The 131,279-nt window shown below is 45.4% G+C and overlaps 6 protein-coding genes across 9 annotated transcripts; 1 reads left to right on the top strand and 5 right to left on the bottom strand.

Annotated features, from left to right (window-relative positions):
• Window positions 1-13,468: 13,468 nt before the first annotated feature.
• On the bottom strand, window positions 13,469-14,437 carry LOC127031813 (olfactory receptor 11A1-like). Its single transcript, XM_050918842.1, has one exon. The coding sequence runs from the start codon at window positions 14,435-14,437 to the stop codon at window positions 13,469-13,471; it is 969 nt and encodes a 322-aa protein (XP_050774799.1).
• Window positions 14,438-23,704: 9,267 nt separating this feature from the next.
• Window positions 23,705-24,706, bottom strand: LOC127031812 (olfactory receptor 6B1-like). The gene has a single exon (XM_050918841.1). The coding sequence runs from the start codon at window positions 24,704-24,706 to the stop codon at window positions 23,705-23,707; it is 1,002 nt and encodes a 333-aa protein (XP_050774798.1).
• Window positions 24,707-75,589: 50,883 nt separating this feature from the next.
• On the bottom strand, window positions 75,590-76,516 carry LOC127031811 (olfactory receptor 1019-like). The gene has a single exon (XM_050918840.1). It carries the CDS (start codon window positions 76,514-76,516, stop codon window positions 75,590-75,592), a length of 927 nt encoding a protein of 308 aa, XP_050774797.1.
• Window positions 76,517-88,824: 12,308 nt separating this feature from the next.
• LOC127031810 (olfactory receptor 1509-like) lies at window positions 88,825-89,727 on the top strand. Its single transcript, XM_050918839.1, has one exon. It carries the CDS (start codon window positions 88,825-88,827, stop codon window positions 89,725-89,727), a length of 903 nt encoding a protein of 300 aa, XP_050774796.1.
• A 711-nt stretch (window positions 89,728-90,438) lies between these two features.
• Window positions 90,439-96,152, bottom strand: LOC127031809 (olfactory receptor 4Q3-like; the record flags this gene model as incomplete). The annotated part of the gene is made up of 3 exons (XM_050918838.1): window positions 90,439-90,461; window positions 94,402-94,425; window positions 95,264-96,152. Coding segments are annotated over 3 exons (936 nt in total), but the record flags the coding sequence as incomplete, so codon positions are not given.
• LOC127031116 (tetratricopeptide repeat protein 5-like) lies at window positions 96,139-122,440 on the bottom strand. 4 transcript variants are annotated; one of them, XR_007768505.1, is made up of 11 exons: window positions 120,900-120,978; window positions 120,552-120,684; window positions 119,925-120,136; window positions 119,471-119,621; window positions 118,980-119,071; window positions 118,815-118,871; window positions 118,259-118,405; window positions 117,950-118,164; window positions 117,443-117,587; window positions 115,887-116,619; window positions 115,627-115,767 (listed from the first exon to the last, which is right to left on the bottom strand). XR_007768505.1 is itself a non-coding variant. In XM_050917881.1 (10 exons), the coding sequence occupies exons 2-10, from the start codon at window positions 120,586-120,588 to the stop codon at window positions 116,500-116,502; spliced, it is 1,176 nt and encodes a 391-aa protein (XP_050773838.1). In that variant the 5' UTR covers window positions 120,589-120,684; window positions 122,163-122,440; the 3' UTR covers window positions 115,627-116,499. The 4 variants fall into 4 exon arrangements, 3 of the variants coding, with proteins under 3 accessions (XP_050773839.1, XP_050773838.1, XP_050773837.1); XM_050917881.1 differs by lacking the exon at window positions 120,900-120,978 and adding an exon at window positions 122,163-122,440 and having other exon boundaries at window positions 115,627-116,619; XM_050917880.1 differs by having other exon boundaries at window positions 115,627-116,619.
• Window positions 122,441-131,279: the final 8,839 nt, after the last annotated feature.

Below are 131,279 nucleotides of genomic sequence, written 5' to 3'. Positions count from 1 at the left end.
TTTAGGTCAGACTTGACAAAGCGCTGGCTGGAATGATTTATTTGGGGATTGGTCCTGCTTTGAGCAGGGGGTTGGACTAGATGACCTCCTGAGGTCCCTTTCAACCCTGAGATACTATGATTCTATGATAATAATTATTTAATAATGACACAATCAGTGACCGAATTGATCAAGTCTTGAGATACTAAGAAATAGTCCAATCTTGACTAATCTCCAAACATCTGTAAATCTAAATCAGCCAGTTATATATGAAGTGTCTGGTGAGCATTCACATGTTTTTGTAGAGATGAAGAAGATTTCTCAAGGCCTGGGTCAAGAGTTTCATTAAAGTCTCCAGCTATAATATTTGGATGGTGACCCATGGTTATTTATACTCATTAAAAAATTATGAAAAAAATGGGATCATCCTGCTTTGACACACGGAGTTTGGCAAAGATTATATAGAATTGCCAGTTTCAGCCCTGAGGACAGTAACTTGGCCCTCAATGTGAGACATTACGCTCGGAATATTTACATTATACTTTTTATCCATTAGTATAGCAACTCCTTTCACTTTAGAATTAAAACAGCTAAAAATGGAGACGCCTTCCCAATCTGTTCAATTTACAAGCTCCAAGTACTGTCAGATGTCTGCCTTGGAGAAAGGCAATGCCAGCATTCTCTTGCAAGCATTGAGTATGTTTTTTTCTTTATTTTCATATGGTTATAAAAAAATCAGAAAAGATAGTGGAGCAAGAAACACACACCTCAGTACCATACAGTCAAAAAGGAGAAGCAGTTGAAACAGTCCAAAAATAACATACTTGACACCCAGATGGAGCAACCAGATCAGGTGAAACTTGATGATCCTCACAGTGTCTGGGCCCCCAAATGATACATTACGGCTCTTTGAAATCCTCTTCCGCTTCAGAAATTCTCGGTTCTGTTTCACCCATCCGTCTGTATAGAGCTTGTAGCACACTCTGAATCTCAGTCATGGTGGTCTGCAGGGTCTGCAGATTTAATTTCAAGAGGATCTGTGGCCACCAGTAGCAGAACAGCCACAGCTACATTCCATCAGGCTCAGGTGCCATTTTGTTTGTAGAAGTGAGGTAGGCAGATCTTCTCTGTGTTTTCATTGCTTTCAGATTTGGAGAGGAAAGTGCAGAGAATCTTGGGGGTTTCAGTAGATGAGAACAATATTTCTTGGGGTTGGATGGTGGGTTTTAGGGGCCAAAGTTTGAGGATTCCCCAAGGGCCACTTCAGAGCTCAAGCAACCTACTTCCACTGCAGTTTCAGTACTCACTAGTGTCACCTTTTCAACCTTTTTAAAAATAAAATAAATTTCCAAAGGAAACATTCCAAATGAATAGTTGAAATGTTTCTGTCTGAAATGGTAGAAAGAAATTTTTTTTAAAGAAAATACCATTTTTTTCAAAGAAAACTACTAAATGAATTCAATCTGAATTTATTAATACTTTCTGTGTTCTAAAAATGCATTTTTGAACAAAAATCCTATGTTGAAAAGAATTCACCCAGCTCTAGCCATGAGTTCTAGACTCCTACGGATCTTTGGAAAATCATGCATGCACACACACACACACACACACACACATATTCACGAGGACCATCATGATGTTCCCAGATACAAAGGGTGTGCAGGATCTAGAAATCCAGAACATCAAGAAAAGCCAGAGTATATTAAGGGGCTGAACCCATCCACAAGAATTCTAGGGCAGTGCCTTGTAAAATTTGAAAGTCAGAACACAGAAACAGAGGAAACACGTAGCTGTTAGTATTATCCCCACATTACTCACGGATCACATGATTAACATGATCTAGGGGAAACCTCAATGCTACCTCACTTGCTGGCTAAACCACACAGGTTGTCTCCCGTGTCAGTCAATCCACTTGAATTTTTGTGAGTGCCGCATAGTTTGGATGACTTTCCTTGTGGCTTCCTTGATCTCTCTGTTTCTTAGGCTGTAGATGAGGGGGTTGGCCAGGGGAGTCAGGACAGTGTAGAAGACAGAGAGGCATTTGTTCAGATCTCTCAGTGCAGCAACATCTGGGAGCATATAGACAATGATCAGGGTCCCATAGAAAATTGTCACTACCATGAGGTGAGAGGAGCAGGTGGAAAATGCTTTTTTCCTCTGGGTGGTGGACGGGATTCTCAGGATGGTGGTGATGATTGATATATAGGATGTTACTGTTAATAGAAATGGGTAAAGCACAACTGTGGAGCAGAGAATGAAACTCACCAGTATGACCAGGTTGGTATCATTACAAGAAAGCTTAATCATTGGGGTGAAGTCACAAAAGAAACGGTCAATTTCATTGGGGCCACAGAATATTAATTGTGTAACCAAACATACAAGTAGGGTACTAATCATAAATGCCAATAGCCATGACCCAGCTGATAACTGGAGACAGAAGCTGCCTTTCATAATGGTTGAATAATGCAGGGGGTTACATATAGCTAAATACCAGTCGTAAGACATCACTGCTAGAAGACAACATTCTGCACCTACTAGAGAACCAAATAAATATAATTGCACAATACAGCCCTCAACAGAACTGGTTCTGTTACCAGTCGGGAGACTGGCCAGCATCCTAGGCAGGATGGTGGAGGTGTAGCAGGTCTCCCGGCAGGACAAGTTCCCCAGGAAGAAGTACATGGGGGTGTAGGTGCTGATCAGCCACAACTAGCACAATGATGAGGATATTCCCAGCCACAGTCACAATGTAGATCACTAGAAACACAAAGAAGAGAAGAGCCTGCAGTTCTGAGACATTCCCAAATCCTAGGAGGATGAACTCGTGATGGAGGTTCGATTTTCCCCAGCTTCTTTCCCCATGAGACGTATCTAGTAGGGGAAGAAAACAAGAAACAGTGGAGTTTTTTTCTCTCTCTCCTGTTAAACTCGATAAAGCAGTATCTGTATAATAATAATAATTGGAGATACATCAATCTCCTAGAACTGGAAGGGACTTTGAAAGGTCATCGAGTCCAGCCCCCTGCCTTCACTAGCAGGACTACATACTGATTTTTGCCCTAGATTCCTAAGTGGCCCCCTCAAGGATTGAACTCACAACCCTGGGTTTAGCTAGCCAATGCACAAAACACTGAGTTATCTCTCCCCCCTAAGTTTGCATCTCTTGCATGATTACGGAAAAGTACCAATAGGACTCCGAGAAGGTCATTTACTGTCTTCTAAGGCTGAAACTCTTGAGACTCGGTAAGGGACATAGAATCACAGACATAGGCATTACCACTCCGGAACAGTCTATCTAATCTGGTTTCTTTAATAGTGTGCCTTTAATAGTGGGCACTCTCAGATTCTACAGAGGAGCTATAAGCTCCTATAACAAATACTGATGCAACAGCATCTACATGGAAAATTGTTTGGCCAGGCAATTAATTGTTGGCCTTCTGTCCAGTACAATGAAAGCTTGTATCTCTGGAACATTTTTAATTCAGCTACTGCAACTATGTGTATGCATTTATTCTTAGGTCCTCATCTGGACCCCATAATCAAAGTATCTGAGCACCTCATGTTCTATAATATACTGACCCTCACAGCACCTTCTGGGAAGCAGGAAAATGACATTGTGCCTTTTTTACGCAGAGGGTCAGATGTTTAAATGCATGTAGGTACTAAAGACGCAGGTAATTGCTTACTGGATTTTCAAAAGACTCCGAGCAGACTAGGTACCAGAGTTGCATTGAAATCAATGGGACTCAGGTGCTTAAACAACTTAGATTATTTTTAAAATCCCATTAGCTGCGTATATGCTACTTTAGGAGGTTAAACATCTTTGAAACTGTGGCCATAAGTGAGTTGCTAAGGTCACACAGGCATTTGTAATGGAGCAGGGAAATGATCCCTGGTCCCCCAAAGTCAGACAGGAATTACTTTGGGGGAGTTCTATGGCCTAGAGCAGTGGATTTTATTTGTGAACCTCTAAACTTTTTGAATGGAGGTGCCGACCCCTGTGGAAATGTTAGACATAGTCTGTGGACCTCCCAGGGATCTGCAGAACGCAGGTTAAAAATCAATTTCTGTGGTAACAACAACCTTTCATAGATCCCTTAGACGTAGTCGGCTGACCCCCTGAGGTCAATGAACCGCAGATTGAGAACCATTGGCCTAGATGTTCAGCGTAACTGATCACAATGATCCCTTCTGGCCTTGGCATCTATGAATCGAATCGATGAAGTTCTAAATTAGTTCCCTGAGCAAATCTATCTATCTATCTATCTATTCCCATCCACCCCCTCTATCTATCTATCTATCCATCTATCTATCTATCTATCCCTTACACACCGTGCCTCATGCACAAAAGACACCCCAAGGAGACACGCACACAGATCCCTCACACTCTTATGAACCCCATGAGTCACCTAGAAACTCTCATACACATTCTGTCCCCAGTTGCACCCTGCAGCCCAGCTACCATGCACATGCCTGTTGGCGTGGAATTACAGCCGAATTCTGGGCAGCAATAGAGCAGATGTAACTCAGTCCTCCTAGCCACTGTCTCAGCTCAGCCATGTTAGGAATCATGAGGAAGCATATCTGGGTAGAATGAGAAATAGGAGAGGGCAAAGAAGACCCATAGTGTGTGTCAGACATCGAGGGGGCGCTGCTCTGTTCCCTGATCTGAAAAGCTTTCCACTTATCATCACCCCAGTGCTCTGCTCCTGTGTAGGGTGGGAAGAGCCTGGAACTCTCCCAGGGCTTGGCATAGGAGGCCATCTAGACCTTAAGGTACAGGGGGGACCGAAGCGGACGTTGGTGCTGTGTCCCTGCTGTACAGCATTTGTGATGCCATGCCCCAGAGTCGTGCTATGTGGGGTCTCAGCTCAGCAGCATTAGGAGCTGTGATGAGACATGTTGAGGAGGGAACAGGCAGTGCCACAGAGTTCTAAGTGCATGGTTACAGAGAGGGCCTGAGTGACTGCTCTGGCCACTCTCCTTCCCAACATGCTGACTTTTCCTTCTTTACTGAACTCCCCAGCACTTGTCCCAGGAATCATAGAATTGTAGAAGATTAAGGTTAGAGGAGACCTTAGGAGGTCAATCAGAATGATCCAATTTACCTTTAATCCTCAGCATCCAGTGGTGACCTCTCCCTCAAGGGCACCTGCTGTCCTCACTGTCTCACACACACTCCTTTGCTTAGCAAGACACCCCATTTTTGCTACTGGCCTTGGCCGCTCTTGCTTGATGCTCTTGCTTCTGCGGCTTACACAGAACTTCAGCACTTCCTGGGGTGGATTCTTATATGATTTATAGGGGAGCGCAGCTTCACACAGTCTCCTGCTGCTAGACTTGTCTCCTCCCAGATTGTTGATTGTGAACATTTTTAAATTGACCTCCTAGGGAATTAACCCCATGTCACTTGTTAAAACAGTGTGATTGTGGAGGCCAGTGCATCCCCATGGGAAACCTGCCTCTGTGTCATGTCCTGTGTGTGTGAGGAGCCCGGATGACTGAAAAATACACTTCCATCACTTTACTAGTTGTACTTAAACAGTGTACAATAATGTTATTCCATACATTTTCAATATACTGATTATATGTCCATGAAAAGTAATTTCACAGATGGGGAAACTGAGGCCTGGGAAGGGGAAGTGACTTTCCCAAGGTCAGCCATCAGAACAGTGGCAGAGAAGTCATGTCTCCTTGAATCAAGGCATGTGGCAGATCCACTGGTCAATGCAGCAAGTTAACTTTTCTCATTAGCTGAAACACGACACAAACTGATAGGCATTTCAGATACGAAATACACTAAACATCAAGATGAGAGGTGAAGTCAGTGCATAAGGGCTCTGATTCTCCTTTACACAAAGACTTCTTTATGCCATAAATAGGATTTGCTGCCACTTTACTGTCCCTTGACATTCCCTGAGTCGTTGCCTTGTCAACACGACCCAGATGTGGAGCTGGGTGGAAAAAAATTGTTGAGACAGTTTTCCATCCAAAAATGCCATTTTGATTAAACCAGTTTTTAAAAAGTCAAATCAATTTCATGGGGGGAGGGGAGGAAATGGAAAAAAAAAGTTTGAGAATGTCAAAACTGGGTGGTTTGACATTTCAGAACAAATATCAGTTGTTCATTTTAAAGTTTCCTTTTTTATTTATAATTGTTATTAATTTTTCCCAATGTAAGAAATATTCCATATCCTCAGACTCCTCATAACACACAATGTAAATGAAGAGGGTTAGGATAAAGGGAGAGGAAGCAGCTTATCTATCTTCAGGGTCTATGTTAAACATAGACCTTTAAGAAGTCAGTGCAAATTGCTTTGACTTTTCTGGACATTGCCTAGTGTGGAATACAAGTCATTCGCCAGCTGTGAGAGCAGCCATTTCACTGAGCCAGGCATCAGTACTTGGTGGGGAGAATATTTTTCATTTTTGCTGGATTAATTTTTTAGCTACCAAAGCTGCCTTGTTACCAGGTAATCTCCATGTATCGGGAACATGTCCAAACACGGATTTTTGCGGGAAGGGCTTCAGCTTTGCATGTAGTATAAAATTGGTCCTTTCACCCACCTTAGATGAGAAATTCTTAAAACATATGAGCTCATGGAACACCAAGCGAGTTTACATTTCCAAGAGAGATCTGCATTTATGAGGCCTTCAATGAAGGCTTTAACAACTCCCCAAAGTGAGACACTGATGAACTGGGGGAGAGGGGGCATTTGTTTTTTTTTTGAAGTTTCAACTCCCACTTGATAGAGTTAACAAATGATGTGTCAAACAGCAGAGAGATATTTAACTTCTACATTTTACTGGGGGTACATGCAAGACATACGCATGTAAGCATGGTTAGATATACTACTACAACTACTACTACTAATAATAATACATTAATAATGCCACTATCAGTGACAGAACTGATCAAGTTTTGTGACACAAAGAAATAGTCAAATCTAGTCTATGTTGAATGATCTGCAGATATAAAAAATAAAACCCAACCCTATAGTCTCTGGCTGTTGGAATATGCAATCTTCATATATCTCTTAAACCTAAATCACCTAGGTATGTAAGAGTGCCTGGCAAGCATTCGCATTTTTATATGGAGATGGAGAAGATTTATCAGGGACTGGGTCAACAGTTTTGTTAAAGTCTCCTGCTATAATATTTGGATGGTGGCCCATGGTCTTTTATACTCATAAAAAAATTATGAAAAGATTGGGATCATTCTGGTTTGGCACATAGAGGTTGGCAAAGATGACTATAGAATTGCCAATCTCAGCCTTGAGAACAGTCAATCTGCCCTTACTCTCAGACACTGTGCTCGGAATATTAACATTCATATTTTTATCCATTAGTATAGCAACGCCCCTTGCTTTAGAAGTAAAACAGCTAAAAATGGAGAGGCCTTCCCAATCTCTGTCCAATTGACAAGCTTCAAGTTCTGTCAGATGTCTCTCCTGGACCATGGGAAAGTTAACATTCTCTTCTTTAAGCACTGAGTATGTGCGTATGTGTGTATTATCTCTTAATAAGGTTATTGAAACTCTTTATATTTCAGAAGACACATTTAATTATTGGAGCCATCATTGTTAAAATGTACCAGACAAAATATAAAGTCGCTTGGTGAATAAATGAGAAATTTCATTTTTTCCTGGGCAGCATACACAATTCTTACATACCTAAGCAGGAAAAGTTATATAATCCAGGGGAAGGTATCACTTCCCAGCACATATTCCACAAAAATGGGAAGGAGAGGGACAGAAAAAGGAATTAAATAAGTGAAAAAAAAAACCAAAACAAAAAAGATAGTGGAGTGAGAAATGCACATTAGTGCCATACCATTTAAAAGGAGAATCTGTTTAAACAGTCCAAAAATACACACCTGATAGCCAGAGGGATCATCCAGATCAGGTGACACTTGGTGAATCTCACATCTCACTGGCCCCCAAACATTACAACTATAATGATCACCTATTACCAACAGTAACTTCATACATCAGTCCATAAAGAAACACCCTCTCATAAACCACAAATAAAAATATATGTGTAATTATTAATCAAATGACAGATTTTACATTGATGTGCTTATCCCATGAATTAAGGCAATAAGAAGTAATGTGATAATAACCATTTGACCCTTCAACCCCACTGAAAGAGAGAAAAAAGAAAAGAAAATAACATTAATATCAACTAGCACCCATCAACTAGTTTAGAGCACCCGTGTCGGATGTCAGCACTACGTAAATTCCATATGGTTGGCTCATTCTCTCTTGCAGTGTATGGGGAGATGTCAGCAAACAAGTAAAGTGCCTGGAAACACTATGGCTTATTGCTAAAAGCAGCCAAGTCAGCAAGCTTAGCTTAACAAAGGAAGGAGGGGAGGGAATTTTGGGTGCCACAGAAAGGGCAGTTTGACCCCACATCCTTCCTGATAAGAATTGTGTTGAAGTTGCTGATACATGCATTTTAGAAGAGCAGGATGTACTCTCAGGAATATGTCTAACAGGGCCGCAAGACTGCAAACTCTGGAAAAAACCACACATGGTAAATCAATAATAGAAGGAGCCTCTTGCTTGACTATTGAAACTGCTTGTTTGACAAGTGTTCTTTAACGGCCATGTCATTGTGTTACTAATGTTTAAAATAAGGAGGAAAAGTTAGAGGTAGGGAGACTTTTCAGGACTGGTCTTTGCCTCTGGATGCATCTTGTGTTCCCCAGCAGCAGACGGGCTGCCACTGTACCACTCGAGAGCCACACTCAGCTTTGGTAATTATTGAGGGTTGGGGGAGTTTGACTAACCTGTTGTGGACATATCTAAGTGCTTGAGACTAGTAAAGTTTAGCATTAAGTGAAAGCATTCATGTATTGTCCTGTCTGTGTCAGCCATCTATCGCTTGGAAGACCGTCTCTCCCCTGATTTATTTCCTAACACCACCTCATACAGATTAAAAGTTACCAAGAGCTTTGAGTTGAAAGCACCCCAGGTAACAGCAGGAAGGAGTTTGCAGATTTGTGAAGTATTTTTCTGCTTCCTGAAGGGAACTGAATAATACTGTCTTCTTGACGTTCTTAATACGGAGTGTTGCTGGGCTTTAATAAAAAGCTTCATAGAATCATAGAAGATTAGGGTTGGAAGAGACCTCAGGATGTCATCTAGTCCAACCCCTCTCTCAAAGCAGGACCAATTCCCAACTAAATCTCCAAGTCAGGGCTTTGTCAAGTCTGATCTTAAAAAGCTCTAAGGAAGGAGATTCCACCACCTCCCTAGGTAACCCATTCCAGTGCTTCACCACCCTTCTAGTGAAAAAGGTTTTCCTAATATCCAACCTAAACCTTCCTCGCTGCAGCTTGAGACCATTAGTCCTTGTTATGTCATCTCCTACAACTGAGAACAGTCTAGATCCATTCTCTTTCGAACCTCCCTTCACATAATGGAAGGCTATTATCAAATCCTGTCTCACTCTTCTCTTCTGCAGACTAAACATGCCCAGTTCCCTCAGCCTCTCCTGGTAAGTCATGTGTCCCAGCCCCCTGATCATTTTTTGTTGCTCTCCGCTGGACTCTCTCCAATTTGTCCACATCCTTTCTGTAGTAGGGGGCCCAAAACTGGACGCATTACTCCAGATGTGGCCTCACCAAGGCAGAATACAGGGGAATAATCCCTTCCCTTGATCTGCTGGCAATGCCCCTACTTATACAGCCCAAAATGCCTTGGCAACAAGGGCACACTGTTGACTCATATTCAGCTTCTTGTTCACTGTAACCCCTAGGTCCTTTTTTGCAGAACTGCTGTCTAGCCATGCAGCCCTAGTCTGTAACAGTGAATAGGATTCTTCCATCCTAAGTGCAGGACTCTGCACTTGTCCTTGTTGAACCTCATCAAGTTTCTTTTGGCCCAATCCTCTAATTTGTCTAGGTCTCTCTGTATCCTATCCCTACCCTCCAGCATATCTACCACTCCTCCCAATTTAGTGTCATCTGCAAACTTGCTGAGAGTGCAGTCCACGCCATCCTCCAGATCATTAATGAACATATTGAACCAAAATGGCCCCAGGACCAAGCCTAGGGGCACTCTGCTTGAAACCGGCTGCCAACTAGACATGGAGCTATTGTTCACTACCTGTTGAGCCCGATGATCTAGCCAGTTTTCTATCCACTTTATAGTCCATTTATCCAGCCCATGCTTCTTTAACTTGCCAGCAAGAATACTGTGGGAGACCATATCAAAAGCTTTGCTGAAGTCAAGGAATAACACATCCACTGCTTTTCCCCTCATCCACAGACCCAGTTATCTCCTCATAGAAGGCAATTAGGTTAGTCAGGCATGACTTGCCCTTGGTGAATCCATGCTGACTGTTCCTGATCAATTTCCTCTCCTCTAAGTGCTTCAGAATTGATTCCTTGAGGCAGGGTCTCCCAAGGGAGGGAAAGTGGGGCAATTTGCCCCAGGCCCCAGGCCCTGCAGGGGCCCCCACGAGAGTTTTTCAGGGTCCCTGGAGCAAGGTCCTTCACTTGCTTTGGGGGCTACAGAAAACTCATGGGGCCAAGGCACCCGGAGCTTCTTCCGCTCCAGGTCTTCGACGGCAATTTGGCGGCTGGGGGCCCTTCCATTCCAGGACCTGCCGCCAAAGTTCCCCTAAGTCCCACAGTGGGGGGCCCTTCCACTCCAGGATCCACTGCCGAAATGCCCTGAACACCCCCTGAATCCTCTGGGAGGCCCTGCCTTGAGGACCTGCTCCATGATTTTTCCAGGAACTGAGGTGAGGCTAACTGGCCTGTAGTTCCCTGGATCGTCCTTTTTTTAAAGATGGGCAGTACATTAGCCTTTTCCCAGTCATCTGGGACCTCCTCCGATCGCCATGAGTTTCCTAAGATAATGGCCAATGGCTCTTCAATCACATCCACCAACTCCTTAAGCAGGGCATCCAGCCCGATGGATTTGTGCTCATCCAGTTTTCTAAATAGTCCCGGACTACTTCTTTCTCCACAGAGGGCTGGTCACCTCCTTCCCATGCTGTGCTGCCCAGTGCAGCAGTCTGGGAGCTGAACTTGTTTCTGAAGACAGAGACAAAAAGAAGCATTGAGTATGTCATAAACAGACAGTTAAGGGTTAATGCCTCTTTTACCTGTAAAGGGTTAAGAAGTTCACCTAGCCTAGCTGACACCTGACCAGAGGAACCAATGGGGGAACAAGATGTTTCAAAAGGGAGGAGGGAAGTTCCCTTCGTCTGGGTCAGATTCACTTTGACCGGAGTGAGAAAGCTCCAGAATTCAGTCTCTTATTAAGTAGTGAGTATTAGTGAAGGAAATAAATAGGTTTATGTTTATTTCTTTGTAACCTGTCTTGCGCAATTAGAGGAATAGTCAAATTGGGTATTTGGGTATTTTTTTGTGTAACTCAGTTTTTGCCCAGGGGAACATCCTCTGTGTTTGAATCTGTTGTCTGTGAGAGTAGCTGGTATGCTAATCTCTCCCAGATGGTTTTCTTTTACCTTTCTTTCCTTTAATTAAAAGCCTTTTTCTTAATACCTGATTGATTTATCCTTGTTTTTAGATCCAAGGGGGTTAGATCCAGATCCCCCAGGAGCTGTTGGGAGAAAGGAGGGGGGACGGTTAATTTCTCCTTGTTTTAAGATCCAAGGGGTTTGGATCTGTGTTCACCAGGAAATTGGTGAAGGCTCTCAAGGCTATCCAGGGAAGGGAAGTAGTGCTTGTGAGTGGTGGCAGACAGACCAGATCTAAGCTGTTAATTGAGCTTAGAGCTTCTCATGCAGTTCCCCCACATCTGTACCCTAAAGTTCAGAGTGGGGAAGGAACCTTGACAGAGTACATTAGCTTTTACAACATCCTCTCTCACTAGGTTGCCTCTCTCATTCAGTAAGAGGTCCACACTTTCCTTGACTTTCTTCTTGTTGCTAACACACCTGAAGAAACCCTTCTTGTTACTCCTAACATCTCTTGCTATCTGCAACTCCAAGTGTGCTTTGGCCTTCCTGATTTCACTCCTGCAAGCCCGAGCAATATTGTTATACTCCTCCCTGGTCATTTGTCCAATCTTACACTTCTTGTAAGCTTCTTTTATGCATTTAAGATCAGCAAGGATTTCACAGTGTTCAGGTCTCTTAGTGCAACAGCATTTGGGAGCAATCCGGATATTAGGTCCCATAGAAAATTGTAACTCCAATAAGGTAAGAGGAGCAGGTGGAAAATGCCTTTTTCCTGTGGTAGTGGAAGGGATTCTCAGGATGATGGTGATGACACAAGTATAGGATGTCTGAGTCAATAGGAATTGGGCAGGGTGTCTGTAGAAGAGAATCTGAAGGTCACCAGTCATTCAAGAGATGCCATGGCAGGAGAGATTGATCAATGGGGTGAAGTCACAAAAGAAAAGGTCAATTTCATTGGTGGCCACAGAACATTATTCATTACAACAAAGATATTACTATGGTAATAGTCAGAAAGGTACTTGTGCTACAGCCAGTCACAAGGGCTGCATAATAGAGTGGTTTACATATTGATAAATACCATTCATAAGACATTAATGCTAGCATATAACAATCAGCCACAAAACCAAAACTATCACTATTTGATATCCTACCTGCCCCTAGGATGTTGAACCTAATTATACTGTGGGCACCACTGCTTAATGGCTCCCTCTACTGTTATGCCTTGAATTAGATCCTGTATATTACTTTGAATGAACATCTAAGGCACAGGTCCTACTCAATGGGTAGAACTTGCAAAGCCTGTAAGTGATTTAGGGCCTAAGTTCTATTTTCAAAAGTGAACAAGGTCCTGAATCTACGTTTCAGTGAAAGTCAATGGGATTTGGGCTTTTAAGGCATTCAGGCACTTTGATAATTTTACCCAATGTGCTTCAGGAGAATAGATCCTGATGTTTTTCAAATACAGAATTGAGTAGCATTTTTATCCACAAGTACTTAGAATTTCTTTATTTAACAATGACTTGTTGTAATAAAGAAATGTTTCAACAAAAATCATTTTTATCATTTATTGACTGATGATTGATTGATTGATTGATAGGAAATTATTTAGGTCTTCTAAACCTATTAATCTTTGCAAGAGAACACATATTACAAAAATACAGTCTTCCCAGATACAACATTAGGGAGCATTTAGGAATCCAGGACACAAAGGAGAGACTAACCAGTGTAACAATCCAAACCCACCCACTGGAATCCAAAACTAGGGCTATGCAAAATGTGTTTTCCAAACTCAGTTAGAGCAGAAGAGCAGATGAAATATGGAACTGGAATCTTGAATTTTGCTTTGTGGAATGCAAGGCATATCACAGTTATGTTTGCAGTGAAGGCAGTAGTAAATAGGAGCGCTAGTATTTAATGGGAATGCAGCCATCCCAAAACTTAGTATGTCTTCACATTCCCCCTGGAAGCATCAGTGGGTATGAGCTTGCGGCCATCTAAATGCTTCCTCCACTGCTAGTTCAGCCAGATGGATTTGTTCCCACAGCAGTCACTCCTTCTGAATTCCTGTGAGCACCATCAATTTATGGATGATCTTTCTCAAGGCCTCCTTGACCTCTTTGTTCTTCAGGCTGTAGATGAGGGGATTGACCAGAGGAGTCAGGACAGTGTAGAAGACAGAGAACACTTTGTTGAGGTCTCTATGAGTGTCAGTGTCTGGTAAAATATAGACAATGATTATAGTCCCATAGAAAACTGTCACCACCATGAGATGAGCGGAGCAAGTAGAAAATGCCTTTTTCTTCCCAGTGGTGGAAGGGATTCTTAAAATGGTGGTGATGATAAAAATGTAGGATGCCAGGGTTAATAGAAATGGGAAAGGGACACCTATTGAGGTGAGTATGAAACACAGCAGTGTGATCAGGTTGGTGTCATGACAGGAATGTTTAATCAATGGGTTGAGATCACAGAAGAAATGGTCGATTTCACTGGGGCCACAGAATGTTAATTGTGACATCAAACATACAGTTATGGTACTAGCCACAAATGCCCACAGCCATGATCCAGCTGCTAGAACCCAGGTTCTGCCATTCATAAGGGCTGCATAATGCAGAGGTTTACATATCGCTAAATACCGGTCATAAGACATTGCTGCTAGGAGATAACACTCTGTACATGCCAAGAAGCCAAAACAATAAAACTGCATGATGCAGCCACAGACAGAAATAGTTCTGTTTCCAATCAGGAGACTGGCCAGCATCCTGGGCAGGATGGTGGAACTGTAGCAGGTCTCCACAAAGGACAAGTTCCCGAGGAAGAAGTACATGGGGGTGTGCAGATGCTGATCAGCCACAACTAGCGCAATGATGAGGATGTTCCCAGCCACGGTTGCAATGTAGATCATTAGAAAAAGCAGGAAGAGAAGAATCTGTAGTTTAGGGAGATCCCCAAATCCCAAGAGGATGAACTTGGTGATGACCGTTTGATTTCCCACTTCTGCTTTCTGTATGTGGGTCATCTAGGTAAATATAAAAATACTATATAGGAGTGGCAGGACTTTCAAAGGCAGAATTGAGAAATCCTGAACTTACACTGGATTAAGCAAATGATGAAGGCCAGATTTTCAAAAGCAGTAGGTGCTTAAAATCGCAGATTGGTACAAAGGCAATTAGGACCTATATTGAAATATATGAGTTCTTGGTGCCTAGGTGCTTTTGAAAATCCTGTTAGGTGCCCAAATACCTTTAAAATTATGTACCCCAAGTGCTTTGCTGAATAAGGACTTTAATTAATCTATACAGAGCAACATAGGGACTGTTTTCTCAAGGTATGCTAGCCAGTGCAGAGTTTTATATCACTCAGTAAAGGTCTAAGGAGCTAAGCAAGAGTGTTGGAATTGCTCCAGTAATAATGGGTCCAATCTTGCAGCCTTTTCTCACATGAGAAATTGCCTAGGTCCAATTCTGACACCACTTAAATTGTTCTTTACAACATTAACTTCTGTGGGAGAGAATCCCACTAGACAGCTGAACGAGTGAGATCAGAATCAGGACCTGGAAATTATGTGCATATCCTGTGTAATCTATAAATGGGCCGATTTCGGAGTTTGTCAGCTCCTGGAATGCTGGACTCAGCTTCTAGGGCACCTACTCATGGACTACAACAATAATGATTCCAGAGCCTCCAGACACCACTTCCCAGACTGCTTAGAGTTTGAGACTGGAATAAGAAGCAGAACAGCTCAGGGATTCTCTGCTTAGCTCCCCCTCCCCAAAAAGGCAGACCCTGAATTGATGTGGGACCCAATGCATGGATCAGGCAGATCCAAGCCTGAGGAGATCAGGATCCAGAGGCAAAGATCCGACCTGGTGCCGGCTACCTAGAACCAACCAGGAACTCCATTGGACTCCAGACCGGGGACCCAGGAAAGGACCCTGCCCTTGCATTTTCTTTAAGCTGACCAGCGTTTACGATGCTTCTACATGCATCTCTGGACTCATCCTGGGCATTCCATCTGCCTGGGAAGATGCCAGGGAGGGGTGTGGAGCTGGGGCATAGTTGTGAATGGTGCAATATGAGGAAATGATTCTATTTTTGATATAGCCTTTCAGTTACTCTTAACCCTTTCTTTCCCTCGATCCTCTGTGACCCTAAGAACCCCTCCATGGGAGTCACTGTTCAGTAACGGTGACTTCAGACAGCCCTGACAAATTCACTACACCTAGCAAGCCATTTTAATTCACAAATGATAGCCTGGGAGGTATCCAATAAAAGCTTATGACATGCTTATGCCAAACTCTGGTGATTGCTTGGGAGGCTAACAGGCTAGTGATGTCAGGGGGCTGATGCCCCATTAAGTACAAGACTCTCACAGCCCCATTACAAGAGGAAAGCAGACATTTTCCATGCAAACATTCCTTTTGTTGAAAATCTAATTTCCTGTAACAAGAGAAAATGTTGGTGGACAATTTTCATTCACTCCTACCTTTAGTTGTGACTGGGAAGGAGTGACTGATAACATCAGAGCAGGAGGAGCAGCTGTTGAATTGCTAGTGACTGATTTTGGGACTCATGATCCAGTTTCCACCCTTGCTCTTCTGTCTTTCATCTTCGTGATATGTTTTCACTCTCTTTGTAAAGACCCCTCCACTTTCCTTGACAGGCTGGGCTGGTCCAGCTATGTTGCATTACACAAAATTTTCCTTTGCCTTTCTCTGGGTTGTTATTAGCTTTATAGAAGAAATCAGCCTCCCTGGATCATACTGATGCATGATTCTCCATTGAGATTGCTTGTGATAATCATATTTAAATTAATGCCATAGGGGAATTGACTGCATTTTGCAATTTATTGAGCAATTAGGAAGACTGAAGAATACAACTTTCTGCCATTACAGTACTAAGTATTTCACCCAGTGATAATTACATCAGGACCATATCATCAGGTTGAACTAGCTTACTGGACTCACTCAACTAGTTGAAATCTAGGCTGGGATTTTCAGTGGACTCTATGTGAATTAGGCACCCAAGTTCTATTGACTTTCCGTAGGAGGCAGGCACCTAACTCCCATAGGCCTCTTTGACAATCGGAGCCTATGTTGGTAGGAGCACAGACTGTTTCAAGAGAAAGACAAAACTGAAATGTTTCCCAGACAGTTCATGCTGTCATATTTTAAGGATTTCTGGTGAAAGGACTCTGAGAACCCTCCCTAGTTATGATAGTGGACAATGGCAAACACATATAAACCTTGAAGGACTTTGAGTAAGATAACTGGCTTTTTGTTGACTTGTTTGTTTTTGTCCATTCACTTTCATTGAGTCCTCTTATGTATCACACCTTTAGGCCCCTTTGAAAGTCATGGATTAGAAACCTGTCGTTAGGTTCCCAGACATGAAAGTCTTGGCCACACAACATACTTTCGCAGAGAAAACTATGAAATCTGTCTGTATAATAATTCCTTTTAGTATTAGTTAATCTTTCTCTCTACATCACTTTCCCTCAATGTGAATACATCAGAAAGAGCAAGTTGCAATCAGCAGGTGGGATTGTGAGGAGAAATACTGGAGACAGGGTCTGGAAAAGACAAATGGCCACATCCTACCACCAGTTATGGTTCAGAATAACTCCATTCAGTACAGTGGAGTTTGGCTGAGATTTAACAGAACTCCCACTGCAGGTCCATGGACCATATTTTCATTTCAAATCAGTGCATGCAACTCCCATTGAAAGTCAATAGGAGGCGGGCACCTAACTCTCTTATGCCCCTTAGTAGTGATGTTAACACTCTTTGCATTCCACTAATATCTCTGGTGAACATTAAACAACAGATACCAAAGTCAGACATTTTAAAATTAGCAGGTCCAGATAACTTGCCTCCAAGAGTTTAAAAAGAGCTGGCTGGGGAGTTTGATGGATCAATAATGTTAATTTTCAATGTCTTGGAGCACTAGGGAGATCCCAGAAGATTGAAAGAAAGCTAATGTTATGCCAATATTTGAAAAGGGTAAATGAGATGGCCCAGTTAATTATAAGCCTGTCAGAATGACCTTGATCCCAGGCAAGATAATGCAGTGGCTGATATGTGACTCAGTTAGTGAAGAGTTAAAGATAGTAATGTAATGAATGACAATCAACATAAAATTATATTTAAAATAATAGATCCACTTAAAATAACTTGGTACCTTATTTTGATGAGATTACAAGTTTGGTTGATAAAGGTGATAGTGTTTAGTCAATATACTGATATAGTATTTCTCTAATGCATTTGACTTGGTATCACATGGCATTTTGACTAAAAATAGAATGATGTAAAATTAACATGATGAACATTAAATAAATTAAATACTGGCTAACTGATAGGCCCGAGACTGTAACTATAAAAATGGAATCATCATCAGGTGGGTGTGTTTCAGTTGGGTCCACTGGGATCAGTTCTTGATCTTACACTATTTAACATTTTTATCCATGACCTGAAAGAAAACAAAATCATAATTGATAAAGTATGCAGAGGACACAAAATTTGGGGGAGTGGTAAATAATGAAGTGGACAAGTCACTGATACAGAGCCAGAGTAAACTGGACAACACCAAACAATTTGAGTTTTAATGTGGCTACATGGAAATGTGTGCATCTAGGAATGAAGAATGTAGGCCATACTTACAAGAAAAAGGCTCTATCCTGGGAAGCAGTGACTGAAAAATATTTGCAGGGTCGTCGTGGATAATCACCTCCACGCACAGTGCTCTGGCCGAAAGAATTAATACAATCTTTGGATGCAAAAAGATGGCAATCTCAAAAAGAAGTAGTGATGTCATTTTTCTTCTGTGTTTGGCACTGGTGCAACTGCTCCTGGAAAACCATGTTCAATTGTGGTGAACACAGTGCAAGAAGGATGTTGGTAATTGGAGAAGGTTCACAGAAGAGCCACAAGAATGATTAAAGGATTAGAAAACATGCCCAACAGTGTTTGACTCAAGGAGCTCAATCTATTTTGCTTAACAAAGAGAAGTTTCAGGGGTGGCTTAATTGAAGTCTATACGTATCTACATGTGGAACAAATATTTAATAATGAGCTCTTCTATCTAGGAGCAAGGTTCTAACACGATCCAATGGCAGGCAGTAGAAGTTAAACAATTTCATTCTGGAAATAATGTGTAATTCTCTAATGATGAAGTAATTAACCAATGGGCCAATTTACCAAGGGTCATGGTGGATTTCCATCACTGGCACTTCTTAAATCAAGATTGGATGTTTTGTTTTTGTTTTTTTCTAAAAGGTCTGCTCTGGGAATTATTTTGGGGAAGTCCCATGGCTTGTGCTCTACAGGAGGTCAGACTAGATCAGAGGTGGACAAACTACGGTCCGCAGGCCACATCCAGCCAGCGAGACCGTCCTTCCCGGCCCTTGAGCTCCCGGCTGGGGAGACTAGCACACGGCCCCTTCCCCACTCCCGCGCGGACAGCACTCTAGGTGGCAGGGCTGTGAGCTCCTGCCGAGCAGAGTGACAGTGTGTCTTGCTCTGGCCTGGCAGCGCATCTGCCAGACATTCTGCTCCGAGTGGAATGGTAAGGGGATCAGGACCAGGGCCAGGAGGGTTGGATAAGGGGCAGAGGGCAGTCAGGGGACAGGAAGCAGGGGGCGGTTGGATGGGGTGGAGGTTCTGGGGGGGTGGTCAGGGGACGGGGAATAGGGGGGGTGAATAGGTGTTGGATCCCAGGGGACCTGTGAGGGGGTGGGAGCGTGGATAAGGGTTGGGTGACTGGGAGCAGGAGTTATATAGCGGGTGGGGTCCAGGGGGGCAGTTAGGGGCAATAGTCCCAGGAGGAAGCAATTAGGGGGGGTCAGATTGGTTGGCTGTTCTGAGAGGGACAGTCAGGAGTGGGAAGTGGGAGGGAGCTGTTTGGGGGTGCCCATACAGTTTTGCAACCCCAGTGTGGCCCTCAGGCCAAAAGGTTTGCCCACTCCTAGACTAGATGACCACAATGGTTCCTTCTGGTCTTGGAATCTTTGAATCTATGAATCTAGGTTTAATTGGTCCTCCCTAAGCACAGAGGGCTGGACTTGATCTCTTGAGGTCCCTTCCTGCCCAACATTTGTATGAATCTACAGAAAGGTTAGAAGGAACCACTGCCATCATCTTTAGTCTGACCTCCTGTGTCACACATTCCACAGGGCTTCCCTGAGTTCATGCCTGTAAAACAGAGCATATTTATAAGACAGATGTTCAATCTTGTTTTAAAACATCTCCAGTGATGGAGAATCCACCACAGCCCTTGATAAATTGTTCCAATGGTTAATTACCTTCTCTGATAAAAATGTGTTCCTTTAGTCCAGGCCTGCACAACTGGTAAAGCGGCGAGGGCCATATTACTCCAAAGAAAAGGCTGAGAGCCAAAACCTCCCTTCCCGGTAGAAACACCCCGCCCCAGGGCTGCCCAGCCCTGCAGAAAAAAACCCTCCTTCCCCAGCGCCACCCCACCAAAACAGCTGTGGGCCAAAAAGGAAGGTTGGGGGCGGGGAGGTGATACTTTATTTTAAATCAACCGGGGGCTCCCATCTGAAGAGGTGGCTGGGAGCCTTCAGGGTAAAATTAAAGGGTCCGGGGCTCCGGTGGCTGGGGAGACCCAGCACGGTTGGTTCTAGGTTTTTTGCTGCCCCAAGCAAAAAAAATTTGGCTGCCCCCCGTCCCAGCACTGGGCTCCCCCCTGTACCCCCCTGCTGCCCTAGTCCTGGGCTCCCCCCTCACCCACCCACACACACCCCCTGCTGCCCCAGCTCTGGGCTTCCCCCTTTCCTCCCCACCAGTGCCCTCCCCCAACCCCGCTGCTGCTCCAGCCCTTGGCTCCCCCCGACAGTGCCACCTCCCCCCCACACCTCCTGCTGCCCCAGCCCTGAGTCACTGGTAAGGCTCCCAGGGCGGGTCATTCAGCAGGAATTTTGGATGTGCACAAAACACAGACAGGATTGGTTCCCATGTGGTTACAGAGCTGCAGTAAAGTGCAACAATTTTCAGCTTGTGTGATTGGAGGATATCTAGATGCATATTATAAGGCTGTCCTCCATAAATGAGGAAAAGTTGAGGTGCCTTTATTATTCTTTTGGTCCACTCTTTCTTTCTATGGGAAATTTGCCAATGCACTATCACTGTCTTCCTTTTAAACAAACAAAAAGGCAATGGCTGTTGAAAATAGCAATTCCAGTCCTAATAGGCATTTCTTGCTCAATTTTATCCTACTTTTTCTACAGCAAGTTAGAGTGGATCAGTATATTTGATTTGAGAGAAATGAAGTAACAACTGTCCAAACAGTTGGATAAGCATGGGAGTTTCAGGGGTTTATCAGGGGACAGGTAGGCGGTGGGGTCCTGAGGGGAAGTTGGAGGGTTCTCAGGAGAGGGCAGTTTGGGACAAGGAGCAGCGGCATTTAGATAGAGGGTGTGGTCCCGGGGGGCAGTTAAGGGCAGGGGTCTCAGGGGACAAGAACCAGCAGTATTAGATAGGAGGTGGCAATCCTGGGGGGCAGTTGGGGCAGGGGTCTGGGGAGGGGGCAATCAGTGGCCACGGGCAGGGCTGGGTCTAGCCATTTCGCCGCCCCAAACACGGCGGCACACCGCGGGGGGGGGGGGGGCGGTCTACCACTCGCGGGTCCCACAGCTCCGATGGACCTCCCGCAGGCATGCCTGCACATGCTCCACCAGAGCCGCGGGACAAGTGGACCCTCCACAGGCACACCTGCGGGAGATCCACTGGAGCCGCCTGCTGCCCTCCCGGCAATCGGCAGAGCGCCCCCCGCGGCGTGCTGCCCCAAGCACGCACTTGGCGTGCTGGGGCCTGGAGCCGACCCTGGCCGCCGGCCGGGATTCAAAGGGCTCTGGGCTGCCAGCAGCTGTGGGGAGCCCTGAGCCCTTTAAATCTCAGCCTCGGCTGGGAATCTCTGCGGGCAGCACAGAGCCCTTTGACTCCCTGCCGCGACTGGGATTTAAAGGGCTCTGGGCTCTCCGCGGCTGCAGACAACCCAGAGCCTTTTGATTCCCGGCCGCGGCTGGGATTTAAAGGGATCTGGGCTCCCCGCCACTGCAGGCAGCCCAGAGCCCTCTGACTCTCGGCCGCAGCTGGGATTTAAAGGGATCAGGGCTCCCCGCAGCCGCTGGCAGCCCAGAGCCCTCTGACTCCAGGCCGCGGCTGGGATTTAAAGGACTCTGGCTCCCTGCCGCTGCGGGCAGCCCAGAGCTCTTTGATTCCTGGCCGTGGCTGGGATTTAAAGGACTCTGGGCTTCCTGCCGCTGCGGGCAGCCCAGACCTCTTTTATTCCTGGCCGCGACTGGGATTTAAAGGGCTCTGGGCTGCCCACAGAGCGCCCTGTATGGGGGATTTAGAATCCCCCAGCAGGCCGTGGCCCGCGGGCCCTATGTTGTGCAGGCCTACTTTAGTCTGTCACTGTAAGGCAGGTTTTCCAATCCCTTAAAAATTCTTGTGGCGCTCCTCTGAACCCTCTCCAACTTATTAACATCCTTCTTGAATTGTGCCCAGTAGAACGAGACAAGTTATTTCAGTAGTGGTTAAATCAGTGACAAATACAGAGGCAGTATATCCTACTTATTTTACTTGAGATTCCCCTGTTTATACAGTCAAGGATCATATTATCCTCTTGGTCCCAGCACTGCACTGGGAGCTCATGATTACCTAATCCTCCAAGTCTTTTTCCAAGTCACTGCTTCCCAGAATTAAGTCCCTCATGTTGTAAGTATGGCCTATGTTTTTGCTCCTAAATGTACCTCTTTACATTTGACCATATTTGAATATATTTTTATTGACTGTGCCTAGTTTACTAAGAGATATTGATTTCTCTGCATAGGTGATCTATCTTTTTCATTATTGACTCACTCACAGAATCTTTGAGTCATCTGAAAACTTTACCAGTGAAAATTTTCTGGGTTTTTCAAAAAAGTTTGAATGACTTAAGGCTTGCAGGGCACCACTAGAAACACGTCCACTAAGTGATTATTTCCCATTTTCAATTACATTTTGAGACTTGTCAGTTAATCAGTTTTTAATCCATTTAATGTGTGCCATGTTAATTTTTTATCAGCCTTGGTTTCTAATTAAATCTGAGCCATGAAGATGTTATTTACATGGGATCCTGCTCAGTTTATGGTTCTTCAGCCCAGGCTGGGAAAAGACAGATCAAAAGGACAAAAACAGTTTTAAAGAGAGAGAGAAAGAGAGAGAGACTTGTCAGGGGCTCTTTGCAGGGAAACAGACTGACACATAGGGCTTGTCTATACTTACAGATAAATCATCACTGCTGCGATCCATGCAGTGGTGTTGATTTAGCGGGTCTGATGAAGACAAGCTAAGTTGATGGCAGAATGGTCTCCCATGGACGTCTTTACTACACCTCCATGAGAGGTGGGAGGCAAGTCGGCAGGAGAGTGTCTCCTGTCAGCACAGCATGGTGTAGATATCGCTGTCAACTGACCTAAGATATGTGGACTTAAGTTACGTAATTTACATAAGTGAAGTAGCATAACTAGGTCCACTTACAGCTTTAGTGTAGACCAGTCCATAGACAGGCCCTTCCAGATGGGGCTAAAACAACTGGTGCACCCTAAGCTTTTCCAGAGATGGTAAGTTCTAGGTTAGACAGACAAGCCTATAGGCTATTGATTGTTTTAAAATCCACATTAGTTAAAGAAATAGGTGTGTATGATGCACAGGTGGTAAGAACCTTTCCTTCTTTAGGAATGATCACATTGGATACTTTGAAAACTCCTAGCCGCACTATCCAATTTTTCATACCCTGCACAAAGTTTTATCTAACACGAAGAGCTGTTTGAAAAATGGTAAAGATTTCTCATAAAAACCCAAGCTCTTAATAATCATTTTTTTCAGCATATTTTGAAAAGGACTACATTTTAATTTATCAAAAATTGTCATGACATTTATTATTGAAACATGGAGGTGAAGAAATCATTTATTATGTGGTTTGATGTTTGTTTCTTGCTTTTTCCACAATGTCTCTAGAGTTTTCCCTTCCCCTTTCCTTCCTTTCCTCGTGTTTTTCTTTTTTCTATTTTGCCAATGAAAAGGGGGATTTAGGGGAAAAGGGGGGAAGAAAGGAAAAAAACAAGAAGTGAAAAATAAAGAAAAACAAACAAACAAACAAAAAACCAACAAATTTTCATGGCAAGTTCCAATGGAAAAAAAAAAGAAGAAAATTTAAAAAAACAAATGAACTAAATTTTTTCTGAACAATTTGGTTTCTGAAAAATTGTCATTTTTTTGTTCTTTCAACTTGGTGTTATCCTTAATGGATTTGCTCTGATTGTCTGAATTCTTGGGAAAGCCAAAAACATACTGGCATATTTTTTTAGAGTCTGCTTTACATCTTTGTTTCTCAGGCTATATATAAGGGGATTGACCATAGGAGTTAAGACAGCATAGAAGACAGAAAACAATTTGTTTAAATCTCTGAGTGTGTTGTTTTTCGGTAACATATAGGCAATCATTAGTGTCCCGTAAAAAATTGTAACAACTACAAGGTGAGAGGAGCAGGTGGAAAATGCCTTTTGCTTTCCAGTGATGGAAGAGATTCTCAGGATGGTGGCTATAATAAGAACATAGGAGATAATGGTAAATAGAAATGGGGGCAGAGTGAAAATCAAGGCAAATAGGAATGCTACAAATTCCACCACGTTGGTGTCACTGCAGGAGAGTTTTACCACCAGGATGAGCTCACAAAAGAAATGGTCAATTTCATTGGGGCCACAGAAAGTTAACTGTGACACGAACGACACTATTATGCTAATAGCCAGAAATGCACTTATCCAAGACCCAGCTGTGAGCTGAAGGCAGAACCTGCATGTCATACAGGTGGCATAATGCAATGGTTTACATATTGCCAGATACCGATCATAAGACATTGCTGCGAGGAGGTAACATTCTGCAGCTGCCAAAGAACCAAAAAAATACATTTGTGTAATACAGCCCATGACAGAGATGGTTCTGTCCCCAGTCAGGAGACTGGAAAGCAGCCTGGGCAGGATGATGGAGGTGTAGCAGGTTTCCATGAAGGCCAAATTCCCCAGGAAGTAGTACATGGGGGTGTGAAGGTGCTGACCAGCCATAACTAGAGCAATGATGAGCATGTTCACAGTCATGGTTACAATGTAGATAGCTAGAAATACCAGGAAGAGAAGAACCCGCAGATCCTGAATATTCTCAAATCCCAGGAAGATGAATTCTGTGATGCTCGATTGATTTCCCCACTCAGTGTTTGCTGCTGATTGCATCTAGGGGAAAGAAAATAAACTCAGCCATTTAAATTTAAGGAGATACTTTTAAATTTTAGCCAAGTATCTTTTATTTAATCCCAGAAATACCAAAATCCTCACCTCTTTTCTGGGATCTGGGTTCTTTACTCAAGTGCTGGGCTATTTAATTTCCCAACAGGTGAATCAAGACCCCAAATCAGAAAGGTGAACTTTCCTGTATCTTGACACTTTAACCAAACATGTACTTGGCTCCCAGCAGTTTGAATGTCCGATATTCCCGCTATACAAATTCATTTTAATTCTGGTAACCCATCTCTTATGAGAGTTCAAGCAGGTGCTCTCTTTATCCACACACCTGGCTGGTGCCATCCGAAATCTTTCATTTTCTTTGGTGTTCTATCTCCTCACAGTGGAATATGAGTACTCAACTGCCTTAGACAATTTTTACAATCGCAAACTCTAAATTCAATATACATTTTTCCTTCCATGACATTCCCCAGTGTACAATCTGGACTGTTGAACAGCTTTGTCCCCTCCATTCTCCAGTCTAGGATGACTTTTACAGTGCTTCACTGTGAAAGCCACCACACCTAGTCTGTTCACACACAATCTCCAGCATTTCATAGTAGCAGCCGTGTTAGTCTGTATCTGAAAAAAGAACAGGAGTACTTCTGGCACCTTAGAGACTCACATATTTATTTGAGCATAAGCTTTCGTGGGCTACAGCATCTCCAGCATGTTAATCACTCCCAGCTAAATTGTATGACTGCTATAACCAGCCACTCTTGAATTACACTTCAAAACACCAGCAGACTCGCAGTGCCAGACTTCCTCCCAGAAATGTGCATCTTGTACAGCCTAGCTCTCTCCTTCTAGACAAGCTCATATAAAGTCTGTCACTTCATCAACAGAAAGGGGGAGTTGGCGGAATCTCTATCCTTAGAGGTTTTTAAAGTCCGGCTTGACATCCCTGGCTGGGATGATTTAGTTGGTGTTAGTCCTGCTCTGAGCAGGGGGTTGGACTAGATGACCTCTTGAGGTGTTTCCACCCCTAATCTTCCATGATTCTATGAAAGTGATACACTCAAATCCAGTTATCTAAAATGGAACTGCCAAATACTTCAATCCAAATACATTGGTTTAGATATAAGAATAAAACAAATGTATTAACTCGAGCAACATACATTTTAAGTTTTCACAAGTAAGGCTGAGACTCAGTCACAGAGGTAACAGAAGTCAGAGATTCCATGACTTTCCGGGACCTCTGTGACTTCTGCAGTGTCCCATGCAGTTGGCCCTGAGACCATCTGAGCAACTCGGGCAGCCCCATGACTAGCAACACCGGCCGCTGCTGGGGTATTCTTGAGCCATTGGGCCCCCCCAGTAGCAGGAGTTAGAGTGTGGGAGGGGGCTCAAGGCTAGTACAGGGGATAGGGGCACAGAAGATGTTGCAGACTGTGGGAGGATCCCTGGAAGTCGCAATATGTCTCTCCCTTGTCTCCTAGGTGGAGGTGCAGCCTGGCAGCTCTTGGCTAGCCTTTTGTCTCTGTGGAACTGGTTTGTGACTGTTCTCCATAATACATTGAAACATGTCTTGGTAACATCATACAGTGGAATCTTATAACCCTACATACAATGATACGCCACATATTTTACCGAGGCAATAATAATCAGCAGATTATGAGTTTAAAATGATACCTCACAAGGCTTACTTTGTACAAGATTTATCATAGTCCTCTAAAAGGGGTGAATATAGGGTTACAGACTGTCATACCTTCCTCAATAGAGTTGGTGAGTTGATGCCATAAATCATGAGGTACAACATATCCCGAGGAGTGGCCAGTACTGGATGTTTCAGATAAAGGGCTTCAGTGGAGTTACTCCTGATTTACACCAGGGTGACTGAGAGGGGGAATCAATCCCATTGTTTCCTCTGAGCCAGTAAAAAATAGATCATAGTTTCCAAAAGTGTTATGAACAGTTTTTAATGCACACACTTCCCTTCAGTTTAAGTTAAAAAAAAACCCAGCTCTCTGTCATAATGGCTATGGCTGTTTTGTCTCAGAGAATCAGTGGAGAGTTGGGCTTGAGCCATTCTTTTCTTTCTTCAGTAAAGATTTGCTGACCTAGTTTCCTTCCTGCTGTCACCATTTGTTTCTTTCAGCCATTCTTGCATCTGCGTTTTCTGCTTCAGGTAGGATATCAATGATTTCAACCAGACATAATCAGAGATGTCCCAAGCTAAAAATTAGTTTGTCAGGACGTAGATTCTACAGTGATTGGTATAATAACAATAATTAATAAGAATAAGAATAATTAAACAATATAAAAGAGAAGGAGCATGAGAATGAGAATGGAATCCCGATCCAATCACCTAAATAAGTGACTAGATTTTCAAAAGTCTTCAGCTCCCAGCAGCAACAATTTCTCTCCCTGACAAGGAATTTCAAAGGAGCATAAGGGAGTTAGGCTTCTATTGCCAGTTTTTCAAATATATTTAGGTACCTAAAGAGGTAGATAGGGGCCTCGTGGGCTTGACAAAAATGCCTAAGCACAGCATGGGCCTGACTACCATTGATTTCAATGAATGGTTACACTAGGAGTTCACTGGGACTTCAGTGATATCACTGGGAGATCAATGTTGGCACATTTGAAAATCCCACTAGGCACCTATCTACAAATGTAAGCACCCAAATACTGGTGAAAATCTTCCCACTGAAATTCAATGTGAGCTGGAGCCTAAATTCCTCAGCTCCTTTGACAATCCCAGTAAGGATTTGATAGCGGGTGCTGAAACATCTGCCTCTTAACAATTCCTGTGACTAGAATGTTAAAATTAATTGTTATAACCTATTTAGCAAGGAACAAATGGGCAAAAGGGAGTGTGGAGTGACAGTCTACATCAAAAATGGCATTACTTGTTCCCGAGTCACGGCTAACTTGGAAGAAAATAATCCTGAAGTCTTATGGATCTATATTCTAATAGATAAAGCACAAGATGGAGACTGTGACAGAACCTCAAAATCACACTAGGGAACAGAATGAACCCACCTGTCTACAATGTGTAAGAAAAAAAAGATGAGTGAACATAAGGGACTCCAATTTGAGTGACTTTGCTGCAGGTCCCAAGCTAAATCATTCCTTGAATTTCTAAATATTATAGATGATAATTCCCTAATGCAAAAGGTGTTGCATCCTATATGGGGGAATTTTGTATTAGATCTCATCTAGACAGATAAAGTGGAACTGATCACAGAACAAAAAATTCATGGTACCTTAAGTACAAGCGATCATGACTTAACCACGCATACAATGTGCAAAAGAATAACATCTAGAGTAGTGACATATATATATATATATATCACACACACACACACACACACATTTGGGGCTTTAAAAGGGCTAATTGCACAAAGCTGAAAACAATTATGAGACAAATCAGCTGGGAGGAATAATTTAATCAGAAAAAAAGTGAACTTTTTAAGGATGCTTCACTAGTCACCCAAAAAGCCACACTCAAGGAAGAAAATAGGTATTAGCTCAAAAAACTAACTTGGTTTAGAGGGAAGTGAAGACAATTCTCAGCTTCATCAATAGAATAAATCATAAAATCTTCCCTGAGAAAGTTTTCAGGCAAAACCAAATTTGGGGGAATGGTAAATAAGAAGAGGAAAAGCCACTGACACAGAGTGATCTGGATCACTTGGTAAACTGGGCACACACAATTTGCATATTAATATGGCTAAATATAAATATATGCATCTAGGAACAAAGAATGTCGGCCATACTTACCGATGTGGCGCTGTATCCTGGGAAGGACTGACTCAGAAAAAGATTGAGGAGGGTGGAGGATAATCAGGTGCACATGAGTTCCTAGTGCCGGGCTGTGGCCAAAAGGGCTAATGCAATCCTTGGATACATAAACTGGGGAATCCTGAGTAGGAGTAGAGAGGTTTTTTTACCTCTATATTTGGCACTGGTGCGACTACAGCTGGAATCCTGTGTCCAGTACTGTTGCCCACAGCGCAAGAAAGATGTTGACAAATTGGAGAGGGTTCAGAGAAGAGTCCTGAGAATGATTAAAGGATTACACAATCTGCCTTATAGAGATAGACTCAAGGAGCTCAACCTATTAAGCTTAACAAAGAGAAGGTTAAGAGGTGACATGATGACAGTTTATAAGTACCTACATGGGGAACAAATATGTGATAATGGGTTCTTCAACTTAGCAGAGAAAGGTCTAACACTATCCAGTTGCTGGAATTTGAGACTAGACTAATTCAGATGGGAAATAAGTGTACATTTTTAACAGTGAGAGTAATTAACCAGTGCAACAATTTACTACGGGTCATGGTGGATTCTCCATCACTGGTAATTTTTAAATCAAGATTGGATATTTATAAACAAGATCTGCTCTAGGAATTATTTTTGGGAAAGTTCTATGGCCTGTGTTATGCCGGAGGACAGACTAGATGGTCACAATAGTCCCTTCTGGCCTTGAAATCTATGAATGCTTAAGGCTGACATTTTCATTGGAGACTGAAGCCCTTTACAGCTGTTTAGCATACAATCATATCTATCCAAGGCCTCAACAGGCTTGTGAAGGAAGTGCAGCAATATGATAAAATCCTTCTCTGGGGCAGGGTAGTCGTGGCGGTGGATGAACAAGATCACTTAATCTCTAAACTTAATTTCCATATCTGATTCTCATATTTGCAAATAAAAGGAGTGATTAAATAGTTACTCTACCTTAAAGAATGAAGGACACACTATTTAAACCCTGATCTGACTCCTTCACTCAGTATCACATATGCTATTTCTGCAGGCTGTCTGGAGTCCCCATGTATCGCATGTGCTGCAATTTTCTCAGAAATGAGACCTGGTTCTCTTGTCCCACGTGGTATCTCTTGTGATATATCCAGTGACAGCAAATGAGTGCCTTTCCTGACCCAGTATTTATGCTTCTAATAGAAAGGTGCATCTTGACTCTTTTGCTGCTGGGTTTTGAAAATTAATGAGAAGGGGGATGTTAATAACATGCTTATTCCCTAGACTATACCAACATTCAAAGGAATAAACTTCACTCCTTAAAGGGAAAATAAAGAAGAGAGGAGACTTGCTAAAATAAACATGTCCCTCTGTCCCTCACCCTCACTCACCACCTACTCAGAGTACATCTAGTTGAAATGTTTGGAGTTTCACGTTTTGTTACTGACATTTTCCATCAAATTTGAAATGCCAATACAAAGAAATAGATAATTTTTCATGCATGTGGGCATGAAAAAAGTGTCCTATTTTTCTGGTTGAAAATGTTGTATTTCGAAACATTGGCGAAAATAGGTGAAATTTTGATGGTGAAAAAAGGTTAATTTTGTCACAAATTTGAAATGCTTTTGAGATTCTAATCCTCAAACATACAAATGAGGACTTAGGCACTCACAATTATTTTCTTGCTTTTGAACTTTTTTGCCTACAGTTCCTCTGGGAAAATAAAATGAGGGGGAAAGGAGTCCAGGAGAGCTGGCTGTATTTTAAAGAATCCTTATAGAAGTTGCAGGAAAAAACTATCCTGATAGGTAGAAAGAATAGTAAATATTGCAGGCTACCGCTTGGCTTAACAGTGAAATCTTTGCTGATCTTAAATGCAAAAAAGAATCTTACAAGAAGTGAAATATTGGACAAATGACCAGGGAGGAGTATAAAAGTATTGCTCAGGCATGCAGGAATGAAATCAGGAAGACAAAATCACATTTCAAGTTGCAGCTAGCGAGAGATGTTAAGAGTAACAGGAAGGGTTTCTTCAGGTATGTTAGCAGCAAGAAGAAAGTCAAGGAAAGTGTGGACCCCTTACTGAATGAGGGAGGCAACCTAGTGACAGAGGATGTGGAAAAAGCTCATGTACTCAATGATTGTTTTGCCTCTGTCTTCACTAACAAGGTCAGCTCCCAGACTACTGCACTGGGCGGCACAGTATGGGGAGAAGGTGATCAGCCCTCTGTGGAGAAAGAAGCGGTTCAGGACCATTTAGAAAAGCTGGAGTAGCACAAGTCCATGGGGCCAGATGTGCTGCATCCGAGGGTGCTAAAGGAGCTGGCGGATGTGATTGCAGAGACATTGGCCATTATCTTAGAAAACTCATGGTGAACGGGGGAGGTCCTGGATGACTGGAAAAAGGCTAATGGAGTGCCCATCTTTAAAAAAAGGGAAGAAGGAGAATCCAGGGAACTACAGGCCAGTCAGCCTCACCTCAGTCCCTGGAAAATCATGGAGCAGGTCCTCAAGGAATCAATTCTGAAGCACTTAGAGGAGAGGAAAGTGATCAGAAACAGTCAGCATGGATTCACCAAGAGCAAGTTATTCCTGACTAACCTAATTGCCTTCTATGAGGAGATTGCCTTCTATGAGGGTCTGTGGATGAGGGGAAAGCAGTGGATGTGTTATTCCTTGACTTGAACAAAGCTTTTCATACGGTCTCCCACAGTATTCTTACCAGCAAGTTAAAGAAGTATGGGCTGGATGAATGGACTATAAGGTGGATAGAAAGCTGGCTAGATCGTAGGGCTCAAGGGGTAGTGATCAACAGTTCCATGTAGTTGGCAGCCAGTTTCAAGCAGAGTGCCCCAAGGGTCGGTCCTGGGGCCGGTTTTGTTCAATATCTTCTATAATGATCTGGAGGATGATGTGGACTGCACTGTCAGCAAGTTTACCGATGACACTAAACTGGGAGGAGTGGTAGATATGCTGGAGGGTAGGGATAGGATACAGAGGGACCTAAACAAATTAGAAGATTTAGCTAAAAGAAACCTGATGAGGTTCAACAAGGACAGGTGAGGAGTCCTGCACTTAGGATGGAAGAATCTCATTCACTGGTACAGACTAGGGACCGAATGGCTAGAAAGCAGTTCTGCAGAAAAAGGACCTAGGGGTTACAGTGGACGAGAAGCTGGATATGAGTCAACAGTGTGCCCTTGTTGCCAAGAAGGCTAAAGGCATTTTGGGCTGTATAAGAAGGGGCATTGCCAGCAGATCGAGGGTCGACATTGGTGAGGCCTCATCTGGAGTACTGTGTCCAGTTTTGGGCCCAATGCTACAAGAAGGATGTGAAAAATTGGAAAGAGTCCAGCAGAGGGCAACAAAAATGATTAGAGGGTTGGAGCACATGACTTATGAGGAGAGGCTGAGAGAAATGGAATAGTTTAGTCTGCAGAAGAGAAGGATGAGGGAGGATTTGATAGCACCTTCAACTACCTGAAAGAGGGGTCCAAAGAGGATGGAGCTAGACTGTTCTCAGTGGTAGCAGATGACAGAAGAAGGAGCAATGGTCTCAAGTTGCATTGGGGGAATTTTAGGTTAGATATTAGGAAAAACTTTTTTACTAGTAAGGTGGTGAAGCACTAGAATGGGTTATCTAGGGAGGTGGTGGAATCTCCTTCCTTAGAGGATTTTAAGGTCAGGCTTGACAAAGCCCTGGCTGGGATGATTTACTTGAGAATTGGTCCTGCTTTGAGCAGGGGGTTGGGCTAGATGACCTCCTGAGGTCCCTTCCAACCCTGATATTCTATGATTCTATGATTCAGGATCCTAAGTCCCATTTTCAAAATTATCCTTGGACCATGTCTGTAAAGGTATATAGGCACCTAAAGATGCAGATAGACATGTAGGGCCAGATTTTTAAATGCATCTAGGAGCCTAATGGGATTTTCAAAAGTATCTATGCATGTAACACCTATTGAAATCACCCATTGTTAAGCAGCTAGATGCTTCTGAAAATTCCATTGGGCACCAAAGTACCTTTAAAAATCTGGTCCCATATGACTTGCTTAAGGTCACAAGTGAATCTTTGGCAGAGTTGGTCTCCCAAGTCTCCTGAACCACAAGACCATCTTTCCCTCGGTTAAGTAAGGAAATGCGCCCACCAGTTGTTATCTGAGTTCAGAACTGGAGGTAAGGACTTTGATTCCCAGTAGCTTCAGCCAACACCAGGCAAGAGGTCTATCCACATCCAAAGAAGAGGCCTTCTTTCTTCTGAGATGTGGACCCCTCTATGACTTGGTCAGCTCCAAAGCAGATTACTAGGATGCCCTCTGTAGTGGGTCACAACTGAAATCTACTCTCAAGTTGAAGGTCATGCAAGTTACATGAGGCCAGTTGGTAAGCCAAGTAGCTCTTCGTGAGGACACTTTTCCTAGCTCATGTCTTTGACCATGTCAACCTTCTCTTTGCATCCCTCCACTGGCTCCCAGTTCTCCATCACATCAAACACAATCTACTGGTCTTCATTTTCAAGGCCCTGCCTGGCCTATCCTCATCTTTCTTTCACTATCAAGATGTCAACTCCCACCTCTGATCATCCCATCAATGCCAGCCTTCATTGCCCTCTTGTTAAGTTTTCAAATAAGTAGCTTCATGTTTTTTTCCCATGCTGCCCTCACGCCTGGGTAAAACTCTGCATAAACATCCACAAAGCTACCTCATTATCCTCCTTCACATTCCTACTTTACAATCTCCTTTACCATAATATCTGCCAAAAAAAAGGAAAAAAAACCTTGACAGCAGTTAGAAAACTGGGTAGCCGAGATCACTACCTACCACTCTGACCAATATTATTTCATTGTTTCCTTCTACTCCCCTGTTGGCCTATCTGTTTCCACCTGTTGTCTCTTGTCTTGTACTTACATTGAAAGCTCCTTGGGTAGAGATCATCTTTCTGTTCTATGTTTGTACAAAACTTAGCACAATGGGGTTTGGGTCTGTAGCAGAGTGGATCTCTGCTCCAGCCCTGAAAGGGTTAAAAACAGCCCTGGATAAAGGCTAGGGGCTGGAGAAAGCAGCCTTTTAGGCTGGGCTGATTCGGGAACTGGCTGCAGCTGGGGCCATGCCCCAAACTGAGCAACAGGGCCTAATAAGAAGGCCAGGGAAGCCAAGGGCAGACAATCTTCCTCTTCCTGTAGAGGGAGAAGGGCTTGGCTGCATAGAACTGACAAAGTACCTAGAGTAAAGCAGTGCTGGGGAAAGGCAGAGGAGCTGCGGAGCTCCTGCCTGGAAAGCCCCAGGCTGCGGCCTAGAATTAGGCCAGGAGGTACTGGGGTTGCAGGGTGCAACCCAGGGGTAGGCCAAGGCAGCAGGTCCAAACCCCTTTGCTGATGATGAGTGGCTGATACTGCAGTCTGCCCCAGGGCATGGGGCTAGACAATGGCTGGCAGTAGCCTACACTGAGGCAAAGTGGGGATAGAGGGTGGGGGTTCCCAGGGAGGGGAAACCGCTAAGGAAAAAGGGTTGCTGCGAGGGGGCAGAACCCCATGTAAAAGGGGCACTGGGGTCCAGGGAGGGACATGGGGCCAATAGCAGGAAACAGGGTGGATCACTGGCCTGCAGAGGGCGCTCCGAGCTGGAATTTGAGCTAATTCCCAGATGACCAGTAGGAGGCGCCACGGGGGTGAGTGACGCCCGTTTACAGGGTCCATGACTGGGGACCAAGGTGCAATTGCAATACAAATTATCATCATCATCATCATCATACCTGTGTTAGCTTTAATCTAGCTAACGTTGGTACCAAGTGAAGCCACAGTAGCATGCACTTCAGTGTGATGCTGACTAATCGTACAGTCAATTGATTGAACACGGACATCTTGGTCAACTCTGAACTGAATCCAAACCAACCATGCTAGATGTAGATATGTAATGCACAAATTGAAATCAAGGACTCCCCAGCATGGTGGGGCAGATCCCCATGACAGACCATCAAAGTCACCACATACTGCCCAGTTTATATATATGAAGGACACATCCCTGCAATAAATTCTGCTACTCCTGATGGAGCCATCTGACTCGATTGACCTCAGGGGACATGGTAGTTGTTGCTCTACACCAGCCAACGAAAGAAGAATATTGAAAACATGTGTAGTTCAAGATGATAAGTGTTCAAAACGCTAAGTAACTAAAAATACCTAAATTTACTGCTAAAAGTCAATAACAGTGCAGTGCAGGAAAGAGTTACTATATTAGTGATACTTCTGGGAAACTGTTCCGTGTATCATGTCAGTTCATCTGCACCTTGCACAGAAGGTACACTCCCAAAGTATGCACCCCCCTGCCCGAATTAGCTATATTGATTGTATGCTAGTTACAAGAACTTTATAGAACATTCAAGACAAAAATTCACCAACCAGCTTTTTACATAAGAACATAAGAACAGCCATACTGGATCAGACCAAAGGTCCATCTAGCCCAGTATTCAACAGTGGCTAATGCCAGGTGGCCCAGAAGGAATGAAAAGACCAGGTAATCATCAAGTGATCCATCCCCTGTCACCTCTTCCCAGCTTCTGGCAAACAGATGCTAGGGACACCATCCCCCGTCTGTCCAGGCTAATAGCTATTGATGGACCTATCCTGCACAAACTTATCTAATTCTTTTTTGAGCCCTGTTATAAGTCTTGGCCTTCATGATTGTGACGGGTTTGGTCACAGAGACCCCTTTGGGACTGTCACCTGATGTGCTGAGACTACCTTTGAGCCCATTTTCTCTGCTAGTTTGGGACTCCAGAACCCTGTAGTGTTGAGCCAGACACGCAAGCCTGCTGCAACACAGAGCCAGGGTCTGAAGCACGCCCCTAAAGCTGCAGACTTCACTGAAAATAGAGTAACAAGTGCTCCTGTCTTCATCACCCAGACATCCAGCTCCCAATGGGATCCAAACCCCAAATACATCAGTTTTACTCTGTATAAAGCTTATACAGGGTAAACTCATATATAGTCCACGCTCTATAACACTGAGAAAGACGTATGCACAGATGTTTGCTTCCCCAGGTATTAATCACTTACTCTAGATTAATTAATAAACAAAAGTGATTTTATTACGTATAAAGGGTAGGATTTAAGTGTTTTCAAGTAATAACAGGCAGAACAAAGTAAGTTACCAAACAAAATAAAACAAAACACCAAGTCTAAGCCTAATACATTAAGAAATTGATTATAGATAATCTCACCCTCAGAAATGTTCCAATAAGCTTCTTTCACAGACTAGACTCCTTCCTAGTCTGGGCCCAATCCTTTCCCTGGTACAGTTCTTGTTAGTTCCGACTCATGTGGTAACTAGGGGATTTCTCATGACTGGAACCGTCTTTGTTCTGTTTCATCCCCTTATGCATCTTTGGCACAAGGCAGGAATCCTTTGTCTCTCTCTGGGTTCCCACCCATCCTTCTAAATGGAAAAGCATCAGGTTAAAGATGGATTCCAGTTCAGGTGACATGATCACATGTCACTGTAAGACTTCATTACCCACTTGCCAGCACACACGTATACAGAAAGGCTTACAAGTAAACAGAGCCATTTACAACCAATTGTCCTGGTTAATGGAAGCCATCAGGATTCCAAACCACATTAATGGCCCACATTTTGCCTAATTACAATAGGATCTTAGAGTTACATTTCATATTTCTAGTTTCATCTACAAAAATGATACATTCAAACAAATAGGATGAACACACTTAGTAAATTATAAGCTTTGTAATGACACCTTACAAGACTCCTTCTGCATGAAGCATATTCCAGTTCATTATATTTACATTCATTAGCATATTTTCATAAAATCATATTGAGTGCAAAGTCACAATGATATCATCTGGCAAGGAGTTCCACAGGTTAACTGTGTGTTGTGTGAAAAAAATACTTCCTTTTGTTTGTTTTAAATCTGCTGCCTATTAATTTCATTTGGTGACCTTCTAGTTGTTGTGGTATGCGAAGGAGTAAATAACACTTCCTTATTTACTTTGTCCACACTAGTCATGATTTTATACTTTGTTTTTTCTGCTACCATGATGTACCCTGTAGCTCTTGTTTTTGAACACAGCATTCCAAACCAGTGAGGTGTGAAGGGATTCCTTAATTTATACAGAGTAGGACATTCACGTATCCTAATTTTGACAGGTTTTATATTCTCTAGTGCCAAACACTCCATTTAACCTTGCAGCATATTGTGGGACATATAGCTCTTGTCACAAGGGAGCAAGAGTGAACCTAGTACAATTTAGCATAACTTTGTGCTAATGTTGATCATGTGATATGCAATAAGTATAAATATAGTATGCAATACGTATAACGCATCTATTGGCCAACAGCAGGCTAACCACCCAAGTATGTACCCAGAGTCCTGGGCCACATTTGTACAGCCTGTGCTGCCCCTGCTTCATGAATTTTGGTCCTTATGCATGCTAGATAAAAGATAGTGTGAGTATATCTACCTGTGCTGCCATCACACCCTATGATTGCAGTGGAAATATATTCTAAAATCCTCAGGCTTAAGGGGGATATGAATCCTAAGAAAGTTTTACTGACCAGGAATACAGGTGAAGGTCCAACGCTATTGTGTCTCCTGCTCAGAATGCCAGTTGCATAACCCCTGACGTCACTTGTGGGCCTCATTAGTACCTTTACCTATTAGTCCCTTTCAAGAGGATAGCTATGGGCCCTCTAGAAAGATTGACACGGGGCCATCGAAATCTACTAGTCATCCTTGACTATGCCACGCTGTACCCAGAAGCCATTCCTTTAAGAAACTCCACATCCAAGGCAATAGCTAAAGAACTACTCCAGGTTTTTGCCAGAGTGGGCATCCCTAAAGAGATCCTGACTGACGAAGGAACCCCCTTCATGTCAAAATTAATGAAGGGCTTATGTACCCTGCTCCGCCTCCAGGCCCTACGGACCTCAGTCTACCATCCACAAACAGATGGCCTGGTCGAGCGGTATAAAAGTATGATCTGGAAGGTGGTAGCACAGGACAGAAATGACTGGGATACCCATCTACCATACCTAATCTTTGCAATATGGGAAATTCCCCAGGCATCCACTGGTTTCTCTCCCTTTGAGCTACTATACGGACACCAACCACGTGGAATATTAGATATTAGAAAGGAGGATTGCGAAGAACAACCCAACCCAGGAAAGAATGTCATTGAGCATGTGATACAGATAAGAGAGTGAATAGCTCAAATGACCCCCATAGTACGAGAACATTTGGAAAAAGCACAAGAGGCCCAGTGGACATATTACAACCACCAGGAGAAAGTACAGATATCTCAGCCAGAAGAATGGGTGATGGTGCTAATGCCAACAGCGGAAAGCAAATGCTTTTCTGGCATAGGCCGTATGAGACAGTGGAAGCCATTAGGGAGGTGGACTATAAGGTCAGACAACCAGACTGCAGAAGGCCAGAGAAGATCTACTACATCAACTTATTGAAGCCCTGGCATGACCAAGAGACGTGCCTGGTCATTCAGGGAGCTCCACCCCAGACAGACGATCCACAGGGGCAGGTGAGGATATCCCCCAAATTAACCCCAAAACAATGAACAGAGGTAATTGATATGATCCAATGGAACCAAGATGTGTTCTGTACACAGCCAGGCCGTACAACTGTCATAACTTTCCTACTCAGATCTGAGCCTTAGAGTTCAGAACATGAGAAGCTAGCATGAAACCTCCAAACTTAATTACCAGCTTGGATCTGATATCGCTGCCACCAGCCAGAAAAATTCCAGTGTCTGGCTCACTCTGGTCTCCCCAAAACCTTCCCTGGGGAACCCAAGACTCAGATGCCCTGAGTCTCATCACAAAGGGAAATAACCCACTTCCCTTCCCCCTCTTTACCTCCTCCCAGATTTCCCTGCCCTGGGGACCCTAGGATACTCCCTGCTTCAAGTCCTTGAAACACAAGTACCGAGAGATCAAATCTCTCTCTCCCCTCACCCAGAGGGTATGCAAAGTCAGGCTTAGTAAATCTAACACAAAGAGATTTTCCCCCTTCCTTCGTTTCTTAGCCTTAACCAGTGAAAAACACTCAAACAGGTCTAAAAAAGAAAGCTTTATATAAAAAGAAAGGAAAAGACATAAAATGGTCTCTGTATCAGGTGACAATATACAGGGTCTATTGCTTAAAAGAAAAAAATGAATAAACAGCCTTATCCAAAAAGAATACAATTTAAAACATTCCAACTATACACATGTAAACACAAAAAAACAATATAAACCTATTGTCTTACTATCCTTGTACTTACAACTTGGAAACAGAAGATTAGAAAGCCTGGAGATAGAAAGATCACTCTCAGAGCCGAGAGGGTTACCCAACCAAGACAAAGAACAAAGAACTCACACCCAAAACTTCCCTCCACCCAGATTTGAAAAAGTCTTGTTTCCTGATTAGTCCTCTGGTCAGGTGTTTGGTTCCCTTTGTTAACCCTTTACAGGTAAAAGAACATTAACCCTTAGCTATCTGTTTATGACAACAACACTGGTCCAACATCATATCATCACCAGTCCTGGAGTAAGAGTGACTTGAAGAATCTCACAGCCAGTGGTCCAGCCCTCCTGTCCTAGTCCCCAAGCCTGACAGCACCCTGGCGTTTCTCAATGACTTCTGGAAGTTGAATGAAGTATCCCAATTCGATGCCTATCTGATACCACGCATCAAGCTAGTTCATCAATTAGGCAAGGCCCAATATCTAACCGCCCTGAACCTGACAAAAGAATATTGGCAAATTCCCCTGGCCAAAGATGCCAAGGAGAAGACTGCCTTCTCTACACCCAATAGCCTTCTCCAATACACTGTCCTCCCTTTCAGACTCATGGGGCCCACGCAACATTCCAACGATTTACGGACAAATTGCTGTGACCCCATGCCAAGTATGTTCCTCTGGTCAGGTGTCAGCTTGGCTAGGTGAGCTTCTTGACCCTTTACAGGTAAAAGAGGCCTTATCCCTTAGCTATCTGTTTATGACATCAGGTAAAGGAGAACATTCCTTGAAATATTCATTTTTAGGAGGGGATTCACGAAACTTGACTTTTTAGTGAAAGGGGTTCACAGGTTGTTAAAGTTTTGGACCACTGTGATAGAGGGAAAGGTCTGCTATCTGTGGAGGAAGCAATTAATAATGAAGAATATAACATCAATTCTGTGAGGAGTCAGAGTAAAAGGACACAATACCAAGTGATGGCCAAGTGTATATCCCAGCCCAAGAAAGCATAAAGGAGAAAAGAAAACAAATCTCCAAAGAAAGACTGGAAAGATTTACCCAGAAATCAACACACAATCAGAAAATATGTATGATCACACCCCTAAACTTATCTTCATGGTCTGGTGAGTTATTGCTTCAAAGTTACCTGAGCTGTCATCTCATCTATCTAATAAAAACAAAGACGTCCTTTGAGTTAGAAGTTCTTCTCACTCCTTAATTTTCCCTTTTAGTTTAGAAGTTGACTCCATTTCCACATCCACTGATTCTGTCTAGAGAGTATAGATATGATTAGCTTTTCCCCTTTGGCTTATTTCAAGCACCTATCAGCCAATGTACCAAGGGAGATGCCTCCTTCACATATGAAGGATAAATAATGAATCAGAAGAGACACAGGCTCTTTAGTACTACACACAAGGCACAGGAAACCAAGCAGGCCATCCAGACCATTGCTGAAAGAATGAAGACAAGTGAAGAAGATGGTGACTGTCTGCTGAGAATGCAGTCCGCATCCGGCTCTCCAAAATGCTGACTGAAGAGGTTATACGAGAGATACAAGATCATGCAGATCAGTCTTAAAGGTAAAGTAATCTTCCCTCTTTTCCTATTTGAAATGATAGAAACAAGTCAGGGAATAAAAACACAACCATTCATATATTCCAAGACCAGAAGGGACCATAGTGAACATCTAGTCTGATCTCCTGCAAAACATAGACCTTTGGAGCTTCTTCAAATTAATTCCTGTGGCAGCCACCAATAAAAGAAAATGCTTCTGTGTGCTATACAGTGTCAACCTGAAATATTTTCTCATCTGAAACTGAAATGTAGCTGCATTTCCAAAACAAGCAGATATTTATATGCCCAGCAATACCAGAATTGCATTCACAGCGATACAGTCATGATTTATGGCTGTGATGACTTGGGGAATTTATCTGTGCAATTTATGAATTCTGGTTGATGCTATGAAGTTGTTATAAAATGGATGTATCCGGGAATGCCTCTATGTGAATGTGGAATCTACCACTTTCTAACACTGGCACAAGGATGTACTTACCAAGCAATGGAGAGCCGTTAATCTACATGTCTGAACTCTGACTCAACAATTGGAATGCCGAGGAAGTGGGCTGGTTCTTGGAGAAGCTACTTCCTCCAGATTATTGCAGGGGGGCTGGTGATGGAGGATTTGGAAAAACACCTGAAGCAGAACAAAGGAACCCGGTTTTGGTAGGGGGACATATACATTCAAAACACTTGCTAAGACAGGAAGTCGAAGCTTTGGGTAGGAGAGGAGAAGACATAGAGAAACTTTTGTAGTGGGAATCCTGTTTAGCTGTAGACTAGCCAAATCAGAGAAGGTTGGCTGGAATAGAGAAGTCATGAGCCACATTAAATGATCCTGTACACCCAAGAGGTTTCTCCTGAGCCCAGAGAACTCTCCAGGGTCAGGAGAAAGCTGAGGCAGGGAAATGTGGATAGATGTGTTTAATATTTTGTGTAGCTCTGTGTATCTCTTGTGTTATTAAGTAAAGAGCAATGGGGTTTATAATCCTGTTCAAAGTCTGTCTGTGCATGTACTGGATCTCACTGTAAACCAGAGGGCTCACACCTTTAGCGGCATGGTGGGGAATGCAGAGAGCTGCTGGGAAGTCCTGAGGGAGATGATGCTAATTTCAGGGCTTGGGCAACTGGATCTGGCAAAAGGAGTGCCAGACAAAAGGTCTGCACCTGGCGTCCCAAAGCCAGGGACAGACAGTGCCTAAACTCGGCCCAGCACCAGCAAGCTAAGAGCGTGTGTAACCCCTGACAGCATTCTGACATGTGCCCCATGTGGAAGCGTGACTAGATCCCTGACAATGGCGTTACACAGATGTTGGGTTTGTCCTTGTCACTTCTATTCTGGTAAATATCCCGAACCAATCACAATCATATCACAGCACCTACACGAGTGAAAAATGCTACAGAACAATAAGGGAATCCCCCAAAGTGTCAAATAATGAACATTGTCAGCAGTGGACTCTTCATTGAAGGGAAGCATTTTTCTGCTCCTATATTTAGTGCATGACAGAAGGTGAGCAAATAATCAAAACTGTTATGACAACACTTCAGTCTCTGAGTACTGCTAGTGAAAACTTTTTCACTGAGGCGCGTCTTTTTGAAGCAAAATGGCTTTTTCAATTAAATGGAATATTTTTTGAAAATGTCCATATTCTGCGAAATTTTCTGTTTTTATTTTCTTTTGAAGAATCAAAACCCCAAACACTGAAAACAATGAGCAAAAAATAAACGTTCTATTTTTTTCTTCTTTTTATGTTTTTTTTTCAGGAAAAAAAGAAACAAACAAACAAAAGAAGCAATTTCCCAACCACCTCTAAGTTGGGTAGCCTCAGACATTATTTGATCTTTTACTGGTGGAGTTTGGATGGCAGAATATGCATGACTTGTTCCAAAATGAGAGATAACAGGCAAATAAATTCCACTGTCTGGGGGTTTGATCCAATTGTTGGAAAGGTAAATAGCAGAGAATGAGGAGTTTTGAACATTTCTGGAATTTAAAAGAAGAGGTGGTTTAGGTTTATTCTCTTCAAATTGTATTTTTGGATTTGTTTGTGTTCCCTAGACATGACAATGGCAAACACAGAGTGGAGAAATCAAACAATCATCCTTGAATTCATCCTCCTGGGTTTTGGGGATCTCCCGGCACTGCAGATCCTTCTCTTCCTGTTGTTGCTAGTGATCTACGTTGTGGCCTTGGCCGGGAACGTCCTCATCATTGTGCTGGTTGTGGCCGATCAGCACCTTCACATCCCCATGTACTTCTTCCTGGGGAACTTGTCCTGCTTGGAGATCTGCTACACCTCCACCATCCTGCCCAGGATGCTGGCCAGTCTCCTGACTGGAGACAGAACCATTTCTCTTATTGGCTGTTTGGGGCAATTATATTTCTTTGGTTCTCTAGTAGGTGCGGAACGTTACCTGCTAGCTGCAATGTCTTATGATCGGTATTTAACAATATGTAAACCATTGCATTATTCAACCCATATGAATGACAGGTTCTGCCTCCAGCTAGCAGCTGGGTCTTGGCTAAGTGCATTTTTGGTTGTTACCATAATAATATGCTTAATCTCACAATTAACTTTCTGTGGCCCCAAAGAAATGGACCATTTCTTTTGTGATCTCACTCCAGTGATAAAACTGTCCAGTAGTATCACCCACCAGGTGGAACTTGTGAGGTTCTTGGGCTCGTTCCTATTCACTTTACCACCATTTATATTAACCCTGACATCCTACGTTTGTATCATAACTGCCATCCTGAGAATTCCTTCTAGCACTAGGAGGCAAAAGGCATTTTCCACCTGCTCCTCTCACCTTATTGTGGTTACTACTTTCTATGGCACCCTAATCATTGTGTATATTTTATGAAAAACCAAGATGCTGCGAGAGCTTAACAAAGTGTTCTCTGTCTTCTACACCGTCCTGATTCCCCTGGCCAACCCCGTCATCTACAGCCTGAGAAACAAAGAGGTCATGGAGGCCCTGAGAAAAGCTGCCAGGAACTCTGTGGCTTTCATGAGTTCATTTATAGAGGGTCACATGAAATGGAGTGTATGATCTATCACATTTATTTGGGCATAAGCTTTTGTGGACTAAAACCCAGTTCATGTGATGCATGGAGTGGAAAATACAGTAGGCAGATATAAATACACTGTACATGAAAAGCTGGGGGTTGCCTTACCAAGTGGGTGTCAGTGCTAACAAGACAATTCAATGAAGATGGAAGTGGCCTATTCTTAACAGTAAAGTACCAAGAGAGTTAAAAATCACTTTTGTAGTGGTAGTGAGGCCAACGTAATCAGAGTGGCCCATTTAAACAGTTGACATGAAGGTATGAGTAACAGTAGGGGAAAATTAGTTTTTGTAGTGACTTATCTACTCTCAGCCTTTATTCAGGCCTAATTTGATGGTGTCCAGTTTTCAAATTAATTCCAGTTCAGGAGTTTCTCAATGGAGCCTGTTTCTGAAGTGTTTTTATTGAAGAATTGCCACTTTTAGGTCTGTAATTGAGTGTCCAGGGAGGTTGAAGTGTTCTCCAACTGGTTTTTGAATGTTATAATTCTTGATATCTGATTTGTGTCCATTTATTCTTTTGTGTAGAGACTGTCCGGTTTGGCCAATGTACATGGCAGAGGGACACTGCTGGCACATGATGGCATATATCACATTGGTAGATGTGCAGGTGAACAAGCCTGTCATAACTATAAAGGGAAAGGTAACAACCTTCCTGTGTACAATATCCCTCCTGGCCAGAGGCACCAAAATCCTTTTACCTGTAAAGGATGTGACAAAATTCCTCCTCTATCTTGGTGGGTCCTGCACTTATTCGCAGATTTGCTCACCTCAGTGATCTTCCCCACAGTCTGGGTCAACTCCTCCTGTGTCTGATCAGGAGTTGGGAGGTTTGGGGGGAACCCGGGCCCGCTCTCTACTCTGGGTTCCAGCACAGGGCCCTGTGGATTGCAGGTGTCTATAGTACCTCCTGTAACAGCTGTATGACAGCTACACTTCCCTGGGCTACTTCCCCATGGCCTCCTCCAAACACCTTCTTTATCCTCACCACAGGATCTTCTTTCTGGTGTCTGATAACGCTTGTACTCCTTAGACCTCCAGCAGCACACCCTCTCACTCTCAGCTCCTTGCGCCTCTTGCTCCCAGCTCCTCACACGCACTTCCTCTCCTCTGGCTCCCCCCTCCCTGACTGGAGTGAGCTCCTTTTTAAACCCAGGTGCCCTGATTAGCCTGCCTTGCTTGGCTGCAGGTGTTCTAATCAGCCTGTCTGCTTTAATTGGTTCTAGCAGGTTCCTGATTATTCCAGTGCAGCCTCTGCTCTGGTCACTCAGGGAACAGAAAACTACTCAGCCAGTGAACAGTATATTTGCCCTCTACCAGACTCCTGTACCCCACTTGCCTGGGTCTGTCACAAGGGTTAAGAAGATCAGGTAACCTGGCTGACACCTGATCCAAAGGACCAATAAGGGGACAAGATACTTCCAAATCTTGGGGGAGGGCGGTGGAAGGCTTTTGTTGATGCTCTTTGTTTTGGTGGTGTTCGCTCTTGGGACTAAGAGGGACCAGACATCAATCCATGTTCTCCAAATCTTTCTGAATCAGTCTCTCATATTTCAAATTTGTAAGTAACAGCCCGGCAAGGAGTATTAGTTTATCTTTGTTTTCTCAACTTGTGAATTTTACATTTGCTAGAGGGAGGTTTATCCCTGTTTTGTTGTAACTTTGAAACTAAGGCTAGAAGGGGTTCCTCTGAGCTCTTTGAATCTGATTACCCTGTAAAGTTATTTTTCAGCCTGATTTTACAGAGATATTTTTTACATTTTCTTTTTAACAAAATTATTCTTTTAAGAACCTGACTGGGTTTTCCATTATCCAAAGACTCAGAGGTTTGGGTCTTTGATCATTTTGTAACCAGTTGATTAGGTTTCACAGGAAATGGGGTATAAGGGCTTGGGGGGATATTTTTGGGGAAGAGGAATGCCAATTGGTCCTTTCCTTCTTTCTTGTTAAATCACTTGGTGGTGGCAGCGTACCAGGTTTTAACCTAAGCTGGTAGAAATAAACTTAGGGGGCTTTCATGCGGGTCCCACATCTGTACTTTAGAGTTCAGAATGGGGAAGGAACCCTGACAGAGCCCCTGATGGTGTGGCTGATGTGGTTAGGTCCTGTGATGATGTCCCTTGAATAGATATGCAGACAGAATTGGCAATGGGGTTTGCTGCAAGGATAGGTTCTGGGTTAGTTAGAACACCACTAGTTGTCACCTTCAGCCCACAACTAAAACCTCTCCAGCACACCATCAAGGATCTACAACCTATCCTGAAGGATGATCCCTCACTCTCACAGACCTTGGGACATGGGTGGCTCTAGGCACCAGTAAAGCAAGCAGGTGCTTGGGGCAACCCATTTGCACGGGTGGCAGCGACAGGCTTCCAGCCTGGGAGCTGAGAAACCAACATGGGGGCCTGGGAGCTGTAGTTCCTTGGTTAGCTCCTTGCCTATAAAGCCAGCCCTGGAGCAGGGAAAGAACTACATTTCCCAGTATTCCCTTGGCTGCTATAAATAGGAAAGGGAGAGGGAGGGAGTATGGTAGCTGAAACCTCATGCTGCAGCTTGCTGTGAATGGAGAGCTCACTGCTAGAGCGAGGTGTCACTGTGAATGGGGAACAAGTATGCCCGTGGAGTAGAAGGCTTTGCCCCAGATATCCCCTTCAGAAGACATCCTCAGATTGGATTAGGGATACTGGTGTGACCTCAAAGAAGGAAATGGGTGGACTAAATGGACAGTGCCCCTCTCTATCTGAAGCCTAACAAGGGAGATAAGTGAATCCCACTAGAATTTAAAATGAAAAGTAAGGGAGGGGAGGCTCTACTAGAGGACTTTGGCAACTTTAGTTACAGTACCAGGCACGTAGGAGGATTTCCACCTCTGAGCCATGGAAGCAGAAATTGACTTTTCCTTTCCAGATTTAGCTAATATTCAGAAAGGGAATTTAGCCCCTGCCTTCCAGATTTGAACACCTTCAAAGTTCAGGAGTGCTCAAGCTCAATTTGGGCAGCTGTTACTTCATTTCTCCCAAATCAAATATACTGATCCACTGTAATTTTCTGTAGAAAAAAGTAGGATAAAATTGAGCAAGAAATTCTTCCCCATGGTTTTTAGGACTGGAATTGCTATTTTCAACAGTCATTGCCTTTTTTTTTTTAGTTGTATTTGTTTAAAAGAAAGACAGTGATATTGCATTGGCAAATTCCCCATAGAAAGAAAGAGTGGAACAAAAGAATAATAAAGGCACCTCAACTTTTCCTCATTCATGTAGGACAGTCTTATAATATGCATCCAGATATCCTCCAATCACACAAGCTGAAAATTATTCCACTTTACTGCAACTCTGTAACTATATGGCAGTGGTCCCCAACCTTTTCGTCTGGCGGGCACGAGACAATGGACCGTGTCGGCTGTGGAGCATCCACTGAAATGCCACTGAATTTCTGCAGTGTTTCGGCACCAACACCTCTCGACGACGTTGCTTGTTGGCGGCAAGTGGCGTCATCAAGAGGCATCACTGCCAAATTTTGGCAGCATTTCAGCTGGTGGTCGACTGCCGGCCAGGACACAGGCACATTTACATGCCCCGTGGGCGCCATGTTACCCACGGACACCACGTTGGGGACCCCTGCCATATGAGAAACAATCCTGTCTGTCATCTGTGCACATCCAAAATTCCTGCTGAATGACCCATCCTGGGAGCAAATTACCAGTGACCAAGGGCTGGGGCAGCAAGGGGGGCAGGTGGACTGGGCAGAGCCTAGGGATGAGGCGGCAGGGTGTGGCTGGGTGGAGGGGCACTGGTGGGGGGAATGGGGGGAGCTCAGAGCTGGGACAGCACAGGGTGTATCGGGGGGAGAGCCCAGGGATGGGGCGGCAGGGAGTGCAGGAGTGGGGGGAGAGCACAGGACTAGGGCGGCAGGGGTGTATGGGTGGGGGGAGAGCCCAGGGCTGGGTAGCAGGTGGGTGCAGGGGGAGCCCAGGGCCAGGGTGGGGGCAGCCAAATTCTTTTTTGCTAGGGGAGGCAAAAGACCTAGAGCCAGCCCTGGGAAGGTGCTAAAGGAGTTGGTGGATGTGATTGCAGAGACACTGGCCATTATCTTTGAAAACTCATGGTGAATGTGGGAGGTCCTGGATGACTGGAAAAAGGCTAATGTAGTACCCGTCTTTAAAAAAGGAAAGATGGAGGATCTGGGGAACTACAGGCCAGTCAGCCTTACCTCAGTCCCTGGAAAAATCATGGAGCAGGTCCTCAAGAAATCAATTCTGAAGCACTTTGAGAAAAGGAAAGTGATCAGGAAGAGTCAGCATGGATTCACCAAGGGCAAGTCATGCCTGACTAACCTAATTGCCTTCTATGTGGAGATAACTGGGTCTGTGGATGAGGGGAAAGCAGTGGACATGCTATTCCCTGACTATAGCAAAGTTTTTGATACCGTCTCCCACATTTTTCTTGCCAGCAAGTTAAAGAAGTATGGGCTGGATGAATGGACTATAAGGTGGATAGAAAGCTGGCTAGATCGTCGGGCTCAATGGGTAGTGATCAATGGCTGCATGTCTAGTTGGCAGCTGGTTTCAAGTGGGGTGCCCCAAGGGTCGGTCCTGGGGCCGGTTTTGTTCAATATCTTCGTTAATAAGCTGGAGAATGGCGTGGACTGCATTCTCAGCAAGTTTGCAGATGACACTAAACTTGGAGGAGTGGTAGATACGCTGGAGGTAGGGATAGGATACAGAGCGACATAGACAAATTAGAGGATTGAGCCAAAAGAAACCTGATGAGGTTCAACAAGGATAAGTGCAGAGTCCTCCACTGAGGACGGAAGAATCCATTCACTCTTTCAGACTAGGGACCAAATAGCTAGAAAGCAGCTCTTCAGAAAAAGCGTAGGGGTTACAGTGGATAAGAAGCTGGATATGAATCAACAGTATGCCCTTGTTGCCATGAAGGCTAATGGCATTTTGGGCTGTATAAGTAGGCGCGTTGCCAGCAGATCAAGGCAAGTAATCATTCCCCTCTATTCGACACTGGTGAGTCCTCATCTGGAGTAGTGTGTCCAGTTTTGGGCCCCACACTACAAGAATTATATGGAAAAATTGGAAAGAGTCCAGCAGAGGACAAAAAAAACTGTTAGGGGGCTGGAGCACATGACTTATAAGGGGATGCTGAGGGAACTGGGATTGTTTAGTCTGCAGAAGAGACGAATGAGGAAGGATTTGATAGCTGCTTTCAACTACCTGAAAGAAGTTCCAAAGAGGATGGATCTAGACTGTTGTCAGTGGTACCTGATGACAGAAGAAGGAGTAATGGTCTCAAGTTGCAGTGGCCGAGATTTAGTTTGGATATTAGAGAAATCTTTTTCACTCAGAGAGTGGTGAAGCACTGGAATGAGTTACCTAGGGAGGTGGTGGAATCTCTTTCCTTAGAGGTTTTTAAGGTCAGGCTTGACAAAGCCCTGGCTGGGATGATTTAGTTGAGAATTGGTCCTGCTTTGAGCAGGGGGTTGGACTAGATGACCTCCCGAGGTCCCTTCCAACCCTGATGTTCCATGATTCTATGATTCAGTGCATTTCTACTTATTAGCATAATAATATTTCTAATGTCACCTTTAACTTTCTATGGCCTCAATGAAATTGTCAATTTCTTTTGTGACTTCACACCAATGATAAAATTGTCCTGCAGTGACACCCATCAGATACAACTTCTGGCTTTCATACTGTCTGCCACTGAAAGCCTTTCCATCATTTCTATTAACCGTGACAATCTATGTTCATATCATCACTACTATCCTGAGGATCCCTTCCACCACCAGGAGGCAGAAGGCTTTTTCCATCTGCTGCTCTCACCTCATTGTGGTGAGAAGTTTCTGTGAGACCCTAATGATTATGTATATCTTGCCAAACCATAATCTGATGGGAGACCTACACAAAGTGTTCTCTGTCTTCTACACCGCCTTTACTCCATGGTGAATCCTCTCATATACAGCCTAAGAAACAAAGAGGTCAAGCAGGCCCTGAGAAGAGTCACTAGGAACCTTATGGCTTTTAGAAGAAATCAGAGCATCTGAGCTAAATTATATAGGATAAATAATCTGGAGATAATGCACATGGATGGGGATTAGATGCTTCAAAATCTTGGGGAAACAAGCTCACAGAGTATTTTGACACGTGTGACCATCACTCAATTTAAAAATCATATGTCTTGAGCTGGGCTCAGGGATCTGTCCAGCATATATGACTTTGTTTTATTTCTTTTTCAGTGTGGTTAGGTATTATCACAGGCTTTGGCTTCTAATTTTCTCTGGGGGTGCTCAGCCCCTGCTCCCCCTCCATCCCCATCCCCTCTCCACTCCTTCCCCCCCAAGGCCCCATCCCCATCTCACCTTTTCCCTGCCTATTTCTGCTCCATACCCCAAGTGCACCCTGTCTCCGCACCTCCCCCTCATTCCCAGTGCCTCCTGCATGCTACTGAACAGCTGTTCTGCAGCATTTGGGGGGCACTGGGATCGAGGGGAAGATGTTCAGGTGGGAGTAGGGGAACTTGGCTGCCGGTTGATGCTAAGCACCTGCTATTTTTTTTCTCCATGGGTGTTCCATCCCTGGAGCACCCACAGAGTCAGTGCCTATGATAATTATTAAAGCTGTTTAAATTTTTTTGTTGTTGAAAAATTGTCCTTTTTCTAAATTGGTAATTTTTGGGAATATATATATATATATATATATAATTTTCTGTTTCTTTTAATGAAATTGAAAACTATTTTTTTAATTCTCTTCTTTTTTTTTATTTCCTCGCTTTCTCCTCTCTTTCCCTACTCCTATTTTTCAGTGGCAAAATGGAAAATGTAAAAAAAAGGGGAAATATGGTGGGGGGCGGGGCATGGAAGGAGGAAGATGAGAGAAGAGAAAGGGACAGAAGGGGATGGGGAGGGAGAACAGACCATCCAAACAAGAATAAACCGAAAAAATGCAGAGAAATGAAAATTTTCTAACAGGAATATTTTAGATAATAATTTTCAATATAAAATGTGAAAAAAAAAGTTTTCATTAAAATCTTTCCAATTTCCAACCAGCTCTGGTCATGATCATTGCCAGCAATGAGGTGTTGATGATGATAGGTGGCAATAACTCTTTTCTTTGGAGGCAAACTTTGGTGAAACTAGCACAAAGACTTTAAAGCCTGCTGTAGGTTAAGGTTTTCAAAAGATCCCCAGTGAGTTAGAAGCCCAAAAGAGTTTAAGGAGTTAGGTGCTCAACAATGGTAATTGGGTTCCTAAATCACTTTGTATTCTTAGAATAACCCAGCTTCAGGCCTGACTTGTCCTTATTTGTGGCCTCTGACCTGGGTAAATGTCAGTCTGAGGCTGAGGAAGGTGGCGCTAGCTGAAAATGTGCAGAGACCGGTGACAGAGTGAAAGGGTGTCCGATATTTGACACAAGGCAAATATAATTAAGCTGTGGGGATGAACCAGGTGCATGTGAAGGGGTAAGAATATCACAATAGCAAATTTAATAAAATGAAAAAAACAAATCACCAAATATGTCTAACAACCTTTTTGTGATCTTCCATCGCTCTGCGTTTTTCTTGCTTTCTTAGACTGTATTTTCCCTAATACTCTTTGATAGGCATCCTTACAAGTTCCTATTCTACCTATGGGTACATCTACACGGAATCTGAGTTAGACATACCTGCACTAGCTTTGAGCAAGCAAGCCAGCTAAAAAGAGAAGGACGGCTTTGGCAGCACAGGCTAGCAGAAACCCACCGAGACCCTAGTGATATCATCAGGACAGGCAGCCCACCCTGTTGCCTCCACCACTGCTGCTACACTGCTACCTTAGTGTGCTAGCTCAGTCAAAACTAGTGAGGGTATGTCTACCTGAGCTGGAAATAACACCTCCAGCTGCAGTGTAGACACTCTGTAAACAACACGTAACTTTCATATCTTCAAACAATCCACTTCTACAGCTCCTCTTAACCTAGTGTTAGGGCATCCTTGGCTGGGTCATCTTGAGGAACTGATTATAAGATCTCTGGATCTAAAAATTTGTGTGTCTACTGATTGAACTAAAGTACCAGCCATGCAAGCTGTACATGGTCTAGCTCCTAGGTGAAGAACTCCACTTTTGTTATACTAGGGTCTGCATGACCATTTTGTATTTATAAACAGAACTCTACAATAAATCTGTCCCCATATTACTGGGGGTGGGATTTTTCAAGGCCACATATGGGGCTCAACTGCTTTTAATTTGTAATGGGAACTGTGCAGTCAACACAGGTTGATTTCCCCTCCAGAGCCCCACAGCCTCAAGCATGGGTGGGAATTGAGTTGATAGCTCACATATTTTCATACAATACGTTAAACACAAGAACAGTCTTGCACTTGTAACACCAACAGATCATGGTCATCAGCAGGGGAGACTGAACCTGGGATATCTGAAGCTTAGTGCATAAGCCTCTACTGCAGGGGCTAAAAGCCATGCACCTCTTAGCTAAGGTTCTAGCAAACTCATTAATGTCTAGCAGGTCTAGGTGCTAGTAGATGGGGACAGAGTGCCACACCAAGCAGGTGGTGGGTTACACACTCTCTTGATAGGCTTTTCTACTGACTCTTATGCATGTGGGGCATTTTATGCCTAAATTCAATGGGATTACTCATAACATAAGCTAATGACATGCAAAAGTGTTTTTCACTAGTACAGCAGGAATACAGTGGGGTTGGCATGTTTCAGTGAGGATTTCATGCTGCAGACCACTCTCTGCATCCACTAGAGACTTCCCATAATGGACTAGCTATTGCAATACTGCTTCATCTGAGGTTACAGTTGTAATTAAAATTGCTGTTTACTCAATCTTCAAAACAAAATTATTAGCTCTCCAGGTCAGTAATTCTTATGCCCCTCAAGAGCATCAAGGGAGATCTTGCTGTCTGCTATAAATATCACATTATTAGGTAGAAGGAGATGTTACTTTTTCATCTGTTGGCTACCAGACAGAGTGATACTTGAAGACAAGAGGTTCAAATCCATCCTCTTCATTCTCTCCTTCTATCTGCAATTCTTATGGAAAGAAGAGGAAAACATCAGGAAGGAAAGGTGATTGATAACTGTCCTGAATAATTACTGAACATGTGAATCTGATCAGGGCCTTTACAGTGCATTTCTACAAAGAAAACACAGGCCAGATTCTGATGTCATTTGCACTGGTGTAAAAATGAATTGCTGCTACTGGTGTTAGTGGATTTAAATTGGATAAGAATCTGGCCATGTATGATGAGAAGTTAATATATTGACACTTGTTAATTTTTCTTGATTCCTAAAAGTGATGTCTATTTCTAGATGATGGTGATTAATATATTTGTATGTAACTGGGATCTAGAGGCCAGTTTTCAGAAGGGATCAGTACTACAGCTGCTGCCAGAAGAGGGAAAAATTACCATGAAAAGTCTGGGAAACACACTGAGATTTCCAAAGTGGATGAAGGTTGCATGAACAATAGGCCACTTCCTACAGTCCTAGATCAACCAAACTCATGATTACTTCAGTTGGAATTTGGCTGTATAAACCAGGGGAAAAAATGGAGTAACGGTTTCAGGCTCTGATCTTTGAGCTCTGTGAGTGGCTTTTCAATAAAGGCTTCAATTTTGCCATCCTTTGTCATTTTGAATAGCACTTGAGACTAGTCACAGGGTAAAGTGTCACTCAGTGGATGAAATGATTGCATGAAATGGATGTGCAGATTGTCCAGCTAATAGCCTACGCACTACAAATGTCTCAAGTGGAATTTAAATGGAGCACAAATGTGTGACAAACATGGCAATTTCCTGCAATATCTTGGGCAGACCTTACTGAATTACATTAAACCCTATTGAACTAAGTAATTTTAGAAGTTCGTTGTATTAAAAATGCAAGTGTTACTGTATTATTGTGGGATGAATGTAAGATCTGTAAGGAGGAGACTTGACTAACGTAAAGCTTGGGAAGGGTTATGAGCTTCAAAGAACTATTTGGAACAATGTGAACTTTTTAAGTTAAATGGATTCCCCAGGAACTCTCTAAGCAGAGGTGTATGCTAATGTAACCCCCACACTGAGGGAAAAGGTGACCCTTTGTCTATAGATCAGCTCTTAAATGAGGGCAGATCAAAGACTGAAACTGTATAAAGAAGTGATTCATAGCTGCATGGGTGTACTTGTTCTGAACCAAGGCAGTTATGAATTTGTAGGCACAAAAACATACCCTTAGTGGTATTTGAAGGACTGGCTAGAACCCTGGTTGGAGTTGGGGTGGTCTCTAGTGAGGTGATTAGCAGATGTGCAGCTTCTTTTATGGGTTCAAAAAAGAACTCGATATGTTCATGGAGGATAGGTCCATTAGTGGCTATTAGCCAGGATGGGCAAGGGTGGTGTCCCTGGCCTGTGTTTGCCAGAGCTGGGAATGAGTGACAGGGGATGGATCACTTGATGATTTCATGTTCTGTTCATTCCCCCTGAAGCATGTAGCATTGGCCACTGGAGGCAAACAGGATATTAGACTAGATGGACCTTTGGTCTTACCCAGTATGGCCATTCTAATGTTCTTAGTGTTTTCTCTGTAATGATCTCACCTTCAGAATCAATACGCTTGCTAAGAAAGGGTGGTTTGATAATTGAACAGTGAGCAATTATACTATTTATAGCTTCTGAGGAATGAAGGCAAAGCAGGCCCGGTGAGGCAGATGATCTTGTTGTGAAATTCAGAGCACTGTCTGTGAAGACTGGAAATATGGTGGGGGTCAGCAGGGAGGGAGACACAAGTCTCTGCCCAAGAGAGATGATGGTTGAGGAGCCATGAGCCATAGAGGCGGTGATCCCGCTGGACCACAGACAGGGATGAACTGTATCAAAGTGCACTTGGGACCGAAGTATAGAATAGTTCTTCTGCTGGCCCCTGTGCACAGGGATGAATTTCACCAAACGAGTCAGGCCAGAATCTAGCCCTTACTGGGGAATAAGTAAAGACAGAGTAAGAACTTCAGATTAGTCTCCATAATACTTACTTGCATTCTAATGTCACTTTTCTCCAGCTAAACCCTATATAGCAAAGCTCTCTCTATGGAATGAAACGTCAGTCACAGAGTTCATACTGCTGGGATTTTCAGAGAGCCATGAAATACAGATCCTTCTCTTTGTGTTGTTTTTACTTTTCTATCTTGTAGCCCTGATGGGAAACACCCTCCTGCTCGTCACATTGTCTGCTGAGCGGAGCCTTCATACCTCCATGTACTTTTTCCTGGGTTACCTCTGCTTTCTGGAGATCTGCTACACAACCAACATATTCCCCTGTGTGCTAGCCAGCTTCCTCACTGAGGCAAAATCGATCTCTTTCAGTGGCTGTATGGCCTAGTTTTATCTGTTCAGTTCCTTGCTTGGCACCGAGTGTCTCCTCCTGTCTATGATGTTGTATGACTGGTATCTAGCAATGTGCAGTCCGCTCCGCTATGCAGCTGCTATAAGCAGGGGCATGTGACTTTTCCTGGCAGCTGCCTCCTGGATCAGCGGCTTTGTGATCACCTTGGTCACCATTCTGTTAATGTCGAGCTTAACATTTTGCGGTCCCAATGAAATAGATCATTTCTTCTATGATTTCTCCCCGCTCCTGAAGCTGGCCTGCTCAGATACTGACCTCTTCAAAAAGATCTCCTTCTTCTTGTCTTCCACTCTGACACTGGTCCCCTTTTTGTTAACCGTGTTTTCCTATATTTATAGCCTATCTGTCATCCTCAACCGTCCGTCCACCGCTGGGTCACAAAAGGCCATTTCCACTTGCACATCTCACCTTATACTGGTCACTGCATTCTATGGGACTCTGATTGTTATGTACGTGGTACCAGCCGCTGACCACTCCCTAGATCTGAATAAAGTCTTCTCCATCTTCTATACCATGGTGACCCCCATGGTGAATCCTCTCATCTATAGTCTGAGGAAAAGGGAAGTGCGAGAAGCCCTAAAGAGGTTGGTAGATAGAAAATTTATTTCTTGTTGGAAAGAAAAGAGTGGGAAGATGTGATTGCCCAAACTAGGTGTGTGTCCTTTATTCTTAATTAGTCATTTAACTCCATGAAGACAGGAATATTTCTGTTGGTTATAACACAGTTGTTGGCTGAGAGTATAGGAAATATGGGTTCAGTGCTTTGCTGTGTCACTGACTTATTATGTGACCTTGGGTATTTCACATAACCTCTTTAGGACTCAGTTTCCTCCTCTATAATACTGTCGTGTTCCTTTAATAGTTATTTGACACCTGTAACAAGTGGGGATGTTTTTAATGTTTTGTCTGAATAGTGTTGTGACTTTGCTTTATAGAAATATGTTTATGAATGTAAGTATGACATAACTAGAATATGTTTCTGCTACATATGCCATCTAACATATCTTTGAAAAGGTTATGTTCTACTGAATGTATCGTTCTATTCATATGTATGTGTCATTTTTATATCTGAAGTTGTGAGTATTGGCTCTATGCTTATATTTAAAATGTTTGCTGTAGGAAGCACATACCACAGATTTGATCAGCATAGTGTGAAGGGGTTACTCAAGTAATTGGGAGTACTTAACTAAGAATGAACATTGAAAGATGACAGTCCACATCTGAGCTTTCTTGGGAACATTCTTACTAGTATGTGGACAATGGCATTGGCCTGTAAAGAATTGCGTCATGCATGAACATGTGACTTGTCCAGGGGACTCTAAAACTCCATCTTATAGCTGCAATTCTGAATAGGAGAAGACAAGGGGTTTCCAACCCACAAGAGAGAATATATAAGGCCCTGGGAAACCCCTCCATTTTGTCAAGAAATAGCCTCTCCAGCCCAAAGAGATACCTGAAAGAAACTGAAACAAAAGACAGTAGCTACAGGGGTGTGAATGATGGCTGCATCCAGACTAGGAAGGAGTCTAGTCTGTAAAAGAAGCTTATTGGAACATCTCTGAGGGTGAGATTTACCTGCATTTAATTTCTTACTATGTTAGGCTTAGACTTAAGTTTTGTTTGTTTGTTTGTTTGTTTTATTTTGCTTGGTACTTTACTTTGTTCTGTTTGATATTACTTGGAACCACTTAAATGCTACTTTTTATATTTAATAAAATCACTTCTGAATATTAATTCACCCAGAGCAAGTAATTAATTCCTGGGGGAGAAAACAGCAGTGCATATCTCTCTATCAGTGTTATAGAGGGTGAACAATTTATGAGTTTACCCCATATAAGCTTTATACATAGTAAAATGGATTTATTTGAGATTTGGACCCCTTGGGAGCTGGGTATCAGGACGCTGGAGACAGGAGCACTTCTTAAGAAGTTTTCAGTTAATCCTGCAGCTTGTGGGGGCGTGGTTCAGACTTGGATCTGTGTTTACAGCAGGCAAGCATGTATGGCTCAAACAAGGCAGGGTACTGAAGTCCCAAGCTGTCTGGGAAAATGGGCTCAGAGGCAGTCCCAGCACATCAGGTGCAAGTCTCAAGGGAGTTTCTGTGATCCAACCCATCACAAGTTTGTGTGCCTCTGTTTTCCCTGTGTGTTACCCCAGTATCTGTGTGGTGGGACAAGGGTGTGTTCAGGGCTGGCACTACCTTTTAGGCAGCCTAGGCAATCGCCTAGGGTGTCAGAATTATTCAGAGGGCGGCATTTTGCCAGGGAGGTGGCAGGCGGCTCTGGTTGACCTGCTGCAGGCATGCCTGCAGGGGGTCCGTTGGTCCGCGGCTCCAGTGGAGCTGCTGCAGTCATGCCTGCAGACCGTTGGCTGCTCGCACGGCTCTGGTGGGCCGCCCACAAGCATGACTGCGGCAACTCCACCCGAGCCATGGACCAACAGACCCTCTGCAGGAATGACTGCGGCAGCTCCACCAGAGCTGCTGGATCAGCGCGGGGGGACGGTGAAATGGCCGTGCGCCTAGGGTGCGAGAAACCCTAGCGCAGGTCCTGGGTGTGTTGATCATTGCAGAGACACCTAGAGAGCAGGTGTGACTGTCATGGCTGGGATCCATCCTCTGCAAGAGCCAGCTGGAGGTGATGGAGAACAAAGCAAGAAGTGGAAGCCAGGTGACCAGTTTGCCCAGGAAAGAGACAAAGGATGGAGGAGGGGCAAGTGGGCATGACTGAGGGTGGGCTGTTGGAAGTGAGTTAGTCTCCTTTTCGGACTCGAAGGGGAGAGGGAGAAGAGTCCAGGGCCTCTGGATTCCCCAAGATGGACTTTGCTGAGTTTCTGTCTAACAATATCTGTTCTACGCTCTGTCCCAGTCAACTAACACTTCTGTTTTACTATGCTGGCTGAGAGTCACTATTGACTGCAAAGTTGGGGTGCACTGCCTATCTGACAGCATGTTGTAAGGCTTCCTGTAGTGTCCTATTCAAGCAGACTCACTGTGGGGAGCTCACAGTGTAAAAATAGGAGGCGTTGAAACCAAGGAGGCTTGCCCTAGTGAGACTGTGCCCAGAGGGGATGTCACACTGTACCAGAAGGGTCCCAATGGAACTTCATTCTTATGGTTCCAAAAATACCAAGGTTGTTCACTCCATGACAACACCACAATAGTCATCTTAATGTGATAGATAGATAGATAGATAGATAGATAGATAGATAGATAGATAGATAGATAGATCGGACAACACATATTAAACCTATGGAACTCTTTGCCAGAGGATGTTGTGAATGCCAAGACTATAAAAGAGGGTTCAAAAAACTAACTAGATAAATTAATGGAGGATGGACAGCATCAATGGCTATTAATGAGGATGGGCTGGGATGGTGCACCTATTAAACCTCTCTTGTCAGAAGTTGGGAATGGGTGACAGGGATGGATCACTCGATGATTGCCTGTTCTGTTCATTCATTCTGAAGCATCTGTCATTGGCCACTGTTGGAAGATAGGATACTGGGCTAGATGGACCTGTGGTCTGATCCAGTACAGGTCTGTCGCAGCTTAGGACGAATGGGTACAAACTGGATATTAGGAAGTTTAGACTTGAAATTAGACGAAGGTTTCTAACCATTAGGGGAGTGAAGTTCTGGAACAGCCTTCCGAGGGAAGTAGTGAGGGCAAAAGACTTATCTGGCTTTAAGACTAAGCTTGATAAGTATATGGAGGGGATGTTATGATAGGATAGTTTAATTTGGGCAATTGATCTTGGATTATCACCAGATAAGTCTGCTCAATGGTCTGCGGGGAGATGTTGGATGGGATGGGAACTGAGTTACTGCAGAGAATTCCTTCTTGGGTGCTGGCTGGTGAGTCTTGCCCACGTGCTCAGGGTTTAGCTGATCACCATATTTGGGGTCGGGAAGGAATTTTCCTCCAGGGCGGATTGGCAGGGGCCCTGGAGGTTTTTCGCCTTCCTCTGCAGCGTGGGGTATGGGTCGCTTGCTGGTGGATTCTCTGCAGCTTGAGGTCTTCAAACCAGTTTTTGAGGATTTCAATAACTCAGTCCTGGGTTAGGGGTTGTTATAAAAGTGGATGGGTAGGGTCCTGTGGCCTGCCTTGTGCAGGAGGTCAGACTAGATGATCATATTGGTCCCTTCTGGTCTATGAGTCTATGAGTCTAATTTCAGCTTTACACAGTCAGCAAAAACAAGAAAAAGGCAAAAAAAAAGAGAAAAATAACAATTTAAATACTGTTTCTGTAGTGTGAGTGATTCCACCCGCCATTACACTCAAAGTAATTTTAACTATAAACGATTTTCACTTTACGTGCTGACTGCGGAACGTAACCCCAGCATAAGATGAGACAGACCTGTATGGGCATTTTTTGTTATTTTCTTTTATGACTTTGTAGAGTTCTTTTATGACTTTGTAGATTTACGTCCCGCAGCTTGCTCAACACTAACCCTCCATATGGATAAGCCCGTAGGATCCTTTTAGCCTAGAAAGTCACACTTTAATGCTTACATGTTGGTGGAACTGGCTGAGTGGGGTTGGGAAGTGCGATGGAGGGAAAAGTTACCAGAAAAATTATAAGAAGCCTGATTTTCATTAAAATTCAGGCCCAAAGAATTCCCCTTTAATGGTCAAGGGAGAGAAGAAGTTCTCTGATCCTCTAAACCTCCAGCCCCCAAGAACACTGAATCACAGAATCATAGAATATGCCAACTCTGCCCACATATCTACACCAGTGACACCATCACAGGACCTAACCAGATCAGCCACACCATCTCCGGTTCATTCAGCTGCACATCCACCAATGTAATATACGCCATCATATGCCAGCAATGCCCCTCTGCTATGTACAGCACGTGGTATTTCCGTATGTCCCTTGCTATACTGTTTTCTGTTATGTATGTCAGTAGTATACCTCTCGATAGTATTCATCACCATGCATTTTTTACAGGTTTCCATGCCCCTTTTAGGGCTTATGTCCCACCTTCCCACCTCATTTCCATTGGCACTAAAGTGTGGCGCCGTCGGACATTTTGAAAAAATGTGTGTGTATATGTGTTTGACTAGGGGAAGTGTTGTGTATGTTTGTGCTTCAGTACATGGAAAGAAAGAAGGTTAAAAGAGAGTGAGCGAGTGTAAAGATGGAAAAAGAGAGTTTGAGTAAGGTTTAGAGAAAAAAGGAAATTTGAAAGAAGGGACGTAAGTTATTGAAGAAAAGAGAATGGTAAAGGCAGGTTATGAAAGCATTTGATTTAAATTTCCAGATTGTAATCTAGGGTGGTGTAAAGTGCTGGAATATGTTTGACATCATTGGTGCTTCTCTCATTTACAGCTGAGTTCCGGGCTCAGAGACTGTCTGCCTTAGTTTTCCTGTATCCAAAGATCTCACAGCTCTTTGCAAAAAAAGGACCATATCATCATCCTTATTTCACAGATGGGGAATCCGAGGGGAACTCAAATGAGATTATCCACCTCAGTGGCAGAGCTGGGACTAGAAACCCCAAGTCATGACCAACAATCCCTGCCACAAAATGCTTGCAATTTGATTAGACAAGACAGACATAGGGAGGGAAGGTGGAACAGAGCCACAGGGAGAGGGGAAGTGACTTATTCAAGGTAATTCTGTATAGGGGTGAATTCCACCTACTGGGGACTAGACCAGACTATGCAAATAAAATACATAAGACTCATTCTGGAGCCTGCTGTACTCCTCTGAAGCATCTGGTGCTTGTTGCTGTTGGAGATAGCTAGAATCTGAAGATTGCCATGCTTGGAGCTCCTGCAATGCCTGCCTCTAGGTATGTGGGACAGTCAGTGCCCTACCAAACAGACAGGGAGCTGGTGTCACACAAGACTGTGCCCTGTAATCCTAATGTATGTGTTCCCAATTAATAGTTTAAAAATAAGGAATAGAACCCAACTAAACAGATCATTGGATTCAACAGAGGACTGTGAATGATACAGTAAGTGATAGAATTGAAGATCTTATTTTAAATAAAATAATTAGTGAAATCAAACAGGCATTACAATACAGCCACATACTGCATTCATACTCCCATTCCAGGATGAAATGATGCATATGGGGGGATATGGGTGCATATGAGTGAGAAAAATGGGTATAGACTCCTTCCTCTAATGATACCTTAATGATGGATACGCTCACTAATCTAAATGTAACACACCTGGCCTTTTATAATCAACTATAATAACCTAACTAACCTTAAATCCACCTTTTAACCATATCTATTCTTCTGCTACCATATCCAAACTTCCATACCCTCAAAACCAAATATCTTGTACTTCTTCTTTGGCTGTGAATATCAAACTTTATTCTAATTATATTTGCATCAATACAAATGCTGCAGTTACCAATAGTTTAAAACATTTCCAAATCTCTGTACAACACCTGCTAAAACCAAACAAAAGCTTGTTGACTACATGACCCGAGATTCTTCCTTGACTCACTTCTATGATTAACATTTGTTCACTCATGCTAACAATTGAATTTTAGCTAATATGAAGCCTTAACTTTCAGCCTAATGGCCTGCTCTCTACTTGTGTTTCAACACATTCTAATCAGCAGAAGCAAACATTATTCTCATGGGTCAGGGACCATAATTTGGTCTGTGTTTGTACAGTGCCTAGCACAATGGCATCCTGGTCTATGACTAGGGCTCCTAGACAATACAGTAACAAACCTACTACTAAATTACTACAGTGGGATCAGAACATTCTCATGACTGCACCACAAGAACAACCATCCCTCAAGGGGAAATTGGAATCTTGCATCAACCTTTCAGGCTTTTGATTGGATCCTGAAGCCCAAAATTCCCTGGGATGGTGTTTTCCTTGAGTTAAACTAAAATCTGACAGATTTGGTGAGAAATCAAATTAATGTATGTCCTCTGATGAGTAGCCCTGAATGGCCAGTCACTCACACACTTTTAGATGCTATATACACTTCAGAGGCACTGTGGTGTGTAGTGGAGCAAGCAGTAGCCTGAGCCTTAGAAGTCCTGGGTTTTAGTCCCGTCTCCGCTACTAGCTTGTTGGGTGACCTTGACCCCCACAGTGTGTAAAAGGGGGATAATGCTAGTGCTTTGAGATCTACTAGGGAAAAGTGCAAGCTACAAATAATTATTATTACCCTTGCTTTATGGTGCTGTCAGCATGACTCATGCCCCTAATGCCAAGGAAAGTCAGTCCTGATTTAGATCTTTGGAAGCGAGAGCAGAATCAGGTCCCTTTGATGTTAATTTTCTTCCTCTACATGTGGCTCTACTGAAGCACCAGCTGGTTCAATGGCAGAGCTGAGCATAAATCCCACTTCAGCTAACTACCAGCTGTTCCTCCAACCTAAAGTTGGAATAGGAACCATCAAATGCTCCTGTCCAGCACTCATCTGGTGAGACCCAGTCCCATCAGCGTCCATGGAAAGATACCCTCCCTTGCAGATCAATGGATGAAACCTGGGAGCTGGGATTTTCAAAGGTTATTGAGCACCTGAAAATACACAGCAGTCCCTAGTGGAATTTTCCAAAGCACTTCAGGAGGTTAAGTGTCTCTCTTCCATTACAAATCAATAGGAGTTAGGAGTCAGATTTTTAAAAGAATTCCATGACTAGCTCCCATTGTAATCAGTGAGAGTGAGGATCCTAAATGCCTTTAAAAATCTGGTTCTGGGATCCTAACCAGTTTAGACAGTTTTGTAATCCCACTTGGCACCTATCTGCATCTATAGATGAATAAATAGCTTTGAAAATCTGGCCCTTAGACTCTCTGCTCCATTGACTTTCGATCCCTTAAGCCCCTTGGGAAATCCCGGCCTTGAGGTGTATACTCCATTCTTTGATCTTCATTAGGAATGTTATCTTGGACGGTGAACTCCAGAAATACAGAAACTCAGCTGCCATGAAGATGTGCTTAGCTACATAGATAAATCTACATATGGGGATCTGATCCCAAGCCATCCTGTTATCATGCTGCCGGATGCAGCTACCTCAGTAACTCTATAAACCAACCAATATTGTACAGAGTGAAAGCCAATTCCAACTTTGCCTAGTAAGTGATGGCACTATTCTGCACCTTCATCTCATGGCCCTGATTTTGCAAAGGAAATGCACAGGTCTGATGGCCCAGAACCTTTGTATAGCCCTTTGACATCTGAAACTTGTACCGTGTGTGCTGTAACAGGCCACTGGGAATAGGGGTGGTGTGGGTACATTTCACAGTCATGGACATTAAATTTAATTTAAAAACATGTAATGATTTTTAGTAGCTAAAAGAAATTTCTTCTGACTCTGAGGGCCGCTAATGTCACAGGCAAAGCAGGTGGGAATTGGAGCTGGAAAGGAGCTTGCAGTGGGACTGTGACACTCTGCTAAGGGCAGCAGTGGCAAGGGGATAAGCTGTAACAAGAGCTATCTCAGTCCCTGGTGGCTGACCAGACAAGTGGCAATGAACAGTCTGTCCACAGAGTGTAAAGTGCTTGACCTTAAGGATGGAGCTGATTCTATAGGTCTGATAGCAGATCTGCACTGACAGATCCCCAGCATGAAGGAACCCTGAGCAGTGTCATTCGAAACATGTTAATTTCATTGATTCTTGTTTAGGATAAAAATAATAATTAAATAAAAAATTCTTGCTTTGTTATGTGCTCATTAAAATCATCGCCTTTAGCAATACTGCTACTAAAGTGAAATCTCTCCAACTAGCCATGCAGCATCTGTGGCCCTACAGGGATTTGCAGGAGGACACGGAGGTCATTATAACTCCTCATGTCTTAATCAGCACTCTGGGAAATGTTATGCCCAGCTGAGACCTGGGCACTGCCTGGGGATCTGACAAACCTCTCAAGGAATTAAGGGCCAGTGGCAGAAACAAAGTTACTTGTCATTTTAATGGGTCCCAGTGAGGCCATTAGAATGGAAACACTATTGGGAAATGCAGGTTGTAGCGACAGTCCCACTGGGGCTGATTAGAAAGGAAAGTCAGAGCCACTGATTAATGTTAGACAAAGGAAGGAGATGGTTTGTTCCTACGGCAAGGAGCCCCCTGATGTGTAAAGTGAAAGGGGTCAAGCCAGTTTGACCAGCTCCTGTGAAGGGTGATCGCTTCATTCATGAATTCCACCAGAGTCTCACCTAGCTAGGGGATAGGGTGACCAGAAAGCAAGTGTGAACATTGGGGACAAGAGGTAGGGGATAATAGGAGCCCATAAAAAAAAAAAGCCCCAAATATCGGTATTATCTCTATAAAATAGGGATATCTGGTCACCCTACTAGGGGACGTAGATAAGGGGGGTGTGTGGATTGCAGTAAAACTGACAAGTAAACAAACCAGACTTTCCCACTGGGTTACCTGAGGCAGCAGGGCCCAGGTGCAATGAGTGAAAGGCAATTCCAGCTGTCTAGGCCTCAATGACAGAGATCAGCCAAAGTACCTGGATTGTGACAGACTTTGCTATCCTGCCTATGACACTCAGTGCTGCCAGTGCCCCTCAGTCCTAGCCCACAGCCCCTACTCACAATGCAATTCCATCTCTGGGCCCACACACACACAAATCTCAATCCCAATACTATAATCCCCGGCTGTCAAAGCCCTGTGCTGCCCCCACCCCACAGCTCTGCCAGTGCCCCTCAGTCCCAGCCCTGAACTTCTCCATGTCCCCTAAAGCTCTGTCGATGCCCATTAATGCTGATTTCAGTCCTCGCCTTCTATCGCATTTCTGGGCTAACACACACAACACACACAGCTCTGCTGCTGCTGCACCTCAGTACCGACTCACAGACACCCTGCTGTCCCAGCCCTGCCCCGTGTCCCCCTCCCTCCACCTCTGCCAGTACCTGGGACTAAATTATGCGATCAGTTGCTTGATCACACTTTGGTTCAGTATGAAATAGATTCAAGAGACCAACTCAGCAACAAGTGAGGTTGATTGCTATAAACCAGTGGTGCTGCAACGAGGTAGGAGGGCCAGAGACCCCATCCCCTTCCTCTCCTTTTCCCCCCAAGGCCCAACTCACTGGCCAGGCCAGCAGCTAGTGGAGCCTGATCAGGGAGCCCAGAAAGTTGTGGGAGCTGTGTGGACCTCCCATCCAGTCCAGGATGGGCTGAGGCCGAAAAAAGTCCCCCTGCCCGGGTCACCACCCCGCGGGCTCCCCGTCCAGCCCAGGGCACGTGCAGGGTCTGTGACTCTGCGCCAGCTCCCCACAGCTGCCCATGTGGCTCTGTCCCCGACTCGGCTCTCTCCAGCTGAGTGAGAGCCTCGGAGCTGTAACCCTGCCATGGTAAGATCTGCAAGGGCAGCTGTGGGGAGATGGTACAGACCCTCCACCTGTCCTTGGGGGGAGGCAGAGGCCGGGGACACAGTTGGGAAGGCAGACTCCCTGGATCTGCTCTGGCTTTAGTCTTGGGGGAGGGAGGACCAGAGGCCAGGGACGCAATCGGGCGGGCAGACTACTCGGCTCTTCTCCGGCTTCAGGCTTGGCCAGCGGCAGGGTCTTTGGGGAAAGAGGAGGGGTGGGAGCGGAGCTGGGGAGCCCGTGAGTTCCCCCATTTTGGGGAAGTCTCTGATATCCTTGCTATAAACTAATAATCATATAATACAGGGCAAAGATTCAATATGATACCAGTCTCTGGGAAGCCATCTCATGCAGCATCATTACAAAACCCCTGTTCTAGTCCTCATCATCTCCCCACTCTGCCAATGCCTATTGATCCTGACCTGCAGCCCCTGGGTAGGTCATCTCTGTCTCACACACACAGCTCTGCCAATGGCCATTAATTCCAGCCAGCAGGCCCTGCTACTCCAGCCCTGGCTCCCTTCACAGCTCAGCTGAGGTACCTCAGTCCTGACTCACTATACCACTACTATTCCCTGCCCTAAACTACTTCCCACTCCACCAATACACCACAGTCATGAGTTACCACCCCCTCTGTCCTGGCAGTCCTGCCCCAAACACACAATGCTGACAGTTCCCCTGGATCCTGACCCTATGCTAGTCACACACACAGGTCTCTCAATGCATCACTAGTGAGACCTGCAGCTCCCCCTGGTGTTCCAGTCCTGGGATGGCACACAGTCTTAGTAGGGTATGTCTACAGTGCAATTAGATACCTGTGACTGCCCCATGAAGCCAACTCGGGCTGTGTGGAGCTGTTCAGTTGCAGTGTAGATGTTCTGGTTTGGGCTGCAGCCCAAGCTCTGGGACCCTCTTGCCTTGTAGGATCCTAGACCCCAGGCGTCAGCCCTAGCTCGGACATCTACACTCCAATTAAACACCTCCACAGCCTTAGTTTCGTGAGCCTGAGTCAGCTGTCACGGGTTGGCTGTAGATTTTTAATTCCGGTGTAGATATACTAATCAAGCTCTTGCTGGCCCAGGCATGGCATCCTCAGAGCTCGGGAATTTCTGTTTAATTCTGTTATGTCACACAGCCTGCCAGGCCAATACTGGGCCAAAACTGAGCTGTCTCAATGCATCAACAACAGCTTGCACCCCTTCAGCCCCTACACACACACATACACACTAATGAGGTTTCATTCCTTCCATAAGGGGACAGCACACACACACACCCCAATACACCCACAAGGATTCCTTCCTTCCATAAGGGGAGGGCATGCATGCACATGTGCACACACATATACACCCATGGAATAATCACATCTCATTCTCTTTATAAGGTGGCAGCAGTAACACACACACACACACACACACACACACACACACATTTTCATTCCTTCCAGAAGCAGGTAGCAGGGATATAAGCGCACACACATACACACAAAAGAAGCAGATCTCATTCTCTTCATAATGGGGTAGCAATGACAAACACACAGACACAGACACAGACACAGACACACACACACACACAGAGCCTTATTCTCCCCTGAAGGAGAGATACACATATATACACAAACACACATACATACTGAACAAGATTCCTTTTTTATTCTCTCATCAGCAGCAATCACACACAGACATGTGTTTTACACACACACAGACACACACACACAATTAGTATGGCTAAATGTAAATATATACTGCTAGGCACACAAACGTAGACCTGCTTACACAATGGGTGACAGTATCCTAGGAATTAGTGTCTCTGGATAAGATTGGTGGAGAATCAGCTGAACATGAGCTCTCAGGATGATGCTGTATCCAGAAAGGTCTAATGTGATCCTTGGATGCATAGAAGGGAATCTCAAGTAGGCACTGGTGCATCTGCTACTGGAATTTTGTGTCCAGTTCTGATGGACACAACTCAGGAAGAACGTTCTTTGGAGAAGGTTCAAAGAAGAGCCATGAAAATGAATTAAAGGATTAGAAAACATGTGATAGGTTACAGGAGTTCAATCTATTTAGCTTAAGAAAGAGAAGGTTTAGCAATGACTTGATCACAGTCTATAGGTATCTACATGGGGAACAAATATTTAATAATGGGCTTTTTAATCTAGCAGAGAAAGATCTAAAATGATCCAATGACTGTAAGTTAAAGCTAGGCAAATTCAGACTGAAAATCAGGTGTACATTTTTAACTATGAGAGTAATTAATTACTGGAAAAAATTACCATGGGTCATGGTGGATTCTCCATCACTGGCAATTTTTTTCAATCAAGATTACATGTTTTTTCCTAAAACCTCTTTTCTAGGAATTATTTGTGGGGGGAACGGGACGTTGTCTCACCTGTGCTACTATACACAAGGTCAGATTAGGTGATCACAATGATTCCTTCAAGCCTTGAAATCAATGAAAACATACACAATGGTCAAGTCCCCTTCCCTCCAGCAGTGGACAAAAGTGACACAAACACTGTAACGATGCTGCCCTTGGTGGGACACTTCTGAGAGTACCAATTCAGGACAAACTGCTTAGAGCAGGGCAGTTACAACCCAAGGCTGGGTTTTCTCCACTTCTAAGGCAAACCAAACCAGACAGACAGAGAAGACTTTGGTTTTACCCCACTGGCTAACCACAAATCATACAAGCAATTTCCTTAGACACTTCGGTTTCCCAGTATCACTACCAGTGCCACTTGTTATGGAGACGAATGATTATGAAAACCAATACCCCAGTAAAAGAATCCCAAAGGACCAAGCCCCAGACCCAGGTCAACAAACAAAAACATGCAATCTTGATTGAAAAAAATTGCCAGTGATGGAGAATCCACCATGACCCATGGTAATTTTTTCCAGTGATTAATTACTCTCATATTTAACAATGTACACAATGGCCACAAATCACACTGTTGCCAATCCTTTAAAATCCAAAATGTAAAGGTTTATTTATAAAAGGAAAAAGATATAGATGAGAGCTAAAATTGGTTAAATGAAATCAATTACATACAGTAATGGCAAAATTCTTGGTTTAGGCTTGTAGCAGTAATGGAATAAATTGCAAGTTTAAATCAAGTCTTTGGAGTGCATCCACAGCTGAGAGGGGTCATTCAGTCCTTTGTTCAGAGCTTCAGTTTGTAGCAAGGATCCTCCAGAAGTCAGAAGCAGTACGTAAAACAAAATGGAGGGGTTTCCAGGGCCTTTTATATTCTCTGCCCATGGAAGGACATCCCTCTGTTCTTATTGTGGAAAAATCACAGGAGCAAGATGGCGTTTAGTGTCACATGGGCAAGTCACATGTCTATGCATGATTCAGTTTGCAGGCCAATGCCATTGTTTACATGTTAGTTTGAACATTCCCAGGAAAGTTTAGATGTGGATTGGTGTCTCCCAAAGTCCATTGTCAGTTAAGTGTTTCTTGATTGGGCACTTTCTGTGACTAGTCCTTTCTTAGAAGCTTACCAAAAGCTTCACTGAGGCTACTTGGAATTAAATACATTTGAGATACAAGTATATAGCCCATATTCATAACTTCAACTACGAAAACAATACACACATACATACAGCATAATCATAACCAACAAATCATAACCTTGTCATAGACACCTCACTCAACAATCTTTGTACAATATTTGGTGCCAGTACAGGATCTTGGTTGCAACAATGATCTATACAGTCATAGTTTATATCGATAACGTTACACACACTAACATGTAGACGGAGCAGATCTCATTCAGTCTAGCAGACAGCCAAAGCTTACACTCTTGCTCTCTCTTTTTCTCTCTGACATGCACATACACCATCAGGGCTCATGTCCTCCAGCAGAGGTAGCCAGGACACACAAACTGATACAGAAACACTCACATTCAGCACAAGACATTGCCTTCAGCAAGGGACAGCAGAATAAGTTTATTATCAAATGTTCAAGATTCAAATGATAGTGAGTAAGAAGACTGGAGACAAATGTTTACATATAAAACAAAAACATAACACATTTTCTAGAGACTAAACTTAACTTAAAGAAGGAGGGGGTTTAAAATGACTTTATTCAGTCCTGTGCAAATTGGGAATACTCTTCATCAACCTCATTTTGAAACAGCACTTTTCATCAATAGACCTCAAAATGCCTGAACAAACTAAGTAAATATCAGTATCCTCATCTTTAGATACAGGGAATGTGAGGTAGAGAGAGGGTAAAATGATTCATCAGGCGAGTGGCAGAGCCGGAGGGGATCTTCCGGACCTGGACTCCAATAATTCTTTAGTAAAATATCGTTGCAAAAATGAAAAGATGACGACAGATTAAAAAGACTCAAACACAGCTGGGTGCCATATGCTAATGCAAAGTGTTCATCCTTTCTTGTAGCTTTTGGACACATACAAATGAAAACACTCGTCTCACTAACCCAATGCAAAAAGACATTCTAATGCACTGAGATTTAGGCTCTGGCTTAGTAATTAGGGGAGGAGTCAGGTATAGTGGACAGAGCAGGCATCCGGGTTGGGGAACTCCAAAGTTCATTGTACTCAGAGACAGTTTAACTGCCCATAGCTTGTCCCCCCCAACACTACTTTTTTCCCTGCTGACTTCACATCTCTTTGATAACTTCATATGTAAACAGGCATCCATTGTGTTAGCTTACAATGTTTAATTTACATCTGACAGAGAGAGAGGTCAATACACATCTTTTGCCTGTTTTCTGCACTTCTGCTGGTGACTCAGACAGTGGTACAGACTCAAGGAATGTGTTTTCATCATATTTACATAACTCATTACAGTCTATCTGTACGTACATTTCACAATAATATTAATGACCAATGCGACCCCAGTTTTTATCTAAGGCCTCACAATATGATCTTTGGCAATTCGGAATGTGCATACCAGAATAAGAACATTCCTGTAATCTTCTTGTCAATTGGAAAAGAGTTTTGGGGTCATAACCTTATTGAATTAAGTTAGATTATTTTGAATTACATTTAACATATTTGGAGTCCATTGCATTACAAGTGCAATTGTTTATGCGTTATCATAGGACTGTATGTAACTTTTCTAGGAGATGTGACCAATGTGAAAACTGGGGAAATGTTGCAATTTCTAGGCTATGCCTTCAGCACTGTCGTCTGTGTCCTCCTCGCAGGACAGCACTCTCGTCGCTGTCCTCTTCGCCATGGCATCTTACTTCCAAATCATAGCTACCATACTGACGATGTCGTCAGCTGCTGCCCACAAGAAGATTTTTTCCACCTGTGCCTCAAACCTCTCAGTGGTTACCATCTATTTTGGGATCCTCATTTTCACATGTATTCACCCTGCAGTGAAGTATGAATCTAACACAGGGGTAGGCAACCTATGGCATGGGTGCTGAAGGCGGCACACCAGCTGATTTTTAGTGGCACTCACACTGTTTGAGCTCTGGCCACTGGTCGAGGGGGATCTGCATTTTAATTTTAAATGAAGTTTCTTAAACATTTTAGAAACCTTATTTACTTTACATACAACAATAGTTTAGATATATATTATAGACATAGAAAGAGACCTTCTAAAATATTAAAATGTATTACTGGCATGTGAAACCTTAAATTAGTGAATAAATGAAGACTCTGCACACCACTTCTGAAAGGTTGTCGACCCCTGGTCTAACATTAATAAAGTGGTATCAGTCTTCTACTCGGTAATAACGTCGCTGCTGAATCCGATCATGTACACACTGAGGAATATGTATGTGAAAAAGGCCCTGAGAAAAAACATTCTTGAAGAACAAGGGTTAAGTTTCGGAATACTTAATGTTACTTCCTCATTGCTTCTCTCAATGTCCTGTTTCTCTCCATTCCACCACTTATTCCTATCATCCTATACACCTTCCCCTCCATGACGCCTTCCACTAATGTAACAGAGAGACATAAGACATTTTCAAACATATCCAGTGATTTTCAGTACCTCAATTTTGGGGTGCTCTTCTTAAGACATCTTAAAAGAGCCTGGTATTCAGAGGATTGATGATAAGTTGGGCACCTCAAAATCGAAGGCATCTGAAACTAGTTAGAGAATGTAGGACATAGTATCTTATAGAGGAATGACAGCTCTGCTATAGTTAAGGTTGACAGTTAACTGCTTTAACACATGATTTTTCTAAGTGTTTTAATACCTACATGCTTACTGGGATTGTCTTTAAAATTGCTGAACCTCAAAGATTCCCAGTGTAGGGTTAGTGGTCAAAATGTGGGGTTGTTAGAGCAAGGAGTTCCTGAGATGACATGAGATTAATAAGACTGAGACTTTTCAGCTTGGAAAAGAGACAACCAAGGGGGGATATGATAGAGGTTTATAAAATCAAGACAGGTGTGGAGAAAGTAAGTAAGGAAGTGTTATTTACTCCTTCTCATAACACAAGAACTAGGGGTCATCACATGAAATGAATAGGCATCAGGTATAAAACAAACAAAAGGAAGTATTCTTCACACAATGAACAGCCAACCTGTGGAACTCTTTGCCAGAGGATGTTGTGAAGGCCAAGACTATAACAGAATTCAGAAAAGAGCTAGATAAATTCATGGAGGATAGATCCATCAATGGCTATTGGACAGGATGTGCAGGGATGGTGTCGCTATCCTCTGTTCACCAGAAGCTGGGAATGGACAACAGAGGATAGATCACTTGGTGATTGTCTGTTCCGTTCATTACCTCTGAAATATCATTGACCACTGTTGGAAGACAGAATACTGGGTTAGATGGACCTTTGGTCTGACCCAGTATGACTGTTCTTCTGTTTCTTATGAGATAAAAGTCCCTGAAAAGTCATGAGATGGAATATTTTTCTTGATTCTTCCAATATTTGTTCCTACACCTGGTGATCAAATCTTTGATACACTAACTCTGTATTTCCTGGTTTTCAGAGTTTTAAGTTTAGCCACTTTCCATATTCTGGGAGGGCAAGAGGCAACACTGAGAAAACTTAACTGTGTGTTAATGACGTTTGTGGCATTTAGTAAATAAAACTGGGGAAAAAGAACTATGAGTAAATAAATAGAGCCATACCCTAGGCTGGTGTAAAATGGTGTCAATGTATTGCAGTCCAGGCCACCCAGAGGATTCAGGGGGCCTGGGGCAAAGCAATTTCGGAGGCCCCTTCCATAAAAAAAATTACGATACTATATTCTCATGGGGGCCCCTGCGGGGCCCGGGCAAATTGCTCCACTTACTTCCCCCCACAGGCTGCCCTGGGAAAAATAAATCTTCTCCATCTCGGCACAAACCTAGTTTTGAGAAAACTTCTTTACAAGATCTCACTGATTCTCAGTATCAGCTAGTGCTAAAAGGCACTAAAGATCATTAAAAGGGTTGGACAAATATTTTCTGTCAAAACTTTTTTTTGATTGAAAACTAGGGGTTTTTAAAAAGCAGAAAAAAATCACGGACAATATCTGCTTTCTTTCAAAATTTGTTGTGCTTTTTTAAAATTGAAATTAGTGGTTTTTTAAATTAAATTAGTCTGCCAAAACCTGAAGATGGTTTGGGGTTTCAGAAGTATGTGACCAAATATTTGCTGTTTGCTGTGTTTGATTGTTTAAACAAACAATAAAAAATTCTGCTTAAAAAAAATCCCAAACTTTTGAACCACCTCAGCTTGTGACCAAATGCCTGAGTCCATCCAGTCAGAGATTTTCCCAGGTTTCTGATACTCTGCTGACTTCCTTGACTCATATCTGTCTCCATAACTTTGGGTTCATTTGGCTTAGAACATAAGAACAGCCATACTGGGTCAAACCAAAGGTCTATCCAGCCCAGTATCCTCTCTACTGACAGTAGCCAATGCTAAGTGCTCCAGAGGGAGTGAACCTAACAGGTAAGGATCAAGTGATCTGTCCCCTGCCATCCATCTCCATCCTCTGACAGAGGCTAAGGACACCATTCCTTACCCATCCTGGCTAATAGCCATTAATGGACTTAATCTCCATGCATTTATCTGTTTCCTAGAGACTGGCTTCATGGGGTCCCTCACAAACTGGAGATGGTTACTGTAGATTTGTCTTTAGTATAGACAATGTACATACTCCAAGAACTGAGCATTTGAGCTTGTTCCAGAATCTGGGATGAGCCTATGTTGTGAAAACTGACATGCTCAAAATAGAACATGCATGCGAATGGACACAGGGTGCTAAAATTAAATTAACTCAGGGGTTCTCAGACTGGAGGTCGGGACCCCTCAGGGAGTCAGAAGGTTATTACTGGGGATGGTGAGCTGTCAGCCTCCACTTCAGACCCAGCTTTGCCTCCAGCATTTATAATAGTGTTCCATATATAAAAAAGTGTTTTCAATTTATAAGGGGGGAGATGTCACACTCAAAGGTTTGCTATGTGAAAGGGGTCACCAGGACAAAAGTTTGAGAACCACTGAATTAACCCCTCTGAAGTGTCAGGGAATGCGGGGGGGGAGGGACTCTCCGTTGCTAGGGTTGGGAAGGAGGTAGGTGGTATAGGATATTGCTCTTCTCATGTGATCCCTCCTCCAGTGGCTAATTTTAAATGAAGCTACCCTCCCCTAACATGAATCTTGCTATGGCACTGAAATTAAATATAGACTATAATTTGGTATTTGAAAAGTGAAAAGGATGGTAGCCCTAATGGAAAAGCTAACAGCTTGGCTCTTCTGCAAGCCTCCAAATGCTAAATAAGCTTTAGGGTAGGGAAGGCTGTTCCTCCCAAACAGCCTGGCCCTGCCCCCTATGTGACCCCCACCCACTTCCTGCCCCCCAACTTCCCACCCCCCTCATAATCCTCAACCCATCCTGCTCCTTGCCCCCTCACCGTCCCCCAGACACCCGCCCACAACCACCACCTGGGACCCCATCCATGCTCCCTATCCCCTGACTGCTCCGACCCCTATCCACCCCCTCTCTGAGTTCTGACAGATCCCCAGAAAGCCCACTATCCAACCCTCCTGTTTCCTGTCTCCTGACCACCCCCCTAACCTCTGCCCCCTTCCTGTCCCCGACTGTCCCTGGGACTCCTTGCCCCTTATCCAACCCCCCTGGCCCCGGACTCTTACCTCAGGGTCCCCCTAACCTGGAGCCTCAGTGTATCATATCCAGAAGCGTCTCCGAACAGTGGTGCAGCGTTTATCCTAACCCTAACCCTAACCCACTGGAGCTCAGAGCCCCACCCCCTTACCACACAACTCTGAGCGGGGCAGAGCTCAGGCCCCCCCGGTGTCATGCTGCACCGCTGTTCATGGATGCTCCTGGATACGAAGCTCTGAGGCTCAGGGAGAGGGGCGGAGGCAGGGCCTCACCTGTTCTCTTGGGGGCTCCTGCGGAGCCTGGGGCCTGGGGCAAATTGCCCCACTTGCCCTCTCCCGGGTGGCCCTGGGTTTTACTCATCCCTTCCTAGCATGTTGGGGAAATGAGGTCAGCAATGACTCAGCAGATGACTTAATAGGTGACAAGTATCCATTAGGTTTGACTCCAATGCTTCACTTTACATTTTGGAAGCTTTCTGCTGAAGAAACTGGTGGGGTTGAGTTATTTATTTAGAGGCATTTTGTTGTTTCTTCCCCCACCCCTACATGCATATATCTTAATATAAACACAGATTTCTGTCTGTGTGACAAGAAACAGGGGAGGGGTGAAGGGAAAGCACTCTAACATCTATGCCCCCATTTCCTATTCCTTATTTCCACCAAATTCCTGTCTCTGACCATAGCACAATCTCTCTCCTCACCCCTCTCATGGGGTACAAAATGGGTAGGACTGTAGGTGTGCATTTCAGGTATATTTGGGCCTGCTAAGAAGGAGGAGGTGGGAATGGGGACACAGGCAAGGCTCTGTGGTTTGAGAGCTGGGAAGGGAACACTGGGAAACAGACTCTGCCGGCGCGTAGAGCTATGGATATGCTTGCTTGGAACTAACCGCAATAAACAGCACATTGCCTGCACTTCGGACTTCTGGTCTTCTGCTTTTTGTCTGCGTGACAAGAACGAGGGGAAGAGTGAAGGGAAAGCCTTCTAACACTCCTATCTTCCCCCAGTTCATAAATCAAACTGGGGCTTAGATGTCTGGCCACACGGAATGAGTTAGCAGTGCATATGCTCAAACCAAATAAAATTAATTAATTAATTACTGAAATAATTTAACAATCATAAAGTTCCCAGGGAGTTTTCAGTACAAAGTACATGAGATATATGCTACTAAACTTTCACAGCAAGTGGATGGAATGGTGCCTTTCTTGTGGATGTAGTGGCTGGGAATATTTTAAGCCCTTAGATGGAGTGAGTTGGATTATTGTAAAAAATCAATGTCTTTGGAGAGTGGGAAATGTCAGGTACACTGCCATAATGGATGGGAATGTCTTTGGTTGGCATCTATGCTAAATGGGAATGCCCCAGACTTGGGGCTGAGGTAACTGAAAAAAAAGTCAAATTCCTTCCATCCCTACTGTGAATTCTGGGGCTCAATCAGCTGCCAAACAATTTAGAGAGCCCTTTTTTTGGCAACACATTGTTGCATTCAAAGAAAGAACTAGCTCCTTCTTCATGCTATTTCCTAGCCCTTCCCATGGCTTTCTTGAAGGCGGCTTGCACATCCTTGTTCCTGAGGCTGTAGATCATTGGGTTCAGCATGGGTGTGACCATGGTATAAAACACAGAGACCACTTTCTCAATGTCTATGGAGTAGCTGGAGTAGGGGTGGAGGTGGGTGAAGAAACCCGGGCCATAGAACAGCAGGATGATGAGGAGGTGGGAAGCACAAGTTGAGAAGGCTTTGCGTCTGCCCTGGGCTGAGCGGATTTTCATGATGGTGAATAGTATGTAAGCGTATGATGTGGAAATCAGCAGGAAGCAACTTCCACCTACTGCTCCAATGAGTAGAAAAACCAGCATCTCATTAAAATAGGTGTCCATGCAGGCCAATTTAATCAAAGGAAGGATCTCACAGAGGAAGTGATTGATTTCATTTGGCCCACAGAAAGGTAGTCTGGCTATGAAGAACGTATCTAACACTGAGTAGACAAAACCACCTGTCCATATAGCAATTGCAGAGCACATACAAGTCCTGTGGTTCATGATGGTTGCATAGTGCAAAGGCTGGCATATTGCCATGTAGCGGTCATAAGCCATCAGGGCAAGAAGAAAAGATTCAGACCCACCAAAGGAGATGAGAAAGTACAGTTGGGCCATGCAATTGGAGAAGGAAAGAGATTTAATCTTGGCAAACAACATCATTAGCATATTGGGGAGAGTGACAGAAGAGTATGAGATGTCTAAGACAGACAAGTTGACCAGAAAAAAGTACATAGGAGTGTGGATTGTGGTATCCGCCCAGATAGCCAAGCAAATGGAGAAGTTCCCAGCCAAGGTCAGCAAGTAGATAATCAGGAAGCTCATGAAGAGTAATGGCTGCATTTCTGGAAAGCTCGAGAGACCCAGGAGCCTGAATTCTGTCACTGTGCTTTGATTGTCCATGTCTGTCACTTTAGCTGCATGTGGGAACAAATAAGGTGAATATACTCAATTGAAAACAACGTGGATAATACAAGATGGTGGAAAGGAGAGAAAGTATATGTATGCTAAACACATGCTCCATCATGTCTTCGTTTTCAGACCACATTCTGTAGTTCAGGGAGCATTTCTGTCTGTCAAGCTCTTTCAAACATAATTAAGCCTTAAGCACTTAAGTTTATTATCAGTTATTCTTATTACTTCTAGATATATTCCCATGTAACAACCTAAATAATAACACTTGATTTTCAATATTTAGTCTGGCTGCATAGTCCTAATTTACATCAATCCACCATGGAAATGCAGCAGTTATCCAAAGTTTATATTCTATGTTTCGATTTTAATGACAGATTCTTTTTAAATAAAGGATTAAAGTTCCTGTTTAAATGGTAACTTCTTACATGGGTCTACAATTTTTGAGAAGTCGTCTGCTTCAGAGATAAAATGTGATATTTATTATGCATTTTGATGTGCTGAATTCAAATATGACAATTAAAACAACTGATTGGCTACTGTTTCTAAGATATTTAAGTTTTTACATTTTATGTCTATGTATATTGTGTAGATAGTAGAGTTTTAATCATAAATTGCAAACCTACGTCTTTTCATGTGTTTATGGTTGCTTTACATGATAATATTTCACCTGTCCTGTTTATGTAACACTTTAAAAATCAGCAAAAGGGTTATATAAATAAAATTTATTATGAAACAAAAGGCAAAAAACTATTATGTACATAGTTTAGTCCTATTCAGTGTCTACTCGGCGCTTCTTGGCTTGTCTCTTGTATTCATTAAATGGAGCATCTTTTGTCACTGTCCAGCAATAGTCTGCAAGCATTGATGGGCTCCATTTGCCCTGATAGCCTGCCAGGAGATTCCACTGCTGTAGTCTGGAGCCCAACAGCTCTGCCTTACTCTTGGGTAGTTCCAAATCCCTGACAAGGTCATTCATTTGATAGGGAACCCCCCCCTCACCCCTGACCCTACCTTACCCAAGGCCCCAGGCTTTTTGCTGAGAATAGAGTAAAAGTAGGCCTAAAAGCCTTTAGTTAGGAGTAAAAGTTGTAACTTCTGCTAAACTTGTTTTTTTGTATAAAGGGCATGCTGAGGCAGAAATATGTGGTCAGGGCCCCAGAAAGAGGAACTAGAATTGGATAAAGGGGAACCAGAAGATCTGTTAAGTTATAACAGCTGAGCTTGCTGTCAGGACTACAGAAAAGGTGCTAGAACAGTCAAACTGCAGACTTGATTGGTAAAGACAATAACAGGAAAAGCCATAGATGGAAAATTGGGGTTTTGCCATAGATGGAGAATTAATTGGTCAGTTTGCTTGTTATTAATATTATATTCCAAATAAGGCAAATAACATGTGTAACCAGCGTGCTACATTTTGTGGTTTTAACCTCTATAAGCTTGGTAAAATTTGTAACATGTAGAGCAGCCAGCCTCTTGTGTGGGGTCTATACTGTCTCTCCCCGCATATATGCTTGTATGAAATAAAGGAGCCTCATGCTGTCTGATCAAATAATTAAGGTGGTGGTCTTTTCCCCGACACAGTTCACCTTGTGATATGAGGTGTGGTTCAGAGGAGGAGGATGGGAGAAAATGTGGGTCCTGTGACATTGATGGTTCAGGACCAGAAGTTTCATCCTCTTCCTCTTCCTTGTCTGACTCAAGTGAGAAGGATTCTGGTGCATCAGGAACCGGCAGTCCTTCTCCGTGGGGTACTGGGTGTATCGCTGATGGAATATTTGGATAATGCACAGTCCACTTTTTCTTCTTTGACACACCTTTCCCAACTGGAGGCACCATGCAGAAGTAACAATTGCTGGTATGATCTGTTGGCTCTCTCCAAATCATTGGCACTGCAAAAGGCATAGAGTTGCTTTTCCTCTTCAACCACTGGCGAAGATTTGTTGCACAAGTGTTGCAGCATATGTGTGGGGTCCACCTCTTGTCCTGATCTCAATTTTGCAGCCAAAATAAAGATGATAGGTTTTCTTAACCAGAGTGGTTATACTGCGCTTTTGTGATGCAAAAGTCACTTCACCACAAACGTAGCAGAAGTTATTTGCACTGTTCACACAAGTATGAGGCATCTCTGCTCACTTTGGCTAAACAGAAATGTGTCCCTTTGCAAAATCAAACACTCACAAATAAGAGAGCATGACACTGTATGATTTCTAGAGCTGATATAGGACAATTTGTTCAGCAGAGTGATATAAGCTTCGTTAGGATTGCATCATCCATGACTTCTAGGAATAACATGATGCAATTCATATCATGTATGACGCAATACCAACTTCAGATTGCATCATTCATTGTTTTGCCTAAAAAGCAAGTACTGTCCAAACCCAGTCATAGATTTATTCATAGATCCAGTCAAAGATGTATGTTAGTCATTTCTGGTTTAAATTGAGATCCCTTCCCTTTATAACTCACTTATCCTCCGCCATTCCCAAGTCAAGGGTTGTATATACTGACCCAATAGCATAACTTGAAAACTAGAGCCAATCAACAATTATAAGCGTCATTTTCGTTCTCAGTGACCCAGAATTAGTAAAGTTGGACTACATTTATTTCAGAAGCATTTTGGCTGTAGAGCAGTGTTATCAGGGCTGTTGGAAATTTTTGTGTCCCAAAAACCATACAAGCATGTGCTGGAATCCATCTTGATTCAGGAAAGAAAGTGCATGCTTAAAATTAAACAAATGTGTAAGCGTTTTCCTCAGTATGGATGGATGAATTCCTGATTCCCTGGGCAACCTGGGCAGCAGTGACCTTGAGATGATTGAGTTCAGGATCCTCACAAAAGGAAGAAAGGAGAATAGCAAAATACAGACCCTGGACTTCAGAAAAGCAGTGTTTGACTCCCTTAGGGAACTGATGGGCAGGATCCCCTGGGAGGCTCATATAAGGGGAAAAGGAGTCCAGGAAAGCTGGCTGTATTTTAAAGAAGACTTATTGAGTGTGGAAGTAGAGAAAGAACTGACAGGGATTTGTAGGGGATCTTAATGCAAGACAGTCTCTGTTAGCAAGAGTCAGGCTAACTGTAACCCTAATAACGTGAGATTTGTAGAAGAGAGGATTGTGTGGGGTGAGTGAAAAAGAACTGTGTGAGAAGTTTTTCGACCTTGTGTAGATAATACGAAATGTAGACTGGAGTCTCTTAAGTGAGAAAAACAAGATATCAGGATGACCTATGCATAAACAAAATGCAGCTGTTGCTTATTATTGTCTGTAACAAAAGTATAAATGCTGCTGTAATTGTTTACCTGTGGAGAGACCTGTCTAGGAAGGGGAGACCCTATGTCCTAGTGCACTATCTTCCTGCTGTAGCTGCTAAACAGAATAAAGTATTTCATTTTGCTGCACCCAAACAAAAAGCGAGAACTGAGTTTTTCTCTGACAATCTGGGGGCTCGTCTGGGATGGCAAAGCCCACAGACCCACAGACACCTGCTATGGATCATTCCCCTTTGAACCCCATGGTGCCACAATAGAGGTAAGAAACCTTTTGAAATCTCTATTGGGGTATTGGAGGAGGACTGTCCATGAGTCTATCTGTCCCTGTTGGGCTCACGTCATCTGAACTTATTGACTGTGCAGCAAGATCAGATGCAAAGTGGTATCGGGGAACGGTTTTGCCACCCCAATGAGGTTAGTTTGAAGCAGTACTGGGGAACTGCTTGGTTGGCCAATAAGATTAATGCATGGGGAAATGCATTAGGTATGCACCTGTGCTGAGGGGTTTTTACCACCTCAAGCGGGGTTGTTATACTGCCTCATGTGTATTGGGTCCGGACATAAGGTATAGATGCATCATGGTATTTAGAAATAGAGGCCTTGGGGGTAGGGGTGTATACCAGTGTAAATGTCTGTTACCGGAAGATGCCCAGAGTATTCTGCGAAGTTGTTTGGCTCTTGACCAGAACCACTCTAATGCAAGCCCAGTAACTAGAGGATCTGTAGAGGATCTGACCCACAGTGGCTGACTCGGCCTGGCATTGTCCAGCGAGGAAGCTACCTGGGTCTAGGAGCGTGTGAACCCATCTTCCCTCCCCTTTCCTTTCCATGTGGGCTACTGACAGTCTGATCATCTCACTGGATGCAACAAGAGTAAGCAGTGCCGTCTCCCTGAGACTAGCCAACACCTTTTGCTGAAGGGAGATGTAGGAGGGTCGCGGCCATCCTCGTTAGCCTCTCCTGTGTAAGTACCATGTAGGGAGATATCCTTATTTTATGTGCCGCTAGCAAGGACAGGGCATCATCTCTGTGTGTGTGATTGGAAAATGGGTGGGAGACAGTCTAAGCATTCCCTCTCACCCCCTAAGGGTACCCCAGCATATTACATGTACGTACATTATGGTTCTACAACCTGCAGGTATTTAGACAATTGGAATCTTTATACATGTGAAAATCCATCTAAACAATGCCCACTAGAAGGTACCTTCAATCAATCTAGATAAGATCAAACATCTAAGAAGAGCTTTTGAGCTTTTAATCACCAAAAAAAAAAAAAGCCTCTGACACAGTGTGAGCAATTTGTCTATTGAGGAAAGGAATGGGTTAATTTGAAATTCAGCTTGGCCCAGAGATAAAAAGAAAGTTACTTTGCGTTCAAAGTCAAGAATCAACGCAGACCTTGCTAAGTACAAAGAAAAACTGCTTTTGGCCCCAGCTGGCTGTGAAAAAAAATATAGATAGAGGCAAACCAATGGCTATACGAGTTACAGAACTGAGATTACATTTGCAAAGCTTAACTGTCCAGTGAGATCCAACAGTGTGCCTTTGCGACCCTGAAGCTGGTGTGGCTTGGTGACACTGAAGAAGCCACAGGCAGCCAACCTGGACTGGAATCTCTGAAAGAGACGCTGCAGGAGATCCAGGGTGTAAAAGAACACCCTCCCAAGATGAAAGCATGTTGGATATTCTGGACAAGCTGTATACAGGATAATTTCCCATCCACATCTCCACCTTCTCTGAACATTATACACAGACGTGGCCAGTCTGGGCGTATGTGTGTGAGTATGAAAGTGGCTTGGGGCATTAATGTTCCTGAGTGATGAGGGAGCATTCCCAACACTCTCTGTTGTTGTTTTATTATTTTATTAATGAAGCTTTAAAATTCAGTTATATGGTGTGTTTTCTTTATCTTCCCCCAACGATCCTGTAGTGTCAGCCTGATCACCTGACACAAGGAATAGCTTGATAACAGATATTTGTCACAGTTTGGTGAGCAATTGAGAAGGAGGGAGCCCTGCAGAATTTACACCATCTATTTGTTTTACCCTTGTTATTTTATGTTTGCTTTGCTTAGTACTGTTGGTGTTATATGTTAAGGATTGCATGAGTAAAGGTGTGCCCACTCTTAGCCACAGTAAGTCTGAGAACTGGAGAGGGGTTTAGCATTCCTCTCTTCACCCTGGTTGACCGGGAAGGGTGGCAGGTGGATCTACCCCCAGTCGTAGCAGGACTGGGCAATAGAGAAGTTGGAGAAAAGGGAAGAGATGCGTACTTGTTAACTAGAATTGAGCAATTAAGAGCACAGATCATGAACCAGGAATCAACGCAAACCTACGCCCAGGGCAAGTTGCAGGCCTTGAGACAGGACTTCCAGGCAGAAAAGGAAGCACTGGCTAAGCAAGTACAGGTCCTTCAGGGACTTGTCAAAATTTAACCATTTGTGCTCAGCATATGCCGTAACAGCAGTGTGTTTGCTATAAGAGGAAATTGAATAGTTATATGCCAATGGGCCATGCTTTTTTGCCGAGGTGGCAAGCCTCATGAGGGAGGACTTGGGTAGCCTTGTGAGTAAGAATGTTTAAGGGAAGAGACCAGGGAGAGTGGGGTCTAGTTGAGCATCCCACCATCCTAGCTAAACTGGTAGTGGAACAAGCCAGTGCCCATAGAAGGGATGGTTCAGCGAGGAAAGCAGGATCGGTCTCAAGCGGGCAGGCAACAGATAGAGAGATTGGAAAACAGGTTGGAAAATTTTGAGGGCATAGTGGAAGGAAGGAGTAAGTAAGTATAAGCATGGGGATTTCAAATACCCAGGACAATACTTGAAAGTGTGATTTGAGTTGATAAAAGTGGCTGTTGGGAGACAAGCAAGTGATTTAAGAAAAGAGTGAGAAGTTAACTCTGTAGTTGCTGGAGGGAACAGCAGCTGAACTTTGTAAAAATGCTAAAGAGGAAAGTTCTTGGTGTCTTTGAAATGCTTTATAAATAAATCCAGGCAAGAAATTATTTGATTGCAATCATTTGGCTATGAACAATTTAGTCGAATTAACTAAATAATGTATACAGTGCTATGTAATTGAAACTCTATTAGGCTCTAAGGGGCCACTGTATGTAGCGGTGTTTTCTTTCAGTGTTTGAAAGCAGGAGTTAAAAGTAAAAGGCAATTAAAATTCTGGTAAAAACTATTGTGTCCCTCTTAAGTAAGAGTCTTTAAACTGTGGATAGCTTTGGATCCAGAAGCAAACCAGAAAGCATCTCTATTAATGCAAATTATCTAACTGATAACATAGAAGCCACTGAAACTTGGGCTGCCTATGAAACAAATATAAGAAAATATGGGGTAGTTCCCATGTTTTGCCTGAAATCAATAAGAGTATTTGAATATTTTAAGCGACGATTGACTGCCCAGAAGGGTAGACCTCTGTTTTTTTATCTTTCAGATAATCAGAGAAAACGGATGCCAGCTGAACAGCATTCAATGTACCATGCATTTACTGGCACAATAGGAATTTTTGTGTTCTATGTCCTGTCTTGTGGTGTTTGTCTCGTGGCCAGAATTGTTGTGTTTAATATTTTCATAGGATAGTCTAGTTTAAAATCAAACAGAAGGGTTACATTAAAGTGCAGATACTTGTTTTATTCATCATGGAATACAAAGTGTTTGGATAAATCAGGAAAATGTGATATACTAAAGTCTAATACATTTGTTTAAGTAAGAAAAAGAAACTTCATTGGCCAAATCAATTTAACTGAAAAATTGTTGTTAAAATTTGTGTACAAACAGTCGTTGGAAGCAAGGACATGAAAAGTTAACCCACTCCCCATATTCCACATGGGATCCTTCTGGCTACCTCAGATTTCTAGCCAGAGGGCTGGGGGTGGTGGGAAGCTATTGGACACCAGAGGTTGTATTGAGTGGACTTCTCAAAGTGGGTGTGCTTGTCCTGGCTTGTTGCTCCAAAGCTCTGTAATAAAGTTATTTCAATGGAAGGGTATATGTGGCATACATTGAATAATAAGACTAATGTACTGTATAATGGCAATGTTTAAGTGTTCATTGTTGGGAAATGGTGTATGAATGAAGAGTGGAAGTTTCCTTTGTAGGCTAAAAGAAGCGAAGAAGGGGAGAAGGAAAAGAACAGAACGAATTAACTGAAAAAAATAGCTAGCAAGCTCAGTCTAAAGATAAGACACTGGCCCCATTCAAGGACACTGCTCACAGCTAAGACTTGGAGAGAAACCTGGTTGCACATCTGGTCCCTCTGAGCCCCCAGAGTGAACAACAACCAACACTAACGCACACACACAGACTTCCCTCCCTCAAGATTTGAAAGTATCCTGCCCCCTGATTGGTCCTCTGGTCAGGTAACAGCCAGGCTCACTGATCTTGTTAACCCTTTACAGGCAAAGAGACATGAAGTTCTCCTGTTCTATTAACCCTTAACTATCTGTTTATGACAGCAACACAATGGCTGATGGCATCCAGTGATGACCATTGCAAGGCCGGGCCCATTAGAGGGGATGACTGGAATAACTCACACATGCTTGGGATTTTCAAGGAGCCAAAAGAAATTAGGTGTCCAAATTCAATATAATCCCTTATGATTCCTTGAAATTCCCAATCAAAATTAGCACTGGCCACTCTCAGTTCCCTTGGGCCCCTTGGAAAATCCAGCAGTCACAAAAGCAAGTGTTAAATAATGCCTGATGCCATTGTATAGATTGGCGGGACCACAATGTGCTGACTTTTATTTTTCCTGGTGGGTGCTCCATCCCTTCTCTGCCCCAAGACCCTCCCCCCACTCCACCCCTTACCTTGAGGCCCTGCCCTTGATCCACCTTTTCCCATCCACCCCCCTGCAAGAACCCACCCTGTTTGTTCACTTGTTTTTTTGTTGTTGTTCAGTTGTTTTTCTCACCACATATTTTACTCAGACATCTGATACACAGAGAGGAGGAAATCTGCCTCTATTAAAGATTCACTGCTTCATGCCCCTTCTGTTGAGTGATGGACCGATGCCAACACATTGCTATATAACTCCAAAGACTGACATACAGTTTGGAGAAAAGATCTCTGATTTAAAGATTCAGCCACCCAACTCTTTGGATTTTGACCTTCATCAGCATGAAGGGTTCTTAAAGTAGGAGTAAAATATTACTTAAGATTGCATACAGACGTGCTAAAGTGAAAGTCCTCTGATTTTGCACCTCAAACGTTGTTATGAATATTTGTATTACAGTAACTGTAAGAAACCCCAGCTAACCGAAAGTTCCTGGCCAGTTTTATTATTAATCCCATTTCAGAGATGGAACAATGAGACTCAGAGAAATTAGATCAACTCTACCTCCCCAACCACTAGGCCACACTTCCCTCCTATGAGTCAAGATTTCTAGTCCCTCTCCCCAGCACTAAGGACTGTTATAGTACCAGAAGTACTTATGTTTCAGGAAATATATCTCTTTGGGTCTAATTCCTCTTGACACTTTAATAATTCTTTTCTATTCTATTCAAATTCTCCTTACGGAATGAGAGTCAGGACTCCTGGGTTCTACCCTCACCCCCACAGCTGTGGGTTGGGAGAAGAGCAGGATCTAGTGGGTTAGAGGAAGGGGGCTGGAAGTCAGGACTCCTGGGTTCTATGTGCAGCTATTGGAGAAAAGTGTAGTCTAGTGGGTTAAAGCAGGGGCCTTGGATTCAAGATGCCTCAGCTCTCCTCCTTGGCTCAATGCCCTCGCATCTAATCAATGCAAAAATGTCTTGCTCCTCTATTAAGCATAATACAATCCAGCTTAAAAACCCTAGTGAATTGTGAGGTGTGTTATTGTTTGTGATCAGCATTTCTAAACTCAGTGCTGGTGTGCAAACCTTCGGGGGAGTCCAGCCCTGCACGCTAATCTCACCCACGTGAAATAGCTCAGCCAGCACATCAGCCTCGGGAGAGAGAGAATTTGACTTGTGCTGTTCTGAAAATCTTCTACCTGCACATCAGTGGAAAGAGCCCATGGCTGCTTCTTCCATCAGGATATTACCAGATCCACTGGCATACAATGGGTTAAATCTCCTTCTATCTTCACCCAGCCTGCTTACCTCTGGAGAAGCTAAGAGCAACTAAATTGCTGGGTAGAACCTCATATAAACCCATCTATGTCTCGCCATACCCCTCTCTCACGCTCGCTCACTCTCTCTCCTTGTATCTCAGGCATGTTTTCCAAACATTGATCATTCTCATGGCTCTTCTCTGAACCCCCTCCAATTTTCTCAACTTGTTGGCACCAGAACTGGACACCGTATTCCAGCAGCAGCACCTGTGTCAATTACACAGGTAAAATTTTTATCATATATAGTTGCTTTTCAGTGAGGGAGTTATTATTTTTTTAAGTTGCTTGTGCTTCCCCTGTAAGCCAGGCTTTTATTTTATCATGACTGTGGACTTCTGTTTCAGTTATGAGCTTGTGGTCTTTTGGGCATTTAGTAAAATATTCTTAAACCATACCCTGTGATCAGTCACATTTTTTTATGTTCATTCTTTCTCCCAGCTGATTTGACTTATGATTATTTTCAGCATTGTGCAAATGGCCTTTTTAAAGCACGATAGATAGATAGATTAGCTCAATCGATCGATCACTGGTCTGGATTTTATTCTGTTTGCACATTTTAAATTGGTCCTTTTAAAGCACGATAGATAGATATTGGGTACCGAAGCTGATTTAAAGAACAGGTTACAAATCATAGTTAATAGTTCTGCAACTTCACATTTGAGTTCTTTCACAACTCTTGGGTGAATGCCATCTGGTCCCGGTGACTTGTTAATGTTGAATTTATCAATTAATTCCAAAACTTCCTCTAGTGACACTTCAATCTGTGATAGTTCCTCAGATTTTTCACCTACAAAAGCCAGGTCAGGTTTGGGAATCTCCCTAACATCCTCAGCCGTGAAGACTGAAGCAAAGAATCCATTTAGTTTCTCCACAATGACTTTATCGTCTTTAAGCGCTCCTTTTGTATCTCAATCATCAAGGGGCCCCACTGGTTGTTTAGCAGGCTTCCTGCTTCTGATGGATTTAAAAAACATTTTGTTATTACCTTTGGAGTTTTTGGCTAGCCGTTCTTCAAACTCCTCTTTGGCTTTTCTTATTACACTCTTGCACTTAAGTTGGCAGTGTTTATGCTCCTTTCTATTTGCCTCACTAGGATTTGACATCCACTTTTTAAAGGAAGTCTTTTTATCTCTCACTGCTTCTTTTACATGGTGGTTAAGCCATGGTGGCTCATTTTTAGTTATTTTACTGTGTTCCTTAATCTGGGGTATACATTAAAGTTGGGCCCCTATTATGGTGTCTTTAAAAAGCACCGATGCAGCTTGCAGTGATTTCACTTTAGTCACTGTACCTTTTAACTTCTGTTTAACTAACCCCCTCATTTTTGCATAGTTCCCCCTTTTGAAATTAAATGCCACAGTGTTGGACCATTGAGATGTTCTTCCCACCACAGGAATGTTGAATGCTATTGTGTTATGGTCACTATTTGCAAGCGGTCCTGCTATAGTTACCTCTTGGACCAGCTCCTGCGCTCCACTCAGGATTAAATCTAGAGTTGTCTCTCCCCTTGTGGGTTCCAGTACCAGCTGCTCCATGAAGCAGTCATTTAAAATATCCAGAAATTTTATTTCTGCATTTCATCCTGAAGTGAAATGTTCCCAGTCAATATGGGGATAATTGAAATCCCCCACTATTATTGGGTTCTTAATTTCGATAGCCTCTCTAATTTCCCTTAGCATTTCATCGTCACTATTACTGTCCTGGTCAGGTGGTCAATAATAGAACCCTAATGTTATATTTTTATTAGAGCATGAAATTTCTATCCATAGAAATTCTATGGAACATGTGGATTCACTTAAGATTTTTACTTCATTTGAATCTACATTTTCTTTCACATATAGTGCCACTCCCCCCATGCCCCCACCCGACCTGTTCTATCCTTCCGATATATTTTGTACCCCAGAATGATTGTGTCCCATTGATTGCTCTCAATCTACCAGGTTTCTGTGATGCCTATTATATCAAAAACCTCCTTTATCACAAGGCATTCTAGTTCATCCATCTTATTATTTAGATCATTGCTTATGTTACTCCAATTGAAATCTTTAGTGATTACGCAGAGTTTTTTTTTTGCTACACATAATTGCTAGTTGTTCATTATTGATAACTGCAATGATAGCGTTTAGGAGCTGTTCATCTATCGATCGATCTATCTGTCAGTGTTGGTGGCTATTTGCTCTTCTGCAACTTCAGGGTTGACTAAGCCCTGATATTAATTAATGTAGGATAGTAAGTGCTTTAATTACTTAAGCATTCATACTCAAAAAGCAAAATCTTTATCTGTATTGCAGAGTTCTGCAGTGGAAAGAAATTGCCATCTCAGCGCCATGGATTCAGCAAATTTCACTCTGTAAGATACCAAACTTAGCTCTGTGTGTGTATATATTTGTATTAAAAGGGTGAGGGTGAAGTTTAAATGCAGGAAGTAAGGAAAATAGTGTATGAATGACTGGATGGTTGCAGATGGATGGATGGATAGATATAGATGAATGAACGAATGGATATATGTAGATGGGTGAAAGGATAGATAACTGGGTAGATGTGGGTGGATGGATGGAATGATGGAAGTAAGCAGATGGATAGATGCATGAAGGATCTCTCTACCCATTAATCAATTCCTTTATCTAGCCTCTATCTCTCTAAGCACTATCTCTCTGTCTAAGCTCTGACCTTCTGCCAGTGTTTAGTTCTCTTTGTCTCTAGGTTGTCACACTGTTGCACCCCTGAGGTGTCTGGGGCGCTTACCAAAGGCTGTATAGTTGGTTCCCTAGCAAAGGTCAGGGGAATTGTCTGTCCTGCCAGGCCCTGTAGACCACATGACTGGGCCAACAAGGAGACCGGCCAACATCCAATAGCCACGGCATTTTGCTCTTTTCTCTGTGCAGATCCAATGACCCACTGAGACCTAGCAACACGGGTGCAGTGGGTGAGATGGTCTTGCTGGGTCTCTCACAGCCCCGGGTCCTTAGCCTGGCTTTGGCCAGCCTCCTCCTCCTCTCCTATGCAGCCGTGCTGCTGGGGAACCTGTCCATCATCCTGACCATCCGCGCTGAACCACGCCTGGCCACTTCCCCCATGTACTACCTCTTAGGCAACCTCTCCCTGGTGGACCTGTACTACACCTCGGTCACCACTCCCCGGATGGCCCTGGGGCTGCTCTCTGGCCATGCCACCATCCCCTTGGGTGAGTGTCTGGGCCAACTCTTCTTCCTGCACTTCTTGTGCTGCACTGAGATATTCCTCCTCACCGCCACGGCCTACGACTGCTACATGGCCATCTGCCAGCCTCTGCACTACACGAACATCATGGGCTGCCGCACCTGCGCTGGGCTGGTGGCCGGCTCCTGGATGAGGGCCCTGGCCCACTCTTTGGTACAGACCCTACTGGCTGCCACATTGCCCTACTGTGGCCCCAACCGCATCCACCACTATTTCTGTGATGTAGCCCCACTGCTAGGCATTGCCTGCACTGACACGTCTCTAATGGAGATCCTGGTGGTGTCCAACACTGGGGCCATCTCCCTGGGCTGCTTCCTGGTGTTGCTGGTCTTCTGTGGGGACATCTTGGCCTCCCTGCGGCGCCGCCCTGCTGAGGGCAGGCGCAAGGCCCTGTCTACCTGCACGGCCCATCTGATGGTGGTGGCCATCTTTTTTGGACCCTGCATCTTCATCTACACTCGGCCCTTCTCCACCATCCCGGCTGACAAGGTGGTGTTGCTGCTGGCCACTGTGGTGACACCTGTGCTCAACCCACTGATTTACACCCTGAGGAACACAGAGATGAAGGGAGCCATGAGGCAGCTGTGGGGCAAGCAAGTGAGAGCAGAGGAGTGACTCAAGGGCATCTATGAGTGGCTTGCCATTTTGCTGTTGTTCTGCAGTTTAGTGCCTTGGCCTTAAAGCTTCATGCACCTGCTGGGGTAAAGCCAGCTCTGGGGTGGGGCAACCGGGTAAGAGCTGTGCAACAATGCTGCACAGGGTTGGCTCTCTCAGTGCTGGGATGCAGACAGCTGTGGGGCTGGGAAGCTGGTTAACAGCCACACAGCAACACCACTTGGGGATGGCTCACTTGGAGTGGGGCAACTGGACAACAGTGACCATGTGGAAAGTGGCTACACAGCAATTTAAGATTGGAAATGCAGATAGACTTAGGCCCATCTCCTCAGAGGCATGGAGGTGCCTAATTCCCATTGGTTTCAGTTAGGCACTTAAGTACCTTTGAGGGTATGGCCTCAGTTACCAATTGGCACTCTGTGGAGCTTTGTGAATTAATAAATGATAACAAGAATTGTGTTTTCTGCATTTTCTCCTCCTGCTGCTAACCACAAAGAAAACAGACTTTAACGAGGACACTGGATCTAGCTTAAAGCCCCTCCAAAGCAATCTTCAGATGGTCTCTGATGACTCCAGCACAGCTCCCTTTAGCACCCCGAGGTGGCTCTGGAGTCAGTGCTCATTCTGAGGAGAGACTGCCCTTACTGAGCCCTCTGCCCTGCTCCCTGCAGCACAGCACCCCCTAGATCCTGGCAGAGCTGCAATGCCCCATTACACTGCTAGGGGGCGCTCTGCTGCAGGAAGGAGGATGGGGGGTCAGTAGAGGGCACTCTGCTCATGCTGCCTCAATACCCCAGCGTGGTGCTTGGGGCAGGGGGGGAAAAGGACTCTGTGCTGCAGGGAGTGGGGTGGCAGGCTGGGATATAGAGCAATAACTGCCCAACCCAACAGAGACACCACTCTGGATCCCAGCACAGGGGCAGCTGGGGCCCAGGTACTATGTACATGACAAGGAGGAGCTGACCAACTGGCTAAATGGCCTGGAACTGGGACAAAACCTTGGTGATCCTAGGTGACCTCATTAAACAGAAGGTGTCCCTGAGTTCAGGACTGCTGGGTTCTGTCCCTAGCTCTGGGAGAGAAGTGCGTTAGAGTGGCAGGAGTCAGGAGGCCTGGGTTCTATCCCTGGCTCTGGAAAGGGAGTAAGAACTAGTGGTTACAGCAGGGGTGGGAGAAAGGGGAGCCAGGACTCCTGGTTCTATCCCCAGGTCTATGAGGGTAGTGGGGAATGACAGGTCAGAGTGGGCAGGGCTGGGAGTCAGAACTCCTCCAAGGTTCTATTCCTGGGTCTTCCATTGACTTATTGAGCGACAATGCCATTTCCCTGCTTGTGCCTCAGTTTCCCCACCTTTAAAACAGCTTTGGAAATACCCATCTTGCCCTAGGTAGAAGGTGCAGTGTTGTTGTAGATTGTCAAAGCTTTGGATGCCCCTTCAAATTAATGGAAATTGGATGCGTATATCTGTAAGTAGCTTTGAAGATTTTAGCTATGAATGGAGAATGACAGCATTACACTGGCATCCATAACAGGGACATCATCTGAGCTTGAGCTTGGGCCTGCAGCACCTTTGCATGACCCACTCCCACTTCAGCTAAAGGAGCAATTCCCTCAGGAAATAGTAATTGTAGGCTTTTATCCTCCATGTGCACCAGCCATTGGAAAGGGACAAGCTACACAGCTGGCTAAGGAGATAACACTCTCTGTAACCTGATTTGCAAGTGCAGATACTCTAGCCATGCTCAGTAATATGAGTGTGCAAATTTCCACACTCAGATATGTGTGTGTATATATCCATTTATTAATCTTAAAAAGTATTGAAATAAACTATTTACAGTACGTCTTACTTTATACACTGACATGTTTCAAATAAAGCCGTTAAAACCCACCCTCCAAAAAACTGTACAGAGATAAACAAGACAGGGGACTGGAAGGTGGATGGGGGCAAGGATGGATACACATAAGTCATGAATATTTTTGCACCATTCCCATTAAATTGTTTTTAACTTGCCCCATCCTACCCAGCACCCTCAAACCAGCTCCCAACTCTTCCATCATAAAAAAACCAAAACACTGATGGGTCCTGAACAGAGCTGGGCAAAAGAATTTTGGCAACTGGTAAATTCACTGAAAAAGGCACTTTTCAGGGCACCAAAACTATACAGTCAGAGAAGGAGCCATCTCCTTTCTAAGTAGTAGGATACTCAGCTCCTTTTCTGGCTATTTTGTGAATGTTGTCTAAGTTCTGGAGAGTTGGTGGGGAGGGGCAGAAATTGTCCAAAACTATTCACCGATTTGTGTCAAATTCACATATCGTGCATTTTTCAGGAGGAGAAAGGATATGAAGATAAGAGAAGATCCCAGAGCCCGAGTTAAAACATCGACACCAGGGGTGGGCAAACTTTTTGGGCCAAGCGCCACATCTGGGTGGGGAAATTGTATGCAGGGCCAGGGCCAGGGCAGGGAGTGCGGGGTGTGAGAGGGGGTGTGTATGCAGAAAGGGGCACAGGGCAAGGGATTGGGGCACAGGAGGGGTGTGGGATGTATGAAGGGGCTCAGGGAAGGGGGTTGGGGTGCAGGAGGGGTGCAGAGTGCAGGAAAGGGATCAAGGCAGGTGTGTGGACTGTGGGAGGGGGCTCAGGGCAGGGGCTGGGGTGCACAGGGATTCAGGATGTATGAGGGGGCTCAGGGCAGGGGATTTGTGTGCAGGAGGGATGCAGGGTGTATGACGGGGCTCAGGGAAGGGAGTTGGGGTGCAGGAGGGGTGCAAGGTGCACAAGCGGTTCCGGCTCTGGCCTGGTACCATTTATCTAAGGTGGATCCGTGGGGGTAGCAGTGCGCCCCGGGGCCAGGGCAGGGTCCCTGGATGCCTGCCCTGTCCCCGGCCCCGCACTGCTTCAGGCCTATGGGAACTGCGGGGGGCAGTGGCTGGAGGCAAGGGTGACGCACGGGGAGCCCTCTGGCCCCCGCCCGGGGGCCACTTCTGAGAGGGGCAATCCCGCCAGCCGGATCCAAAGCCCTGAGGGGCCAGATCCAGCCCGCAGGCCATAGTTTGCCCACCCCTGCTACACAGTAATTTTATAGCCTTGCGCAAGTCAGCTCATGTGGGCCAGCTATGGTGTTTTATTGCAGTGTATGTAAAATCATAGAAGATTAGGGTTGGAAGAGACCTCAGGACGTCATCTAGTCCAACCCCTTGCTCAAAGCAGGACCAACACCAACTACATCATCCCAGCCAGGGCTTTGTCAAGTGTGAAAGTAGAATGAATTAAATTGTAAAAATAAGAATGGATTAAAGAAATGTTGTATGTACCTTTAAGCAGAAATAAGAAATGTTGAAATACAGGTGCCAGGAAAAGAAACATTAGGCATAAACAAGGGTGCTAATGGCGAAACATTAACAGAGGATCGGTAATAGTTAGTAAGGAAATAAGATATGCATGCCTAGCCCAGGTAAACTTATCAGATTCTGCTTCCTTTGTTATCTTGTTAAGTGCTCGCCCTTTTATCTGTATAAATAAGATAGTTTGTGTCTTGCATGGTGCTCACATTATCTGGGTGTTATTGGCGGAGCGCTGCGCTAATAAAACAGAGTGGTCTGACAAATTGTGAGTCCTGATTCTAACTTTGACACAAGCCTGACCTTAAAAACCTCTAAGGATGGAGATTCCACCACCTCCCTAAGTAACCCATTCCAGTGCTTCACCGCCCTCCTAATGAAATAGTGTTTCCTAATATCCAACCTAGACCTCCTCCACTACAACTTGAGACCATTACTCCTTGTTCGGTCATCTGCCACCACTGAGAACAGCCGAGCTCCATCCTCTTTGGAACCTCCCTTCAGGTAGTTGAAGGCTGCTATCAAATCACATACCTAGAGAAAGCACCATATCCAAAAATTCCATAGATCAGGGTATGATGAGAGACTCAAATTTAAATCCTTTCTCCTCATCAGGCAGAGAGAGAAATTGAACTCAGGTCTCTCACATCAGTAACCTAACCACCCCTCTAACCCATATACAGGCAGTAACCACTGTCCCCAACAGCTACTTTACATATCAGGCCCTTTATAAACACCTGGAGACAACATGTTTCAGATTGAATTAAATATTTTGTTTAACCCAAACTAAAAAATTTTCAGTTTGCCAAAATTTGTTTTTGAATTTTCAAATCCGGTTCTACTTAAACTAAGTTTTGTTTGGTTTTTAAAAAATGTCCTGGCTCTCATATTTGGAAGTGCCATTATTCACCCAGCTCATATGAAACATTTGCATGGATACTTGTGGGGAAAAAAATCACCCTTTACCCCTAACACCCACATCCTTCATAAGGAGAAACCAAAATAATAACTTCTGAAGCCATATGAAAAATGTTGTATTTATCTTCCTGAAGAACATGTTCCCCAGTTCTTCCCAAAAGCTTTCTTTTCCTTTGAGAGTCCTGGAGTCTTGAATCCATGTGAGAAATTTCACACACAACTCCAGGAAAATCTTTCCCACCCTTTTCCAACAATGCACTGCAACTGGGTCCCAGCTGAAGGGAACTTGCAAAGTTGTGGAAACCAACACACGGAGCTGAATGCTGCATGAATGGATATGCATGGATCATCGTGAAAATCTTTTTCACAAATTCCCCTGTCCACCACCACCAATTTAAATGCAACTGCCCAAACCTACTATATGAAATAAACTCAAGGCATTAAGGGATCACGTATGACTCCATGATTCTAACCTTGTGCAAATCTTTCTCACCATTACTCTGTGACCCTCCAACTCCTTCCTAAAAACAAACCAAAACCAATTAAGGCACTGAGCCCACATGAAAAATTCCTCACTGATCCCATTATTATATGTGACATTTTGCACCATCCCTTGTGAAAATCATTCCCATCATTTCCTTCCGCCACCAACCTTAGCACGACACCAAAAACACCGAGAGAGTCCAAAAGCCACATACATTTTTTTCCATTGCTCCAGATGTCACATGAAAATTTTTTCACAAATCCTGCTGAAAAAAATACAATCTCCCACCCACTCATCTTTGAGACTCACTGAGAAGACACTGAAACACAAAGGGTGAAATATATATATATATATATATATATATGGAGCTATACCTATCTCATAGAACTGGAAGGGACCCTGGAGGGTCATCGAGTCCAGCTCCCTGCCTTCACTAGCAGGACCAAGTACTGATTTTTGCCCCAGACCCCTATGCGGCCCCCTCAAGAGTTGAACTCACAACCCTGGGCTAAGCAGGCCAATGCTAAAACCAAAATGTGCAAGTATCCCAGTGTCACATGACAAATATGTCAGAAATCCTCATTAAAAATATGTCACCGTTCCCCCTGACTCCTGCCTAAAAAGAAACCAAACACATTCATAAAACCGCATGATTTTTTTCATGAGTCCCTATGCCAAGTTCAAAATTTACACTGAACCTTGTAAAATAAATAAATAAATGGATAAATAAATCACTCTTTCTCTCTTCTCCCACTGGACTTCTATGTCCAACAAGGGAACCAAAGCCTAGTCCTCAGTCGCTTCATGGCTTCCTTGACCTCCTGGTTCCTCAGGGTGTAGATGATGGGGTTCAGCACTGGCGTGATGATGGTATAGAAGATGGAGGCCATCTTGTCCATCTGTGAGCTGGAGAAAGGCCAGAGGTAGACGAAAATGCAGGGCACAAAGATGAGGCTCACCACCATCAGGTGGGCACTACAGGTGGACAAAGCCTTCCTGCCACTCTCATCACCAAAGCATCCTTGGAGGGTCTCTAAGATGACAACGTATGACCCCAGCAAGACCAGGAAGCAGACCAGCAAGATCAGGCCACTGTTGGACACCATCATGTAGGTGTCACTGCAGGCTAGCTTGGCCACCTGGGTTACATCGCAGTTGAAATTGTCCAGCTTGCTGGGCCCACAAAATGGCAGCCACACCACCAGCACCAGCTGGGTGGAAGAATGGAGCAAGCCTCCAGCCCAGCAGGTTGCCAAGAGGCCCAGGCAGCGGTGATGGTGCATGGTCTCAGTGTAGCTCAGTGGGTGGCAGATGGCCAGGTAGCAGTCGTAGGCCATGAGTGTGAGGAGGAACATCTCAGAGCCACCCAGGAAGTGAAGGAAGAAAAGCTGGGCCATGCAGCCTCCATAGGAGATGGTGCTGTCCTGGCTCAGCAAGTCGCTGAGCATCTTGGGAGTAGCCACTGAGCCGAGGGCCATGTCGATGAGTGAGAGGTTTGCCAGGAAGAAGTACATGGGGGACTGGAGGAGGTCAGGGTCCACCTGCACAGTCACCACAATGAGGAGGTTGCCCAGCAGGCTGGCCGTGTAGCAGGCTGAGACTAGGCCAAAGAGGAAAAGCTGGAGAGGGCGGGAGTGGGACAGGCCCAGGAGGGTGAACTGTGAGACCACTGAACCATTCATCAGCTCAACGCCTGGAAAAGAGAGGAAATAATGAGATTGGGAGGCAGCACGTTGGAGGGAATCCAAGAGCTCTGGCTTTTTTCTTGCCCCCACTCTTACCCATCAAACCCCCCCCCCCGAACTGTGATAGAACCCAGGAGTCCTGACCCCCCCCCCGATCTTTATTTAAAAAATGGTCCAATGCCACCACAGCTGTTGGTTCAATGGTTAATTGTGCTCACTTTTAAAATTTTGCACTTTATTTCCACTTTAAATGTGCCTAGCGTCAACTTCCAGCCATTCAGTCATGTTACACTTTTCTCTGATTGATTGAAAAGCTCAAATATTTGTTCCCCAGGTCAGTTCTTATAGACTATGATCAAGTCACCTCATAATTTTCTCTTTGTTAAGCTAAATAGACTGAGCTCCTTGATTCTCTCACTCTAAGACAGGTTTTCCAATCCTTTAATCATTCTTGTGGATCTTCTCTGACCCTTCTCTAACTTGACAACATCCTCATTGAATTGTGGGCACCAGAGCTGCACACAATATTCCATCCCTACCAAATACAGAAGTAAAATAACCACTCTGTTCCTACTTGAGAGTCCCCTGGTTAGTCCTTTTGGCCACAGTATCACACTGGAAGCTCATATTCGGCTGATTATCTACCATGGCTCCCAAATATTTTTGAGAGTCACTGCTTCCCGGGATGGAGTCCCTCACCCTGTAAATATGGCCTACCTTCTTTGTTCCTAGATGTATACATTTACATTTAGCTGAATTAAAACACATTGTGTTTGTTTGTGCCCAATTTACTAAACGATCCAGATCGCTCTGAATTTGTGACCTGTCCCCTTCAGTATTTATCACTCCCCCAATCTTTATCAATGATGATTTTATTTTCTCTTCCAGGTCATTGATGAAAATGTTAAAAGTGTAGGGCCAAGACTGATCTTTGAGGGAGCCCCCCCGGAAATACACCCTCACTATGATGATTCCCTCCTTACAATTACATTTTTGAGCCAGTTTTGAATGCGTTTCATGTGTGTTAGGTTCATTTGTATTCATCTGGTTTCTTAATCAAAACATCGTACAGTAGCAAATCAAATGCCTTCCAGAAGTCCATGTCTATTACATCAACACTATTACCTGTATCAACCAAACTTGTAATCTCATCAAAAAGATATTCAGTTAACTTGACAGGATCTACTTTCTATAAGTCAATGTTGATTGGCTTAAATTATATTACCCTCCTTTAATTCTTTATTAATCAAGGCCCATTTTGGCTGGTCCACTATTTTGCCTGGGATTGATGTTCAGATTGATAGGCCTAGGTTTCCCCCGGCTGTCCCATTTACTCTTTTTAAATATTATAACAATGTTACCTGTCTTCCAGTCTGGAGCCTGGCCACTATTAAAAGGTCATTGTGGCAGGGGGGCTGCCTCCTGGGTTTCTCCAAGGCAGCCTGAGTGCTCTAACCACTAGAATATAGAGTCAGTCCCAAGCTTGCTCTTTGGCCAAGTAACTCTGTAATTGTTTAGCCAGAGTGGAACAACTTCAACAGGAGAGACTGAGCAGACCTCCCTCCCCCAATAGCACAGTGGCTACAGCCCGCGCTTAAGAGCCCTGTTTAAACCCCATCTGCCCCTCACTTGGAAGGGGAACTTGAATCCATGGTTTCCCACACCCCAGGTGCATATTTTAATGTCTGGACTGAAATGAAGGAGCTCCTTCTTTCTCCCTCCTCCTGTTCCCAGCAGCTGTGTTGTGGGCTCCCCTGCAGGGCTGGATCTGGTAGGCAAGCCCAGAGCACACCTAGCAGATTGGGTCCTGCAGGTGAGTTAGGCAGCGGAACGTCTGTACCCCCCGCAGTTTGTGCATCATACAGGGGCTTAGGTGGCTGGCCCCTAGAGCATGGCTGCAGCACACATGCTCAGAGGCAGAAACACAAGCATGGAGGGAACTGTTATTGGGAAACTGAGGCACTGAGTTAAGGCACCTAAAGCATTTGGGGAGGGGGGCAGAAATCCCAGTGAGGCCAGATTCTTGTGTTTAGGTGCCTAAAGTGATAGTCGGGGGCCAAAATCCCTTGGGGAATCTAGCCCCCATTCACACACAACCACAGTCACACACACAATACAGTCACTGCCACGCTGACTAGCCCCTCTCCCACTAGCCCCATGCCGAGCTGTCTGCCTGGGTCACCACCCCATACCCACCCCCGTGTGCAATGGACAAGTGCCCTGCAATGAGGCATACAACCCAGCCTTAGCTCCCAGCCAGGGAGGGGGCGAGCATTACACCCAATGGCCCTGCAGAGAGCTCTGCCCCTTCGCACCTCAGCCCAAGGATCAGTACATCTGATCTCAGCTGCTTTCACTCTCTCCAGGGGCAGCTTGGCATCCTCCAGGGCTGGAGACCTTCTGAGGGCATGGATGGTCCCCACAGTGACCAGCAGCAGGGAGTCCTGAGGCCAACATAAAGAGACAACCCTCATCCTTTACCCTATGGCAGCTACAGCCCAGCCCAAGTGTACAGAACAGTCTGTCTCCAAAGCACCAAAACACAGCAGAAATATCTGACAAGCCACAGACCCCCATGGAGACACATCTCTTTAGTCAATAGCAGTCTGCACAGAAGAGCTAATCAGAAACTCATAGACTCATAGACTCATAGGTCAGAAGGGACCAATCTGATCATCTAGTCTGACCTCCTGCACAAGGCAGGCCACAGAACCCCACCCATCCAATTTTATACAACTCCTATCCCAGGACCGAGTTATTGAAATCCTCAAAAATGGTTTGAAGACCTCAAGCTGCAGAGACACCACCAGCAAGCGACCCGTGCCCCACGCTGCAGGGGAAGGCGAAAAACCTCCAGGGCACCTGCCAATCCGCCCTGGAGGAAAATTCCTTCCCGACCCCAAATATGGCGATCAGCTAAACCCTGAGCATGTGGGCAAGAGTCACCAGCCAGCACCCAAGAAGGAGTTCTCCGCAGCAACTCAGTACCCATCGCATGCAACATCTCCCCGCAGACCACTGAGCAGACCTGTCTGGTGGTAATTCAAGATCAATTGCCCAAATTAACGATCCTATCATAACATCCCCTCCATATACTTATCAAGCTTTGTCTTAAAGCCAGGAAAGTCTTTTGCCCCTACTACTTCCCTCGGAAGGCTATTCCAGAACTTCACTCCCCTAATGGTCAGAAACCTTCGTCTAATTTCAAGTCTAAACTTCCTAATATCCAGTTTATACCCATTCGTCCTCGTGGCTACATTAGTACTAAGCTTAAATAATTCCTCTCCCTCCCTAACGTTAACCCCCTTGATATATTTATATAGTGCGAGCATATCCCCCCTTAGCCTTCTTTTGGCCAGGCTAAACAAGCCAAGCTCTTTGAGTCTCCTTTCATAAGGCAGTTTTTCCATTCCTCGGATCATCCTCGTAGCCCGTCTCTGAACCTGTTCCAGTTTGAATTCATCCTTCTTGAACATGGGACACCAGAACTGCACACAGTATTCCAGATGGGGTCTCACCAACGCCGTATACAACGGTACTAACACCTCCTTATCCTTGCAGGAAATACCCCGCCTGATGCATCCCAAAATCGCATTTGCTTTTTTAACAGCCGTATCACATTGGCGACTCATAGTCATCCTGCTATCAACCAGTACCCCAAGGTCCTTCTCCTCCTCCGTCGCTTCCAACTGATGCGCCCCCAACGTATATCCAAAATTCTTATTATTAATTCCTAAATGCATGACCTTGCACTTTTCACTGTTGTATTTCATCCTATTCCTATTACTCCAGTTTACAAGGTGGTTCAGATCTTCTTGAATAGTATCCCTGTCCTTCTCCGTGTTAGCAATACCCCCCAGCTTCGTGTCATCCGCGAACTTTATTAGCACATTCCCGCTCTTTGTGCCAAGGTCAGTAATAAAAAGGTTAAATAAGATCGGTCCCAAAACCGATCCCTGAGGGACTCCACTGGTGACCTCCTTCCAGTCCGACAGTTCACCTTTCAATACGACCCTCTGGAGTCTCCCCTTTAACCAGTTCCTTATCCACCTTACAACTTTCATATTCACTCCCAGCTTTTCCAATTTAACTAACAGCTCCCCGTGTGGAACCGTGTCGAACGCCTTACTGAAATCTAGGTAAATTATATCTACTGCATTTCCTTTATCTAAGTAATCCGTCACCTTCTCAAAGAAGGAGATCAGATTGGTTTGGCACGATCTACCTTTAGTAAATCCGTGTTGCAATTCGTCCCAATTACCATTGACCTCTATGTCCTTAACTACTTTCTCCCTTAAAATTTTTTCCAAGACCTTACATACTACAGACGTCAAGCTAACAGGCCTATAATTACCCGGATCACTCTTTTTCCCTTTCTTAAAAATAGGAACTACATTAGCAATCCTCCAGTCATACGGCACAACACCCGAGATTATCGATCGCTTAAAAATTCTCGCTAACGGGCTCGCAATTTCACGCGCCAGTTCCTTTAATATCCTCGGGTGGAGATTATCCGGGCCCTTCGACTTCGACCCATCAAGCTGTTCAAGTACGGCCTCTACCTCAGTTGCAGTAATATCCACTTCCATATCCACATTCCCGTTTATCATCCCTCCATCATTGCAAGGTTCCTCACTAGTCTTATTAAAAACCGAGGCAAAGTACTTGTTTAGATGCTGGGCCATGCCTAGGTTATCCTTAACCTCCATTCCATCCTCAGTGTATAGCGGCCCCACTTCTTCTTTCTTTGTTTTCTTCTTATTTATGTGGCTGTAGAACCTTTTACTATTGGTTTTGATTCCCTTCGCAAGTTCCAGTTCAATGCGGCTTTTAGCCTTCCTCACTTCATCCCTACATGTTCTGACCTCAGCAAGGTAGCTTTCTTTACTGATCCTGCCTTCCTTCCACTCCCTGTAAGCTTTCTGCTTTTGTCTAATCTCCTCTCTGAGTTGCTTGCTCATCCAGTTTGGCCTGCAACTCCTGCCCATGGTTCTTTTCCCCTTTCTCGGGATGCAGGCTTCCGACAGTCTCCGCAGCTGTGACTTAAAGTAATTCCAGGCCTCCTCCACATTTAAATCCACTAATTCCTCCGTCCAATCCACTTCCCTAACTAATTTCCTTAACTCTTTAAAATTAGCCCTCGAGAAGTCAAAAACCCTAATCGCAGATCTACATTTGTTTATCCTTCCATCTAGTTTGAACTGAATCAGCTCATGATCACTCGAACCAAGGTTGTCCCCTACCACCATTTCTTCTACGAGGTCCTCACTGCTCACCAACACCAAGTCTAAAATGGCATCCCCTCTCGTAGGTGCTTCAACTACTTGATGAAGAAATCCATCCGCTATCACATCCAGAAAAATCTGACCCCTATTGTTCGTGCAAGTACTCGTCCTCCAGTCTATATCTGGGAAGTTGAAGTCCCCCATAATCACACAATTCCCCTTTGTGTTTACTTCATTAAAGACATTAAAGAGGTCTCTATCCATAGCCCAATCCGATCCCGGCGGTCTGTAGCACACCCCAAGCACTATCTCAGGGGAAGCTCTAGTTGCTTTTTTACCCAGCGTGATTTTTGCCCAGACGGACTCCGTCTTATCCATTCCATCACATCTTATTTCGCTACATTTAATTTCATCATTGATGTACAAGGCTACTCCCCCACCTTTGCCTTTCTTCCTGTCTTTTCTGAACAGCACATAGCCTTCAATACCCGTGCTCCAGTCATGAGTACTATTCCACCAGGTTTCGGTAATCCCTATAATATCCGGCTTCACTTCCTGCACGAGTAACTCCAGTTCCTCCATTTTGTTACCTAGGCTCCTGGCATTAGTGTACAGACCTTTTAATTTTCGGCGTTTGGCGTCAGTGACATTCTTTCCCCCGTCGTGCACAAACTGTCTGCCACCAGCATCACCCGTTACTCTGGTTTCTACTCCACTATTCCTCCTTGGATCAAATCTTGGGGCCGCAAGGGTATCCCCGCTCACTTTGTTTACTTCCCTCTCCAGGTTATGTTCTGGCGTGGAGATCTCCCGAACATTTCCCAACCATCTCCCCCAACTTTCTAGTTTAAAGCCCTCTTGATGAGGTCGGCGAGCCTCCATCCTAGAATCCTATTTCCCTCCTTGCTGAGATGAAGTCCATCCTGAGCAAACAGTCGTCTATCCGTAAATGCGTCCCAGTGACCGTACATCCCAAAGCCCTCCTTGTAACACCACTCCCTGAGCCATCGGTTGATCGCCATAATCTTGTCCCTCCTTCGTCGCCCCGCTCTAGGAACCGGCAGAATCCCACTGAAGATCACCTGAGCCTCGATGTCTTTAAGCCTCTTCCCCAGTCTGAAATAGTCCTCCTTGATACAGTCCAGTGAGTAACTAGCTGTATCGTTCGTTCCCACATGAAGGATAATCAACGGATTTTTTCCCGCTCCCGCTAAGATCGTATTCAGGCTCAAGTCCACATCCTGTATCTTAGCCCCCGGCAGACAGCACACTCTTCTGTTCTCCCGATCCGGTCTAGTTACAGGCCTGTCTACTCTTCTCAGTAGAGAGTCTCCAATCACGTAGACTTGCCTTTTCCTGGTGACAATGCGATTCTCCGGTCTATCCCCCACAGCAGCTGGCCGTGATTCCTCCTGATTTGTATTCGACCTCACAATCGTCCTAGGGCTCGTACTTGATGTTGCCTCCACTGACTGCTCCCCTCCATCTGCAGGACTAGCCGCTTGCCTCTTCTTCCTTGCCGTTACTCCTTCAGCAGCCGGCTGTGCTCCATCTTCATTTCCCAACTCAGCAAACCTGTTCCTGAGTTCTATTTGTCCATCGCTGGCCCGTCTTATCCTCTGTCTGGTTCTCCTAGTGACATGCTTCCACCGTCCACTTTCCTCACCCAGCAGTCCCTCCTCAGAGTCCTTAGGTCCTGCTTTTGTCCGCTCGCCTGAGCTTGTCCCCTGTGCCTCATCATGTCTGTGTTCCATCATCTGCTCAAACCCCCTTCTAAACTCAGCCAGAGTTTCCACTTGCATCTCCAGTCCCCTTACCTTTTCCTCCAGCAGCTCTATCAGACGACACTTCATGCAGATGAAACTCCTTTCAGGTGCTCCTTCTAGGACCATGTACATGCCGCAGCTGCCGCACCCAGTCATCCTCAGTGTGTCTGCACCTGCTGCCTCTGCCTCCATCGTAGCGGTGCAACTCTGTGCCTGGCAATCCACGCCTCACACCGCACCGCAGGCCACCGACCAGCGCAGGGCTGCCTCTTCCCTGGTCTGCCTTCCCGGTTCCTCTGCCTTGCTCTCCCCTGCAACCTCCCCCTGGAAACTCCCACTGAAACTCCCCTGTTAGCCGCTCTGTTCGCCGCCTCCTGTGCCGCTGCAGCTGACTGAAACTCTGATGTCAGAGCGGGGTAGGGGCTGGGAGGCAGGACACCTGGGTTCCAGCCCCAGTTCAGGGAAGGCTAGTGTTTAGAGTTGTGTCTCCATGGTCCGTTCAGTCTTTGGCCTCTCTGCTGAGGCTGCTGGCCAGGGAACTGCTTAGTGCAGCTGGGATTGAGTTTTCATCCACAGGGTCAGCTGTTTCGCTCATGCAGGGACCAAACAAGGTGCAATGATAATTATAGGCTTATGACAGAGTCATAGTTAGAAAAATGGCCCCTTATTTCTTTCCCCTACCACTCTGTGCCAGCCAGTCACCTGCCTGGAATCCCCTGGAGGGGAAAGTCCCCATATCCCATTCTTTGTCCCTCTGAGCCAGCCAGTGCTCCCTACCCTGGGCCATATGGGAGCCAGCTCCTTCTACAAGAGATGCCTCATATCCCATTCCCCATACCCCTGAGCCAGTCAGTTCTCTGCCCTGGGGCTGGATTGGAGCTGTGTCCCCTAGGAGGGAGACACCTCATGCCCTATTCCCAACAGCCCTGAGCCAGCCAGTCCCCCAGTTCAGAAGAATGACACTTGTGTAATGGCCAGGTTTCAGTCCAACAGCAATAGGCAGCAGACAGTCTGTACACATACAAACCCCAATAGGAGTGTCTAGACGGCAAGCCTGGGTCTGGGACTCGAGTCCACAGGCTGAGTGTTTCTAAGCCTGAGCTTGAGCGTCCAAACTGAGTAGTCACCCTGAGTTTACAATTATTAGACCCAGATCTCACAACCATGCTCATGTGTCTGCATTAAACAGACCTGAATCAAACCAGCTTATCCAAGGCTTCCTAGTGCCCTCCACAGCTGTAACCACTCCACCCCTTTGTTTGGGGCACCCTGTGGGAAAACTTGACTGTCCATCCAGCACTACATTACTGGAAATTGTCTCAGTTCCTCAACACATCCTTTTGAGCCATCTTTTGGGTCTGCACACTCCCGACAGCCACAGCCAGCAACACGGAGGAGGCACCATTTGAAAAGCTTGTCCTGCTTAAGCCTTCACTGCTGTTTTAGGAAACAGGCCGAGCCTCTATGAGACATTTGAGCAGTGTTTTCTAATCTACTGAAGGCACCTGCTGGGGGCGGAGGATGACACAGACATGGCAGACTCCAACTGACTGAAGCTACTCACAATTCTCGGGATAGCCACTGATGCCTTCTAAGTAGATCGGCCTTTCTGGAGAGGGGCCAAAAGCGCAGGCTGATGGGATCACATCATCATGAGGACCTGGGATGATCAGCAGTGGGTCCAGAGCTTTTGCACAGAGATAGTGACCTTTCTGAAGTTTATTGAGCAGCTTTCCCTGCCCCTCCCATGCCAGGATGCACACATCTAGTATTTATCTAGGAATAAAGAATTTTGGTCATACGTACAGGATAGGAGCTCTACCCTGGGAAGCAGGGACTCTGAAAAAAATGTTGGGGTCATTGTGGATGGTCAGCAGAACATGAGTTCCTAGTGTGTTGCTGTGGCCAAAAGAACTAATGTGATCCTGGGATGCATAAGCAGGGGACTCTCCAGGAGTTACTCGACCTCTGTATTTGACACTGGCGCAACCATTTCTGGAATCCTATGTTCAGTTCTAGTGCCCACCATTCAAGAAGGAGGTTGCTAAATCAGAGAGGGCTCAGAGAAGAGTCACAAGAATGACTAAAAGATTAGAAAACATGCCTTATAGTGATAAACTCAAGAAGCTCAATTTAATAGAGAGAATATTAAGGGGTGACTTGATTACAGTCTAGTAGTACCCATATGGCAAACAAATATTTAATAATGGGCTTTTCAATCTAGCAAAGATTTACTTTTACTCAAGCCAATTGCTGGAAGTTGATGGCAGACCAATCCAGAATGGGAATAAATCATACATTTATAACGGTGATAGTAATTAACCAATGGAACAATTTACCAAGGTCATGGTGGTTTCTCCATCACTGAAAATTTTTAAATCAAGATTGGAGGTATTTCTAATAGATCTTTTCCAGGAATTATTTTGGGGGAGTTCTGTGGCCTATGTTACACAGGAGGCGTGAGTAGATTATCACAATGGTCCCTTCTGGTCTTGGAATCTGTGAATCTTTGAAAACGTAAGGGTTGCCATGCTGGTCCAGAAGTGGGTTGCTATAACCTTCTGGAACCTGTCGACTCCTGACTGCTACATGTCTGCTGTCAACCAGTTTGGTGCTGGCAAGTTGACTGTGGGGGCTGTGAGGTGATCAGGAGCGTGATTTACCAAGTGTGGTGGGCATAAACAGTGTCCTGGAAGTAACTGCCCATTTTGAGGGAACAGTGGTGCCCGAGCCATTGATGGAACTTGTGCCCATAGTTTGCCCATAGCAAGGTACAGAAGGAGAGCTTAGACCATATTGGTCACCTACAGTGTAGTCAGCAGGTATTAGCCTCTTTGTAAGGATCTTGATCAAACACATAAATATTTTGTTATTGTTTGGATGTAGTAATTTGCTTATAATTTAAGCTTTATAGGCATGTTTAGAGCAATTTTATGGCTAAGGTAGTGTTTTGATAAAACTGTGCATGAATAATAATAATTCCAACACCCATGTAATTAAAATGCCTAATTAACATGGTAGAGAAAGATACTCTGTTTTAAAATGAGAACCCCATCACCTCTTTGGTGCAGGTTAGCGCTCTTAAACATCTCCCAGTCCGCCCAATAATGACCCAATAAAAACAAGGGAGACCATACTTTACAGCCTCACCCATTTCAGCCTCAACCAGTGTAGTTGTAGCATAGTTAAATGGATGTAAAAGGTGGTGTGGATGTTCTTAATTCAGTTTAAAGCCGATTATTCTGGTTTAGTTGAAATCAATTAGGAATAGGTGTAAGCTAATCTGAAATCAGTTTCTTTGAGACCAAAATGTGTGTGTCCACACACCGGTTTAATTATACCAGTTTAAAAGCCAATTCAAATTGCCGGTATATTAGTTGCTGATGCCTAAATTGTTAATTGGTCACATTCTTATACTGCCTGATTGTTCTTTAGCAAAAAGCAGATTTACATTTCAGACTGACAGGCAGACAGACATACATAATTTAAAAAGTAACTGTGAGGATAGACAGTTAGATACACAGACAAAATCAAAATTTAAAAGAAAGAAAAATGTTTTAAAACATTTTGGATGGACCTTCTCCCCCCTTTCATAAAGAAGAAAGAAAAGAAAAGAAAAATTACAATTCATTTGTAGATGACCTGTAAAAAGAGATTCTGATCTGTTGTACATTCTCTGCACTCAGATAATCAGAGCAGATACTTCTCTACATTTGTCTGGACCTGGAATTTATGTTGGACTATTTTAATCAAATCTAGAAATGCACAGAAATATATCTTTATTGATTTAACATCTCTATTCTCTCTATTTTAATCTTACCAATCTAATCAATTAATTAATTTAATATATATTTACTACTTTAATATTTGATTTTAACCAGAAAAATGTGTAACATATTGTTCTTAATCTAATATTCAATTGATTCTGGAAATTTGTCTGATATAGAATTATTAGCTTAATATTTTAATTGGCTCTGGAGGTTAAAAAAATACAACTACAAATGTCATATTTAAACCAAATCTAAAAATATATGCAATTGTTAACTGAATATTTTAATAAAATATAGAAATGTTAGCTTAATATTTTAACCACATCTGGAAAATATAATGTATCATTATTAAGTTAGTATTTTAATCAAATCAGAAAAATAGTACAAAATGTATTTAATAATTTAATATTTTAAACAAATATATAAAAAAGTAATATATAATTCCAAAATTACTATGGTAATGAAAAATGAGACTGTATCATTATTTTGAGCATAATAGGAATTCATATCCTATATACTTATTAATGTATCATGTTTAACAAATCTGGAAATCATCACAATGTTCACTTATTAATCCAACATTTAATCAAATCTAGAAATTAACATGATATGTAAATATTAATTTAATATATAAAGTAAATATAGAAATCAGTACAGCCTTCACTTAATATTAATTACTAACTTATCAATGTTAATAAGTAACTAATTTCACTGCATGTAGGAATGAATAAAATGTCTAATTTTTAATTTATTATTTTAATTAAAAGAGGACTAGATGACCTCCCGAGGTCTCTTCCAACCCTAATCTTCTACTATTCTAGTATATAATTATGCATTTATTATTTAAGTTGAAGGTAGAAATGGATAGCATATACAGTTATTAATTTATTTTAATTAAATATAGGAATGGATATCTTCAGTATTTTTTATTTTAATCAAAATTATAATATAGTTATTAATTTTATATTTTAATCAAATCTAGGAATTAACATAGCACACAATTATTAATTTTGCATTCCGAGTCTCAACATTAATATAAATTGTAACTCTTAATCCGCCATTTTAATCTAATCTGGAAAATATGTGTAAATTGTTTGGGACTCTTTTTTGCTTCTGTGTTTGTGCAGCTCCTAGCACAATGAGGCCCTGGTCTGTGACTGGGGCTCCTATGGGTTACCTCAATAATAAATAAACAATTCAATAATCAATAAATAGTATGATTATCAATTGACTCTAAACATTCTTTTTACATGTAAGAATTGTTTGTAGAATTTAATCATATTGTTATTTTAATACAAATGTTTTTATATTCAATCTAGATTTTCCTTCTGCAGAGACTTTAGGGTTAATCCACAACTGATGTTGTCTTTGGATCTCTCCAAATTCAAAGTCCTCTTGATTCAATTCTGTACCACTCTTTAGTTAGATGAGAGGAAAGGTTTGGCTGCCTTGAAGGTCCCTGGTGGTTCACATCTAATGTTTCTAAAAAATTTCGGGGTTTCAGCTGCTCACCTGCAGGGGTGAGGAAGAGACTCCCACCCACCCAAAAAATCTATTTGGGAGTGGGATTGTTTGTATTCTTGTCTTCTTGCTCCGAAGCATTGGCATGGCCACAGCTGGAGATGGGACACTGGATAGGGTGGATGCCAAACTCTCTCTCAAGCACTTGGTTGGCAGTTCTGTCTCACATGCTCAAGGTTTAATTTGTTGCCTGATTCTTTCAATGGTCAATAACACTTGTTCTGGTTGCCAGTTGACCTGATTAATAAACTGAGGATCAGCGGGTTCTTGTTCCAGAATCAGGCAACACAGAACTAAAATCAGCTAATTAAATATCATCAAGGTGTAGGTCAAAGCAAAGACTTAGAGGTTTTTATTAAAATCAGTAATAAAGTCAGAAAAGCTCTGAGCCGCATAAACAGATAGGAATAATACAGTATCAGGGGTATCTGTGTATCATTCTTTGCGTATGCTCTTAGATTTCCATACCTCCACCTTTCTTTCTGGACCTGGCGGTAAGAGACAAAGAACCATTCCTGTCCCTGGCATGCTGTCATAAAGAGATAGTTAAGGGTTAATGCCTCTTTTACCTGTAAAGAGTTAAGAAGTTCACCTAGCCTAGCTGACACCTGATCAGAGGAACTAATGGGGGAGCAAGATGTTTCAAAAGAAAGAGGCAAGTTTTTCTTTGTTTAGAGTTTCAGTTTCAGCTAGAGTGAAAAGAAGATCAAGGAACCAACCTCTTATCAAAGTAGTAACTTTTAGAATGGGATAAATAGGTTTATGTTTATTTTCTTTGTAACTTGTCTTGGTACCATTAAGGGAATTATCAAATTTGAGTATTCTTGTGTGTATTAAAGTTGTTGCCCAGGGGAACATCCTCTGTGTTTTGAATCTGTTGTCTGTGAGAGTAGCTGGTATGCTAATCTCTCCCAGAGGGATTTTCTTTTACCTTTCTTTTCTCGAATTAAAAGCCTTTCTCTTAACACCTGATTGATTTTTTCCTTGTTTTTAGATCCAAGGGGGTTGGATCTGGATCCACCAGGAGTTGGGTTGGTGGGAGAAAGGAGGGGGGATGCTTAATTTCTCCTTGTTTTAAGATCCAAGGGGTTTGGATCTAGGTTCACCAGGTAATTGGTGAAGTCTCTCAAGACTACCCAGGGGAGAAAAGTAGTGCTTGTGGGTGGTGGCAGCGATACCAGATCTAAGCTGGTAATTAAGCTTAGAAGTGTCCATGCAGGTCCCCACATCTGTACCCTGAAGTTCCGAGTGGGGAAGGAACCTTGACACATGCCGATGGTCCAGGTTCCTCAATGCCCAAGATTGATGATAGGTAACAATAGAGCTGAAGGGTCCAATGATGGAAAAGCTCCCCATTCGCATGGTGGGTTGCCCTATTATAGGACCTGGCGCCATTATGAATATTCATGCTAATGCTCAGCCTTCTATGCCCAAATCGAACTTCCTTGCCCTCTTAACATCAGGGTGAACTGATCCTAGAGATTAACATATTAATGCCATTTAACTCCTGATCCTATACGTCACCTCTTCCTCAGACAGATTGGCAGTTATCACCTCCATGTTCCTGCGGTTGCTGTTTACCTGCCATTGAACAAGTTGTCCCTAGTTCCCCAAAATCTAAGGGTAACTGTCAGGCCATTTATCCAAATTATGCCAAATGTCACAGACCAACTATTCTGGACTATACTTCTGCTAATTTGGGGAACCTAATGTCTTACAGGATAGAAGCCTGTAGGCTCCTTGCCATTACAGCTGAATACAATGAAGGCAAGCCAGTCCCATGGGCTACAAATTGGTCAATGTGTGTGAGGTGGGGCAAGTATTTTTCCCCAGCTCAGATTGGCGGTAACATTGGGGTTTTCCACCTTCCTTTGCAGGGTGACCATACAGCAAGTATGAAAAATCAGGATCAGGGTGAGGGGTAATAGGTGCCTATATAAGAAAAAACCCCAAAAATCAGGATTGTCCCTATAAAATATGGGACATCTGGTCACCCTATTCATTTGCTGCATGTGGGTACAGGTCAGTTGCCAAGATGAGCTGAGCGTATCTCCTTTAATCATTTCCCTGCCATTGTGGGGGCCTTAGGGACTGGAGAACATCAGTCCCCGCCATTCTCCATCAGTGACATTTCACAGTTTGCCTCCTGAGGTTTGTAATATCTTGGTCTAGTTTCAGTTGCTAGGCAGTGTTGGTGGCCTGAGATCTATAGATGTTGAGACTAGGTGATCTGTTGGTCCCTTCTGGCTTTAAACTCTAACCCAGGTGTCCAGACAACCAACCACACCAGTCTAACTCACTAGATCCCAGTCCCCTACCAGAGCTATGGATACAACCCAGGAGCTCTGACTACTCACTTACCACATTGCTCTGACCCACCAGACCAGTGGTTCTCAAACAGGGGTGGGGACCCCTCAGGGGGGTCACAAGTTTATCACATGGGGGGGTTGTGAGATATCAGCCTCCACTCCAAACCCCACTTTGCCTCCTGCATTTATAATGGTGTCAAACATATTTAAAAGTGTTTTAATTTATAAGGGAGGTCACATTCAGAGGCTTGCTATGTGAAAGGGGTCACCAGTATGAAAGTTTGAGAACCACTGCACTAGACCCAAGTGCCCTCTGAGAGCTGGGAAAAGAACCCAGGAGTCCTGGCTCCCAGACCAGCTCTCTGACCACTAGATCTCACACCCACTGCCAGGGCCGGCTCTACTATTTTTGCCACCCCAAGCAAAAACAAACAAACAAAAAAGCCTGAACTGCTGAAGCAAATAAACCACAACAACCCTCGGACTGTGCCGCCTCAAGAATGGAGGGAATGCGGCCCCTTAGCATGTGCTGCCCCAGGCACATGCTTCCTCCACTGGTGCCTGGAGCCGGCCTTGCCCACTGCCTGTGCTGTGTCAACTCTTGGCATTAACACAGGCTGTCCATCTCTGAGGGGTCCCTGCCCAGTATCTTTCTTGGGGGTTAGAAGCACTTAATAAATCACAGAGCCCAGACTGCAAATCCCTTGGTGGAATTAGCTTGTTTTGATGTTTGAATGCCTCTCGCTCTGGGTATTGATGACCTGGGCTGCTGGTGATGCCAATTAAAGAGCTGAGCTGAAGTTACTGCTGGCTCCTGCTTGAAAAGTTGGAGCCAGGCAATTAAAAAGAAAAGTTATCTCATCTCCTGAGAGCTGAGGGCAGATGCCAGGGGTGGGGGCTGTGGGTCAGGATGGGAGGCCATGCGCAGAGAAGGGAGCTGAGTCTCCAGGATCCATTTAGCTCTTGGTCTCTGATGATGAGCAGAGCTATAATCTCAGCAGGTTCATATGGACCCCTGCTCAGCTGGGAATCAATCCACTCATTACACATGGGACCTACTGCACAGAGCAGGAGGTGTCACTACCGCCCTGGGGTGACAGGACAGGGAAGAGGTGCAGGTGAAGGGGACCTTGATGGGTTCGATAGGGGTCTCCTAATCCCAGTGAGATTTATTCCCACATAGGTAAGCCTATTGGGATAGTTTATTGAGGTGCAAGGGGGAAGAATCTGGGTCTAGCTCAGTGAAAAGGGAGTTGAGACCACCCTAAGCAGACAGAGCATGGGACAAGGGAGATCGTCCCATTCTAAGGTTCCTGTCTATGCCTCACATCCCAGCCACACTAGTTCCTCTCTGTAGGGGGAACAGCTCTGTTCTGAGTTCCTCATATATGCCCCCCCCAGGTGCCCAAGTCCCTCACTGTGGGGGGGGGTCGACATATTCTGAGCTCCCCAGTCTATATCCTCCAGCACGGCTACACAAGCCACACCCTTCTCCCCCACTCCATCCATCACTCCTCAGCCACAACCCTCACCCCCAATCTGCCCAACCTCTCCACCCAGACCCCTCACCCCACCCAGTCCAGTCCAGTCCCCATCACCTCCACTCCCGCCAGCCCATCACCCCAACTTCATCCAGCCCCCGAGCCTGGCCTGTTACCCCCATTCCATTCAGGCCCTGCCTCCACCAGGCTCCACCCACCACTCCAGCCAGCCCCCCGGAGATTACCCTGTTTATTTTGGCAGAAACTGGAAAAACCTGATTTTAAATGGTGAATTTTTCCAGTTTTCCAATTTTCACCCTCGTCCATTGGGTCCCGACCAGAGTGGGGGCTGGAGGTTGACCAGAGTGGGAACAGGGCCAAGCTGGGTGAACAGCTTGGCCTAGAGAAACAGGGAAGCGTGCAACCTCCTAGCTAATTAATAATAATGATTAACGTGGGGCCGGCTGAATATAGGACCCACACAATGGAGATCCCATAAAGAGTTCTGCTCTTCCCTTGGCTTGGCAAAGAAGAAACACATCATCCCACTGCAGTGTGAGGGCTACACTTGGTCTGGGCTCATAAAGCACCTTCCCCCTTTGACCATGTACACAGCACAGGTGAGATGCAACCAGCTCTGGTGCAGAGGAGCTCAGTAACAGCCACACAGTGACACTGCACGGAGATGCTTTATCTTTTGCTGAGATGCAGCCAGCTCTGGGGAAGGCTGGCATGGGAGCAGCCAGTAAGGAACATCGCAAGGGGATGGCTCGCTTGGCACTGAGGGGTGGGGTGTGGCCCTGATGCTGCCTGCTGGAGGGAATGAACCCTGCACTGTGTGTGGAGTGAAAGAACCCAGCACCTCCTGGAAGGCAGAGCATTGCCTTAGTACTGCCAATCCCTGATCACAATTCGCCATATGCCCAAGGGGCTGGCACTGGAGGCTTTCAATGTGGCCTCATATTGACACCTACCAAGTCTTGTATATGGGGGTGGGGGGGACTGTGTATGTGGTGAGGAGGTCTGTATGAGTGTGTAATGTGAGAGGGCTGGGGGGGAGGCTCTATGGAAGACTGTGTGACAAAGGGTAATGTGGGCAGTGAGTATGTGTGAGGGGATATCTGGTGTGGGGTGTTTGTGTTGGGGCTGTGTGAAAAGCACGGGGGCGACTCTCCCCAACATTCCCCTGGGTGTCCACAGTTCATCCAGGGATCAAATCCAGGTCTAGCTGCTCTTACACACCCCAAAGACCAAGTGCCAAGAGGGACCAAGGAGCTCAGAGAGCAGATATCAACCCCCTCTTGCCCAGCTCCCTTCACAGCAGAGGATGGCAGGGTTTGGCAGCCCTGAAGCTCTTTTCTGGTTTATGTCTGATGTTCCTAGAAGCTTATGCTTCCAGGTTTCAGCTAGTCACCTGTGGGAGTCAGGAAGGGAACCCCACCCCCCAAAAAGAAATTTGGCTTGGTTTGAGTTTGGGTTTTTGTATGGGAGAAGTTGTTTGTGGTGTTGTCTCTTTCTCAAAGCATCAGGGATGGCCAGTGCTAGAGATGGGACATCGGATCGAGTGGACCAGGGCTTTGAGGTGGCACCCAGCATTCTGTCTCAGGTGCTTGACTGGCTGGTTCTTGCTCACATGCTCTGGGTCTAACTGATTGCTCTGTGTGGAGTGGGGAAGAAATTTCCCCCCAGATCAGATTGGCAGTGACATTGAGGGTTTTGCTCCTTCTTCTGCAGCGTGGGAGGGGTTGGGGCTGTAGGTCAGGATAGGGTGGGTCAGGACTGGGATTCCCAGGTGGAGACGAGAGCTGTGTCTCCAGGGTGCATTCAGCTTTTGGACCCCTGCTCTCCTGGGAATGAGCCCACTCATTACACATGGGCCCCGCTGCACAGAGCAGGTGGGCATCACTACTGAAAGGGAGCCTATTTCATCAGGGTCCAACACAAGGCGGGTGGGGTGAGGGCCAAAGAGAGCAGATTGGGGTGCGGCGAGCAGGGCATGGACAGGTCCTGGCTCTTACTAACAGGAACTGTAACCCAAGCCTGCCTCCCTCCTACTAACTCAAAGCCTGGCGGCATGCAGCCAGAGGACTGATAAAGGGCCCCCTTGGGTTGGAAAGGCTGCCTGGTATTGCTGCAGATCCGGTCGGAGGACACTGCACCCTGCAGGGATGGAACAAGCCTCCTGCAGGAGTTTGGCCCAGCCAGGGAACCGAAGACAGGAATCGCTGGCGCTCCCAAGCCGAGAAGGGGAAGCCTGGCCCTGTGGAGCTGGGTGGATCCTTGCGGCTGTCCCAGTAAGGGGAACTTCCAGGATATTTGTCTGTGGTTCTGCTACCATGCAGGGGTGCGGGGCTGTGCAGCAGGGCTGGCTCTTTGTCTCTGCTGTTCCGCTTTGTATGATGCAGTCCTTGGCTCGAGGACTTGAGCCTGACTTTCCCCTTCCTGGCTGGATGCCCTGACCACTGACCTATAGAGTCAGTCCCACCAGCTCACCTCTGTTTGGTTATTCGACACCCATAGGAGGCTGAGAAAAGACCAGGATCAGAATGTTCCCTCCAACCCACAATCACCCAGCAGGCAGGGCCCTAGAGTGAGGATCTCAACTTGGGTCTCCCCCATCCCAGGTAAGTGCTCCAACCAGTGCTGGAGGGAGTGGGGGGGCAGCGCTACGGACTATATCTCCGGGGTCCACGAAAGACTTAGACTGAAAACATACTGACCAGAATCCAGCTATACATACAGACAATAGATTGCCAATGGACTCTATGCCGCCACTAGAAATTTCCAAAGGGGTCTACATCGCCATTCGAAACATTTTAGGAGCCCGCCAATGAAAAAAGGTTGAGAAATGCTGCTCTAGAGTACGCAGGAGCGTCTCCTCCTCCAGGGCTTAGACTGAGCAAGGGGTCAGGACTGAGGGGACTGGAGCAGGCCCACTGACCGCAGTTTAGGGATCCACCAGGTTAGGGAGCGGCTGAGAGGGATTTGGAGGATATAAGGGATGTCTACACAGCAACTAGATAGCTGGGACCCTCCAATCTCACAGGGTCCTAAGGCCCTGACATCTACACAACAGTGAAACAGCCCCGCAGCCTGAGCCTCAGGAGCGTGAGTGGACTGACATGGGCCAGCCGCTCGTGTCTACTCGCTGTGCAAACTGTCTGTGCATCTGCCCGAGTAACCTCTTCTAGCTGAGTAGTTTTCCCTTTGCCCTATAGGGCTGCCTTAATCCCAGGGGCCTGACCAGCTGCTCAGAGTCAGAGCTAATCAGGGCTGCATCTCCATTTGCCTTCCCGAGAGAAATAATCGAAACATTGGGGATATCGAACAGTTGTTAAAGAAACAGGCAGACAGGTGGTTGTGTAGGGGGATGGATGCACTGACATGACTCACCGACCATGAACCTCTTCCATAACTGATTTTATTCATTACAAAAGAAAAAAAAAAACCTTTAAACATATAAAATTATAAAACAAAACAAACCTTTCAAAATAAATATACCACCGCTCTGTGCACACACCGAACCGGGCCCCCGGGCCAGACCTGCTCTGTACACACACAGAGCAAGGCCCCCGCGCCAGACCTGCTCTGTACACACAGACAGCCGGGCCCCCGGGCCAGACCAACTCTGTACACACACAGAGCAGGGCCTCGGGCCAGACCTGCTGTGAAAGAGCCCTAAAAAAGTCCAACCCCCAAACCCACATGGACTAGGCACCTACAACACCCCTTAATCATCTTTGACTGTCCCTACGTCATAAGCCAGACAAACCGTGGGGGATCGGGGCCAGTGATTCCAGCCCATGGGAAGGAGACAGGAAGGGAGAGTGTGGAAAAAGGGAGGAGGAGAAAGGGCACAGCACAGGTGCTGATGGAGGCATTGGTGGGCTTGGTAGGGGTCTCCTAGTCCCAGTGCAATTTCTTCACACCAGGGATCAGCCCATTGGAGTGGTTTATTGAGGTTCCAGGGGCAGAGCTTGGGTAGAGCTCATTGCCATGGGACAGATGGCCATGTTGAGTGGAGAGAGAATGGGAAAAGAGGGGCCTCTGTTCCTCTTTGTGTGTGTGTGTGTGGGTGGGGGGGAAATCACCCCATTCTCAGTCCCCATCCTTTGCCCCAATACCCAGTTGTAAATCCCCTGCCAGCCCTACAAGCCTCTCTAAGCCATTATATTCATGGGATCCACCAGAGGGCAGCAAACAGCAGGACAAGTCTGACCCTTCCAGTAGCAGGGAGGGCAAGAAGCTATCTTCGCACATTCCCTCCCTAGGGCATCATTCGCTCTGCACTTGGTATGCCACTCTAGCTGCCGCCTGGGTGCCAGGTCCCTGCGTCTTGCCATTCACCACCAGCAGGAGTGGGGTCTCCACACGGATCTCAGGGAAGGAGAAGCTCTGGGGGTACCGTGGAGACAGAGAAGTCAGTCAGAAGGGCGGTTAGCTCTGGAATCCTATGATGGATGTTTGCACATCATGGATTGAAATTTCCCCACCCATCTATGAGGCTGGGCAAATTCCACTGTTAACTCCTACTGATGGTGACTTTCATTTCATGTGCTGAGGGTTCCAAACCTGCCTACAGGATCTGGGTGCCCAAATTTAACAGGTGTCAGGAGCCCAAATCCCATAGGCAGCTGTAAAAAACCTGAAGAGCCAGTGTGTCGTCCTCCCACCTTCCTGTAGAAGACTGAGATGTGCTCTAGTGAGGGAGTAGGTGCCCAATCTCCCAGCAACAGAGTCAAAATTAACTTTTTCCCTGCTGGGCAACTAGTGGGCTTCTGCTTCCCTGGACGTGGGGGTGAATATTGTGGTAGGGAATTGCAACCCCTCTCCCCCAATTTAAAGGCATTTCCTCTACCCCATATAAAGGGGGCTGAGAAAGACACATCGCCCGCACCGTGCTGTGAGAAAGTCCCCATCATTCTGGCATCCGTGGCCCTGTAACTGAGGTCTAGCAGTTCACATAGGAAGTGATGCACTTAGCAGACAGGAAGTGTGGAGTTCATTCATGCCTCCAGCCATCGCAGTGGGGGTGGGAAGAAACAGGTGGAGGGAGGGGCATGAAGAAAGAGTGGGGATTAACCCTTAAACTGAAGAAGGGCTACAGTTCTGTATCAACCTATTTCTGGTGAATTCCCATATCCCTCCTCCCGCAGGGCCAGGCCTAGGAATCCCTCCAGTACTAAGCCTGGGGCAGGGAGGACCGGGCCACACTCACCTTGCCCTCGTGCTGGACGTGGTGATGCCGGAGGTGCGGCTCAGGGATGGCCAGTGAGTCGCCGATGAGCACACCCCAGCTCTGGACCATGTTATAGACAGTGACAGCAAAACAGGGGCCCTTGGAGTCAACCAGGCCGAACGTGCTGCCAGAAAACCAGGCGAGAGTGTGAGTAAGGTGATGGGACAGGAGGTGAGGGGACAGACGGATGGTGCTGAGGATGCATAGATGGATGGATGGAAGGCCACATGGATGGCTATGAGAATGGTTGGATGGGTGTACAGCACTGAGGAAACACGGGTGGGTGAATGGAGCTCAGGACTGACAGAAGGATGGACAGAGCTCAGGACTGACAGATGGACAGCAGGACGAACAGGGCTCAGGACTGACAGATGGGTAGCAAGATGGACGGATCAACATAGCTCAGGACGGACAGATGGACAGCAGGAGGATAGGCAACATCAACAAAAAGCACTACAGATGGATGGATGGACAGGTGGTACTCACAAGGGCACCTTCTCGTCCATGGTGAGGCTGAAGACCACCCTGCCCAGCACTACAGCCCCAGTGTTCACACCCGGCTGTAAGGCGCTCAGGAGCCGATGCTCCAGTGCCACCTTATGGCCTGAGGACCCCTGGTACCGCCCATCCCCACAGGGGCCCAGGTGGGATGGGCGCAGGCTTCCCAACATGCTCTGCAGCTTCTTAACCTTCACTCTGCCCTGCAGGGGGAGGAAGGAGGGCAGGGTCACTGACTGAGACATGTCTCCCTGTAAGCCAGGCAGGGAAGAGCAGGGACGAGGAGAGATGCTCTACCTTGTTCTCCAGGAGGCTGGTGAGTCGCTCCAGGAAATCCAGAAGCTGCTGCAGGCGCTTCTGGGCTTCAGGCCAGGCTGGGTCAAGGGTTGTCGCACGGGAAAACCCCTCCAGGGCCTCCGTATAATTCTCCTCATATTTATGCAGCTGACCCAAGAGAAACACAGCACAGTGCGAGGGTTACAGCAGTGGGGCTTGGCACAAGGACTCTAGTGGGTTAGAGTGAGGAGGCTGGGAACCAGGACTCCTGGTTTCCATTCCTGGCTCAAGGTGTGAGGGGGATAGGGGGAAGCCCACTAGGTTAGAGCAGTATGTGCAGGGAATCGGGATTCCTGGGTTTAATTCCTGGCTCTGGGAGGGGAGTGGGGTCTAATGGTTAGACCAGAACATACAGAGCTCATGCCTTCCAGAAGGGGGCAGCAAACACAGGGACACAGAGCCCCTAAAACCACATTGGGGAACTGATGCTGGCACTGCCTCCCAGGGGAAAGCGCCCCTCTGAGACCTTGACACCTTTTGGTCACACCTTCCACTCCCCTCCCTCCCACCTTCTCACCGTAGCTCTGTTGAGGTGCAGGTCTGCGTTACAGGATGCTGTAGGATCCACCTTTTCCTAGGATAGAGAGGAAATCATTATCAGAGCATCCCCATTGAGCGTTCTGCCCTGCTCCCTGCAGCACAAGGCTCCCTTGCAACAAGTAGAAGACAGGGCAGTACCTACCGCCTGGGCATACGCACTTAGGGCCTGCTGGGAGATACTGGGGTTCTGACCTGTGTTGAAGAACAGCCAGAGGTAGGAATTTCCCAGGATGTCTGCGGCAGAGAGACACAGAGGTTAGCGCAGAGAACAAATGGACACAGGCCGTCAAAGAAGATGAACAGCTGGCTGGTTGGAGGCATATAGCTAAGAATAGAGGACTGATGGATGACTCCAGCTGAGGATGGGTGGAGGGATGGCTATAGCTGAGGATGGATGGGTGGAGGGATATAGCTGAGGGGAATGGATGGCTACAGCTGAGAATGGAGGGTTGACTGCAGGGATATCGCTGGGGTATACTATTCTACCCCGAGTCAGGTGACGGGCAGGAAGTTGGAGAGCATACTGAGAAGCCTGGGCCCCTCCCAGCTGGTGCCATGTGGGGTCCCAGTGTCCTTTGAGGCAGGGAGTGAGCAGGAGCAATGCTTGGAGGGGAGAAAGGGGCTGTCACTCACACCACGACTGGCCATCCTGCACGTCCATCTGGACAGCCAGCTTGGCCTGACGGACACTGTCCATGATATTCTGGGCGTGCTGCTCTGTGCTCTCGGCTCGCAGCTGCCGCAGCACCATGGACAGATTCTGCAGCGAGACCTTGTTCTTCCGCTGGGGAGAGACACGGCGCCAGGGTCAGCACCTCAGCCCGGCCTCCTGCCTCCCCACCCATGCCCTCTCTGCCTTCAGATTGACCAGCCCTGGCTCCCCTTCCCTCCCCTCCCCTCTCCTGAATCGGCCCCTTAGCCCAGCCAGCCCTGGCTCCCCTTCCTGGAATCAGCCCCTCACCCCTCCACCAGGTTGGCCCTTTGGCTCCAGCTACCCAGCCTCCCATCGGACAACCGGGTCTCTCCCTTCTCTACCCCCTGGGATCAGCTAAACCAGCCCACCGGGATGCCTCGGGGTGGGACTCACATGCCCCAAAGCCCCAGAGAAGCAGGTGTGGGCTGCTGTGATGTCGCCCTTTTTCCAGTAGGCCTCGCCCAGCTGGTTCCAGGCTTCCACCAGCTCCGGGTCCAGCTTCACAGCCTTAGCCAGCAGCTCCTCAGCCTGGGGCTTGTAGTCGGGTGTAACGTTCAGAGCCTTCCCCTTCAGCATCAGCGCCCAAGCCCGGCCTTGGGAACAGCCTGGAGAGACAGAGACGCAAAGGGAGGGCATAGCCTGTGGCACAAATCCCCTCCAGGCCCAGGGCAGTGGGCTGGCTGGGTCAGGGGGTGAGGAATGGGGCAGGGGCCCTTCTCCTCTTGGGGACATCAGCTCGCCTCCAGTCCCGCGGCAGGGGGCTGGATGGCTCAGGAGGTGAGAAATGGGACACTGGTCCTTACCCCTCTAGGGTCACCTGCTCCAATCCAGCCCCAGGGCGGGGGACTAGTTGGCTCAGGGGGTGAGGAATGGAGCATGGGGATTTTCCCCTCTAAGGGGCTCCGGATCCAATCCAGCCCCAGGGGGCCCTAGGTCTGGCTAGCTCATGGGGATGGGGAATGGGGAGCCAGGTTTTCCCCTCTAGGGCAGGGGGTGCATTTCCCTCTGATACCCAGTTACCATCTATCGCCCCCATCTGCTGTAGCGTTTTCTCCATTTCCTCCAGCACGTCCTGCTGCTTTCTCCCAGCATCCTCCACGCTGTGGCTTTCGAAGTAGCGATCCCGGAGATAGTACAGGCCATCGACCAATTCCTGTGAGGACGGGGGGCACGGGGGGACCGATCACATCAGTAAACTGCAGCCACGGCTGCCTAAGGGGGCAGGCAGCCTGGCGGTTAAGGCACCGGCCTAACACTCCCGAAAGCAGCGTTCAAAGCCCCGCTCCGCCAGAGACTAGACCGGTAACCTGGGGTACGTCGCTCACAGCCCGCAGGAGCCGGCAGACGCGGAGTTCGCCCCGCCGGTACCTGCAGGGTTTGCACGGCCTGGCGGCTTCCTCCTTCTCCCTCCGCAGCCATGTTCGCCGAGCTCCGCCCCTCCCTCCGCCTCGGCTGAGCGCGCTGCGGGGCGAGCCTGGCCGGGCTGCGGGGAGAGCAGGGACCTCTGCGGGGCGGCCGGGGGAATACGGCGCTCACCCCCTCCCCCTGCACGCAGCCCATCCCTTGCAACACCCCCCTTCACAGCCCCTGCATTGCTCTGCACACGCACAGCCCTGACTGCTGCCTCCTCCCACAGCTCCTGTATTGCAACATCTTACACAGCCCCTGCATTTCTTCCTCCCATACACACACAATCCCTACATTCCTACACACACTGCTGGCAGTGGTCCCCACACCTCCCTCCATTTACCAGCCCTCTGCAACCTAGCCTGGGGTCCCCACATTGCCCACTCCTGGGATCCCTTTTTAATTCTATGCCCTGCTAGAGGTGCCAATGTCTATGTTTCTCCAGGATTGTCCCTTCATAGCTGTCTTGGGAAGTCGGTTTGCAGCTGTCCCGTGTTTTTGCATCTCAGAGGTGGCAGCCCTCCAGACCTCCCAGTAGTCTGCTTTGATTCTTTGACCCCCACTGCTATGTCCCAGTTGAAGGAGCTCCTGTCCTGTGGGGCTGGCTGGGTTTGGTTCCCTGATCCAGGCATTGTGCCCTGACTCCCGGTACATGGGTTGAAGCTGTGACGGGTTCCCCCTGGAGTGCCACCTGGAACTGGGGTTCCACTGAGCCCTCTGACACACCAGCCCAGGCTCCCTCTCACACTGTGCTGCTGTGATAAGCTGTAGACCACTCCCAGACTTACACTCTCACCAGCATTTGCACAGGCAGGGACACATTCAGCTGCAGTTACATGCAGCTTGACCAAACACTGCATGAACCAACAGCAATAGAGAGGCTACAGCCTAGTGTTGCAGACACAGCAGTGCCAGAGGCAAGCAACAGCGGTTTGTTGCCCAGAGTGCTTAAGCGCCAATAAACACACCAGGGTGGAGAAGCAAACAACCAAATTTATTTGAGATCTCAAAGCGGTGCAGGGAGAATAACTCAAATCAAGCACACCTAAAACAAGCAGTTTCTTCCTTTTATATCCCAGTTGTTTACTACAAAACTTTCTTGCTGACTAGCTGATTTCTCACTCCCCTCCTCCTTTCCCATCCAGCTGAAGTATCTTTTCTCATTCAGTTTTTTGTTTTCCCCCTTCCTCCTCCCTCTCTGCTGCTGAGACATGTATACAGTACCTTAAAACTTTGCAGCTTGGGCTCCCCACCCCCATTCCAAGTCCTTTTCTTCCAGAGCTGCTCTCAGGTGCTGAGTTGTGGGGGAGTGAAGAACAATAGATGAGATCACTCCCTGCCTTATATAGCTTTTCCATATAGCGGAAACCATTTGTTTCAAACTTGGGTCTCAGACCAGTTTGTGGAAAAATACAGGTACCCAAAATGGAGGTCAGAGTCATGTGCTCTGGTCACATACCCTTGCAGAGTCATAGCAGCCATTACTTATGGGCTGTCTGGAGCATTCTCAGGAGGCTAACCAGGTGAGAAATAAGCTTCTCCTAAGGCCTGTTGTTTTTCCTAATGACTCAATACCCTGAATGGGCTCTTCCCAACCAGCTACCTAGACTGGAAACATCTTCCTGAATGTTCTTCACTCCCCAGGTGTAACTACATTTGAAATACAGATACATAGTCAATAGTCATAACTTTACACACAAAAATGATACATGCATACAAACAGGATAATCATATTCAGCAAATCATAACTTTTCCAATGACATGTCACATGATTCATCTTGTACAAATTGCATCATAATTATGTCATAATCATCATAATCGTCCCCCCATGAATATGGGGTCTAGTGTCACAGAAGCGATGCTCGTATTTAGCCTGGCCCCATTGTGGCGGGAGTGGGGACACAGCCAGGCCAAACACAAACATCGCTGTGACTCCATACACCAGGAGCCATAGTACAACACCTGGAGCGGGGAACCTAGCCCAGCCAGCCCCACAGGATAGAAGTTGCCGCTGTAGGGTGAGTATGGAACAGGCTTGCTCTGCAACTCCCCTCGCCACTCCCCCCACCCTGGGGGCAGCACCTGACCCCTCAGGGGCCTTCCACCCCTAGGCAGCACATAGCTCCCCCAGATCCCCAGGCCTCCTTTCCCCTGGAGGCAGCACCCATTCAACTTTAGCCACTTGAAATACTGGCAGGTATGACCCTACCCAGCCTGCGCTGCCCACCTAGGGTTGCCAACTTTCCAATTTCTGAAAACAGGACACCCCTGCTCTGCCCTCTCCCCCTGAGGTTCTGCCCCCTCCCCAAGGCTCTCCCCATCCTCACTCCTCTCCCCTCCAATCGTAACAAAAACACCTAAACCCCAAATCAGGAATTATTGCAGAAAATTGCATGTTTCCTGCCCCTCTTTCAATCTTAACCTTTATCACATGTTCTGAGGAAAAGGGGGTGTTTGAAAATTTGCTGCAATACTTATATTCATATTTGTCAGAGTGCTCTGGGAAGTGTCAAGGAGTTGCTCATTACTACTGCAATAGGTACCATTACCTATATCCCTAACACTGCACCGAACCAGAGATGCTATAGAAAAGAAGAGGGAACAGACTGTTGCCATAATAACCCTTCAACAGAGAACAGTTGGGATACTGATAGTTACTACACAAGGTACTGTGCATCAGCATGAAATATAAAAACAGAAAATGCATTTCAGCAACAGAAACCTGCTATGATTCTTCCTCTTTCCTCTGTACAATGAAAGCAAAACATGGACTTTTGCCTGCTGCATTTTCATTTTGGCTGAAAAGTTAATTCTTGCCCTCTCCTCTGTCAAAGAGACAGCACCCTCGCCTTACCTTCACCAAAATCACATTTAAATCAGGTGAAACATTCCTCTCGGCAGAGATCTCTGTGCTGTACAGAGAAAAAGTTCCACGGCTCAGCTAGGCAAGTCCTGTAATAACCCGAAAAAGGCAGTGGATATTTAGGACCCTCTTTAATACACATCACTGAGGGAAAAATTTAGGGAGGGGAGATACTGACTCTACTGAGGTAGAGCACCTCCAGCGTGCTCCCACCCCCACCAAAAAAGAGGTTCCTAAAAAAGTTACAGACCTTTGAATAAGCTCTAATACTGACACAATGACACACACACACACACACGCACACCCCCAATACACACATATATACACACCAAAGGAGAGGATGCAGCACATAGTAATTCCAGGGTGTTGGGATCTGGGGGCAGGGGTGGATTGTGGTCTCTGTGTTTCTCCTGGGAGGGGATCTGCATTTAGGTCCTGTGGGGAGGAGGCAGGGTGCATGCCCCAGAAGGGAAGTGAGGCTCAGAGCAGCAGCTGAAGGGGCTGGCTGGGGACACGGCGGCTCCGGGCTATGTGTGCGGGAGTTGGGAGGGGATTGGCAGCGAAGTGAAACGCTACTTGCAGCCCTCTCCTCCCACTAGGGGGCCAGTGGAGCCCCTCTGCCTTTGGGAGCAGGGATCCTCCCAATGGCGCTGAGCAGGAACCCCCTTCTGCTGGGTGCTGCACAGGGGCTTGCTGGTGTGCGGAGTTGGGGGGACGTGCCCTACTCTGCCCACTCACTTGTGCAAGGCAGGCGCTGGGGGTTACTGCTCAGGGGGTGGTGGGGCAGGAGCAGCAGCGGGAGAGGGAGGAGTGGTGCAGCTCACACTGCTCTGAGTGTGCTTTTGCTGCCCATCACCACTGCTGTTGCTGCCACCACTGCTGATGCTGCTGCCACTGGAGGAGGCAGCCTGGTGGCAAAGGAGGCTCCATCACGGGCAGGCACTGGGGGAAGCAATGTGGGGGCACGGCTGCTTGCTGCTCCCCACTGCCAGCTCTGTGCCGCGGTCCCCTTGCAGTGCATCCCTGCCTGCCAGCCCGCCTACTGGGCCCCAACTGTTCTGGTGCCCCTGCAGGTGGTAAGGGGAAGTTACTCAACCTGCAGTAACTGAAGTTCTTCAAGATTTGTGTCCCTGTGGGTGCTCCACTCTATATATCGATGTGTCCCAGCGCCACTGATTGGAGATATTCGGTAGCAGTGCCTGGTTGGGATGCAAGTGCTCAGTTGGTATCTCCCGTCTCGTTGGAATATTCCTGCATACCTGTGTGCTGCACCCCCCACATTTCCTTCTCTGCCATGGAGCGAGTATACGAGTACTCCACAGTAGAGGGGAGAGGGGTGGGGAGTGGAGCACCCACAGGGACACACATCTCGAAGAACTTCAGTTACTGCAAGGTGAGTAACTTCCCCTTCTTCGAGTGCTGTCCCTGTAGGTGCTCCACTCTAGGTGAATGTGTAGCAGTTCCCACTATGGTCAGTGGAACTTTGGAGATGCGGCAGTGAGTACTGTGTAGAGTACTGTATGGCCTACTATGGTGTCTGCCGTGGTATCTTGCATGATAGCATAATGTTTGGCAAATGTATGTTCAGAGGACCATGCAGCCGCTTTACAGATGTCAGAAATGGGTACGTTATGTAGGAAGTTAACGGATGTCAACATAGCTCGAGTGGAATGAGTTCTAATGCCTTTGGATAGTTGAATATTTTGAATACGGTAAGAGGATCTGATGTAGTCAGAGATCCATTTGGACAGACATTGTTTAAAGATAGCCGTACCTTTTGATCTTTCGGTGATGGAGACAAAGAGTTGTGGAGATTTACGAAATGGCTTAGTCCTATCTAAGTAAAAAGTGATTGCACGCCTAACATCGAGAGTATGCAGGGCTGCCTCATGTGGATATTGTGAGGTTTAGGATAGAAAGCAGGTAAGTATACAGGTTGGTTAAGGTGGAAGGTGGATGCCACCTTAGGGACAAATTGAAGATGTGGTCTCGGAGTGACTTTGTCTTTGGAGAAGATTGTGTAGGGAGGATGGGCCATCAGGGCACTTATTTCACCTACTCTCCTTGCTGATGTTATTGCAACTAAGAAAGCCACCTTCATAGTCATATGGAGAAGAGAGGAGGTAGTCAAAGGCTCAAATGGAGGTTTCATGAGAGCGTGAAGAACGAGGTTAAAATTCCATTTAGCCACCACTGGGTAAATTTCAGGGTACAGGTTTGCAGGTGTCATAAACAGATAGCTAAGGGTTAATGTCTCTTTCACCTGAAGCACCTGACCAGAGGACCAATCAGGAAACCGGATTTTTTCAACTTTGGGTGGAGGAAAGTTTGTGTCTGAGTCTTTTTCTGTCTGCCTGCTTTCTCTGAGCTTTGGAGAAGTAGTTCTGCTTTCTAATCTTCTGTTTCTAAGTGTAAGGACAAAGAGATCAGATAGTAAGTTATATGGTTTCTTTTCTTTGGTATTTGCATGAATATAAGTGCTGGAGTGCTTTGATTTGTATTCTTTTTGAATAAGGCTGTTTATTCAATATTCTTTTAAGCAATTGACCCTGTATTTCGTCACCTTAATACAGAGAGACCATTTGTATGTATTTTTCTTTCTTTTTATATAAAGCTTTCTTTTAAGACCTGTTGGAGTTTTCTTTTCTGGGAAATTTCAGGGAAATTGAGTCTGTACTCACTAGGGAATTGGTGGGAGGAAGAAATCAGGGGGAAATCTGTGTGTGTTGAATTTGCTAGCCTGATTTTGCATTCCCTCTGGGTGAAGAGGAAAGTGCTTTTTGTTTCCAGGACTGGGAACGGAGAGGGGGAGTCACTCTGTTTGGATTCACAGAGCTTGTGTCTGTGTATCTCTCCAGGAGCACCTGGAGGGGGGAAGGGAAAAAGGATTATTTCCCTTTGTTGTGAGACTCAAGGGATTTGGGTCTTGGGGTCCCCCGGGAAGGTTTTTCAGGGGGACCAGAGTGCCCCAAAACACTCTAATTTTTTGGGTGGTGGCAGCAAGTACCAGGTCCAAGCTGGTAACTAAGCTTGGAGGTTTTCATGCTAACCCCCATATTTTGGACGCTAAGGTCCAAATCTGGGACTAAGGTTATGATAGCAGGCCCATGAGAAATTGTTTTATGTGGGGTGGGTAAAGAGTGAATAACCTTCTAACAGGTCATGGAAGATGGTAAGCACCGCCAGGTGTACTTTGATGGAGCTGAACGAAAGTCCGCCCTGTTTTAGTTTCAGGAGGTAATCTAGAATGCTCGGGACGGTCACCATATTGAGCGTTAAGTGATTATGTGAGCACCAGAGGGCGAAACGCTTCCCACTTCTGCAGGTAGGTTTTACGAGTGGAGTCCTTTCTACTGTGCAGGAGAACGTATCAGACTTGCTTGGAACAGGCTAGTTCATGGATTTGGAACCATGAAAGAACCAGGCTGTCAGGTGGAGCTTTGGAGCTGGGGGTGAAGAACCCATCTGTTGGCCTGGGGAAGGAGATCTGACCTGTTGGGCAGAGCCCATGGGTGACAGGAGGACATGCTGAGTAGGTAATGATACCATGTCTGTCTTGGCCAAGCCGGGGCAATAAGGATGACCCGGGCCTTGTCATCTATGATCTTCCAAAGAACCCTATGTAACAGAGGGATTGGTGGAAAGGCATACAGGAGAGGGTTGTTCCACAGGATGAGAAAAGCGTCTCCTAGGGATGCAGTCCTGAGTCCCGCTCTGGAGCAAAACAAGCAACATTTTCTATTCTGAGTTTTGGCAAAGGGGTCTATTGACAGGGAGCCCCAGAGGGAGAAGAGCTGCCCTTGTCTGTTGATGTAGTACATACATGCTATGTTGTCTGTTATGACCCAAATAGATTTGTTCTTTATGAGGGGAAGAAAGTGAAGGCATGCTCGCTTCACTGGTCTGAGGCCTAAGAGATTTATATGTAGGTGCATCTCTGATGCGGACCACCGCCATTGTGCACTGTGTCCCCCGAGTTGCACTCCCCAACCAATTACGGAAGCATCCTTGGTGAGCATGAGCATTGGGGATCGTTGCTGGAACAAATCCCTCTTGCAGAGGTTTTCTAGTCTTGTCCACCAATATAGGGAAGATATAACGTTGCGAGGAGGAGTTAGCAGCATCACTAAGGTGAGGACCCCCAGTTAGGGTCGAAGCAGTTGTTCCAGCACCGGCCGAGCAACATGCCAGCCTAGCACAGGGTACCGTTCAAGTGGAGGAGATTACATTGCCCTCCACGAGGCCCAGCGCAACCCATTTGGCGACCGCCTCACCTAGGGCGCTGACATTTGGGGGGCGGTGACCGCGGTGGCCAAACATCCGGCTGCCACGGTTGTTGGCGGTATTTCAGGGGCAGGACCTTCCACTGCCTACAGCGCAAAAAAGGCTGCCGGCTCTTCTGCCCTCCACTCCGGATACCTTCGAGGCCGCTAGAGGGCTCAATGAAATGACAGCCCCTGTACCTATGGCTCCAGCACTGGCCCGAGTTCCGGTACCTTCCAAGGGCAAGCCGGCAATGTTCAGGCTCTTGGCCCCTGGACCAGCATCTCCATGCCGCTTGGAGTCCCGGCATCATTCCGAGTCCCAGCACCACCCCAGGTACTGGTCTAACTCACGGCACCGGTTAGACTTGTGGCACTGGTCTCGCAGCCCCGGCTCTTGGAGCCGCTCCCGCTCAAGGTTGCGGTTGACTGCTGGAACATGGTCCCGCTCGAGGTCCAGGTCTCGTTCAGTGACCTCACGGCACCGTACAGATGGCCCCCACATGGAACACCGATCACTGAGTTGGCTGTTGCCATGGCACTGGTCCATGGCCTGCTACCACTCTCTATTACGGCACTGCTCCCTATTGCAGCACTGGTCTTCTGAGTGACACTGCTCTCCATCGTGGCACCTCTCTCCATCGCAGCACAGCTCTCCATCATGGCAGCACCGGTCATCCAAGTGGCACCAGTCACGAGAGTGAGCTGTCATTGCACATCAACATCAAAGAGCTCAGAGCTTTACACTTTGCATGCAAGCCTTTCTCCTTCACTTGCAGGGACACTGCGTAGCAGTCCTAATGGACAACACCACGGCCATGTTCTACCTGAACATGCAAGGCGGAACCTGCTCATCGCTGCTCTGCCAAGATGCCCTCCTTCTGTGGGATTTATGCTTAGCCCACTCCCTCAGCCTTGAGGCCTCATTCCTGCCGGGTGTCCAGAACTTTCTGGCAGACAGCGTGAGCAGGCGTTTTCTCACTCACAAAAGGTCGATACGTCTGGATATCATTCTTTCCATTTTCCAAACCTGGGGGTTTTTCCAAGTCAACTTGTTCACTTTGTAGACCAACAGGAAGTGCCCAGCCTTCTATTCCTTCCGGGGCCACAGTCCGGGCTCAATAGCAGACACCTTCCAGATTACGTGGTCGGGTCAGCTGCTTTATGCCTTCCCTCCTTTCCCGTTGATGCACAAGGTGCTCATGAAGGTCTGCCAGGACAAGGCAGATGTCATTCTAGTAGCCCCTGCCTGGCCTCATCAGTGTTGGTACCCGACCCTGCTAGACCTGTCAGTCCAGGCTCCGCTGCATGACATCTCCCTTTCAACACCGACCTCATCTCTCAGAACCACGGTCTGGATGCTGAACGGGCCTGTTCAGACTCGCTAAGGCAGGTGCTTCTCGAAAGTCGCAAGCCGTCAACTAGGCTCACCTACAAAGCCAAGTGGACAAGGTTGTCCAGCTGGTGTGCTCAGCGGCAGGTGCCCCTGCTTCAGGCTCCAATCCAGTGCATCTTGGACTACCTGATGTTCCTAAAGGACCAGCATCTAGCCTTTGGATCCCTTAAGGTCCACCTCACAGCCATCTCTGCTTGGTCCAGTAAAAGATACCTCTTCGCCCACCCTGTCTCTCTGTAGATTCATTTTGTGATCTTGGGCTAGTTGATTGTGTGTGCACATTTTGATGGGGAAGTATATGGCTATTAAGGCAGCAGTGGGCAAACCTTTTGGCCTGAGGGCCACATTGGGGGTGCAAAATGGTATGGAGGGCCAGGCAGGGAAGGCTGTGCCTCCCCAAGCAACCTGGCCCCTACCTCCATCTGCCCCCTCCCACTTCCTGCCCCGACTGCCCCCCTCACAACCCCTCATCCATCTAACCCCCCTGCTCCTTGTTCCCTGACCACCCCCTCCTGGGACTCCCCTGCCCCTAACTGCCCCCCCAAGACCCCACTCCCTATCCAACCCCCTTGCTCCTTGTCCCCTAACCGCCCCCTCCTGGACCCCACCCCCTATCCAACGCCCCCGCATCTCCTGACCATCCCCTCCCCAAACCTCCGCCCCATCCAACCACTCCCTGTCCCCTGACTAGCCCCCGGAACAACCTGCCTCTTACCCAACCCTCTCTCCACTCCCCCCACCCCTTTACTATGCTGCTAAGAGTGGCAGGACAGGCTTATTGGAAAGCCTGGAAAGTGGGCAGGCACAAGCCATGCTGCATGTGCAGCTGGGTGGCTGTAGGGGAGTGGAGACAGCAGGGGAGGGGCTGGGGTCAAACCTCCCTGGCCAGGAGCTCAAGAGCCGGGCAGAATGGTCCTGTGAGTACTGGATGGTGCCTGTGGGCCGTAGTTTGCCCACCTCTGTATTAAGACAACTACTTCCAAAGTGTATTTGTACTTTTCTGCAAGGCCTTCAATGCAGGTGTGGGGTGCACCAATGGCAGTTTCACAAGTGCCAGTAGATGTCTTATTTGCATATGCCATTATAAGCTATGACATGGGCCAACACAGATTTCTATTGTCCCACCAATCCGGATTTAGTGACTACCAGAGGTGTCTGTTCACACATCAACCCAGGATTCTTTGCTTTGGGTGACGCCCCTTTTGACAATGCAGCTATGCAAAGTTTTCCTGCTGATGAGCATTTGGTGTTTGTCAATAGAGTATGGGCATGAGTTCATATGATGGATTTTTGTAAATCCAACAGGGTTTCATCCCATGGCAATTTTGAGACTTTGTGTCTGTTAATGTGAGTCTGGCTGACACCAGTCTCTCTTTTGGTTCATAAAGTGGCCTCTTTAGGGCATCCACCCACACTGGCTTGGCATGAGCCAACATCATGAAATTTGGCATAGCATAAGCACACCATGCACCATAACCAGTGCCTCAGATAGCTTTGATTTGACGCAATGGGTGTTTGTGGCTAAAACCCCTGGTGAAAATAGGAGTGTGTATAGGACAGACGAGGGAGTTGTCCCATTGGGTTTGACAGTGCCACTGAGTCACAAATGGCCCCTCACAAAACAGCGGCTGTACCCTGGCACTGCATGAGGTGAATTTGAGGGGCAAGACTGACACAGGGTATGGGGAGTAGTTAGTATCACCCCAAATACTATGGGATTAGTCTCTCAATGAACCAGCTTTTTTAAACCACGCAGTGGTTAAAAGCGTTTAGAGGCAGGAAAGGGCAGGAAAACGAGCAGCTGCCTCTCGTGGGTAAAG

This window comes from Gopherus flavomarginatus, chromosome 11, assembly GCF_025201925.1.
Source record: "Gopherus flavomarginatus isolate rGopFla2 chromosome 11, rGopFla2.mat.asm, whole genome shotgun sequence".
Classification (NCBI taxonomy): domain Eukaryota; kingdom Metazoa; phylum Chordata; order Testudines; family Testudinidae; genus Gopherus; species Gopherus flavomarginatus.
Note: the sequence above shows the minus strand (reverse complement) of the source record. Positions and strands in the feature narration are given on the sequence as shown.

Bases quoted from the DNA above. Each gene is read 5' to 3' on its own strand.
- LOC127031813 (XM_050918842.1), bottom strand. From the start codon at position 14,437: ATGACCCACATACAGAAAGCAGAAGTGGGAAATCAAACGGTCATCACC.
- LOC127031812 (XM_050918841.1), bottom strand. From the start codon at position 24,706: ATGCAATCAGCAGCAAACACTGAGTGGGGAAATCAATCGAGCATCACA.
- LOC127031811 (XM_050918840.1), bottom strand. From the start codon at position 76,516: ATGGACAATCAAAGCACAGTGACAGAATTCAGGCTCCTGGGTCTCTCG.
- LOC127031810 (XM_050918839.1), top strand. From the start codon at position 88,825: ATGGTCTTGCTGGGTCTCTCACAGCCCCGGGTCCTTAGCCTGGCTTTG.
- LOC127031116 (XM_050917880.1), bottom strand. From the start codon at position 120,950: ATGGCTGCGGAGGGAGAAGGAGGAAGCCGCCAGGCCGTGCAAACCCTG. The intron at 120,137-120,551 runs GTAACTGGGTAT...CTGTCTCTCCAG, and splicing joins GCAGATGGGGGCGATAGATG to GCTGTTCCCAAGGCCGGGCT. The intron at 116,620-117,442 runs GTGAGTGTGGCC...CGGTACCCCCAG, and splicing joins ACGTCCAGCACGAGGGCAAG to AGCTTCTCCTTCCCTGAGAT.